A 144,179-nucleotide genomic window follows, 5' to 3' on the forward strand; every position below is an offset into this window, starting at 1 on the left:
AACTACTATTTCGCGTTCAATGTGTGTTAACTCCTGTCGTGCGGCCATAATCACGTCATAAACCTTTTCACATAAATCTTGACAGCTCCGCCACTGCAATGCCCTTTTATGCTTTGTGTACACGATACCACCGCCATCTGTGTAGGTGCATATCGCTTTCCCATGACTTAACATTTCATGGATTCGTGATACCGACTCACGTGAAGTGTGACAGATCGCCCGGTCGTAATGAAAGACAGCATTCGTATGGTCAGCTTCGAAACCGTAAATGACGACTGGCGGGCGACAATGAGCTGTACTACTCGAGGCCGGTTTTTCGTGGGCTACCCTATACCTTACGAAGCCAGCGTGAAATTCCAGCTACCCCGTAGAACATGTTACGTAAATTTACATTATCGTGCTTCGTAAACGTTACTTCATCGGTGATGACCACACGTTGCAAAAATCTAGTGTCATCTCCCAGGCGCTGCAGAGCAAACCGATAAAATTCTATACGACGTTCGAAATCACGACCTCCGGGAGCCTGACGTAGTGACGCGTGATAAGGGTGGCTTTTATGATGATGTAAGATGCAAATGACACTCGTTCTGGCTGATCCCACATTCATGCCACCACGAGGACTGGTAAGTATCATAGCCAGAACAGCTCATTCAAGCGCTCTGTCAGTCGCAGTCTTCGACCTCTGTTCGGCGTTGCAGCTGCCTGTTCGCACCAGTGGCCTAATAATTCATCCAACTGCCTGGCGCGACGGACAGAGGTATCCCCATACCACCGTAGTACCATTTCGACAGCATTCATCGTATAAAAATAGCACGTCTGCATGCAAGAAACTGAAGCAGACAGTTGCTGCTAGTTCAGCAGTGCAGACAAGTAAACAATCGAAAGACTTCGTACAGTGACGGAGCGTGGCATGATCGTATTTACAACGGAATGGTAGATTCCGGTCGACTGGCCTTCCAGTCTTAGAATGTTTCCCAGATTCTTTCGCGAACATTTAAAATCTAAAAATGAACAAGCATTATATCACTGTACTCGTATTTTCAAGAGCTTTCGGGTGACGTTAAAAAAGTATACCGTTCTATTTCGAAAATCATACGTGCTTCAATATCTGGATCAATACAAGATATTTTATCACATACAGAATGTACGTCCCCTTTAGTGTGCTACCATTTGCCGAAAACCTCGTTACGGCGCCTATAACAGTTCACGAAATAAAAGAGGTGTTACGTATTACGTATCTCACCCCGTACATATCCTCTACGTGTTCCTTCCATCTGCTAGCTTTTCCTTCTTTGGTTAGTACGGGCTGCCATTAGATACTGATACAGGTGCTTATCTTTTCTCTAAAGGTCTCTAGAATTTTCCTGTAGATGGCATCTATGTATTCCATACTCATGCGCGCTTCTACAGTCTCGAATTTGTCCTAACATACCTGTTTAGTTATTTTGGCCTTTCTGCCAGTTTATATTCTGGGCGTCTGTATTCCCATTTTCTTGCTTCATCTGTTGAATTTTTATATTTTCTCCTTCCGTCAACTAAATTCAATACGTGGTGTTTTATCTACGGGACCTCACTGGACTTTGTATTTTTGCCAATTTTATAATCTGCTGCATTCACTATTTCATCTCTCAAGTCTACCCATCCGTTTTTTTCTACACTCCTGGAAATGGAAAAAAGAACACATTGACACCGGTGTGTCAGACCCACCATACTTGCTCCGGACACTGCGAGAGGGCTGTACAAGCAATGATCACACGCACGGCACAGCGGACACACCAGGAACCCGCGGTGTTGGCCGTCGAATGGCGCTAGCTGCGCAGCATTTGTGCACCGCCGCCGTCAGTGTCAGCCAGTTTGCCGTGGCATACGGAACTCCATCGCAGTCTTTAACACTGGTAGCATGCCGCGACAGCGTGGACGTGAACCGTACGTGCAGTTGACGGACTTTGAGCGAGGGCGTATAGTGGGCATGCGGGAGGCCGGGTGGACGTACCGCCGAATTGCTCAACACGTGGGGCGTGAGGTCTCCACAGTACATCGATGTTGTCGCCAGTGGTCGGCGGAAGGTGCACGTGCCCGTCGACCTGGGACCGGACCGCAGCGACGCACGGATGCACGCCAAGACCGTAGGATCCTACGCAGTGCCGTAGGGGACCGCACCGCCACTTCCCAGCAAATTAGGGACACTGTTGCTCCTGGGGTATCGGCGAGGACCATTCGCAACCGTCTCCATGAAGCTGGGCTACGGTCCCGCACACCGTTAGGCCGTCTTCCGCTCACGCCCCAACATCGTGCAGCCTGCCTCCAGTGGTGTCGCGACAGGCGTGAATGGAGGGACGAATGGAGACGTGTCGTCTTCTGCGATGAGAGTCGCTTCTGCCTTGGTGCCAATGATGGTCGTATGCGTGTTTGGCGCCGTGCAGGTGAGCGCCACAATCAGGACTGCATACGACCGAGGCACACAGGGCCAACACCCGGTATCATGGTGTGGGGAGCGATCTCCTACACTGGCCGTACACCACTGGTGATCGTCGAGGGGACACTGAATAGTGCGCGGTACATCCAAACCGTCATCGAACCCATCGTTCTACCATTCCTAGACCGGCAAGGGAACTTGCTGTTCCAACAGGACAATGCACGTCCGCATGTATCCCGTGCCACCCAACATGCTCTAGAAGGTGTAAGTCAACTACCCTGGACAGCAAGATCTCCGCATCTGTCCCCCATTGAGCATGTTTGGGACTGGATGAAGCGTCGTCTCACGCGGTCTGCACGTCCAGCACGAACGCTGGTCCAACTGAGGCGCCAGGTGGAAATGGCATGGCAAGCCGTTCCACATGACTACATCCAGCATCTCTACGATCGTCTCCATGGGAGAATAGCAGCCTGCATTGCTGCGAAAGGTGGATATACACTGTACTAGTGCCGACATTGTGCATGCTCTGTTGCCTGTGTCTATGTGCCTGTAGTTCTGTCAGTGTGATCATGTGATGTATCTGACCCCAGGAATGTGTCAATAAAGTTTCCCCTTCCTGGGACAATGAATTCACGGTGTTCTTATTTCAATTTCCAGGAGTGTATATTCCTTACCCCCGTTTCAGTCAATCGTTGCCTAATACCCCCTTTGAAACTCTCAACCTCTGATTCTTGCAGCTTATTCAGAGCTGATCTCCTTAATTTCCTACCTTTTTACAGTTTGAGTCTACAGTTATCGTAAGAATCCACATCTGCCCCTTGAAATGTTCTGCAGTTTAAAATCTCGTTTCGAAATCTCTGTCTTGCTATTATGTAATCTATTCGGAACCTTCCAGTGTTTCAAGCTCTCTTCCACGTATACAAGATTCTTTCATAGTTTAAACCAAGTATTACTTGTGATTAAATTGTGCTCGGTACTTCCTATCATCCACTACATTGTTCTGTTATTTTTCCTTCTCATCCTCTTCCAACTATCGAGTTCCAGGTGCCCTTTATTTTAAATACTCGTCTCCCCTGACTATCTGTATAATTTGTTATCTCGTATCACACATTGTTTCAATCTCTTCACTTGCGGAGCTCAGCTGGCATTTGTTGTACTATTGTGGAAGGTGATGGCAATGTTTCTTGTATTTGACTATGCTTATATTTGACTATGCTGCTCAATGTAGCTTACTCACATTCCTACTTTCGTAGTCATTATTACACCTACTTCTGCATTACTCCTATTTGATTTTGTGTTGATAACAGCGCACTGACCTGACGAGAGGTCCTGTACCTCCTGCCACTGCAGTTGACTAATTTTAACTGTAATCAACTTCAACCTATCCATTTCCCTTTTTAAATTCTCTAACCTGACCACCCGGTTAGGGAATCTAACAACCCACGCTCCGATCCATAAAACGTCAGTTTTGGTTCTCCTGACGCCATCCTCCTGAGTAGCTGGCGCCCAGGGATTCGAGTGTTATTTTATCTCAGGAATATTCTGCCCAAGAAGATATCATCATCAGCATCATCCCCCCCCCCCCTTTCGGGAAAAATACCGGCTGTAGTTTCCTCTTGCTTTCAGCTGTTCACAGTTGACTAATGTTACAAGGCCAGATCAGTTAATCATACTGCAATTAGTGAAAATCTGCCGCTCCTCTTCAACAACTATACATACACTTTTTACTGCCCCATGTCAACTAAAGTAGATCCGCTGCAATTCTTGACATTCTCGCAACATTCATGTTTGAGCTTCAGAAAGGTCTATGTTCAGTCGACGAGAACTGCAGAAGTAGTACGTAAAGACTCAGCCTCTAAAATACCACAGAGCCATTTCATGGAAGTCGCTCAGTAGAAACAAGGAATAATCAGCGATTCATCGTCCTGTTTGTAGCTCCTTCACTAGACTGGAAGCCACCCGATAAACTATATTCGGAACACGTAGCCAATCTATTAGCAGAGGAATTTTCGTGCGATAAGTGAAAAACATAAATGACAAGGGTCGCAGAACTTAAGTTCCTATGATTATTTTCTTTCGTGGCGCTTACTGGAGTGAAGAGCCTGTCGTGTGGCCGAAAAAATGGTGTATATATTGCTATCAGCGGTAACTACATTTTTTAAACGCAGTTCGCAGTTTATCACGATGGCAGCGGCAGACGTAACAGTAAAGGCGAAGAAACTGAAATGATTTAGGGCGCGTGCGCGCGTGCGCGCGCGCGCACACACACACACACACACACACACACACACACACACACACACACACACACAATGAAAGTAACACAAAATAGCGAAGTTTCAGCTTATCTGTCCTGCACTGACTACAGTTTCGTGGTGAACACAAACTAAATAATGTTCTCTGAAGTAAAGTCAGAATGAAACTAATATTCTATCTTAAAGTACTATTCGAAGAACAGTTCCAAACAAACACTACTCTTAATCTCTAGGCAGGCGGCCTCTGTCCATACACAATCATTCTATTCACTGTTCTGTTTCCACTATCTATCGGCAGCTGCTTATATCTCACTGACGACTAGAAAGCACGACGAACTCCCTAGCAAGCCTCAGGCTGGCTTACAACGTGCATCTCACAACTTTGCTCGAACACGGTTAACCCTAGGACGCCCAAGCCTTTTTTTCTAACTTGGATGCTTAAGGGGGGGGGGGGGGGGTCGGCGAGCCCACAGGTATTAAATAAGTTTACTGACGACAAATTACAACTTTCAAAATGGTTTATGTATTTTAACTAAGGCATCGGTTTATAAATGTTGTTAATTGTTACAAATATTGGCTTCAGTAAACAAAAAATTGGCATATTGCAAATACAAAATACAGATGTGTTCATATACAATAGACTACTCTCAGTCCTCAACATCAAGGCAAGAGACACACTTCACAATTTTTTTCTGGATGTGTGTACACACATGTTTATGACACTGTCCACAATACTGTTTTGGTTTACTTAGATTGTTGTACTTCTGCTTCTTTGTTTTAGCTTTTCTTACACAAATATGGCACTGACCTTTCCCTGCAGGAGGCTCACGTGCTTGTTGTCACTTCTTTGATTGTCTTTTGTAGAATAGTCTCCATTGGTTGAACAATTTGGTTAGATAACCCTCTTGCATTGGCACTTCTTTCTTCTACCTGCAATTTCACTAGTTCCATCCCAGCTTGCAGAAGATAAAAGTTTCCGTTTGTTGTGTTTCTTTTCATTCCATCTTGGATGTTGTTGGGTGTATATTGTGGTTGCATTGATAGCACAAATGTCGATGAGAGAGTAAAATATAGAAAGAGGCCATCTCTTTGTCCCCCTCTTGCAGGTGTACATGCGCGCCATTTGATCAATGGTATCAATTCCACCTTTAGTGGAATTATAATATGCTTTTATCTCGATTTTATTTATCTCTCCTCCAACAGTGCCTTTATTTTGGTGCACTGTTGCCAAACATCAGTAAGTTTTCACTTGGTTTCGTTTTTGCTGGGTAGGACACCGAAGTTACTGGAGGCCTACGTGTAGGGAACTGCACTCACTGCAAGTTTACAAGATAAATAACAGCTGACTGACATCAACAATCACTTCCTCTGAAAGTAAACCGACTGTTGTGAATATCAAGAATACCAACCAACGAGAAACAAACTTGCATTCTTGTAGAGATGAGAAATACGAAATCCTACTAAGGGAAATTTTCTATAGCATGGAAGCCTTAGGGGGGGGGGGGAGGGAGGGGTTGTTGGACCCATAATAAGTTTATTTATTTTTTCTTTCAAAGCAGGAATTTTCTATAAAATATATTGACACTAAAGTTTCATAAAATAGCCAACAAACAATAACTCAAAGGGAATATGTAGTATGAAAGTTACTTGGGCAAAAGCAGGGGACATAAAAAAATTGTGGGTTCAACGAACCCCCTTCTTAGGCGTCCGAGGGTTAATTAAGCGCGCGTCTCTCTTTCCTGTGGCGCTGCCGCTCTAGGGGGATCGCGATGTTCGCCGGCTGCGTGATTGGTCTGTGCGCAGCGATGTTCCTGCTGCGGACGTCCACGGGACTTCTGGTACCAACGTACTGTGTGTTATCTTTATACAGCACGCACCCCTCCATGCACACGCCACAGGAGAGTGCGAAGAAGGGAGGATGAAAAAGCATAAACACCCTTTCTGTTTCGAATCAACGTTCAAATTCTGTCAAATGGTTTTGAACGGTCTCTAAAGCAAAAGCTGCGGTAACGCTACCCTCCGAATGGGTGAGATCACGCTCTTTGGAGGCCCAGCGAGGTCAGCAGTGGCAAAATTTGACAAAAACAGTGTTCTGTTGCTCATCACTTTGCAAAGTGTCGATTTCGCCCACGAAATGTGCCTAAATGAGCGCCCCACGAGAAGGGGTGGTTTCATTGACGCTCTTTAGGCCTTCTCGCGTTGATTCCGAAAGGTGGTATGTTCGAAATTTTTTCCTCGGCCATGCATACAATAAGATACTCGCATGATTTCAACGCTACACGTATAGTTCTGTGACGTTATTAACCCACCTTACAGCTCACATGAACTTCTGAGCTCTCGCCTTTTATTTGCATGTGCTGAGACCTTGCGGTTTGAAGCGTCCCCGAGAGTGGCGTCGCAGGGTGCCACTACGGTAGAAGGTTGTAAACTCCTTTGAGACAAATTTCGAACTTCTGTATCGTAGTGGAAGGCGATTACGGTGTTTCAAAAAAGTTGTTCTTCACGTGTGTTGCGCAGTGTGGTTTTTTTATAAGAGAATTGGCAAAGTAAGACTTTTAAATACAGCTGGAAGGAAAAGATTTTATTCTTGTGAGTAAATTCTCCCGGAAATTATTTTCCGATTTTTCTGGAGTGCAGACGGACCATCACGCAACTGCTTTGAAAACTGGTTAAACGAAATACTGGTTCAGTAAAAAAATAATGGCCCTTCTAAATTATCTAAAACACTTTAATCAAGTTCGTTCTTACCGGAAGTGATCATAGCGTGAAATTGTGAATGAGAAAAAGCTGACAACTAGTTAATGTGTTTCGAACAGAAAATTAAAGAGGTTGGTAATTGGATCGGGGTTTCACGTAAGAGGAAGCAATCAGCATTCACATTTGCACAGTTTTTGTGAAAAGCGACGAACATCTCGATATTACAAGAACTGAGCAATTCCTGATTATTTCTGTTTGCCAGGATGACAGTTTGTGAGTCAAACTATTTCTTATATCAAGAGAACAATGTTTATTGTCACAAATCACATTCGATATGATTCGTTTTCGGACGTACCAATACTCGGAATGATTGATGCCCTCCGTAATGTAATTGCTCTCTACCTAGTAGTTTTAGTGTGCATTCGAGGAAGAACGATTGGTGATAAACGTTAAAGTTTTCTGGGTGTAGAGTGGCGTCATATTGTAAAATAACACTCCAAATGTACAAAAAATTATGGCTAGGACACACATGGGTGGTCTTTATCTGGGTCCACTAATGGAGGAACTGGTGTACTGCCTTAGCTAGGGCCTATGACGGTAGTGTCAAATACTCAAATAATGGAGTCTACAAGTTCATAATTCTATACTGTAGCAATGACAAATGGAAAACGAAATTTAATTCAAGAAACGTGATGTAAGCCACAGGTGTATGACACTAATTAGGGAACGTCCGTTATTTACGTGAGCTCAAAATAGGGAGATGGGAGGGGACCAGCGAGATATCACCAACTCTCATTTGAAGTGGGTGGGGCGGCAACTTTTTAATTCAGGGAACATATATTATTATAAAGGACAATATTAAAGTGCCCACAAATCTTTATGGCCTCTCTGAACTGAACGCTTTACATTTGTGCATGCCCGAGATTCCCCGATTTAAAACAAGTGTCAGATTTCATTCCGGGAGTTTTCTGCCGCGCCGTTCGAAATCACTGCGTGCCAGTCAGTCAATCATTCGTGATGTTCTGCAACGCAAATAAATGCTATGTTATTGTGTTCAACATAATATGTATCAACACTTTTAAAAGGCGTATATTAAGTGGGATGCCGCCAAGTCGAAATACATGCGCGAACAAGAATTTAATTGTTTGTGGAAGGAAGCATAACTGAAGTTCACCAACAATAATTCTCTTAGTGATCAAATGAATGAAGAGATTGAAAAACTACGTCATCACATCGTTCAAAGGAAGGTACAAACAATGTTGTATTTCATCTGCGAAGTAAAATATACTGACATTTAACGCATATAATACACCAATAAAAAGTCAACTTTATAGGGTTCCATCAAAAACGTTCACACTATTTTCGTGAAACCCTGAATATTACTCAGGGTTGACAGTGTAAAAGTTTTAATCACATATTAAAAACACTATTTAATATACTTTCTAAATAAAACACGGTTTTATCAAAGTATTTTGATTAATGTTTAAAACACACCAAGAAATTTTCATTGCGACATATCTTCAACTATGTGGTAAACCTCAGGGGAGGATGTGGGGAGGTCACCACATTTCTCCAAGGGAGGAGGGGGTCTAAGTTTTAAGAAAATCCCTCACATAAGCAGATCATTAATGGGTGTCCCCTTACCTCATTATACTCATAAACTGTGATAAAAAGCCTACTATTTAGACTATAATGTCACTTAATGCTGTAGGCCTACTTAAGAGAACGGAACATTATTAAGGAAAAACTTAACCAAACGCATTTGAACATTGCTCACTGGTGTACTTCGACTGTTTCTGCCCACACTCCTAACGAATACGAGACCATTTTCTCAATCGCTGTGAAGTCTCATTCAGTTTTAAGCTGTGAAACACACCATGCAAAGGTAAATCATCAAAATCTGCTTGATTACTGTATACAGTTTTATTTCAGTGAATTGTGGATTCAGAAGAGCTAATGTAGTAACATCTGACTTTTAAATTCTCTATTTTCTGTTATTACAGTGGAGGATAAGTCGTGTGTGTAGTGAAACTGTGCATGTGTACCACGAGTAACACTAAAAGTACTGGTATACACTGATGAGCCAAAACTGTGCGACCAACTACTTAACAGCACGTTGGTCCATCTTTGGAATCCAATTCAGCAGTAATTGTGCACGACATGAATTCAACAACTCCTTTCTAGCTTCCCCGGAGTATATGGCACAGGTCATGCAGTTCCCATAAATTATGGGCTGATGGATAGTAGGTGCGAAGCTGGTGGCAGTTAATGTCACACATGTACAAGTATTCCATAGGATTCTGATCAGACGAATTTGGTTGCTACGACACCAACTTAAGTTCACTACCACAATCCTCTAACCACTGCAGTGATCCTGGACTTGCGACATGGACATTTATGCTACTACTAGATGCCATTGCTGTGTCATCAAGCATGAAGAGACACAAGCAGTCCACAGCTGTCATTGTGCCTTTGATTATACTATAGGTCCCATGGAACACTAAATGAATGTTTCCAATAGCATAATATTGTACCCAACCGTAAGTGCCGATGGCATGTTTCAAGCAGCAGTTCCCCTGAATGTCAGCATATCCAGATATGACCATCAATGTGGTCTAACTGAAATCACGATTCATTCAACTAGGCGACACGTTTCCACTGACGAGTCATTCCACGTCAAATCAACACACCTATTTTACCTCACCCTCTTAGATTTTGCAGAAAGTTGGTATACTTATAGTGGGCACTGAGACTAAGAAAAATACCAAATTTCAATTTTTTATCTCAAACCATTCCTGAAATATGGCTATGTAAACTTTTCAAAAACCAGCCAAAAATGTGTGAACGGACTTTTTTTAAATTGTCCTAGGAGCTGCCCTAGTTGAGCTAGAGAACTGGGAAAGGTGTCATTTTGCAGCATTTTGCATGCTCTTTCCAGTGATAGACGAAACAACATAGCTTCTAATTAATAACCTTTTTCAAAATGGTAATTAATATTTTGATTTAATTTTTTTACAAAAACTACATAATTGAAAATTTTCAAGATATTTTCATGACTACTTCATATTATTGTAAATCACATGGCAAAATATAAATCTGGGATGATGATGGGTTCACTGTTAAAAAAATTATTCCGGATTCTTGTTTTTCACTAACGGCCCTAGTTTGACTTAATTGACCTTTAACAAACAGGAATTTCTTTAAAATATACTGAAAGGTAAGTAAAAAAAAGTATTAGAAATATCAAAACATCACCTTATTAAACCAAAACTAATCAGCATATTTTATAATTAATTTGATTGCTTATTTTAATGTCATACAACTTCACTAACAGTATATTAACCGATATAACAAAAACAAGAAATTGAGCATTTAACTACAAACTGAAATAAAGTATGAATAAGTACAAGTATTTACATAATAGTTCTGGTCCATGATGTTTGAAATGGAACTATTAAACAAATTAAATACGTAATGCTTGTTTTTGAGTAACAGGTATCTGTACATAGATAAATTTAACACAATAGGTACTAACAATGATTTTGAAACAACTTGCTATAAAATATACATTAACAGTAACCTGAGACAAAATTTAAGTTTTGAGTTGAAAGCAGTTTCCCAATAAGTTGTCTTGGAACTTCAGATATTACATTTTAATAAAGCTGATTGGGTTTGGTTTACATCACTTTCATTAAGAATGTATGTTCTCCCTGTCGGAGTAAATGTATTCACTTTTGTGACTGACACCCACAGGACCTCTGCATGTGCAGGATAAGAGAATGATTTAGCTGGTCCACATGGATGAAGAAAAGTTATTTTCACTTCATCAAGTTCTTCGTTTTTTTCTAAAATGTACCCAAGCCACCAGTTTCTGCCATATATAGTGGTGACATAGCCTGATACACCTTGTAACTTCAGTTTGTCTGGTGATGTAGTTACTTCCCTCTCCCAACTCTGCATATCACCTGAGAAGTATTTGACTATTAATTTTGATGTAGTGTTGGGAATGAAAGCGTGAAATTGCTGTGTTCCTTTGATTGACAATGCCTCTTCAAGTTGGCTTTTAAAGAATATTTCTGAAGCAGTGTAGCCTTCTCGAGTGGAATATGCAAAATCAACATTTGTGATATTATCTACTGCCCACTCACATAGATCTCGTGCGGTTTGGATCTGATTTTGGTATGGCCTTTGCAAACTTGTACGAGCTGCCAGTCTCTTTACTGAACCCCCTACTCCATCACAGAGCCCTTTCCCACATGCTGTGGCTGAAAAGTGCCACTCAGCTTTTATGTTGAAGTCTTCCTCATGAAGGCAAAGATTCAGGAAGTTTTTCTTATTTTTATACTGAGCGGAAGAACCGCCAGGATAATAGTATATCTTTTTTTGGAATCTTTTGAAATTTATTTGTTAGATACGAAATTAGCTTCTTCTGAAAGGTGTAAACCGCAGTTGTATTGTGCTCCAGGCAATCAGAAACAATGACACAGCTCATATGCTCAATTTTGTCTTCCTGTTTGTAATATATAACAAAAGGATGAATGGTAATCTGTTGTCTTGTCCAGTGGAAACTCTGAGCTTCATCCTGTAGAACTATACTATAATTTTCTGAAAAAATCACATATAACAACAAAGTCAGATTCCATAAGGTTTTCTCTTGTGGAGTTAAGGAATGTTCATTGTTGCTTGGCAATGATGTCATGCCGAATCAAAGTCGACATCTTACTACAAAATAAAAATCTATGGATTCTTCAGAAGTTTTCTGAACAATTTCCAGATTACATCGGTCAACTGACATCCACTGTCAGAACTGAACTTGTTCAATTAAGTTTTCATGAAAAGAGCCTTTTAAAATTTTACGTATGACAGTTTCTCCTGGGCAGTATTCACAGTTTCCCTTGTTGCAATCACCTGATGATGGGTTGCAAAGCATTTTTGCAATGCACTGCTTATAATTGTTTAAGCTGCTGTTTGTTACTGTATTTAGTTTGGCGTTTTCTATCATTAATTTTATGTTTTGGTGAGTTGTGCACATGCAGACAATGTGTGTGCCACTCCGGCCAGCTAATACACAATGTTTTGGTCTCAACTCAGCAAATTTAGAGAAACATATTTTTATGTTAGGAAACTTGTCTTTAAAATGTTTGTAATCTTCTTTAAGAAAGCGCTGGCAGGTCGATAGACACACAAACAAACACAAACACACACACAAAATTCAAGCTTTCGCAACAAACTGTTGCCTCATCAGGAAAGAGGGAAGGAGAGGGAAAGACGAAAGGATGTGGGTTTTAAGGGAGAGGTTAAGGAGTCATTCCAATTCCGGGAGCGGAAAGACTTACCTTAGGGGGAAAAAAGGACATGTGTACACTCGCGCACACACACACACATATCCATCCACACATATACAGACACAAGCAGACATATTTAAAGACAAAGAGTTTGGGCCTTACCCTCTCCCTTAAAACCCACATCCTTTCGTCTTTCCCTCCCCTCTCCTTCCCTCTTTCCTGATGAGGCAACAGTTTGTTGCGAAAGCTTGAATTTTGTGTGTGTGTTTGTTTGTGTGTCTATCGACCTGCCAGCGCTTTCGTTCGGTAAGTCACATCATGTTTGTTTTTAGATATATTTTTTCCACGTGGAATGTTTCCCTCTATTATATTAATCTTCTTTAAGGTTACACAAAATAAGTCTTTTTGATATTTTTGTTTTATTTCCACTTGTTTCTGTAATTGTCACACAATCTTTAATACCTGGCATTGCCCTGCTAACTTCATCATTTTCATAAAATGAATGTACAGTTTTGACAGTTTCTGTTGGTAAACACTTCCCTGCTTTTGGGTTTGGACCTTCCATCAATCCTCTCTCTTTCAAAATTTTTTTGGACTGCCTGACACTCCACTTTTCAGGTAAACTTGTAAGAATCATTAGTTTTTTTTTTGCTCTACTTATAGAATTTTTAAAGTTTCTTTTAAGATTTTCAAGAATGGATTCATCAGTATCAGTATCTGACGAAGTAGTTTCAGGAGCAACAAAAAGTTTACGTGTAATTGATGAGATTTTCTTCACTTTTGATTTGGCGTAATGCCTAGATGTTAGTTTTCTCTTGTCAATTGGGGACTCACCTAGTTCTTGAAGTGTTGTCTTAAATGTTTTAACAACTACTGAAGTTGGAGTGAAGTCAGGGTCTTGGTCTCGGATGATTATCTCTGATCCAGAAGATTCTTCATTCAACACTTTCATCACTGATGGGCTCTGGTGTATTTTTCAATTTGGTTACATCTTTCCTACATTTATCACAAATCTTGGCACCACTAGATATTTGAGGAAATAATTTGGGCATCCATGTTCTGACATTTCTCAGTTTTTTTCTGTCTCTAAAAAAATGATTTGACTTCTTCAATGGATTACAACACTGCACTCTTACAGCACTGCACTTTTTACTTGGTTCCATATTTATACAAAAACCACTTATAAACTGTCCTTCAAGGTATAGATTTATTTGAAAATGAACTACTAAATATAATAGATACAGACTGGTCAACAGAGAGGTAACAATTGATTTGCACTAAAACCACAGTGCACAATAATGCTGTAGGCGCACAAAGCCTTAGAAGGTAACAATGCAGACTACATCATCTCAACAATGGCTCCAGTCTCTGAATTATTGTACAGACATCAAGCCCTATGTATACTGTCCTCTACTGATGTACTACCTTATAGGTCAGGTCAGTTTGGTCAAACTAGGGCCGTTAGTGAAAAACAAGAGTCCGGAATATTTTTTTTTAACAATGAACCCATCATCATCCCACATTTATATTTTGCCATGTGATTTACAACAGTATGAAGTAGTTATGGAAATATTTTGAAAATTTTCAATTATGTACTTTTTGTAAAAAAAAATTAAATCAAAATATGAATTACCATTTTGAAAAAGATTATTAATTAGAAGCTATGTTTTTTTGTCTATCACTGGAAAGAGCATGCAAAATGCTGTAAAATGACACCTTTCCCAGTTCTCTAGCTCAATTAGGGCAGCTCCTAGGGCAATTAAAAAAAAGTCCGTGCACACATTTTTGGCCTGTTTTTGAAAAGTTTACATGACCATATTTCAGGAATGGTTTGATGTAAAAAATTGAAATTTGGTATTTTTCTTAGTTTCAGCACCCACTATAAGTATACCAACTTTCAGCAAAATCTAAGATGGTGAGGTAAAATTTTTATTTAAAGTGTGTTGATTTGACATGGAATGACTCTGATCCATTCTCCTCTCTCAATTATCCCTTGGCCACAGCAACCTCAAATGATAATGCCTTGGAGTAATGTGCAACATGTTGCCTCCTATTAGTGGTTTCATTGTCCTTCAACCAGTTACACAGATGCCCACAACAGTAGCATGCGGAAAGTTGACCAGCTACACCATTTCTGACACGCTCATTCCCAGGTGCCAAGGCATAACGATCTGCCCTTTATCAGAACTATCTGGCCACTGAGGCCGGACTGCAAACAACTGCACATGATGGGAGAAGCAATCTGGATTGCGGGGATAAGGAGGAGGCTGGGGTGAGGAGGGGGAGGGATAGCAGAGTAGGGGTGGAGGACAGTTAAGCAATGCTTGTGGAAATAGCGAGGTGGGGACAGGGTAGGGCAGCTATTTGCAGTTCAGAGGTTAGAGGAAGTGGGGGGGGGGGGGGGGGAGTGAAGTGAGCAGAAAAGAAGAGGATAATAAAAGAAAGGCTGTGGATGCATTGCTGGAGTAGAAGACTATAGTGCTGGAGTGGAAATAGGGAAGAAAATAGGTGGGTGAAGGACATGAACTAAGGAATTTTGAGGCTAGTGGGGTTACGGGAACAAAGGGTATACAGTATTGCATGGAAAAGCTGGTGTTGGTACGAAGGATCAAGAAGGCACAGACTGAGATGCAATCACTGCCACAGACTGTTGGTGGCCATTCATGTGATTCAGCTTGTTGGTTGTCAAGCCCATGTATAATGCAACCTACCTTTGAAGGGATAAGTCGTGCTTGTGACTGGACTGGAGTTGGTTGTGGTACAAGGATGTATGGGTCTTGCATCTTGATCTATTACAGGGATGTAAGCCATAAGGCTTCCCCCACATCCCCTCATAGCTGACAAACCCTGGTTCAGAGACCCATTGCCCCACTCACTTTCTCCCAGTCCCTACAGCAGAAAGATTTTTTTCACCACCAACCCTACCAATCAGACTCAGCGAAAACCAATGTGGAACCCTGCCTGACTCAGCTCACTCCTCCATCTAACTGTGATCCACATCGACTGCCTCCAGATTACACCTTGTTAACGCTGCAGAATTTCTTAACCTCAGAGCTTGCCTCACCAACATTCCCCAAATCCCTCAACATTGAAGCTGACATTACATCCACAGAAAGAACCACAATCTACAACCTAAAAACTGATTCTGGTCTTATAATTCTACCTGCCGAAAAAGGCTCCACCACCATGGCTTTACAACGCAGAGATTACCTGATGGAAGGACTTTGCCAGTTGTCAAATTTGTCCACCTACAAACCCTACCACAGTGACACCATTCCAGAAATCCAACAGAATCTTCAGTCTCTCCTCGAATCCTTAGGCCCTTCCAAGAATCTCTCTCTCTCTCTCTCCCCCCCCCCTCCACCCTTACCAAACAATAATTGTTTTTCCTATTATATACCAACCCTCCAGGACACCCCATTGTTGCCAATTATTGTGCCCCCACTGACTGAATTTCTGACCTCAGAGACTAACACCTTCAGCCTATTACCCAAAACTTACCCTCCAACATTGAAGACCCCAACCATTTCCTCCACCAGTTCCTATTCCTCTACCACGAGGTGTCTTGCTCATTACTACTGAAACCACCTCCCTTTAAACTAACATCCTTAACGTACAAGGCCTTGCCGCTATTGAATACTACCTTTATCAGTGGCCAAAGGACTCCAAACCTACCATCTCCTTCCTTTTCACAACAAACTATAATCCCACCCATAATTACTTCACCTTTAAAAGCATCACCTATAAACAAATCTGTCATGCACCAACAAGGCACCACCCTACACCAACTTATTCACAGGCCATCTACAGGAATTCTTCCCAACCACCCTGAATCCTAGACCTTGTAACTGTTTCAGATTTACTGATGACATATTTGTTATGTGACTCAACAGTGAACTTCAACACCTTCTCCTTCACTCTCATCGCCTGGTTCTCCTAAATCCAAGGAACCACCTTCCTCGATGTTGACCTCCATCTCAAAGATGGCTACATCAGGACCACTGTTCATATCAAATATACTAACCACCAGCAAATACCTCTTCTTCAACAGCTGCCACACATTCCATAGCAAGAAGTCCCTTCTACATAGTCTAGCCACCGGTGGTTGTTGCATCTGTAGATGAGCACTCCCTCTCCAGATATACCAAGGGTCTCAATAAGGCCTTCACACACCGAAATTACCCTCCCAGCCTTGTAGAGAAACAGATCTCCCACGCCATATCTATCCAGTCACTCACCACCTCCCGAAGTGACCCCCCCCCCCCCCGCTCCAGCCCACAAAACCGCACTCCCCTCGGGACCCAGTACCAGCTACCAACTAGGAGTGAACTACATTCTCTGTCTGGGTTTCGACTATCTCTCATCATGCCCTGAAATGAGGAATATCCTACCCACTATCTTTTTCCTCCCACAGTGGTATTCCACTGCCCACCAAACCTACAGTTTCCTCATCCATCCCTACTCTACTCCTGCTTCCAACCCCTCACCTCATGGCTCTGTAATAGATTTAGATGCAAGACCTGCCATACACATCCTCCTCCCAGCACCACCACCACCACCTACTCCAGCCCTGTCACAAGCATTACATATTCTATCAAATGCAGGGAAACTTGTGAAAGCAGTTATGTGATCTACAAACTAAACTGCAACCATTGTGCTACATTCTATGTGGGCATGAGAACCAACAAGCTGTCTGCCTGCATGAAGGGCCAAGAGACATCTGTACCACCCTGTTGTTCAGCATGCTACCAATAATGACTTCTTCATTTCAATGACTGCTGCACAGCCTGCGTCTTCTGGATCTTTCCTACCAACACTAGCTTTCCTGAACTGCACAGGTGCAAACTCCCCTTGCAATATATCCTAAGTCCTTGTAACCCCATTGGCCTGTTGCTTTTTTAGTTCCCACCCTTCACCCACCTAACCCTTTCCCTGCCCCCACCAAGCACTAAACAGGCTGTTCCCCAATCCCACACTGCTATCCCTCCCCCATCCAGTCCTAGCCTTCTCCTTAGCCCCACCACACAGGCTGCTTCTTCCTTCATGTGCAGCTGCTCGCAGTCCGCCCTCAGTGGTCACATGTATGTGAGTTGTTTGTGTGAATGTGTGTTGGTTGCCTACTTTAGAAGAAGACCTTTTGGCTGATAGCTCACACGTTTAGCAATCTTTTTGTTGTGCCTCTCTGAGACTCAATATCTCCTCTACATAGTGAGTAGCAACCTGTCCTTTTCATAATACTGTCATTATTCCTTCCTGGATGTTCCATTGTTGATTTTACTCTTTGTCAAAGTCGCTTATGTCAGTGGAATTCCCCATTTTGCGGGCCACATCATCATTAAAATGACTCCTCATTCATCTCTGTTCTTCTCCTTTCTATGTCACATGCCCGCCACACCGCGGTTGTCAGTATTCAATGTTTTTGGTTCATCAGTGTAAACTAACAGCCAGTCTATCATCACTCCTGGCTACTACGCATCAAAATGGATAACTGCACTGAACCCATGTCCCAAAAGCAAAACACCCTCAATCTGACCCTGAAACTAAATATTGAATCACAAGCATAGCTAAGTGCCTCCGCAAAAGGCGTAAACGGTAACTGTTTACAACATATCACACTCATGTATGGGAAGTCGAGACAAACAATTTTATTATGAGACACTTGCGGTTCATCAAGCTGGGAAACAACCTCAAACTAGCCTTCCAAAGTCACTTGGGTTGGGTTGTTTCGGGAAGAAGACCAGACAGCGTGGTCATCGGTCTCATCGGATTAGGGAAGGATGGGGAAGGAAGGCGGCCATGTCGTTTCAAAGGAACCATCCCGGCATTTGCCTAGAGCGATTTAGGGAAATCAAGGAAACCTAAATCAGGATGACCGGATGCGGGATTGAACCGTCGTCCTCCCGAATGCGAGTCCAGTGTGCTAGCCACTGTGCCACCTCACTCGGTCCCAAAGTCACTTGAACGCACGCACGCACACTGCGCAAGATGTAACAGCCTCTTGCCCTCTAATGCCACCAGCTTTCGTGAACATTCATTAGTAGGCTACCTTTTCCTGTGATGATAATGAAAGGAAAACCCTTTTGGAAAAGTTATGGAAAAACTAATTATGTTTCTAATGGCATTGCACAATTTTGCAACAGAATTTAGTAAGATATTTGTAAAATTCCATAAGTAAAGATACTCTTTTCACAACATGTAAATACTTGGAAATGTAAACACTGGAAGATCGGGAGAACATAAAATGAATGTACTCTCAAAATGAGTGTTTTGAGGCATAATTTGTTGGTGTGGTGTGTCTGAAAAGCTGTGCCATTCATATTGGCACATCATGCCACAAACAATCATGGACGCTTTCTGTTGGACTTCATGTGTTAGAAGCACTGCTGTCGCGCAATGTGACGAGGTGGCCCGCGTGTCTCAGTAAGTATGTGAATCAGGTCTGCAGGTCAACAAGGCTTGCCCATGTCTGGTTTACACTTGACTCATACAAACTCATTGAAGATAATGATAGTGATCTTACTGTTATCCCAAGAAACTCATGTTAATTTTGAATTTTAGCAACAGCCTATGACCAAGCTTATGGCATTACCACCTCCATACGAAACACAACTGAAAATGCAGTACTGATTGATGTATGCTCCATCAATAACATGCATGGCTGCTTGTGATCACATACCAAACTGGATATGTAATAGCAGCAAATGTTTACAAAATTCCAAACTCCACAAGGCCCCAAACAGAACTACACCAACATAATCACCTGGCAGTCCACATTGGCAACTTGAACGTTCACCACCAGACAGTAATTATCAAAGCAAAGGCACGAATGGCGAGACTTTAACCAGCAAATACAAAGACTGCAATCTACATTTATGGCTTGATGCAAAAGATCGATGAACTATTAGATCTGCTGCAAGGCAAAGAAAGTACAATCCGAAACTCTGTTTGTTTTAAAAGAGAAAAACCAGATTCCATTAGCAAGCTTTGTTTCGAAGAGAAAAAACAACATCACCCTTGCGACTAAGTGAAAAGCAATTCCTGACATTCCCGGCAGGCAGCACTGACATGTCCTAACCAAGATTGGCGCTCATGTTGTCCATGTGTCATCTGTTCCATAGGCACAATGCTACTTTAACAAAGTTAATTGGCTCCCTCTTGTCGTTAATTCTGAAAAATGTCACAGACTCATTCCATCAAAGAGCACAAAGTATGGATGTTTTGTCAATTAAATAATAAGTACAGCCATGATGACCAGACGCTACCCAATGGAGTATGTCCAGTACACAGTGATACATGTGAAAACTAATACAAAGAGGTTCTCGAGTGTGTAAATGGATACTGCTTTCTTTGATGTCACAACATATCATATCAACACTGTACTCCTTAATTTATCACCAACTTCTGGATCTTCTGGAGTAGAAAGAGGAAGTAGATGAAGACAGGGCATGGGATAGAAGTCTGCGAGAATTTGACAGAGACAAAGACCTAGGTCAGACCAAGACATTCCTTCAGAATCATTGAGGACTTGGGGCAGCCAGCCATGACAAAACTAGTGTACAAAATATATGAGACAGATGAAATACCTTACACTTGAAGAATGCAATTCCCATTCCAAAAACTGCAAGTGCTGACAAGTGTGAGTAATATCAAACTGTGAATTCACAAATCATGTTTGCAAAACACTGATATGAATTATTTTCGGAAGAATGGAAAAAGTGGTAGAGGACAACTGAAGTGAAGATCAGTTTGGGCTCCAGAAAAAATGAAGACTATGCTGGCACTAATGGCCTTATGACTTAAAAGTTAGGTTAAAGAAAGGCAAACTAACTTTTATAGCATTTGTGAGATTAGAGGAAGCTTTTCATAATGTTGGTCTACATTCTATGTAAAATTTATGCTGAAAATGCACTGCAGTTGTAAGTGCCAAAGAGTGTGAAGGGGAAAGCAAGGGGGTTCTAAAACTAGGAGATGAGTTTTGCTATTTTGGCAGCAAAAGAAATGATGGATAATTAGAGAGGATATAAAATGCCAAAAGGCAACAACAAGAAAAGCATTTCTGAAAAAAGAAAAAATTCGTAATATCGAATATAAATTCAAATGTTAGGAAGTCTTTTCTGACTACATTTGTCTCGGGTGTATCCTTGTACAGATGTGAAATGTGGATGATAAAAAGTCCAGACAATAAGAGAATAGAAGTTTCTGAAATTGGGTGCTAGAGAAGAATAGTGAAGATTAGATAGATACACCAAATAACTAATGACGAAGTTTTCAGAATCAAATTGAAGAAAAGAAATTTATAACAAAATGTGACTAAAACGACTGGTTGACAGGACACATCCCAAGGCATCAACCAAAGAGACTATTTGGTATGGAGGGAAGTCTGTGGGATAAAAATTGTGGTGGGAGACCAAGGCTCTAGCACTGTAAACAGGTTCAAATGGATGTAGGTTGCAGCAGTCAGGCAGAGGTGGAGACACTTGCACAGGAGAGAGAAAGAGAGAGAGAGAGAGAGAGAGAGAGAGAGAGAGAGAGAGCTGCAGTAAACCAGTCTATGGACTGAAAAGCACATTATCACCAGTTCAGCACTGCACAGACCCAGTTCACTCTGCTACAAACATTCTTCACCCTCCCCATTCTACAACATATGGTGCTACAAAATATTTTTCTCTTATGACATCAGTGTTTTTACAGTTTGTTTTTCCGGCTATTATTTATACGCCTATCCTCTTCTCAAAACTTTTAATACGATGTATTAGGTTCCATATAGTCCAATACATACATTTTCAGCACCACTTTCAGCTAACAGTGCACAGAAGAAGTTGGATTCCCTCTTAAATGCAAGGTAAAATATCACCTAGTACAATCTTGGCAACCAAACTGAGAGTCCTTACGTTTCTAATATTAATGCCATTTAATTTAGTAAATATCACAATCTAAGACTGGTTTAGTGATTCAGGTAGCTGCATGTTTGGCTTTCCAATCCCATCTGGTCCTACAACTTGCATAGTTTAAGATTCTTTTGCTGCAAACACAAGGAGATTCTGAAGTTACCCCAAAGACTAGTTTCCACACTAACTGTTAGTATCCCCGTAACTGCTCACAAGTGAATGAAAGGCTAGATCTTATCACTCTGACAGAATCAATATTTAGTGTTCAAACCAACAATGCCATAATTTCTTTAATTTTAGATTCAAAGATTCAATAAAATAAAAATACATATTAGTTAGGTAAAGTAACATTTCAACAGTCGTTGGACAAGACCTGCTGCTTTTACCACAGCATTATCATGCAGTAAATCTGCAAGACTTGACTGCCTATTTTCTTCTTTGTGCTGATAGGAGTTATGTGGGCTCAGTTATATTAAATATAACACGGTAAGTAAATAAATCAAGGCCAGCAGTTCTCCAGTCTAATACTTCCATCCACCTAATCTTTGGGCCTTGGCCTATTCCACATAACAGAGCTACCTACATATTACTTTGAATCACTGAGCTGCAATGTTTGAACTTCCTTTGACTTATTTCTCTCAATAATGTTCCAAAAATTCCGTATTATGCTACAGTTTCTGAGGTATAGTGTCATTGTAGTCATAGTTTTTTGGTTTCATCCCTTGGAAAATGTGTAAACAAAATGGATCTACGAGGGGGGGGGGGGGGTAGGCATTTTTTTCTGCCAAAAATGACACTATAAAATTTTGAAGTTGGTCGCATGGAGAGGTTATGTTGTTAGCCATAAATCCCAAAAGCATTGATTTTCCACTGTATAGTATAACTGCTGATATTTATTGTCTTTGAAGTGCTTGATAAGATAACAACTTACTGTCTTATGACCTATTTATCATCTAACAACTAGTTCAGCAGGCACTTCACAGACTGCAGGGCAAAATCTAATTAATAGCAGTCAATATCTGTCAGCAATTAAGAAAAGCATACATCAAAGTTAGATGTAATGCCATTACGTTTCTTGGAGCAAATAATTGTGCCAAATGTCTGGATAAAACAATTTTTCTTGATATTATAATTAAAGCAAATTACAGCAGAATCTACTGGGTGCATTTAAATTTTTACATGCCGGCTACAGGATGAACACACTAATTTTATTCCGGATTAAACGACAAAAACTCTATAGGGAGAGTAGTGTTCGTCCGCGAGACGGTGTACTAAATGTTCTAAATAAAACTTACTCTATAAAAAAGTACTGATCGAAAATCACTGCAGCAGTACAGCATATAATACCAGCAATACTATTAATTTCAATTAGATATAAACGAAACTGGATTATGTAAAACGTCCACGATTGCAATTCACACACTAATAAGGCATTAGTTGCAAGGCATATGCAATTACAAATACCTTGCTAAAAACTGTTTCAACTCAGTTCTTTACTCACGACCCTGCGATGACGGTTACGAGACTAAACTGCTCTTTCTTTTTGAAAATAATTCTTAACTCCACAAACGGCAACAACTGTTCTTTATCTCAGTTCTGCGGAGATCCAAAAAAGAGTACATTACATGTAACGCATTTTAGTATCGAGCGTCACGCACCTACCAAAACGAAGCAGCCGGTCGAAATAGTGGTAGGACTTTTTTTCGTGTCATTCCTATTACATACTTACACCAATCTCTTCAGTTTTTCTGAAATAAATCTTAGTTACCACTGTCATGCTGATTCAGCGATGCGGAATTTAATTTTACCTTGTAAACACTGGGTCATCAGCGCTGACCGCTCTTAACTCGAACCACAGCATAACACTAATAACACTAATACTTCATATCATTTTCTTTTCACTGTGAGAATGAACATACACACATCGCGCACAATTGGGTTAAACACATAAACAACAACTTAAATATTGTTCGCCATACATGATGACAATCGAACCATGTTTATGTCTGAACCGGTCACAGTACACACGGCAAAGATTACAAATAAAGATATGGTGCTTCGCAGCCGGAGTAAAAAACAAATTACATTCGTGTTATCAGAGAGGAAGGCATGCAATTAAATTGTGTTCTGGATAAGTAAACGTAAAGCCGAATACACTGGCCTTCACGTCAAAACTTTCTGCAATTCAGGCTGTACTGGTTAATTGCCGTCTTTAGCAACTGTAATAAAAGTCTTGCGTTTCGCGTTGTTTTAAAGCAGCTTCAGTGGTCACTATAACACGATTTCTTCTCTTACAACAAAGAATCCAACATACAAGAAGAAGGCTTGCCAATGGGATACCCCATTTCTGTAAAGTTGGCACATACCCTCGTGAAAAAAATATATGAAAACAAAAATTTCCAGAAAATAGCACCAGAAAAATACATTTACTTTATTGGCGGAGATTCATTGATGTATGAACCAAAAAACTAAATAGAAGTCATGCAGCGATAAACACGTTACGCTAAAACAAGTTTCCCCTAACAGACTGAACAAACAGGCTACATACATTTCGTAAATATAGCCATCGCAAAGAAAGATAACCAACACTCACTCTGCAATTATAGGAAAAAAACACCATAACAGTCACAATATTACATCAATCTTCTAACCACTCACGGGTCCAAAACGAATCTGCCCTCAGATTTATGATCCATAGATTAAACACAGCACCAAATGGCAAACGTAACTATAATAAGGAGCTGCATATAATTATTCACATAGCAAAAAATAATCGATACAACTAATCCATAACAACAACCGAAAAAATCCAGAAAAAACATAAAGTAATAATAAATCACCACATAAATCCAGAGACTCACATCAAATCACCACAAGCCAAGCCAAGCACACACACACACACACACACACACACACACACACACACACACACAATACAACAAGTGGAACAAAAACTCAGACGAACTGGTGCACACTGAAATACAGAAACAAACTGACACACTGAATCGGGCACATCCTCAAGAAACAAGGAATAAAAATAGCATACCAAAGGAACAACCCTATACATAAATGTCTAAAAACAAAAGAGGCAGAACTTTTGAAATAAGGTATAAGGAACACAAAAGAGCATGGAAATATGACACCAGCCATTCAACATATGCACAACACCTCCAGCAGAAAAACTGGCACCCTACGAAAGTAGAAAAGGACAGGAAAACATTCATATTCAGCACCTACAAGTAAATTTCCAAATTGAAATAGCAGTAACTGAGAAGAAACACACAATAAATGACCACGCAAACACAAGCAACCAGATGCTGTTTAAACTAAAACGCCCCACCACTATCAAAACAAAGAAAAGACGAACACATCCCGCAATAGCAAAACAAAACACACAAAACGGTAGGAGGGCAATGATACTTCCCACCACCTAAGTATAAATGCATTACTTGCAGTGAAAGTGCTGTGTGCAAATACTCAACACATACACATGGAAGTTGACGAAGAATGCAATAAACAAAAAAAGAAAACGAAATAAAGACTGTTTAAAGTAACAAACTGCATGTTGGCTTCTGTCTCAGGTTCCTCAGCCGACATTCGTCTGATGATACTTCTGTCATTTCGCCAGCACGAGTGACTGGTGTTGTCAAAGTTTCACCCTCCATTGCTGGTGGTAGACTGGAGCAGAGCTTGCAGCTGCAGACTACGCGTACCTGGCATGCCAACATCCGAGGGCTTCTCCATGGTCACTTGCTGTGCGGTTCTCTTGCTAGCGGCAATGGTCGTTCGCTGTGGCATGGAAAGCGAGGATCAGTTTACTTTGAAGCTTTCTTCTTTCTTGTTGAAGCTGTTCTCATGTTTATGTATTTCTATAATTTTTCTGAACAAGTAGGTGTGATAGTTCTTATCTATAGCCAGAACTTGTGTGTTGGCAAATTTTACTACATAGTCAGTCTCAAATAGCACATGCTCTGCAATTTCGCTTATGTTCTGTGGTCCTAGTGTTGACTGATTGTGCAGTCATTCCAACAAACACTTTTCCGCATGTGCATAGTATGCAGTATACTCCCAACATTGCAAGTGGGTCTCTTTTCTGCTCTGCAGATCTAGAGGCTCTTTGATCATCTTTGTCGGTTTGTAAATAGTCTTTACATCATGTTTGTACAATATTTGGCCGATTCTGTCCATCACTCTGTGAATGTATGGCAGAAAGGCCATACCTGACATTTCTTTTTCTGATTTGTCACTTCACTGAGTGTTTGGCTCTGTTTATACCAACAAGTAAAGCATGCGAACTGTTAATGATCATAACAAACGAAACTGTAAGAGATAAAAGCCATATGGTTACTCTGACCACTGAATGTGCTTTAAAATAAAGCAAAACATGTCTGGTCTTAATAAGAATTTCATTACAGTTGCTAAAGATGGCAGTTAAGCTATACAACTTATATACACTCCTGGAAATGGAAAAAAGAACACATTGACACCGGTGTGTCAGACCCACCATACTTGCTCCGGACACTGCGAGAGGGCTGTACAAGCAATGATCACACGCACGGCACAGCGGACACACCAGGAACCACGGTGTTGGCCGTCGAATGGCGCTAGCTGCGCAGCATTTGTGCACCGCCGCCGTCAGTGTCAGCCAGTTTGCCGTGGCATACGGAGCTCCATCGCAGTCTTTAACACTGCTAGCATGCCGCGACAGCGTGGACGTGAACCGTATGTGCAGTTGACGGACTTTGAGCGAGGGCGTATAGTGGGCATGCGGGAGGCCGGGTGGACGTACCGCCGAATTGCTCAACACGTGGGGCGTGAGGTCTACACAGTATATCGATGTTGTAGCCAGTGGTCGGCGGAAGGTGCACGTGCCCGTCGACCTGGGACCGGACCGCAGCGACGCACGGATGCACGCCAAGACCGTAGGATCCTACGCAGTGCCGTAGGGGACCGCACCGCCACTTCCCAGCAAATTAGGGACACTGTTGCTCCTGGGGTATCGGCGAGGACCATTCGCAACCGTCTCCATGAAGCTGGGCTACGGTCCCGCACACCGTTAGGCCGTCTTCCGCTCACGCCCCAACATCGTGCAGCCCGCCTCCAGTGGTGTCGCGACAGGCGTGAATGGAGGGACGAATGGAGACGTGTCATCTTCAGCGATGAGAGTCGCTTCTGCCTTGGTGCCAATGATGGTCGTATGCGTGTTTGGCGCCGTGCAGGTGAGCGCCACAATCAGGACTGCATACGACCGAGGCACACAGGGCCAACACCCAGCATCATGGTGTGGGGAGCGATCTCCTACACCAGCCGTACACCACTGGCGATCGTCGAGGGGACACTGAATAGTGCACGGTACATCCAAACTGTCATCGAACCCATCGTTCTACCATTCCTAGACCGGCAAGGGAACTTGCTGTTCCAACAGGACAATGCACGTCCGCATGTATCCCGTGCCACCCAACGTGCTCTAGAAGGTGTAAGTCAACTACCCTGGTCAGCACGATCTCTGGATCTGTCCCCCATTGAGCATGTTTGGGACTGGATGAAGCGTCGTCTCACGCGGTCTGCACGTCCAGCACGAACGCTGGTCCAACTGAGGCGCCAGGTGGAAATGGCATGGCAAGCCGTTCCACAGGACTACATCCAGCATCTCTACGATCGTCTCCATGGGAGAATAGCAGCCTGCATTGCTGCGAAAGGTGGATATACACTGTACTAGTGCCGACATTGTGCATGCTCTGTTGCCTGTGTCTATGTGCCTGTGGTTCTGTCAGTGTGATCATGTGATGTATCTGACCCCAGGAATGTGTCAATAAAGTTTCCCCTTCCTGGGACAATGAATTCACGGTGTTCTTATTTCAATTTCCAGGAGTGTATGTGCAACTGTGGAAAAAAGAGGCCAAAAAACAAATAAGACAAAATGTGTTCTACAATGCATTTGAAACAGCAGCATTCACACATCATCAACGACCATCATATCAATGTTTCTCAAGAAGAAAGCTTTGACGGTGCTGTAGTCTGCTAAATTCATAAGTCATCATGTAAAAACTATGCAGATTCCATCAGCACCTTAACCCTGCAGTGCTCACAGGGATTACATATGTAATCCACTTGTGGAAATTAAAGAAAGATCTGGAAGTCGAGTAGCGACAATGCTTCGAGCATCTGTGTAGTTTCAGATGAATTGCTGGACGACCCTCTCAGTGTTGCGCAAACACCGGTCATGTGGTTATACCACAGCAGCTCGGCAAAGTCAGCGACCTACCGTTGCAATCTGTGCGACTTAATATGTAAGTATGTTTTGAAACACGTTTTTATTTCTTAGTTTTTTCCATTATTTGTTGTGATACATTTATTATATTAACTTCTTATTGTTTTACAATGTATAAAAATTTGAAATACTCATGTGAATTCATTAGCAAAATTATGGACAAGAGGCAAGAAGCTCAAACTCTAGTGTGGCTGAAGGGGACTAAGAACGAGAAAGATATCCCTGACTCAAGTTCTAATGAAGAAGATGAAGATCTGGAAGAGCGGGACCACTAGTCTGACTCTAAACAAGAGGGAGAAGGCCCAGGTGAGGCAACCGAGAGTGGTCCTGAATTATCATGTGATGAACCATCCCGGAGAAACAGACTGGTTGATTTTTACATTGGTGTAGTTGACATAATGTGGTCAAAGACTTCTCCTCTTAATATAGTAAGAGCTAGAGTTCCTGGCATTGTATGTGTGCATCCTGGTCCTAAGGGAACCACAAAACAGGAAACTACTGAGCGAGGTGGCGCAGTGGTTAGCACACTGGACTCACATTCGGGAGGACGACGGTTCAATCCCGCGTCCGGCCACCCTGATTGATGTTTTCCGTGATTTCCCTAAATCACTCCAGACAAATGCCGGGATGGTTCCTTAGAAAGGACTTGGCAGACTTCCTTCCCCGTCCTTCCCTAATCCGATGAGACCGATGACTTCAGTGTTTGGTCTCTTCCCCCAAACCCCCAACAGAAAACTACTGTTGAAGATTACATGCCCCTTTTTTTGGACGATAATGTCATTGATCTCAAGGTGTGGATCTAGTTGGTAAGATGTCCATGCAGTATGACATCCAGAAAATCAAGGATAGTCTCTTCCTGTATTTTATGATTTGTTGTATCTTGGCACCCTCAATGCATCTTACATTTATACAGTGAACCAAAACTACTCTGTTGTTCGAAGTTGAGATTTTTTTATTGACCTGTCTTTGCCTTGAATGAAACCTCCGACTCACTGAAGATTAGGGGAAAAAAGAAAAGAAAGCTGCCCTTCAAAATAAAAGACTTTCTTGGCATTTCTCTGGCGGAAAGTCAGCCATCCACTTCGTGAAAGACACAGAGGTGTTCTGTGGGTTGCTGCTATGCCTGCAGATCATGAAATAGAAGTACACAATAAGTGTGTGATGTAGGTATTAAAGGCATTTGCCCCCATCATTCCAAGGTCATCTGTATGTCTTGATCCAAAAACCATGATTAGATTTCAATTTGTATAAATACGTATTTTTTCAAACTACGTCGAAGCCAATGATATCGTGTTAGTTAAAACTGTGACTCATTATTAAAATTTCATTGCCTTTTCAAGTATGAGGTTCTGTATTTACTTTTTGTTGATAGTTTTTAATGAACATTACTATGGGTAACATATAAAACACACAAAAAAAATTTTCAGAATTCAACGCCCTCTTTCTTTGGTTGAGAAAATGGCATACATACGTAATCCATTAGTTTGTTTTTACAGTGCAAAGACTGCACGATTAACAGCTCACATAAGAACATGTTCACCATATGGCTGCATGGGGAAGCAGAACTGCACAGATTTCATGATGACTTCAACAGCTTACATAACAACCCACAGTTCACATAATGGAGCAATTCCTTTACTGGACATGGAGGTTTGCAGAACATCTAGTGGCAAACTAGTACAAAGTCTACAGGAAACCTACACACAACAACAGGTACCTATGTGCGGATTTGCACCACCATCCAGCATAAAAGAATGCTGTTCTACGGGCAGTGACAGCCAAAGCTAACCGGATCAGTGATACTAACCACAAACAAGTTGAGCTGTACAAGCTCAAGGCAACATTAGTTGCTAATGGATATAGCAACAGATACATACTTCTGAGGTACAGTCAAGGCGAAACAGACAAAGGTACAGAAGAAACTCTTCCTGTTGCTCACTTACCGGTACCTTATGTGAGAGGTGTCAGGGACTTTATCGGCAAAGTTCTGTTGAGGAATCAAACACATATTCCACAATGGTTTCAAGATTAGAGATCTTGTCGAGGTCCATAAAGGCTCCTACAGATGCTCTCCACACTGTAGGTGTCTACGAACTTCAATGTGAATGCCGCAAAATCTATGTTGGCGAAACGAGGAGACTCATTAGCACTAGCATTTTGGAGCATGAATATTATGTATGACTAGGGCAGAACAACAAGTCAGCTGTACAAGAACACAACCAGGAATGTGGCCTTCGTATCAGTTTTTAAGAACATTATGTGTTTGTCCAGAAGCTGTGGGTGCAGCAGCAAAAATAAGAGAGGCTACTGAAATAATCATGCCCCTCCATATTCGCATCCAGTAATACCTGTAGGCTAAATTTGACATGGTGGCCGGTTGGTACTGTTGGTCCTTCATGGGCTGTTCAGGTGGAGTTTTTATTGAAATAATCAAATGCCTTAATAGTGTGCACAGGAGGCATGGAGACAAGTTCCTTATGGCCAGCCTACTATTGATTCCAGTCCTGTAGACTACCTGTTCACCAGCCAGCAGCACCACTCAATCCAGGTTTAACAGTTTAAATAGCAGCCATGAGAAACTGCCATGTGGCTTGAATGCTTCACTGCAGGATAACACTACCCCTGATTACAAACTACTGATTTGCTATTGCCTACCAATCTCTTCGAGAGTTGCCTAGTAGTCACTTACCAGAGTACACAGGCAAGAGCCTGCAGATTCGCTGTTGCCTAACAATCACCAACTAGAGTTTTCTTCCAGTCACCTATTAGAGTACCACATGCAATAACATATTGTACAGCCAACCCCCTATGTAGCAACTCTCTTCAAATTGCCCAATGACATCACAGATATCTGACATCAGAAAACATCAGATAGCCAAAATAGGCAGTATGTAGGGGAAGACATTTACCAGTATCCAGCAGTTAACTGCCCTGAAGAGAACTGCTGCAAAGTCGGTCAAAATAACGGCAGTTTAGTTGCTTTAGTGTTCAACAATGACTTGGCCTAATACCCTAAACTATTTTATTCAAAATGGGGTCAATGGACAGAGGAGCCGCACTCAATGCCATGAAGGACATCATTGGCCACCCATGATAAGTGTCATGTTGATTATCATATAGCAATGTCACCTACCTTGGGTGAGAAAAGGGAGATTGTTTGCAACAAGACAAGTATCAGCATGGACGGTACGATGATGTCTATAGTATCACAGACTGTCAAGCATGGACACCATTACTGTGGCTTCTCCTAAAACACACACACACACACACACACACACACACACACACACACACACACACACACACACACACACAACATGTCCAACAACACAGGAATCAGATGTGGCGGCACACCGTCTTTGCAGATGAAACCCAGTTCATACAGCTTCACAATGGATTTATCTTTGTGTGGAAGTTCCAAGGAGAATGAACATTGTATTCTTCTCTTTGTCTGTGTCATAGAGGCCCAGCACATGATGTATGTCTACTATGACAAAGAGAGAAATTGCACACTACACCCTAAAAGATCTGGAGCTTCTAGTGAAGAAGAATAGTCTAAAGGGAAAGTTTTCTTCCCATTCATAAAAATATTCATGGATTCGTAAAAAAAGTCACGGATTGCATTAGTATGATACAAGGGTGGTTTGAAAAGTTCTCAAAGTGGAACAGGAAAAAAGTACTTACACCACTGAAACTTTTTTTATTTTTCAATGTAGTCTCCTTGTAGATTAATGCAGTTGGTCCAACAATGTTACAGTGCCTTGATCCCACCTCGAAAATTAGTTTCCTCCAGGCCTGCAAAACAGTTGTCAACTCTGGCTATCAATTCTTCGTTTGAAGTAAATCTTCGTCCACCAAGAAAAATTTTCAATTTTGGGAAGAGATGGAAGTCTGATGGAGCCATCTGATGAAGTCTGATCAGATGAATAAGGCGAGTGTGGCAACAATTAGTACCTTAGTTCAGGTAATTTTGCCATGGTGGTGGCACATGTGTGCAGGCGTGCATTGTCTTGATGGAAGATGACTTTCTTCCTTGCTAAACCTGGCCTTTTTTCACGTATCTTTTGTTGCAGTTTGTCCAGGAGGTTAGTATAGTATTCTCTAGTAATTGTTTGCCCAGTGGGGAGATAATCTGCAAAACAGAATCTCCTCCGCATCCCAGAAAACTGATGCCATGACCTTTCCCTGCTGAAAGAACTGTCTCTGCTTTCTTTGGTGGTGAAGAATCAGAATGTTTCCACTGCCTTGACTGTTGTTTTGTCTTTGGGGTATAGTAGTGCAACCAAGTTTCATCTGTGGTCACAAACCGGCACAAAAAACCTTGTTCGTTTCTCCTAGAACGGGTCAAACGTTGTTCTGATATGTCCAGTCTCGTGCGTTTTTGTTCCAGCATCAAGTCACGGCACCCACCTTGCAGAGAATCTTTTCATTTCTAATTCTTCAGTTAAAATGTGATATACTCTTTAAGATGAAATCTGGCAAGCATGAGAAATTTCACGCACTTTCAATCTGTGATCCTCCATGACTATTTTGTATACTTTTGCAATAATTTCTGTAGTAGTGCCACATCTTGGCCGACCACTGCACGAATCATCATCTAAGCTCTTCAGACCAAATTTAAATTCATTTTTCCGCTTGGCAACAGCTGAATACGGAGGAGCAGAGTCCCCCAGTGTATTCTGGAAATCGGCATGAATGTCCTTTGCTTTCATACCTTTCTTTACAAAGTACTTAATCACAGCCCGAATCACAATTTTTTCCATCTTCACAAATCACTACATGGGAACAACAATGGAGCCGTATCACAACAGCATCACCACCACAGCTCTCTTCCAAGAGCACTGACGTGGCACGCATTTATAAGCAACAGCCCAATGAATATTACGTGAACAACTTGTTGCACTATTGCTGACCTCTTGTCGTGAATTCCGAGAACTTTTCAAACCACCCTCATAGTAGGAAGACACAGTATTAAAACAGGGTTTAAACCAATAAGAAAGGTGCATGACTATTTGTACATTGCAAAGTACCTAGACCCACTGCTTCTCACAGCAGGAGTGTGTACAGTTCAGTGTACACTAGAACTAGAGCAAGAAGCATTAACAACCAACTTAAGAAATTGACTGGAAAACACAGATTACTCAGCAGTAGTAGAGATTTGTTACTCCGAGATACTATAGTTTTATCTAGATCCAAGCATTACTATGATAAGATGTACTGAAAAGCCATAGAAATTCAAAAGCATAAAAACAACTTCAACAGCAAAGAAGGACAATGGAAATTAGACAAAATCCTTAGAGCTAAAGGAGATTTCAAAATGTAAGTTACTCATTATTATGGCAGGCCAAGTAACTTTTATTGAATGTTGCACCATATGTCAATGTGACACAGATACATGTCACTATTTTTAAATTTATTAACCAAGTTTTTGTAAGCACCATTTGGAATGTTCTGCCAACTGTTCAATTCCTTGGTGGCTGAAATTCACTCTGTGGTTACAGAGCCATTCAAGAAACACTGTGTGAATGTCCTCTTCATTGGAAAAATCTCTTTCCCCATAGATGTTCTTTGAGCTTGCCAAAAAGATGAATTTCCACATCACAACCACTGATGTCTGTGTGGCTTTGGTCAAATTGTTGGCTCCATATCACAACTGCTAGATGCAACATTTGGCCCATATACAGCTTGAATTTCATGATGAATGTGTGGCCAGTTTAGGTGTTTTGTCCACAAGAATCAAACTAGCACACATATTTCAACTTCGGTGTCCACTTCCACTGGTCGCACCATTTCAATTACACATTGTGATGCATCAGTTATCCATACTACAGCAGAACCATCTCTGTACGAAACTGGGAAAATGTACTCTCTTATGACAATGCACTGTTCTTGTAGCACAATGATCTTTATGTGGGATGAAGTGTAACTTTTTTTTCTGAAGCTGCTATGGAAATAAAGCATACAGGAGCAATCTTCACAACTACAAAGTCCATAAAGTAACACATATTGGCACGACTCGGCAATATTAGGTGCAATACTAGGCAGGGGTCTGATGACTTCACAAACTGGCCATCGAATGGATAGATATACACAGCTCAACTTGCTTAGCTTGTTGAACTTTGTATTGCTATCTGAGTATCTGTAGCCTCTGATGATGTCTTCAGAATTGAAAGGCAAAATGTTAGGCAAAGGAATATACTTTTGTATAATAACCACAAAACAAAAACCACCAAAGAAACAATGACAACTGTCAGTAAATTTGTGGGTGTGAGTTTTGTTAAATTCCTTTATGATTGCAGAACCTTACTACACAATATCAGATGGTTTGAAGTGGGCTCATTGAGATGTAAAAATAGAGGCTTGCCTTGCTCCTACACATGAATCTCACATCCAATAAAATTCCATTGCACAATGGAATAAGTTAAGGGCAAGTTATTTTTCCCTGTCTCTTTCCTTAGACAATATGTTATAGAAAGATGGTGAAAGGGTGGGTGCACACAGAATTAATGGACTGTCCACACAATCATCATACATACAACAACTCATTTTCACTGTATTACTGCAAAGCCTCATTTACTGATATGGATTTGTCTTTCGAAAGTGTGGATAGTAAGGCTTTAGTGGTCTTTATGATAATTGTTTAAAATTTTTACTTTGGAGGGAGCAGCAATCTTGGTGGCTTGTACTTGTACACAATGGAGATCCACTTAGGAAAAACATTACATAATTATCTATGTTCAGATATCTGCAGTTCCATTGCCTTGCATTTGATGCAATCACAGACAAAACGAGAAATAGTTAAATAAACTGAAAAAAACCTGTGGCTACTAAAACCACCACAGTAGGGAAAATATCATAACAAAACATGACATAAATAGTTTCTCTCCATTTCTGGAAGTTAGTTTACGAGTATCAATCTTGTAAATTATCTTTTTTTCTGATAAGTAAATCCAGTGACAGGTACTGAATGTGTACATTGTTTTATGTGAACGAGTTTCCAGAATTGTTACATACATCTAGAAACATTAACAGGTTTGTGTTATATTCATTGCAATGTCTTTTGATAGACATTTAATGAACAAGAATACAATTCTGCACAGCTTTTCATCTGAATATTTCCAGCCTTATGCAGTTTTCTGTTGTACATTTTGCCACTGCTTCGACCATTGCACATCAAGATTGACTACACTCTTTCCCACACACTTTTTCATATTTAATGCCTAGATCTCTGTTTCCTTTCCTGGGGAATATAATGCAGTTCCTTTCATATTATTTCTCTCTGATAAAAAATAGTGACCAGTGTCTCATCACCTAGTTCCCAATGACACTGTTGTGTGTCTTACAGCTTTCCAATCAAAGTAAGTTGCATTTTAATATTCTGTTTACCTTAGTGATATGTGGTAACCAGTCATGAAAGGATGAAGAAGGGAACTGGCTTAAGTACTCTGCAAGCTTTTGTCTGAAAAGATGTCGGAAAACCTGTATCATAATATGTGTTTTGAAATTTTAGCCCTTTAGTTTTGTATTACCATATCACATATATTCTCACCATTTCTTCTGTAAATTATTCAACATCTACAGCACAGACTTTAAATTTAAAATGCAATAAATCCAAATACATATACAAAAAGAAAATTTAATCAATAGAACTAATAAAATATTAGACAATGTTCTGCTCAGTGCTTACCTTTCAGAAGTGAAACGTGTCATACTGATGGTGGACACACATAAAAGTAAACATTATCAACTTCCTAGCTTTTGGAACTAATTGTTCCTTCCTTGGGGAGGAGAGAGGTTGTATAGTGGAGCATTATCACACCTCTGGAGTTCAGGAAACCTAGAATCGGGTGGATGATTCCGAGTAGCCCATGTTCTGTAGCAAGCAGTCAATAGTCACAGTGCAGAACGTGTTCAGCAACTGGATACTGGGTGTTCCCATAGCAGACTGTTGTTCTATGCTCATTCACACGCTCAGTTATAATACTGTGCGGTGGGCACAAGTTAGTTGATAAACAACATGCAGGGTTTTGCAGTTGCTCTGACTTATAAGATTTACCAATGGTTGGGCTGAAGTAGGTGACTGTAGGAGCATGGGACTGGTTTTACATCGGAGACGACTGTACAGCATTCAAGGCCTGAGTGATAATGGTAGTGTTTCTGATATTTTTGGAAGTGGAAACTGTATAGAAACAACCCAGATTTGTTTGTGTACAAGATCAGTAAAGTAGCCACGGGAGACAGAGCTTGGAAGAAGTGGTTGGCATAGGTGTTGAGGGATATAACTTCTTAGAACAAATACCTGCTCATCTCATATTTCAATCCATGTAATCACACAAGCACCGTGAAAAACTTAATTGATCACCAATACCTAGTACTTAATATATTTCTCCAGTGTTGCCAGTGGTTTTAAGTGTGTACAGCAACTGCTACGGAAGATGTCTCCCTGCAAAATGTATCCCCCCCCCCCCCACCCCCCTGTAATGCATTATGCATTTCAAAAGTAACAAATTCTCTTCAAATATCCCGCATGACACCAGATGGCAATTATTTTACAATTAAAATGACTATATATATTTTTTAACTGAAATAACAACAGTTCATGAAAAATACACATTTCCACACAACTTTGATACAAATTCCAGATCGAACAAGAGACAAATCAAAGTATGACAGGCAAAACAAGAAGAAACAAATGAGGTTCATAATTCTAAAAAGAAATCACAACATTTTTCCGTATATCTATTACAAAACATGTGCAATACGATGCAACTGTGCAATACGATGTAACTGAGTTGTGGGATCTCTACACTCATAATAAACTTCTGAAGATGAATACATCACGAAACTTTAAAAGTGTACATAATTTATTTAGTTCCCATCTGGTTGGATAGTGCATGAACCACTTGCGAAACTCAACAATGAAGGGTCATAGGGACGTCCCTTGAAAGGCGACCCTTCTTTGTCCCATGCATCCTTTAAAATGTTTGACAGCCCCTGAAACAGAACATAATGACATACTCTTAAAAAAATCTGCAGCAAAAGTAACATGGGTTATAGTAGCAGCAATATGGCTATGACTCAACCCCTTCTCTACATGGTGAGTAGCGTCCTTTCCATATTGCTAATATTCCTCCCTGGACTTCCCACTGTTTTTTCTTTTTTGGTACAGTAGTGTGCACATGAGGAAGTGAGTCGTAGGGCTATGTGCCAGCAGCAATGAGAAGTGTACCAATGACCCCCAGCCAGCAGTGTCATTTTGCTACATGAGCTTGTTGAGAATACTTTGGGGTGCAAGTAGAATATTTACCACTGATATTCATGTTAGTTCTGGTATGCTGAGATGTACAGATCATATTGCGTTCATTATGCATGGCATAAAGCAAACACGGCAAGTATTACATCAAGAAGCGAAAGAGACAGTTTTCTGAGCATATAAATTTTACTCGGAAGGATCAGATACAGAGACAGCGGTCCAGTCACCTCTGTGTTGTCAGTTACAAAGGTAGGAAGTGAGTGTGAAGTGTGGTACAGAGACAAAGAGCAAACTGGCTACACCACTTAGTATTTGCCTTCTCTCTGACACCTTCTTCCATGCAATAAAACTAAGAGCAATAATGTGAGCTGGCGATGACTACAATGAAAAACTTAAAAAATTACAAATTTATTTCCACAAAGATCAAACACAGACAAATTTACAAAATGTTGGCAGTTTTAATTCTGTAGAGGCATATACAGGGTGTTACAAAAAGGTACGGCCAAACTTTGAGGAAACATTCCTCACACACAAAGAAAGAAAATATGTTATGTGGACATGTGTCTGGAAACGCTTACTTTCCATGTTAGAGCTCATTTTATTACTTCTCTTCAAATCACATTAATCATGGAATGGAAACACACAGCAACAGAACGTGCCAGCGTGACTTCAAATGCTTTGTTACAGGAAATATTCAAGATGTCCTCCGTTAGCGAAGATACATGCATCCGACCTCTGTCGCATGGAATCCCTGATGTGCTGATGCAGCCCTGGAGAATGGCATATTGTATCACAGCTGTCCACAATACGAGCACGAAGAGTCTCTACATTTGGTACCGGCGTTGTGTGGACAAGAGCTTTCAAATGCCCCCATAAATGAAAGTCAAGAGGGTTGAGGTCAGGAGAGCGTGGAGGCCATGGAATTGGTCCGCCTCTACCAATCCATTGGTCACCGAATCTGTTGTTGAGAAGCGTATGAACACTTCGACTGAAATGTGCAGGAGATCCATCGTGCATGAACCCCATGTTGTGTCATACTTCTAAAAGCACATGTTCTAGCAGCACAGGTAGAGTATGCCGTATGAAATCATGATAACGTGTTCCATTTAGCGTAGGTGGAAGAACATACTGACAAAACTAAAATGAGCTCTAACATGGAAATTAAGCATTTCCGGGCACATGTCCACATAACATCTTTTCTTTATTTGTGTGTGAGGAATGTTTCCTGAAAGTTTGGCCGTACCTTTTTGTAACACCCTGTATATCCATATTTCATCTATACCCAATTGCCTTGTAAAGCATATTCTAATAATGAGGTTACAGAAGACACGGGCATGAAAATCAGTGAAACCAAGGTTCATTTAGTTGGTAAATTAGAGGAAATGGCATGAGGAAACAGAACTATTCAGAAATTAAATAAGAGCCACAGACAGAATTGAGTGATGGAAGAAACATCACCTCATTTTCACCTGCTGTGCCTCCCTAAAGTATGTGGCATAGTCTTGCTCTCTTCAAATTCTTCCTCTCTATAAGGAACCGGCAACTTCATATCTCGAGTTTTTTTTCATCCTTGTCTAATACCAATTTTTAGTTATCTTTTTTTCTGTTTTCATGTACCTGTAGTTTAAGTTTGGATGTTTTTATCTTTACAGATGCTGAAAATAAGTTTGCATACCACTCTACCAAATAGTAATCCATGAGCTTGAATAAGGGAGAATTTTCACATGCTTCACAGCAAACACACACTATCATTGGCACAATGAGTTTTAATTTCTGTGATCACATGGAAGTTCTGCAAATAAACAACAGAAAACCTGAAGAGGGACACTTGTCATTAGTAAGAGACAAAACTTAACTATAAGGCTGTGTGAAGAAAGTAACTTACTACAATGGAGAAGCTCAATGCCAAAATGAGGTGGTGCACAAATGAATTTACACATAAAACAATACTTTAGGGAAAACTTAGCATTTGAAATTCAATGGCAATTACATATACGTTAATGAAGATCCAGTGTTTGAAAAAGCTGCAATTTGCATATGAGAATTAGGTATTAAACTTCACTGATTTGCAAGATGCTGCCTAATGAATCCTGCTTTCTGCTTCATCTAACTGATCAACTTTTGGATACCAATTGAGTGTCAGTAGAGAACTAACACTTTGTAATCAGTGCAGTAGTTAGGTTTTAAATAAACACTACATTGCACTGTTTGGCAGTTAGCTAATTTTGCCCCCTTGGACATTATCAAACATCATCGCAATAAAAACTGTTATGCTTGCAGTATGCTATATTTACATTGAACACATCAGTGTGTGGAGAAAGCAACATCTGATGCATCCCTAATAATAATTTCACACAGTTACAGTTGGAACAGGCACATTATCCCAGATGTGAAGTCCACATGTAAAAGGGAAGAACTGCAACACTTACGTGGAAATTACCACTGTGCTAACATACTTTAATATGTTATGTACGGAATGAACAGTATTCTCCAGCAGTATTGGGATGCAGTGAGTGACCTTAGCTCCGTATACCTACAGCTATCTACCAGCACCTCAATCGATCAATCAATCTTACTGCATTTAGCAGTGGTCTAAACTTCCTCACCAGTTATTGTAGTTATTAACTGGCACACACAATAATGTGACTGAAATGTGTCTTTGAATAGGAGAAGAAAGATTGAAACATACAAGTGTAATACAAATCATAATCACTGAGGGGAAGACTAGCTGAAGGTTCCACACTGTAATTAGTAGTGAATGCAGGAGGATAAATGAGTTCTACTAAACCATACAAATCTGTCATAATCCACATCTACCTCGTGCTTACAGGTATGACGATAGTGCATGATGAGCCGGACATATTCAAATAATGAATTCACACTAAAACAGTAAGACACACAAGCTAATCAAAATTATTAATCCTGAACTCAAATAAAGTAGCTAACTTGTATATAAACAAGTAAATATGTTGTCTTTCTCATGCTCCTCTCTACAGAATCTATATTCTCTCATTATCTAAATAAAATTTTGGATACCACTATTCAAAGCAAAAGGAAAAAGTCAAAAGAAACTCATGTGTATGAGGTGTGGTGCCCTTCAGCACAGGTGAACAGTATCTCTCAGCCACTTCTTTTGGCAAATGAGGAGGTGAGTTGGCAGGAGAGTCAGTGAGTGAGTGAGTGAGTGAGTGAGTGAGTGAGGAAAGTACCTTACTAAATAGGCAATAATGAGAAAGCTTTGTTATCAGTACACTAGACTCTTGCTAATCCGGCCCTGGGTAGTCCAGCCTCTCAGTAATCCGGCGCACATCCAAAAACGTGCACAATGAATTATCATGTGCAACAATGCTTAGTTAAACAATGCTTTATATACTGTATTTGAAATGGTATCTTACTTCACAGTTTGGAATTATGTCTTCTAAAAGGAAACACATTATGCTGGACCTCAAGTAGAAACTCGAAATTTTAGATAAATTAAATCGAGGTTCTTCACAGAAAGCCATTGCTGCCAAGTTCAGTGTTGGACGAGCAGTTATCTATGACATCAAAAAGAAAGATGATGTTATTTGACAGTACTCAACACAAATGGATAGTGAGTTGGGAAAATGGAAGGTTATACAAAAGAGTGAGAATGGAGAACTGGACGTAGCCATTTTTTGATGGTTCATACAACAACGCAGTAAAGAAATTTCAGTCAGTGGCCCAATTATAAAGGAAAAAGCATTTGTAAGCAAGATACAAAAGATAATACAAGAAGATGATTTAACTGCTGATGCCTTGAATAAAGCTGATGAAACAGGACTCTTTTACAAGATGCCTCCTTCAAAAACATTAGCTGCCAAGAACGAGAAGAAAGTTTATGGTTACAAGCAACAGAAACAGTGGATAACATTAATGGTGTGTTGTAATGAAAATGGGAGTCATAAACTACCACTTATGGTGACTGGAAAATCCCAACAACCACATTGTTTTCAACACACTGACATCAATACTCTACCAGTGCAAAATCACACTCAGAAAAAGCGTGGATGGACAGACAAATATTCTCTCAGTGGTTCCATGAAACGTTTGTACCAGCAGTGAGAAAAGAGCTAAAGAAGAAAAATCTTCCACTGAAAGTTATCCTTATGATTGACAATGCTCCCAGTCATCCTTTAGATGTTTCTCTAAAGTCCAATCGTACACATGTACAAGCACTCTTTTTCCCACCCAATGTGACAGCCATAATTCAGCCCACAGACCAGGGAATTTCGGAATCAATTGAATGTCATTATCGACATTCGCTTCTCATCTCCTTGCTGAACAAAAGTGAAAACGACTCTATTGAGACTATGCTGAGGGTGCGGAAAGCAATTAACATACATGATGATGTTTTCCAAGCAGCCGAAGCATGGGATGAAGTGGAGAGTGCTGTCATAATGAAGAGCTGGAGAAAATTGTGGCCATCCATTGATGCCAAGTTGGATTCAGTAGTGAGTGACAATTTGGAATTATCAATTACTTTGTACAGTGACATGTTCCACAACCTTCCAGAAGGAGAAGAAATTGACGATGAAGGTGTTACTACGTGGCTGAATGAGGAAAACTGTAATACAGACCAAACTTTAACAGATGAAGACATAATCCAAAGCCTGCAAGAAAGTAATGATGAAAGTGATGAAGAAGAGGACACAGGAGGAGAGAGCATGAAGATTTCTCATACTGCTGGTGCCGAAGCTGCAGAGTTCTTCCTGGAGTACCTTAGGCAACAGCCAGATATATGCTTGTAAAGCACTTGCGCGATATAGCATGCCACTATTGTGTATCATCATTGTGATAATTAAAAATTAGGGAAATGTTACATAACGAGTGATATGACTGTATAATTATGTACAGTATACACTCAAGGACTAAGTTTTCTTCGAAAATTAATGTATTTTTGGATTTAATAAAGTATATCCTCTATGTTTTAAAATTGTATCCTTTATTTTAATAAAGTACAGTACACTATATCCCCTGCGTTTCCAAAATAAATAAAAAACAAAATAAATGAATAAAATAAATTTCAGACACTTAATAATCTGGAATTCCGCTAATCCGGCACCCGTATGTGCCAGGAATGGCTGGATTAGCGAGAGTCTAGTGTAATTCTTGACGTGCTTGCAAAGTTTTATGGTTGACACAGGAGATGAGCTGCTCCTGTACTCAAGTGCACTTCCTTTCATCATACTGTTCATATCTCTCAAAGATTACATTCAAAAATAAAATCTTAGGTGAGGCAAGGAAAGCTGCATTCTCAGAGTATTTTGGTTTTGATAACTGCCTGTGTGTAGCTCATCACATTCACGACCACTTTAACAAAAACCTTAAAATATCTATTCTATGAAACTTTTGAAACAAACAACTCAATTACAGTTGCTATAATTTTATTCATTTTATAATGGTACGGCTGTGTTGACTTAAGGAATGAAACATTTAATTGCACAACATCAACTTTCAGAAATTCTAAGTTCAATTATGTTGGTTTCAGCGTTCACACTTATTCTCAACTACAAAAACAGAACAGGAGATGTATCATGTGAAACTTTTCATTGCTGTGCAGTGTGATACAACCTGATAAGTTCCAGCAACAGTTCAATTGAGACTGCATTTACAGAGACATACTAGTACCTTACAGAGACTAACAACAGTGTAGCTTAGTTATGTCCATCACCAGATACACTGCAACCTCATCAAACAACTACAATCCAAATACTATAAGACCAAGACCTGTATGTTTAAAGACTCAATGTCTGAATGTAAATAAGCTGAGGAATTGATTTCATATAATACATGATCTCTTACATTAATCTGACATTCATCTGCCAAACGTAAACTATGTTTCACCTATGCGTCAAGCATGCATCTCTTATTGAGATATTGTATTTGAGAACAAGCTTGAAGCTTGAAACTGGATTTTTGCAAAAAGGGGTTGTTGTTAGTAGAAGTGAAACTAATCAAACATTTTCTGTACAAAACTATAATTTTGTTATAATCCATGTACAGTCTCGACACTTACCAGTTCTTGAGAAGTTGGCAGACCCTTCATTTTGCGCTGCTCATTCCACATAAGTTCTTCAATCTTCATGTGTTCTTCTTCAGACAGCTCATCCATTGGTCGACTCGCATCAATCTGTGTTAAATCAATTTTTGGCTCTGACTTAAGAAGTGCCTCCCACCAACGCTCTTTTGTTTTCTCCAAGTGAATCTAAAGTGAAATGTAATAACAAACCTCAGTTTCCTTGTTCTCAATTAACAGTTTGCTAGAAATTATGAAAATTAATACTAAAAAGTTATATAAGGAGGGAATATATGGTATAAAATATTGTAATTTGGAGAAACATGCTAAAATACTATAATTTGGAGAAACATGACAAATTATTATAATTTGCTCAGCAAGTTTCTATTGAGGTACTTCAATGATGACACATGGAAAAGCTCTTCTCAATTTCTCGGGTTGCTTTCTTATCTCTTCATGGGACTGTACTCTTCTCAAGGCAATGCTGTTTTTGCAATTTTGTTAACACATTATCTACATGACTATGATGTTCATCCTATAATTTTTTTCCTGTCTATTTTTATGCTTCTCCATGATCTGAAATTTCACTAATTTTGCCTTCACAGTCTTTCCACACAATATATGCAGGAAGAAGGAGCCACTGGATCTGAAAGCTTGTAAAAGTTAAATGTGTGTGTGTGTGTGTGTGTGTGTGTGTGTGTGTGTTCTCCTGCCGCAGCTTGGTGAGTAAATTTTTTTCCCTATTCACTTGCATTATATTGTCAATAATGTATTATTTTCATTGTTATATATATGAAATAGATTACAAAAGTGTCATACAATCAGTATCTGATTATTGCTCCTCAGTTTGGGACCCACAGCAAGTAGGATTGATAGAAGATCCAAAGAAGAGAGGAGTGTTTCATCACAGGTTCATTTAATAAATGTGAAAGTGTCAAGGAGCTGTTCACTGAACTCCAGTGACAGAAGTTACAAGAGTGGCATAATGCAACTGCTGAAGTTAGGTGTTAAAATTCCAATTCCTGAAACAGTCAACCAACATACACTCCTGGAAATGGAAAAAAGAACACATTGACACCGGTGTGTCAGACCCACCATACTTGCTCCGGACACTGCGAGAGGGCTGTACAAGCAATGATCACACGCACGGCACAGCGGACACACCAGGAACCGCGGTGTTGGCCGTCGAATGGCGCTAGCTGCGCAGCATTTGTGCACCGCCGCCGTCAGTGTCAGCCAGTTTGCCGTGGCATACGGAGCTCCATCGCAGTCTTTAACACTGCTAGCATGCCGCGACAGCGTGGACGTGAACCGTATGTGCAGTTGACGGACTTTGAGCGAGGGCGTATAGTGGGCATGCGGGAGGCCGGGTGGACGTACCGCCGAATTGCTCAACACGTGGGGCGTGAGGTCTCCACAGTACATCGATGTTGTAGCCAGTGGTCGGCGGAAGGTGCACGTGCCCATCGACCTGGGACCGGACCGCAGCGACGCACGGATGCACGCCAAGACCGTAGGATCCTACGCAGTGCTGCAGGGGACCGCACCGCCACTTCCCAGCAAATTAGGGACACTGTTGCTCCTGGGGTATCGGCGAGGACCATTCGCAACCGTCTCCATGAAGCTGGGCTACGGTCCCGCACACCGTTAGGCCGTCTTCCACTCACGCCCCAACATCGTGCAGCCTGCCTCCAGTGGTGTCGCGACAGGCGTGAATGGAGGGACGAATGGAGACGTGTCGTCTTCAGCGATGAGAGTCGCTTCTGCCTTGGTGCCAATGATGGTCGTATGCGTGTTTGGTGCCGTGCAGGTGAGCGCCACAATCAGGACTGCATACGACTGAGGCACACAGGGCCAACACCCGGCATCATGGTGTGGGGAGCGATCTCCTACACTGGCCGTACACCACTGGTGATCGTCGAGGGGACACTGAATAGTGCACGGTACATCCAAACCGTCATCGAACCCATCGTTCTACCATTCCTAGACCGGCAAGGGAACTTGCTGTTCCAACAGGACAATGCACGTCCGCATGTATCCCGTGCCACCCAACGTGCTCTAGAAGGTGTAAGTCAACTACCCTGGTCAGCACGATCTCCGGATCTGTCCCCCATTGAGCATGTTTGGGACTGGATGAAGCGTCGTCTCACGCGGTCTGCACGTCCAGCACGAACGCTGGTCCAACTAAGGCGCCAGGTGGAAATGGCATGGCAAGCCGTTCCACAGGACTACATCCAGCATCTCTACGATCGTCTCCATGGGAGAATAGCAGCCTGCATTGCTGCGAAAGGTGGATATACACTGTACTAGTGCCGACATTGTGCATGCTCTGTTGCCTGTGTCTATGTGCCTGTGGTTCTGTCAGTGTGATCATGTGATGTATCTGACCCCAGGAATGTGTCAATAAAGTTTCCTCTTCCTGGGACAATGAATTCACGGTGTTCTTATTTCAATTTCCAGGAGTGTATTCCTTCTTCCTGCATATATTGTGTGGAAAGACTGAATGCAAAATTAGTGAAATTTCAGATCACACAGAAGCATAAAAATAGTAATTCTTCCTGGGTACCATTCAGCACAAACAGGAGAGGGAAGAGTTGACAGTGATACATGAAATACCCTCTATAACACACCATATTTGTGTGCTTGTGAAGTACAGATGTAGATGTACATATTTTTCCTTCAACTTGCATTCTCAATAATTCCCACTCTTACAAGGGGATCTTCCCAGTGGTGGGCCCGACTCTTGGAAAACGCCTTTACAATGAAGTATATTTGGCTTTCACGTATTGCACCCTGTAGCCACACAGCCTGGTGGGCCACTGTTTACAAATAATGGATGAAAAATAATTTCTTGGGATGGTCTAGCACTTTGAAAATAACACTAATTTTCAGAATGGTGCCACAGCCTAGCAGTTAATCTGTTAAGCTTAATGTTGTGGTTTTGAATCCCATCAGGTTCATTTTTTATACAATCTTTATCACATTTATTATGAATTAACAAATGTAGTTCACATGAGCAATTGCGAGCAACTGAGAGTGAAAAAAATACAAGCTGCCTTCTGCTGCCAGATTGGAATTATGTAGCAAAAGAGAAATGGATATCATCCCAGCACCTTTGGCATTAAGTTTGAAAGTTTTCCTCTTTGTGAAAATTCTGTTTAGCACCTCTCAGCATGCTTCATTAGATTTATAGGTCACTGTCTCCATTAAATTTACTGGTGCACTTGCAAGTCTCAATCACTCCTTTTACTGTGGGATGGGAGTCTGTGGGATGGGATCTTACTGCTTTAAAAGCTCATCTTATCCTTTTTTTGTAAGACTTTGTTCCACAGTCACTGACTTTTCAAAGTTTCTGAAGTTACTGTGCCATTTATGTTCAGCACTGCATTTAACAGCGTGTGGATTGGCTGCCTTATGTAGTTTTCACTGCAATCACATGGCACAATTCACACAACACGCACTCTTATGCCTAGGTCCCTTTTCACTGAACACAGCATTTCTTCAATTTTTTGAGGTGGCCTGAACACTGGCCTAACACCATATATTACAAGCAAATGTCCATGTGTGAGATAGCTATGCAGAATGGAAGAAGTGCTGTAGGTCTATTTTTAATTTTGACTGAATGGGTTTGCTGCTTCTTTTACTAATGAATGTAGATCTAATTTTGTATCCTTTATACCTGTTATTCTATAATACAGCCTTTAAATATTTTAACTCATTCACTGTAGGCTTAAGTACAAGTCACTAACCTATTGCATGGGCAATGGATCATGTTTGTAGGCAAACTGCAGCAATTGGTTGCTCATTTGTGAGGCCCTGAAGTATGCATGTACTACAAGCCAAAATCTAAGTCAAGCCAAATTTTGCACTGTTTTTGCAATGTACCTGAAATACTAACACCTAATTTAACACATATAAGCATCAGTCACACTTGGATTGTGTGTTAAGCTAGCAAGTGTCAGGAGCATGTAAATGCCCATCTTAGAGGGGGGGGGGGGGGGGGGGGGGCAATGAAAACACTGAAGCAATGATAAAACATCAAAAAATAAGCAAATTTTAATACAGCAAAAAGAAGAAAAAAAACTCTGGAAATATTAACAGTATCCATTGTAAAACAAAATGCTCTCTAATCATGTTATCACAGAGCAGTTCATAAAGTATCTAGGCTTGTTCCAACAATCTCTACACTCATACGGTATGTCAGTACACTTGCCCTGTTCAGTGCACTTTTTACATCTCTTTCACATGATTTGATTTTTCCCTTTGGTAGTTACCCACTTTTGCACAATATGTGTTTCATTACGAGGTCTCTTTCTCACATCTCTCCAAATTTCCATTGGAGGAAGTAGCCCCTTTATTATTTTTATTCTGTAATCATACAGTGTCATTTTACTTCTCACGTATTTGTTAAGGTGATGCAACCTGAAAAGCTGCAGGTCAATCAAGTGAGAAAATAATTTTTTTTACGCCAATGGACAGTCTTCCATTCATATAAATTATATGACAACATGTATTTTTGCCTATTAGTCCCAGACATATTCGTGTTGTATTTGACAATTGGTAGTGGTTTTGAGATTGTTTGCTGGCACGACTGTCACTTGAACCATTGTGGAACTGTAACTAACCTCTCATCTTTCCCTCCATTTTATTATCATCATGCCTTGCAATTAGTGAAAAATTGTGTTTCCTTTACTCAGTTTTGCAGATACTACATTCTGGAAGTGTTCCTCCTATTTAATATCAGCATGCCACTAGAATGGATTTTCAGATTCAATAAGTTTTTAGCTAACACAAAGCTACTGCAGTAATTTTCCATGTAAATATTACAAAGAACATGCAGCTTCTCCTAAACAAATGCAAAACAATCTTTCCAGCACGATATTTCCACCCGTATCATCAAGCATCCCCATGTACACAGTGTACATATTTACAAAACCATCCAGTTGTTTAGCATGTACGTTCTGATGCCATATGTATGCCGTTTGTTTCATATATATTGCCTAAAGTACAATCTCCCCCTCCAAAACATCACTGATTCATCTACACACAGACCTCTTCCTGGATAATAAACATGACACATTCTGCGGTTAAAATAATTTAGTATAGGTCTTATTTTATATAATCGATCATCCTGTTTTGAGTGTCCTGGCTTTGGATTTTTGGCAAAATAAGTGAAAGATGGCCATATAGATGTGTCTGCTCATGTTCATCCAAAAACTGCATTCATTTCAATAAAGATCTTAATGTGTCAGCTTCCTTTACACAAAATGGCCCAGCCAACTGTACGATTTCTATACATGAAATGTATTCGCAGTTGTGAATAAGAAAAACCATCAGCTGTATAAGGGAATGACAACAGCGAAAATTTGTGCTACACCAGGACTTGAACCTGCATTTCTCACTTCATGCGAACAGTCACCTTCCGCTTTTGCTTTCCATGCACAGCTCACAGCCATATGCAAACTTCCATATGTCATCATTCCTGCATCACAACCTGTACCATACACACATTATGTAATTACCATACAGGGGAGGATATTTTAATTTAAATTTTATATTTCATAACGGCTGTAGTCTCCACAGTGGCTGTTCCTTTGTAACAATGCACTGTTGTTCTTAATAACATAGGCACTGTAATATCATATTTAACTGCTGATACCAGGCAATGACCTTCAATTAAAATGTCCGCCCCCATACAGGAATTACATACTGTATGTACAAGTACAGGTTGTGATGCCTAAACGATGACATGGAAGTTTGGGCCTGGATGTGAGTCGTGTGGATAGCCAAAGCGATTAAGGTGACTGCTCACAAATTGCAAAATCCGCATTCAAGACCTGGTCCGGCACAAATTTTCATTGTCATTCTCTTACACAATCGAAGATTGTTCATATTTGCAAATGTGAATACATTTCATAATGGCTGTAGTCACAGCAGTGCCTGTTCCTTCAGAACATTTCCTCGTTCTTCTTAATACAGGCACTACGATATTGTGTTAAACCACAAAATGTCCAAAAAATCAATTTTGCTACTTCTACCATAAATCTGATGCCTTAATTTGAGACCAGATTAAAAATATGTTGTCAACATTTAGACAGAAACAGATGGGTTGAGAGGAGTGGTGTTTAATGCCTGATTCAATTAAAATGCAAAATACCTATTTGTCTTTACACGAAATTTTTATTCTAACAAACAGTGGAGGTGAAAATTTCACTAGCACCATTTTCAAGTCTTTCTTTTACTATAGTTCAATTCTTTTATCTTGGCGGCTCGCGCACGCCCAGCCAGACGCGGCAGATTGCTGCGTTGCCAGTTGCACACGACGCACGCGCCAGTAGAAGCAGCGACATAGTATAGCATAGTTCACAAGCTTACGTTTAGGGGGGAGCGCGCAGTTCATGAAGTAAAGCCACCACGGCCGCATTAACCCTTTCGCTGCTACAAAGACGTGCTCCCTGCATTCCGCGCTGTGCGCGATTTTGTCACTGCACTGCTCGCCTGTGCAGACACATCGTGTTCCGACTGCTTTGACACTCATCATTCGATTGCACAAAAACTAGATTTTTACATGTCTTCTTGACTGATACCTTCCCCCCATAAATGACTTAATTTTGTTTCGATGTTCAACGCAGTTATTATGCAGCATTAAATATAGTAAAACCATTGTACGAAATTTTGAAGAGTTTGCAGAGGTAAAAGTCCATAGAGTATACTTTCCGTATGGTCGATTTTAGTTGCCACAATGTTGAGAATGAAATGTGGACAAGACACCTAAATTTCATATAAAATTTACTGTATAACAATATCTCATTTAAGTACCACATAGGTGTCGTATGTAATATTGAGAAATATTCCGTCTTTCGCGACTGTAAGAAAAGTTTTATTTACACTGAGCACGTTTGGCTTTATTTTAAAGCACTTCAATCAATCAAAAGGAAGTAGACAAAATACATTAAACAAAACTGTGGACTTACAAAAACATTAGGACTTGAATATACCGTCTATCAGTGAAGTGCTCTGAGCTATGTCAAATATAATTTTTGTGTGTGGCACACACAAACATCATTTATTTGCTAAAACACTGATCAGCCAACAAAAACGTTGAATATTGTGTTACCGCAGTACAAAACTACGAAAGGTGACTTGGCAATGGAGGAGACCAAATACTGTCCACTGAAGATGCTTCAAAAGAGAGAAACGCGTCTGGTCTAAATAAGTCGCTTATTACAGTTGCAGAAGAGGAATATATTTCAGTACCATTGGTAAAACTGCGACTGTGGAACAAAAACAAGAAAGAGAACATGAGTACCATTGTGTATGTGCCATACCTTTCATTGATTGAAGTGCTTTAAAATAAAGCCAAACACGTCTGGTGTAAATAAAACTTTTATTACAGTCGCGAAAGACGGAATATTTCTCAATATTACATACGACACCTATGTGGTACTTAAATTAAATGAGATATTGTTATACAGTAAATTTTATATGAAATTTAGGTATCTTGTCCACATTTCATTCTCAACATTGTGGCAACTAAAATCGACCATCCGGAAAGTATACGCTATGGACTTCTACCTCTGCAAACTCTTCAAAATTTCGTGCAATGGTTTACTACATGTAATGCTGCATAATAACTGCGTTGAACATCGAAACAAAATTAAGTCATTTATGGGGGGAAGGTATCAGTCAAGAAGACGTGCAAAAATCAAATTTTTGGGCCAAATAGTTTTTGTGAAATCGAATGATAAGTGTGTCAAAGCAGTGGGAACACCATGTGTCTGCACAGGCGAGCAGTGCAGTGATGACAAAATCGCGCACAGTGCGGAATGCGGGGAGCACGTGTCTGCAGCAGCGAAAGGGTTAATGAAGAGACGAAGCACCAGAAATTTCAAAAAATTGCATTCAAACGAATATAATTCGTGAAGTAAGGCACTTCGATATTGTTTTTAAATAATGAAAATATTAAGCAGCATACAAGGTTTGAACTCATAACCTTTCGCGTAGAAGCCGAACACCTTAACCATTACGCTAACGCAGCTCGTCCGACTACAGATCGCCTTGAGATACTGACAAACACTGTTGGTATGACTATGAATTATTCACGCTTCGTCGAAGTACAATAGGAAATAAACAATTACCACTGTTTTTTATTGCGAAAAAGCGGTTCATGAGATTGATACAAACACCTTTTCTTGCTATCGCCTGAATTAGGAGTCTTATTGCTTGTTTGGTTTAATTAATTAATAGAATCTGAAGCAATTGGTATAAAGAATGCTTTTTCCAAACTTTCTATAAAAGAAAGTCTGCTATCAAGACACTGCTTTTGTTCTATTACTTTATTTATGACTGAATGTTTCTAAAACTGAAGACACTCGTCCATGCTATGCACTGCAGTCGAGATCTGGCAACGTCGTTCTCTGTTCATTGGCTGACTGTGTTTTGTGACGTCAGATGCGCAGAACAAACCTAAACTCGGCCGCCAACATAAATGACGCGCACTTTAGGATCTCACATATTACAGTTATGAATGTTCTGTATGACCTGTTATGACAATGAAACATCGCATAGCATCAATTTCTATTACAAAAATAAATAAATAAATAAATAAAAAATAAAATTTAAAAAAATTTTTAAAAATGAAAGCTACATTTATGAACAAATGGACATGAAAAGCATCTGTCTTTAATAACAAGAATATTGTAATTATGTCACCGTAGCACATTTAGTTTCAAAATTGATGATGCAACCTTAACAATACAGGTAGTGGGGGCTGTGCGAAATGGATTGGGCGGTTTTTTTTAGATTAGTAGCTCCTGGGAAAGTACAAAGAGGCGTTCAGTCCCAAAGGCTGCAGGTCACACAGAGGATAATGGTAGACCTAGGAAACATTAAGATCATAGTTGCAAATTGTCATAGCTTTGTTGGGAAGGAACCAGAACTCCTAGCATTAATGAAAAGCACTGAACCTGAAATCATGGAGTATAAGGCACTGAAAGCTGACTAAAGCCACAGAAGTTCATCCAAATTTTTTTTACCAAGGACCTACTGTTATTCAGAAAGGATAGATAAAATTCCATTTTTGGTAGGAAAGTTGCTATCAACATACAGCAGAGATGCTGAGTCGCAGATAGGCACAACAAAAATACTCTCACAATTAAAGTTTTCGACCAGGTCACAGACAGTTTAGTGCTGCACATTAGATGGAAGGCAAGGAAGAAGTGAGGAGGAGGAGGGGGGGGGGAGGACTAGCAGAAAAGGAGAGAAATAGAAAGACTGGTTATGGTGGTGGAATGATGGCTGTGTAGTACTGGAATGGGAACAGGGAAGGGGCTGGATGGGTGAGGACAGTGACTAGAGAAGGTTAAAGGCAGGAGGGTTACGGGAATGTAGGATGTACTGCAGGGAAAGTTCGCACCTGCACAATTCAGAAAAGCTGGTGTTGGTGGGAAGGATCAATAAGGCACAGGCTGTGAAGCAGTCATCGGAATGATGGATATCATGTTTGGCAGCATGTTCAGCAACAGAGTGGTCCACTTGTTTCTTGGCCACAGTTTGTTGGCGGCCATTCACGCAGACAGACAGCTTGTTGGTTGTCATGCAGCACAGTGGTAGCAGCTTAGCTTGTAGACCACATGACTGGTTTCACAAGTAGCCCTGCCATTGATGGGGTAAGTGATATTAGTGACTGAACTGGAGTAGGTCGTGGTGGTGGTGGTGGTGGTGGTGGTGGTGGTGGTGGTGGGAGGATGTATGGGACAGGTCTTGCATCTAGGTCTATTACAGGGGTATGAGCCATGAGGTAAGGGGTTGGGAGCAGGGGTTGTGTAGGGATGGATGAGTATATTGTGTAGGATAAGTGGACAATGGAATACCACTGTGTGAGGGGTGGGAAGGATAGCAGGCAGAACATTTCTCATGTCAGGGCATAACGAGAGGTTGTCGAAACCCTGGAGGAGAACATAGTTCAGTTGCTCCAGTCCTTGGTGGTACTGAGTTACGAGGGCAATGCTCCTCTTTGTACAAGGTTGGGAGGATAACTACGGTCGGTGAAGGCCTCTGTGAGACCCTCAGTATATTTCGAGAGGGACCGCTCATCACTGCAGATGCGACGAACACGTGTGGCTAGGCAGTATGGAAGGGACTTCTTGGTATGGAACGGGTGGCAGTTGTCGAAGTGGAGGTATTGTTGGTGGTTAGTGGGTTTGATATGGATGGAGGTACTGATGTAACCATCTTTAAGGTGGAGGGCAACATCTAGGAAGGTGGGTTGTGGGTTGAGCAGGACCAGGTGAAGCAAATGTGTTAGAAGTTGTTGAGGCTCTGGAGGAATGTGGGTAGGGTGTCCTCACCTTCGATCCAGATAGCAAAGATGTCATCAATGAATCTGGACCGGGTGAAGGGTTTACGAAAGATTCCTCTAGATGGCCCATGAATAGGTTGGTATAGGATGGTGCCATGTGGGTGCCCATAGCCATACCCTGTATTTGTTTGTAGGTAATACCAGCAAAGGAGAAGTAATTGTGGGTGAGGATGTGGTTGGTCATGCCGACTAGGATGGAGGTGGTTGGTTTGGAATCTGTCGGGTGTTGGGAAAAGTAGTGTTCAATAGCGGTAAGGCCATGGGCATTAGGAATGTTAGTGTACAGGGAGGTTGCATCAATAGTGACAAGCAGAGCACCTTGTGGTAAAGGGACTGGAACTGTGGAGAGCCGGTGCAGGAAATGATTGCTATCTTTTACATAGGAGGGTAGGTTCCGAGTAATAGGTTGAAGGTGTTGGTCTAAGAGAGCAGAGATTCTCTCAGGGAGGCACAGTAACTGACACAATAGGGCACCCTGAGTGGTTAGGTTTATGGACTTTAGGAAGCATGTAGAAGATAGAAGTGCAGGGAGTGGTAGGAGTGAGCAAACAGTTGGACTCCAGGGAGAGATACTGGGATGGGCATAAGGATTTGAGTAGTGACTGGAGATACTGCAGGATTACTAGAATGGGGTCACTGTGGCAAGGTGGGAGTCCTTCCGCCAGGTAATCTTTGCAGTTTGAAACAACAGTGGTGGAGCCTTTGTTCACAGGTAGGATTATAAGGTCAGGATCAGTTTTTAGATGGTGGACTGCTATTCTTTCTGTGGATGTAAGGTTAGTCTGTATGTTGAGGGATTCGGGGAATGATGGTGAGGCAAGGTTCGAAGTAAAGAAATTCTGGAAAGTTAAAAGGGGGTGGTTTGGGGGCAGTGGGGGTGCGTCATGGTTGGATGGAGGAGTGAACTGAGTTAGGCAAGGTTCAGTATTGGTCTTTGGTTGAGTACGATTGGTAGGGTTGGTGGTAAAAAAGTGTTTCCACTGTAGGGACTGAGAGAAGGAGAGAAAGTCTTTAACAAGCCCTGCATGATTGAATTTGGGAATGGTGCAAAAGGTGAGGCCTTTGAAAAGGACTGATACTTCTGTGGGGCTAAGGCATGGAGGAAAAGTTCATGAATGTGCTGCAGGTCTGTTTAGATTCTGGATTCTGTGTGGTGGTGGGAGGGAGTTTTGGAGGGTGGGGTAAGTATAGTAGGTCTGCAAGACAAGGTTTGTCAGCTATGAGGGGAAGTGGGGGAGGTTTGGAGGTGGTTGTAGATGTGGTGGACAGTGGTACTTCAAGGTGGGAGTAGGAAGTGAGCAGGATGGAAAGAATCCAGAACCTAAACCTAAATTTCAGAAAATCATTAGTTATATTATGCTTTGTAAAATCACAAAATTATGTTGGAATTTTTTATTTTCCTTGTTTGACGATATTTACCTTTTAAAGTACATTCAGTAATTAGTTAAATAATTATTACGGTAATAAGCAGGTTAGCTGAAAACGAGTGGTGCGAATCATGATAGTGTTATGGTGCTGCGGGCACACTTAGAATTTGTCATGGTGCGCGAGCCTTCGGGTAGAGTCTGGCACCTGCGGGCCAGTGCTGCAGCTGCAGCAACATCAAAAGGACTGGAGCAGAAGCACCTGGAACCCTCCGCCTCGCATCGCCTTGACACTTCGAGGCATTACGACGCCGTGGCTATATAAAGCCCACCCTGCTGTCACTGTCATTCAGTGTGAATAGTTTAGTTCAGTGCATGCTGCAGACGTATTTAGTGTTCCGACTTTAGTGTCTGGTGGACTATTTTATATGACTATATTTTATTTGTTTACTTTAGTCTTAGTGTATTGTGAATAAAGTTCGCAATGGATAAATTTGTAACCAAAACAGCGTGCTTGAAAGTTGATGATTCTGCAAGTCAACGTTCAACAAATATTGTGTCGTCAAATGCTTCGTCTTCAGGCGAGAACCATTCACAGCCGAAAGCTGGACTGTCCGGTAAGGGAAGATCATTTCAGAAGTCTTGGTTGATCAAATATAAATGGCTAGAATATGAAGCATCTACCGAAAAAGTTTTCTGCAAAACCTGCAAAGAGTCAGATGCTAAAAATTTATTACAATTTTCTTCAAGAAAAGAAGATGCATTTACTTCTATGTAATTTTCTAACTGGGAAAAGGCTTTGGAAAAATTCTGTCTTCATGAAAATACGTTTACGCATAAAGAAGGTGTTCTGAAACTAAATTCTATCACTAACCAATTGAATGAACAGTTAGATAGTGGTATGAAGAAAGGCCGTTTAGCTCTTGCGACAATTTTTACTACCATTCAATTTCTATGCCGACAAGGACTAGCAATTAGAGGGCATGAAGATGTAAACCCAAATTTTTTTCAATTGTTGGAACTCCGAAAGAATGACGTACCTGAGTTTAAAGATTGATTAGGGCATTCAGGGTATACGTGGACGTCCCACGATATTCAAAGTGCGATCATTGATCTACTAGGAAAGTCTGTGTTGAGAAAGATGTTGGCTTCAATCAAGAAGACTGAACATTTTTCTATTATGGTTTACGAAACGAAGTGATTCTTCGATTCACGAACAAGTGTCATTTTGTATTTGTACTGTCGATGATTCCCTAATCATCATCGAAGACTTTATTGGCTTATACAAGACCCCCAACACTGAATCACAAACTCGGTTTAGTATTTTAAAAGATGTTTTTGCTCATCTTGATTTTTCAATGGATAACTTAAGAGGACAGTGCTACAGTGGTGCCTCGAATATGAGAGGTAATTTCAAAGAACTAAAAAAATTCGTTTTGGATATACAACCAAAAGCACACTATGTGCACTGCACTGCTCACAGTTTAAACTTGGCAGTTGTAGACAGTCTCCGCTATCTTACGTCTATGAGGGATATTATGGCTTTAGCCATGAACTTAATAAACACCCTAAGGTAATCCAACAAAAGGTTGGGACTTTTCAGAAGGATACACTTTGAGATGGCCAGCAACCAAGCTGGTCTACGACCCCTTTGCCCGACACAAGGGACTATCTGGGCTTCTAGTATCTTGAGAATATTGAAAAACTTTGAATAACTTCGAGTTTTTTGAAACATTTTCTGCAGAGGACAAAACAGAGGCAGGTTACAAATGTGTAGGCTACCTTGAGTCAATATTACAATTCCAGACTTATTTCTTTTTACGTCTTCATTGCCATGCATTGAACCCAGTAGAGGATGTCAATGAAAAACTTCTGCGCCCTCACCTAAGTGTTGCTGATCTGGAAAAAATGTATGAGGGCTTGATTTGTATATTGAATGGAAGGTGTAATTGTTTTGAACACTTTTGGGAATTGTGTTTACAAGAAAAACTATCAGAAGTTGATGATCCTTCGCTTCCTCAGAATCGAAGGATGCCAAAGAAGTATGAAAACAACGAAGCCAGCTCATTGCACACTTTCAAAACCCCTAAGTAATACTTACATTGAAGTTTGTGAAACGATGCAATGTTGCATTACTGAGTGGTTTGCATCAACTGGACACACACAGGTCATTGCAGTTGAACAAGAGTGCTCATTTTTAGTAAACAGAAGTGAAACAAATTTGAAAAATTCAACAGTTTTTCAAAAAAGACCTAGACATTGAGAGAGTGCGCTTACACTTGAATAGTTAGCCGATATTGCTAATAAAAAAACTGGTCATAAAAAACATGCCTGATGTAAGAAAGTACATTACACAACAGCCTGCAGTTGGAGAAATGTAATGTGAAGTAGTGAAGTGCATTAAGCTGCTCCAAGTAGTTCCAATAATGACAGCAACAGCAGAACAGTTATTTAGTGCCCTTAGATGTCTGAAGTCATATCTCCGATCAATAATGGGGCAGAAGCAATTGAACAACTTCGCTGTGCTTCACGCCCACCAAGATGTTTTGGATGAATTGGATATCCGACCAGTCATCAACGACTTCATATTCAGTAATTCAGTCAGACGGTCTACATTTGCACCTTTCTCAATACACTCTAGCCCTAATAATGGCATTTAGAGCAATATTAAAAATCTTTATAAAAATAGAGAATTAAATACATACATAATGTTAAATTTTCAGTTTCAAAATATTAGTATTAGTTTATTACTGTATTACTATATTACTATAGTACTGTATTAGTTATTTTCAAAGACTTAAATATTTTTAGAGTGTAAGACCCAATTAAAAGCTGCTATTTACATACTTTTTGACTGAAAGTATTAGGCATACTGTATTAACTTTATTAACTGCATTATCTTTGAGGTATTGGTTTTATTTAAACGTAATTTCAGTCTTTTCAGAGCTATATATTCACTGATCTGTAACAGTCTATAAGCATGATTATTACTGTAAATTAAATTAGCTTTTCATGAGAATACTGTGTGTGTTTCTTTTTTCAAAGCCAAAAAATGTGTCAGGCTTGTCGAGTTTCCTGGAGTGTCTAGTTAGTGAGAGTCCAGTTTTCAGGGGTCTGATGTTGATCATATGACTCCAAAATGCTTAAAAGAACTTTAAAACTCATTATTTTTCATCTAAAATTTAGAAAATTTCCCCAGGGCAAGACCCCCAGTATGGGAACCCCCCCCCCCCCCCAATATTTTTTATTAGTCGGTTCCCCTGTGTACCAGTCAGGTTCCTCTCAGAGTAAGCTGATACAATAGCTCCATATTTAGCAAATATATACAACCACTCACTCACAGAAAGATCCATACCTAAAGACTGGAAAATTGCTCAAGTCACACCAATACCCAAAAAGGGAAGTAGGAGTAATCCATTGAATTACAGGTCCATATCACTATCATCTATTTGCAGTAGGGTTTTTGGAATATATACTATATTCGAACATTATGAAGTACCTCGAAGAAAGCACTTTACTGACACACAGTCAGCATGGATACAGAAAAAATCGTTCTTGCAAAACACAACTAGCTATTTACACCTATGAAGTAATGAGTGCTATCGACAGGGGACATCACATTGATTCCACATTTTTAGATTTACAGAAGGCTTTCGACACCGTTCCTCACACGCATCTTCTAACCAAACTGCGTGCCTATGGAATATCGCCTCAGTTGCGCGAATGGATTCGTTATTTCCTGTCAGAAAGGTCACAGTTTGTAGTAATACACAGAAAGTCATCAAGCAAAACAGAAGTAATATCCATCGTTCCCCAATGAAGTGTTATAGGCCCTGTATTGTTCCTAATCTATATTAATATAGGAGCCGTCTCAGATTGTTTGCAGATGATGCTGTCATTTACTGTCTTGAAAAGTCATCAGATGACCAAAACGAATTGCAGAATGATTTAGATAAGATATCTGTATGGTGCGAAAAGTGGCAATTGACCCTGAATAAAGAAAAGTATGAAGTTATTCAGTGAGTACTAAAAGAAATCCACTAATTTTCGATTACGCAGTAAGTCATACAAATCTGAAGGCTGTAAATTCAACTAAATACTTAGGGTTACAATTACAAATAATCTAAATTGAAACCACCACATAGATAATGTTGTGGGTAGAGCAAACCAAAGACTGTGATTCATTGGCAAAACACTTAGAAGGTGCAACAGGTCTACTAAATAGACTGCTTACACCATGTTTGTCCGCCTTATTCTGGAGTATCGTTGTGCGGTGTGGGATCCGTTTCAGGTGGGACTGATGGATGACCTAGGAAAAGTAGAAAGAAGGGCAGCTCGTTCAGTATTATCACGAAATAGGGGAGATAGTGCCACAGACATGATATGTGATGAGTGGCAACCATTAAAACAAAGGCGTTTTTTGTTGCAATAGTATCTTCTCATGAAATTTCAATCAACAGCTTTCCCCTCCGGGTGCAAAAACTTTCTGTTGGCATCAACCTGTTGTTGTTGTTGTGGTCTTCAGTCCTGAGACTGGTTTGATGCAGCTCTCCATGCTAACTTTTCCTGTGCAAGTTTCTTCATCTCCCAGTACCTACTACAACCTACATCCTTCTGAATCTGCTTAGTGCATTCATCTCTTGGTCTCCCTCTACGATTTTTACCCTCCACGCTGCCCTCCAATGCTTAATTTGTGATCCCTTGATGCCTCAGGACATGCCCTACCAACCGATCCCTTCTTCTAGTCAAGTTGTGCCACAAACTCCTCTTCTCCCCAATCCTATTCAATACCTCCTCATTAGTTACGTGATCTACCCACCTAATCTTCAACATTCTTCTGAAGCACCACATTTCGAAAGCTTCTATTCTCTTCTTGTCCAAACTATTTATTGTACATGTTTCACTTCCATACATGGCTACACTCCATACAAATACTTTCAGAAACGACTTCCTGACACTTAAATCTATACTCGATGTTAACAAATTTCTCTTCTTCAGAAACGCTTTCCTTGCCATTGCCAGTCTACATTTTATATCTTCTCTACTTCGACCATCATCAGTTATTTTGCTCCCCAAATAGCAAAACTCCTTTACTACTTTAAGTGTCTCATTTCCTAATCTAATTCCCTCAGCATCGCTCGACTTAATTCGACTACATTCCATTGTCCTCGTTTTGCTTTTGTTGATGTTCATCTTATACCCTCCTTTCAAGACACTGTCGATTCCATTCAACTGCTCTTCCAAGTCCTTTGCTGTCTCTGACAGAATTACAATGTCATCGGCGAACCTCAAAGTTTTTATTTCTTCTCCATGGATTTTAATGCCTACTCCGAACTTTTGTTTCCTTCACTGCTTGCTCAATATACAGATTGAATAACATCGGGGAGAGGCTACAACCCTGTCTCACTCCCTTCCCAACCACTGCTTCCCTTTCATGCCCATCGATTCTTATAACTGCCATCTGGTTTCTGTACAAATTGTAAATAGCCTTTCGCTCCCTGTATTTTACCCTTGCCACCTTTAGAATTTGAAAGAGAGTATTCTAGTCAACATTGTGAAAGCTTTCTCTAAGTCTACAAATGCTAGAAATGTAGGTTTGCCTTTCCTTAATCTTTCTTCTAAGATAATTCGGAAGGTCAGTATTGCCTCACGTGTTCCAATATTTCTACGGAATCCAAACTGATCTTCCATGAGGTCGGCTTCTACCAGTTTTTCCATTCGTCTGCAAAGAATTCGTGTTAGTATTTTGCAGCTGTGACTTATTAAACTGATAGTTCGGTAATTTTCACATCTGTCAACACCTGCTTACAGTGCGATTTCAGTTGTCTGAGACTGCAGTTTTGGTGTGTGTGTGTGGGGGGGGGGGGGTCGCACACGCACGTGCACGCACATGTGTGTTCCCATGGCCAAAAGCTCTAATTGTGAGAGTCTTTACTGTGCCTATCTGCGATTCAGCATCTCTGCTATATGGCGAGTAGCAACTTTCCTTCTCATAATATTGTTACATTTGATCTTCGATTTTCCAGTGTTTGATTCCATTGTTGGTGGTGTATTTGTTGCTGTGAGTTAGTATGAGCAGAGGCTATACTTAATAATTGGAAGAAAATAATGATTGGTTCCTTTTACTGACCCCAAGTCACGTTATACAGTTGTTGAAAAGCTCAGAGAAAACTTGAGTTTTCATTTCAAGTTGGTGAAAACACATTTTTAAAAATCAGTGGTAGGCATAAAACATCATCCAAAATTGTACTAAAAGCCTTTTCTGAGAATTATTTTGAGGAATTAGTCCAGGAGCCCACACAAAATGTATATGATTGCTGTAACATACTAGACCCAGAAGCAATAAAAAAAGCCTTAATAAATACGAAGTGTCATGACACATACAGTGATTAGTGACAACAATATTGTTGTTGAGACTGAATACCGTAACTCACAAATTCACCAAAAATTAAAGTAAAAAAAAATCACTTGATTACTTCCTAAGAGGTAGTTTTCATTCCTTGCAAACTTCCTATTTAAGTGTAGACCACGAGTGCCTTAAATTCAAAGAAATACTATCACTGGCAACTGAGAGATTCATACGCAGTAAGTTACAAGAAACAAAACTGATCCCCTACGATTTTCAAAACAGGTCTGGAAACTGTTGCAGAAGCACCAATAAAAAGAAAGAATGGCAGATTTAAACAAATGTAAAATCTAAAATATTGGCAATGTTTTACAAAATCTTGAAATTTAATGTGAGATGTTTTCAATAGTTTCCACTACAAAACTGTCATGAAATCTGGCAAAAAAACCAAAGAGATACTGGTTGCATGGAGAGCACACCAGCAACAAAACCCAATCCATACATTAACTGTGCAACAGCAATGGTAATGTTACCATTGACAGTGCCACTAACACATAGCTATTAAACACAGTTTTCAGAAATGCTTTTACCAAAGAAGATGCAGCAAATATTCCAGAAGTCAAATCAGCTGCCAACTTGAGTAACTTAGATGCAGATAGCCTTGGTGTAGTCTTGTTGTCCGGACCATACACCAACTGGGTTCTTTTCAGACCAAGCTGATGCAATAGCTTCATAATTAGCAATTTTATAGAACTGCTTGCTCGCTGAAAAATCTGAACCAAAGGACTGGAAAGTTGCACAGGTCACAAAGTACACAAGAAAGGAAATAGAAGCAATCTGCTGTAATAGAGACATATATCACTGAAATCAATCTGCAGTGGGACTTTGGAGCATATGCCATGTTCAAACAACCTGAAATACCTCAAAAGCAACAATCATTGACACACAGACATGGATTCAGGAAATACTGTTCTTGTGAAACACTGGCTCTTTATACACAAGAAGAAATTAGTGCTATTGACAGGAGCTTTCACACTGATTTCGTAGTTCTAGATTTGCAAAAGGCTTTTGGCACCATTCTCCACACGCAACTTCTAATCAACTTGTGTGCCTTTGGTATAATATAATTGTGTGACTGGATTCATGATTTCCTGCCCGAAAAGCCACAGTTCATATCACTTGATAGAAAGTCACTGAGTGAAACAGAAGTGTTAGTCTCTATAGTTATTAATCTATATAAATGCTTTAAAAGACAATATGGGCAGTCCTCAGAGTGTGTGCAGATGATGCTGTCATTTACCACCTAATAAAGTCATCATCAGATCAAACCCAACCACAAAATGATTTAGACAAAAGTTCTCTATGGTACAAAACTGCCAACACACAGAATTAATAAGTAGTATGAAGTCCTCCACATAAGTATCAAAAGAAATCTGTTAAATTTCAGTTACAAGATAAATCACACAAATTTAAAGGTTACTGAGTGAACTAAATACCTAGGGATTACAATTACGAAGAACTGGAACCACCACACAGAAAATTTTGTGGGGAATGTCAACCAAAGACTATTCCACTGGCAGAACACTTAGAAGATGCAACAAATCTACTAGAGACACTACCAACACTACATCTGCCCTTCCTCTTCTGGAGTACTGTTGCTCGGTATAGGATCTTTAGCACACAACGCAGACACAGAACATAAAAAGAGTTAAGAGAAGGGCTGTTACTGCAAAATAGGGGATAATGTGTCATGGATATGATATGAGAGTTGGAATGGGAATCATTAAAACAAAGGCATTTTTCATTGCCATGAGATATTTTCATGAAATTTCAGTTAGCAACCTTTCTCTCCAAATGTAAAAATATTTTGTGACTCTCACCTACAAATGGAGTAATAACCATTACAATAAAATGAGATAAATTGTAGCTTGCATGGAAAGATTTAAGTGTTTGTTTTTCCATTGTGCTACTTAAGAGTGGAATGGTAGAAAAATAGTCTGAAAGTGATACGGTGAACTCTCTGCTAAGCACTGAAGAATAAATTGCTAAGTAATTGTGTATGTAGATGTAGATGTACTTAATCTTCATGCTACTACCTCAACACTAAAGGCTTTAGGATGCCCTGCAGTTGCCTGCACTTGGGCTTCTGTCACATCCTTCCTCCCGATTCTAAGGCCTCAAGTCTACTGTCACTGTTGTCGCTGCAAAGCAGCTGATGTCACAAGCGTCTGTGTTGTAACTTTAAATGGTCAGTCACCGGATGAAGCTGAAGTCGCTAACACTCCAAGCCCAACTGACTGGAGTAGGGGAATAGCTAAGAACTATCAGTTCCCCTTTGAAGAAGAAGCTCAAATGGTTGAAAATTAAATTTCCTTCACCATATTACCACAATGAATAAAAAGTAAAACACAATTTACAGCTTATGCTGTATCTGCTAAGATATCTGATAATTCAGATGTCTCACACACATTGAAACGTAAAAGGTTATAAAATTGGCATTAGGTTAGAAAGTGGTGCACTGTCAGTGGTTGGTTGCAGTAAGCACAGAGTGGTGTGGTGTCTCCACTTAACAAATTATGGATGTTGAAATGACAGTGATCAGTACACAGCCAAGCTAAAAGCATCTCCTCACAATGAGAGGGGCGAGAGGAAGTCATCCTAGCCATTGGGAGACATTTAATTTCACGGAGTTTGTTGCCATTTAGAAACGACCAGTGTTGACACCAGAGGGACACAATGTTCTTATATGCAGCACCCAAAGATCAACTGAAGGGACAGAATAGCAAAAAGGTCTAGGCAGTCAGATTACAGCCGCAACAGCAGCATCGGCAGCTTCATTCCCCGACACTCCGACATGACCAGTGACCATATGAACATCATCAGCGAGCGAGTGGAGGCATTCATGACACTGTTGTACTAAGGGCTGGTATGTGTGTAGTACACAGAGGCCCTGGAGGGCACTAAGTGAATCAGAACACAACACACAATTGAGAAGCCTGTGTCGCCAGATGTACTGGGTAGCCTGATTGAGGGCAGAAAGCTCTACAGTAAAAGTCAATTACAGGTCTAAAAGTCAGTATCTAAAATGTTTGTAACCAATGACAAAGGTGCATCTGAGACCACCATCAGTCTTGGAGGCATCAGTGTCGACAAAGGTGCTGTCTCCAAGTTGAGTGCAAAGTTCAAGAAACTTACAGAGAGAGATCAAATATAGAGTAGTGTAAGTGGGAAATGAACTAAGTCCAAGATTAACGCAGACCTCTGCGTGAAGCCAAGGCATTGAAGGGCTCTCACCCATTAGGAACATGGCAGGTAATGTAAGGTTAAGCTTCCGAAGCAGTATAAGAAAGCAACCTCTAGAAGGCAACAAAGAAGTTACGCTAACGCCTTGTTGGTGGTCAAGGGAGTTCAACGTCAGTATGACAGTGGTAGTTCAACGGCATATGCATGGAGACTCATAACTCACCTAGTGTAGAAATGTCCAGTGACAAAACCTATGCCTCGATGGTGGATTGTGTTGAGATAGACGGTCGTGCAGATGGGTAAATGAGAAACCCACAGTCCAGTTTTGACTGGACAAGGGATTGATATAAGCGGAGAAGGATTTTCCGATCTGCTCCCCATGAAGTACCGTTTAAAACATGTAGGATATTTAGATTGGGTACAGCATGCTGCTAGATGTGAGAGGACCAACAGAGTTTCCTATTGAGTGTGAGCCCCAAGAATTTCATGGTTTTTGAAAAACAGAAGGGCAACAGGACCAAGCTGTAAGAACGATGGAAGAGACTCCTTATGCTGTCAGAGTTTCAGGCAGACAGCTTTTCGGTCGAAAACTGAAAGCCGTTGCCAATGCTACCTCAGTAAAGATGGTTGAGACATCTCTAAAGTAATTGTTCAAGTAAACAGGTTTGTTGAGAGCTGGAGAAGACTGAAAATAATCAATGAGAAGAGAGCCTGAGATGCCTTGTTACAGAATTCCATGATAAGGTTAATTGCTGTGGCACTACACAGAACCCTGGGGGACACTGTTCTCCAGGATAAAAGTGTTTGACAAAGCCGAACCCACACATATTTTGAAAACCCAGTCTTTTATAAACTTGTGGCAATGCATCACAGGATTTTGCATGAAAATGCACGAGTAAGACAAATACATGCAAATGAATGGGGTGCCACTACTGTGAGCAAACCTGTCATCCGTTGTCGTATGACCATGCCCAAGCTTCGAATCACTTTGTATTTTCCCAGTCAGTTGTGTGACAAACTGCAGGACTGCAAGATGCTAATCAGCTTGGTGCAAGCATGAAGATGCTTCTGGGACCAAAACAGACTCCTCAGTATCGCATGAAGAACGTCATTTCAAAGTTGTGGAATGAGGTAGCAATGCAGTTAGAAGAGACTGTAAATTTCTTTCCTGTCATGTGTTTAGTGACAAATGCAGATGATATTGTAAATGTGGTTTTCCCTAGTTTACCACAAATTACTAAAACCCTTTTGGGTTTTCACTGCCTGAGAAGAAAAATTTAGCATCCAGAAGGGGAGGAGGAAACGAAATGAAACTTTGCAGGCTGAGATAGTATGTGCTTTTATTTCAGTGGTTACATAATCCATTCAATTTTACAAAGAATGTGGCAGTATGTACCTACTGATTAGTATGACAATGCACGATATACACTCTGGATACATGCACTCATTGTGTTCGGAAGGAAACCGTAAAGCCGTTGTATGCTCTCCCGAATTAAAGTGGCCCACATCTGTCGTAACACGTCTTTGATATCCTTAATACAGGCGCTGGGATGGAATTCATGTACAAGCTGGTCCCACACATGTTCTATTGGATCAGAGCTGGGGATTCTGCTGCCTCAGGAGTACCTAATCATCATGCAGACAGTTTATAGAGACATGTTCCATGTGTGGCGAACATTGTGCTGTTTAAAAATAGCAGCATAATGCTGTTGCACGAGAGATACCACATGAGGATGCAGTACATCTGTGACACATTGCTGTGCCATCAGAGTTCCCTCAATCACTACCAGCCATGACCTGAAGTCATACCCCCTGGCTCCCCACACCATGATGCCAGGAGTAACACTGCTGTACCTCACCTACACATTGGAAGGATGGGACCTCTCCCCAGGTTGGTACCTTAGTCCCTGGCGATGGTCATCTGTGGAAGTGCAGAACCGCAACTAACCCCTGAACACCACGCAACGCCATTCATCACAAGTCCATGTTTCCCAGTTGCAGCACCTTTTCAAAGATCAAAGATAGCCGTGTAAGTGTTGTGGAGTTAACGGCAACCTAAACATTGGATGGTGATTCCCTATTCGGCTGCTGCTAGTCTCCAACCAGTGGTGCCAGATGACACAGAATATTGCAGGGAGGACATTACTTGTATTTAACAGCAGGTGCGAATATGAAGGGGTTACGATATGCTCAAAGCACAATATGGCGATCCTCTCTTGCAGTGTCCAGACACGGTTGATCGGAACCTTGATGAGGAGTATGCCCTCATGTTTCTATGCAGCCCTTCAATGGACCATTGGCATATGTGTGAATGCCACTGAAATTAGGATGTTGCACAATTCGACGAGCCATCCAAATGGAGAGCCACAACAAAGCCCTTTCAAACTTTCTCAGATGCTAATAATGCCCTCACATAAGCGAGTGCCATCTCTGTGTTCTTCACAGTGATCAGTCAATATCTGACCCTATTTGTATCCAACATACACCCTACCACCCCTGGCAATAACACTAATCATGAACAGCACTAAGGCATTCTGGTGGAACTTTGCCTGTCACACACTTTTACAGTTCTAATCATTTACATACCAATGGTGCGTATCTGCACAAAATAACCTTGGCATCAAACTATGTCGTCTGGGTGCTTCACATTTTCTTTGTCAGACAGAGTATTTAAAGAATCATGCTTTGTGAAGGGGTAGTTGTAGTCTGACGAGTTGTCATTGCCTTTCCTGCGAACTATCCAAAGTAAAAACTAACTAAGACTGGAGGTGGGGCATGCTAGCATAATATGCCAAAGCTGTAGACGAATACCTGAGTACAGCTTCATTGCAAAGTAGTTTCTTAGACCATTTCTGTAGCAATGTGATAAGTTTATGTCAAATTTCAAATGTTCTGGACCATAAAATACCAGAGAAATTTTGTAGTTACGAAATGAATACTTAGAAGATGCATTTACATAAGCAATCTAATTACATAATTTTAGTTAATGAGGGAATTAAAAATCTTGTAAAGCCACTGGTAATGTCCTTTCGAGTGCCCCATCACAGTACTTTGTTTCATGTTAATATTTTATTGAGTAAGATATTATTCTTACCCGCTCTTGTCTCCACCTTTCCTTTCTTCATCTAGGAGGCTTTAAAGTGTCCAACGCACATAAAAAAGTAAAATGCAGTAAGACACTAGCCAAAAGGCCAACTGCTTTGATATAGGACAGTAAAGTCATGAGCAAAGAACATAGTGTTGTCATGTGAAAACGTGATGTACAATACTGTGAAACAATCTGTCAAATATTTACATATCCAGTGGGCACACAGCCTAACCACTCTTCAGTCTGTCCTTGCCTAGCCATTCTTCAGTCTGCCAATGGACATGATTACTGATGCATAAATCATTGGCCAATTCTTAATCAACAGTACTAGTGCTGCTGAGGATAAAGAAAGATTTACAGTGGACAATTATACTTTAGCATAACTGAAGAGGTGTAACAAAGCTTCCATTCAAGAACACACAATGATTTCTCTATCTGCAGAATACCCTAAAAAGCTGTCACTATGACAAAATGATTAAGCACTAAATGGCATCATGTGCATGAAAATAACCACATAGTAGAAAAAATATGTGGTGTTACCGATCAAGCCCACTATTTCTTTATAACAGGCTATACATATCGTAACAACAAATGAATGTAATATTGAATGGGAAACACTTTCCTGATGTCCTGCAAAACATCAATGAAATGTTTCCAATTCAATCTTATTGTCATGTTCTACCAACACAAAATTCACTTAATGTTACATATGTTTGAAACAGCATTGTCACAACCTTTGATGAGAAACTTCCTGGCACATTAAAAATGTGTGCCCAACCGAGACTCGAACTCGGGACCTTTGCCTTTCGCGGGCAAGTTCTCTACCATGTGAGATACCGAAGCACGACTCACGCCCGGTACTCACAGCTTTACTTCTGCCAGTACCTCGTCTCCTATCTTCCAAACTTTACAGAAGCTCCCCCTCGAACCTGCAGAACTAGCACTCCTGAAAGAAAGGATAATGCGGAGACATGGCTTAGCCACAGCCTGGGGGATGTTTCCAGAATGAGATTTTCACTCTGCAGTGGAGTGTGCGCTGATATGAAACTTCCTGGCAGATTGAAACTGTGTGCCCGACCGAGACTCGAACTCGGGACCTTTGCCTTTCGCAGGCAAGGTCTCATGGTAGAGAGTGCTCCGTTTCACCCACAGTCCAACGGAGAAGCAGAACACTTCATACGTACTTTCAAGCAACAGATGGCCAAACTTTGCACCGTCCGGACTTCTCCATGACCGCCGCCATCTGATGCTGCTACACTTGCTCCACCCACCACAGCATCCGGCACCGCTAGTGGTCTGCAGGTATCACTTTTCTTTCAGGGTTTATGGCAACCATGGGCATTGGGAAAGAAACATGATCTAGGAACGCATTGATTCTTATATGTACTTCATTGCAGGTCCAGATGGTTTGCAACGCCGCCACCAAAACCAAATTAGCGCATGTCACTTGCCCTGTGATTCTGCTGCTTTTCTTCCCCCGATTCAGGCTTCAAGGGATGCCTGCCTTTGCAACCGCCTGCTGGCCCCACCAGGGCGCCACAGGAAGAGCAGATGGACAATGTGCCCTCGCCAACGCTGTCCCCACTTACCAATCCCATTGACCTGGACCCGCCATCGCCGTCCCTCAGGCCTGTACATGTGCCCTGGCAGCAATTTTCCGGAGGATGTTCCTGTTGCCCCACAAGCCAGATGGTGGGATGCGGTCAGGAGTATGAGTCCTTCACAGCTACGGCTCCTGGCTCACCGCCACATCCAGTGTTCTGCCTCCCTCCCCGTTGTCGTTGGCAGCCTCAGCCTCAGCCTCACTACACGACAATGGTGCTGCATTTTGAAGGGGGGGGGGGGGGATGTGCTGGCCTAAGCTGGCGCCAGCACACCATGCAGCAAAGAAGTTGCGAGAAGATAGATAGAGGCCAAAGACGGACTTGCAAGAAATGCATCGGCAACACCCTCTCAGCTGCCAGTATTTAGACCACCGCCGGAGACCAAAGGCCCAATCCAGTAAGTCATCGAGTTGAGTCATTAGTCGCTGTCACAGTTAGCTCAGTCTCTAGCTCAGAGTCACGCAGCACAGAGTGACCAGAGTAGTTTGCATAGTGGACTTGTACTTCACCAGCAGTGATGTTAATGTAGGCTATTAGGGAAGGACTTTAACAACAACTAGCGTAAGTTAAATAACTTTCTTATACTTGTGAACCTTGTTAATAAATGTGTGCAGTTGTGTTATAGAAAGAGGATACCGGCCACCAAACGGCATCCCCTCTTTGCTTCCCATGGTAGAAGCCTACAGTGACAACAAGACAATGCAAAACATCTACTCCTTTCAGCTGCAGTCCCAAGGAAGCAATGAATTTCTGTTATCACAAACCGTTCCACTTCCACAGACAAAAATAAGACACTGAACTGTAAGAGAGTTTAGGGTTTTATGAAACTGATAGCACTAACCATCCAAACTTTACCAATCACTTACCCATCTACAATTGGTTATTATTTGCAATGAATTCACATCTTGTACCAGCAAGATATTTGCAGTTTAAAAAAATTTTGCAGATGTAGTGAACACCACTGCCTATTTTAAACTGAAATTGTACTATTGGTTTTAAGTAAGTGAAATTTCTCTTACTGTACCCAACTCTTGCAACTTATCCCTTGATGAGTACAGTGAAATATGCATATAATGTGAACAGTAGTTCTAGACAGCATGAAAATGATTTAACAACAAAATGTGCAACTGGGTATCTAACTACATACCTGAACATACTGGCCTGGGACAAGTGACCAAATGCATTCTTCTCTGTTTACTAACCAGCATAGTTCACCATCAACTACAGTCTTCCATTCATCTTCTTTATCACGTGTCTCCACTCTCACTGTGTTTGATGTCACTGACACTCTAACATCTGTGCTGCCCTTTTGTACATTTGGACCCACAATTACCTGAATAACAAAGAATTAAAAAAGCACAATTTGTATTGACTGAATGGGGAAACACTGCTTCAGAGCCACAGAGAAAAAAATAAAGTGTGCATAAATCAAACTGTACACTCTAAAAACATAATCAATTAGGGAATTTTATGTTTCAAAAAGAAGACATATGAGTTAGGTAACCAATGACAATACAGAATTCATTCTTAGATGAACTGTTTTATAAAATTCTCATTAAAGTGCGCCTTCATTTGGTTCACATGGAGATTAGCACTACACAAGCCTTATATTCCACCAATGCACCCAGTCTTTTTACTTCTCCCCCCCCCCCCCACCATCTCTCTAACCTCCCATCTGCACCTAGCTCAGACAAAGGTCTTTTCACTGAAAGCTTACTTTTTCAGAAGTCTTTCTGTTGTGCCTGTCTGTGACTTTGCTTTATGGTGAGTAGCAATCTATCCTTTCCATGTTACTGTCATTATTCGACCTGAATTTTCCATTGTTTGACATTACACACAGGCATATAAAGATAGCTCTTAAATCTGAAAATACTGAGTTATTGATTTCTTCAAAAAAACATGAGTGCATTAGTGCACTGGACTAAATAACATTCTGTGTAGATGTGAAGTTGAACCATGACATTCATTAAGCTTTGAATGTTGGCAGCTGTGAGATATGCATAAAAGCAGGAAATGCACAAGGCTACATCACAGTCTTCACCACATCTTGACTTTCTTGTTGCCTTCTCCCGTCAGCATCCAGAACAAGGCTGCACATCGTGCAAGTCCTTGTCAGATGTTTCGTCACAGTGGGCAGAATAATTGAGGGTAAATTTCAGTCAATCAGCAGCCTATTGCTGGGGCTTGAAGATAGACAACCTGCAACTTTTGATGCTAACTCTTCTTTCCGATGTTTTGAAATAACGTTTTCAGGAACAGCAATAAGGAACTCGAGAAAATTTTTCTTTCTTTAAACAGGAGATTGTGTTCCACAAAGAAAGTTCGATGAGATGGAAAAAAGACTCTCTCACAATACTTCTTTCCTCTTTTCTGACACGCTGGGTTGTTGGCCCAATTCTGATCCACATTATCTACTCCATCCATTGTGTAACTGTACACCACAACCGCATAAGGACTTCAGCTTTTTCTGGTTCTTTTCTTTACAGTTTTCATTTCAGCATTGTTAACTGTTGTCAAGACACACACATCTCCTTTGCCCTTCCATCAATTTTCTGTCACTGTTCCCATCTGAAAAGCATCACTTTCCCCTTCTTTTGTTTCTATGAAGAAATTATGAAAGCAGATCTCTTCTAGATGTGCTCTACAGTTCCGTACAAATAAGTTCTCTGAGCAACAAGTAAATCTGCGAGTTGAGGAGATGTGTAGTAGTTATCAATGGTAAGGTAATCATTTCTTTTCAGAAATGGTTACAGCCCGAAATGACACTGGCATATCATTACACACTTCATTCCATTCCTTTTCTTGCTTGTAAGAGGTGTGGTGTCCAAAATGTGATTATTGCAAACAAAGTAACATCCCTCTCCCCTGTCTATACACCGTTGCATGTGTGTCTTTCATTGTTCAAAGCCATGTTGTAGGTCATCCATTGACACCTCTCGGCAACAACTCTCTGCTGTTTTTTTGCTTTTTTTTTTATCACCTCAACAGACTGAAAATGTGTTCCCTCCAAAGCACTTTTCAATTTTAGGAACAGATAAAAGTCACAGGGAGTCAGATCTGGTGAATACTGAGGATGATCAAGAACAGAAATGTGCTTGTCCATTAAAAAACTGTTTTACAGATGCGACATTGTGGACTGATGTATTGTCCTGATGCAGAATATACATATCACCCTTCCACAAATCTGATCTTGTTTTCCTTACTCTTTGCCGTAGTTTGATTAGGACTTCTTTGTAGTATTTTCTATTAACAGTTTGATCATAAGGCAGCTGTTCTGTCAAAAATCAGCATTGCCTTTAGTTTTGACTTGCTCATTCATGCTTTTTTCATTCTTGGCAAGGTGGGAGTCTTCTAGTACATTGACTAATGCTTTGTTTCTGGGTCATACTGTAAGACTGATGTTTCATCAGAGGTGATGACGTGTGTCAGAAAGTCCTGTTCTTCGTTGAGTAGTTCCAAAACACCACAACAAATGTTCTTCCAATGCTCTTTTGTTTGTCAGAGAGGTTTTTTGGAATCAGTTTTGCATAAACTTCATGAAGCAAAATTTGACTTACTGTCAGTCTGTTCATGTTCACCACGTCTTGGATTATCGAATTCTCAAATGTTGATCGTTCCACAGACTTTCATTAATTTTCTGAATGTGGGCATCAGTTCTTGAACTCACAGACAGACTGTGGTGTTCATCATCTTCTACCTCTTCTCAGCCTTCTGAAAACTGTTTGTGCTGTTCAAAAACTAATGGACATGACATAGTATTATCACTAAAAACCACCTTTAAAACATGAAAACATTCCATTGACGACTTTTTTGAGGTTAATGTGTGGCTCAATTTTCAAGTTCACCACACTCACCGCATTACTACGGAACAACGTCCTCTACAACTAAGTCGAAAAAGCAAATTAAGGCAGACAGAAAGACGACAGGAAAAGTGGCTGCTCTTGAAGATTCAAAGTCAACAGTATTCCAATATCTTTGTGCGATACGAAGTGCACAGTCTGATTAATTAACACACCTCATACAAGTAACCCCACATACCCACTGATGAGATTTACACTTAGTAACTCTCTTTATTCCATATTCACTGCATAGACAAAAAGTGAACAAGAAATATAAAATCACACAGTTCAAGAGTAGTCCAGATCTGAGACAACAGTTGTCATCACAAGGCAACCGGCATACTATGCGGATTGTATGGAGCACCAATGAGAACTACTGTTCCCAGTGAGCGTCCACTTATACTACGCAGATCGGCCATGGGATTCCACCAGGTGATTCAGCAATCGCCTATGGAGCGTGACTTCTTTCCAGTGTTTGTCTTGTGGTCATCATTCACAGCTCACAGTGCCATCAGCTGTGAATGTGGTACTTATGAACTGATTTCAGACAGCTGCGGTAACTACATGTCACTGTCCAGATTAGTTGCATCACCATTTTGCAACTCATGTAGCATACACATCTTTATTCCAAACCTTGCCCTTTTCATTGCCAGGTACTGCAGCCATCCAACTCTAACTATATACAACACCAAACTCTCAATGACTGTCATATCTGCATGGTGTGCACAAACATCTGAATTTACTATTGAAGCATTCAAATATAGGCCAAATCTTTTTTATCTTCTGCTGTGGACAGTTCACGGGACTGTACGTTGTCAAATCGGCAGAAAAACAGAGGCACTTTTTCAGCATCAGAAATAAAGAAAAACCTCAACCAGAATAGCCCCAAGTTTTCTCAAGTGAAATTCCCTGATTTCTAGGCAAGTTTTAGCATTTTTTCTGTAACAAATTTTGAGATTTCTAAAATATGTACGAATTTCTGTATTTCTCCTTCAAGTGAGCAAAAATCTTTAATACTAACATCAACATTTTTTCTAATGAACTGTTTTCAGATGAAGAAAGCAAGCAAAATGGTATGTGAGTTAGATTAGGACCACTGTTGTTATTTTATTTCAATATAACAAAGCACATTTGGTGACAACAATATGCATTTCCTTGGAGTCACAAGAAAGGCCGTTTTCAGAAATAACCTCAGAAAAAAGCAAGCCTCTGGAAAGAAATATATATAGCAGGGAATAGTTGTGTAAACTAATATGTTCACTGTTGTTGTTGTGGTCTTCAGTCCTGAGACTGGTTTGATGCAGCTCTCCATGCTAACTTTTCCTGTGCAAGTTTCTTCATCTCCCAGTACCTACTGCAACCTACATCCTTCTAAATCTGCTCAGTGTATTCATCTCTTGGTCTCCCTCTACGATTTTTACCCTCCACGCTGCCCTCCAATGCTTAATTTGTGATCCCTTGATGCCTCAGGACATGCCCTACCAACCGATCCCTTCTTCTAGTCAAGTTGTGCCACAAACTCCTCTTCTCCCCAATCCTATTCAATACCTCCTCATTAGTTACGTGATCTACCCACCTAATCTTCAACATTCTTCTGAAGCACCACATTTCGAAAGCTATTCTCTTCTTGTCCAAACTATTTATTGTACATGTTTCACTTCCATACATGGCTACACTCCATACAAATACTTTCAGAAATGACTTCCTGACACTTAAATCTATACTCGATGTAAACAAATTTCTCTTCTTCAGAAACGCTTTCCTTGCCATTGCCAGTCTACATTTTATATCTTCTCTACTTCGACCATCATCAGTTATTTTGCTCCCCAAACAGCAAAACTCCTTTACTACTTTAAGTGTCTTATTTCCTAATCTAATTCCCTCAGCATCGCTCGACTTAATTCGACTACATTCCATTGTCCTCGTTTTGCTTTTGTTGATGTTCATCTTATACCCTCCTTTCAAGACACTGTCGATTCCATTCAATTGCTCTTCCAAGTCCTTTGCTGTCTCTGACAGAATTACAATGTCATCGGCGAACCTCAAAGTTTTTATTTCTTCTCCATGGATTTTAATGCCTACTCCGAACTTTTCTTTTGTTTCCTTTACTGCTTGCTCAATATACAGATTGAATAACATCGGGGAGAGGCTACAACCCTGTCTCACTCCCTTCCCAACCACTGCTTCCCTTTCATGCCCCTCGATTCTTGTAACTGCCATCTGGTTTCTGTACAAATTGTAAATAGCCTTTCACTCCCTGTATTTTACCCTTGCCACCTTTAGAATTTGAAAGAGAGTATTCTAGTCAACATTGTCGAAAGATTTCTCTAAATCTACAAATGCTAGAAATGTAGGTTTGCCTTTCCTTAATCTTTCTTCTAAGATAATTCGGAAGGTCAGTATTGCCTCACATGTTCCAATATTTCTACGGAATCCAAACTGATCTTCCCTGAGGTCGGCTTCTACCAGTTTTTCCATTCGTCTGCAAAGAATTCGTGTTAGTATTTTGCAGCTGTGACTTATTAAACTGATAGTTCAGTAATTTTCACATCTGTCAACACCTGCTCACAGTGCGATTTCAGTTGTCTGAGACTGCAGTTTTGTGTGTGTGTGTGTGGGGGGGGGGGGGGGGGGAGGTCGCACATGCACGTTCCTAAATCTCTGTCTTACCATTATATAATCTATCTGATACCTTTTAGTATCTCCAGGATTCTTCCATGTATACAACCTACTTTTATGATTCTTGAAAGAAGTGTTAGCTATGATTAAGTTATGCTCTGTGCAAAATTCTACAAGGCGGCTTCCTCTTTCATTTCTTAGCACCAATCCATATTCACCTACTATGTTTCCTTCTCTCCCTTTTCCTACTGTTGAATTCCAGTCACCCATGACTATTAAATTTTCGTCTCCCTTCACTACCTGAATAATTTCTTTTATCTCATCATACTTTTCTTCAATTTCTTCGTCATCTGCAGAGCTAGTTGGCATATAAACTTGTACTACTGTAGTAGGCATGGGCTTCGTGTCTATCTTGGCCACTATAATACGTTCACTATGCTGTTTGTGGTAGCTTACCCTCACTCCTATTTTTTTATTTGTTATTAAACCTACTCCTGCATTACCCCTATTTGATTTTGTATTTATAACCCTGTATTCACCTGACCAGAAGTCATGTTCCTCCTGCTACCGAACTTCTAACGACGTCCTCTTGAGTAGTCCCCGCCCGGAGATCCGAATGTGGGACTATTTTACCTCCGGAATATTTTAGCCAAGAGGACGCCATCATCATTTAACCATACAGTAAGGCTGCATGCCCTCAGGAAAAATTACGGCTGTAGTTTCCCCTTGCTTTCAGCCGTTCGCAGTACCACAACAGCAAGGCCGTTTTGGTTAATGTTACAAGGCCAGATCAGTTCATTATTGTCAGTTATTAATCACGAGAAACATATGAGTACATAGATTACAAACCGTCAGCGAATGCCATAATTTTCTTCCTCTTATTGTCCATTCTTTCTAATATACAAATTACTTTTTTTGTGGCAAAATGTACTACAATAAATAAAAGATCTATAAAACACTGCCTGTACAATGCACTTGTGGTGAGACCGTTGCAATTCCTGAAATCCATCGCCCATGGCCTCTGGCCTGCCGAGGGGCACCACAGTCCTGGGTCCACAGATAAACCACAAAAATCTGCCGCATTACACCACACACAACAGACCCGGCCTGTGGATAGATCAGTGATACTAGATGTGACAGGCAGGGCCTCCACATTAGTAGGAAATGACAGGCTCCAGATCAATAGGCTTGATCCATTAGAAATACCAAGGGAAATGGCCCGAGGTTTTGGCCTGTCAAGGAAATCCACTCGTGTGGCCAGCTATTCATGTGTCACAGACACCATGTTAATGAAATGAGACCGCAATGATCAACCCATACAACAGATAACTTGTGCAAATACTCTGAAAATCAATACTAATGATGATAGGTAGCAACTTACCATAAAGATGATCACTGAGCCACAGACAGGCATGTAGAAAAGAGAATCACACCCGCAGAACTAAATTTTCGGCCATTGGATTTGTCAGAAAATGAGCACGCACCCACACCCACAGACACACACGAGTGCGCATGTGCACACGCACACATTCACACAATCACAACTCGTGCACACATGACCGCCGTCTCTGGCCACTGCATCAACAATCCCTGAGAATCATATCCATCCAAACCATATCTCACGCTGCCCTGCCTCTAGTCAGCAGCTGCTTGGCTAGTTGGCTAGCGGCAAGAAATGGTGGCAGCACTGACTCCAACGTGACGGGAGTGGTAGAAAGTGGAGAAGCAGTAGGATTATTGTCCCCCCCCCCCCCCCCCCCCCCGGTATTTCCCCGACATGTTTGAAATTCCCTGATTTCCAGAACTTGTGGCAACCCTGTCAACGTTGTCTAAATACCAGAGTAGCAAGCATTGGGTGTTTTCTCCAATACATTCTGGATTCATCACAATGCTTTGAAGCATCACAACACTGATAAATACTTTTTTAGTCACAGTTTGTGTCTTTCTACTAGGAAATATGTTGTGCTTGAGCACACTTGTTTGCCTCTGTGACAACAATATTTATAAAGTTTTCTTCGGCGAGTTGATCCAAACAACACATGGCGTTGTATGCGCAGTTATTCACTACATGAACTGCACGGTTTCCTGTGAATAGAAAGCTTAGAAGAACTGGTTTGAGCATGATAAACTTATTTTTATTGTACCACTGATGAGTACTTGTCAAACAGTCATCTGACAAATATCAAACAAAAAAATCTATCAAATATTATTAGTCATCTGACAGACTGTCATCACTTCCAGTCTCAAATGAAGTAACATCATATTCTTCTTCACTTTCTCAGCTGCTAAATTTTGTTTCAAACTCAAGATCATTATAAAAACACAGTTTCGGAAGTACTGCCTAAACAACAATACATGACTGAGACTGAAAGGATATGTTTTGTGTCCAGCCACTTAACAGTCTACGCTGAAACAGATAAAAGTGAGGTTTCATACTCCGGATTTTAAATTTCTGTCAAGAAAGAGGACGAGTAGCTCAGAACTTTGTATGTTAAGGAATTAATGACTCTCACTTCTTTTTTCTCTATTGTTATCAACTTCATTCCTACTGTAACTTTTTCAGCCAAAAAAATTTTCCGATATAGGGTGTAATATCTATATGTTGAATTCAAATATAGTTCCTCAATAGCATGATACATGTTTCTTTTATTTCAGGCAATAACAGACATCTATAGATACAAAAGCATACTAAGAGCGAAACAGAAGTTAAATAAAATGACACAATTACTTAGTAAATTAAACAATGTTACGAAAAATTACGTTGATGGTTACATATTAACACAATAAAATGTATTTTACCTTCTAACTCTTCAGATTTTCACTCTTTCATAGAAGTATTCACTACCTGGTGAAGTTAAAGACTTTCTCTGGTAGTGTGAGTACCAATGTTTCTTTGAATATCATTTTCGGTAACCACACATACCAGAATTACTACATTACATGCTTGTGCCTATGCACAATGTAGAAATGATTACCTGTACATCAAGGTCTGTGATGGTCTGTGACCAGCGGTAGTTGTCCCTAACAGCACCATTGTAACAGTCAGAGCTGGAAACAGCAATTGCCTCCACTCCTGGGGCTCCTAAACATTTGTCATCAGAGCTGCCACTGCCAGAGCAACCTGTTTCATCGGTACTGCTACCAACATTGTCAACTAAACTTCCCGTTTCATCCTGACTGCTGCATACTTCGTCAGAGCTGCTCCCAACATTCGCAGTCATACTGACATCAGTCATTTCACTGTCAATGTCAACGGAACTGCTGCAGAGAGACAAAGATTGTTGATCAATGAAATATGTTCCAAATTTACAAAAACATAGAGTGTCGAACATCAATTAATCAAGAAGGAACATTGAGCATCATTCATTTGTTGTTTTTGAGATATATGGATTAGTTGGTACATGATAGCAAAATTACAAAGTAATTATCAACGCCACAAAATTTGCTGTAAATTATTTATGGACAATGAAATATGTGAATTTTATGGCAAAATAAGACCTGTATTCCTTAGAGCTACAATTCAATGTGAAACACTTTGCCACCATAATTCGTTGAGAGTCTGATAAGTTTGGAGGGTAAAGTGTGTAAGTAGCCAAGAGAATGTGTGTTCCCAAATTGATAAGGTGTTCCCTCAATACAAGCAACTGCAGTATTACACTCCCTGTATTTTTTCTTTGTTGCTCCAATGTTTACAGACATTCACACAGCATCCATTATTTCTCAATCATCCTACCTGTTCATTGTGTATATGCAGACAAGAGGAAAAAAAGTCTTTGATTTCTCCTGGGTGAAAATACACTATATCCCAAGTGAAAGTATATTCTTTCCATGTAAGTGACAATATACTTTACCTCAGAGTAAAACTTATCAATTCCTATAATGGTAAACCTTTCATACACCAACATAGAACTTCCCAGCACTCTATGAAATGAACTCGAGCATAAAACAACAAAGCGTTTTGGACTGATCTCCAATGCGCAGCAAAATGTACACGGCATATTTTCATGTTTCGAACGTATACGTATGATTTCCACTGAATAAAGTACTGCAGCTTCAAAAGCAATGAAATATACATTGTGATGCACTTTTGTCACGTGATGTTGACAGCCAATGACAGCAGATATTCAGAACATAGGACATGTTATGTAGCCAATGGCAACACTGCTGTTAAGTAACATGAATACAAAGATACGAAAAGTTAATGGTTTAAATTAATATACATACAGTATAGCTACACTGTTAGGCAGGATGCTAAGAGCACAGCATACATTGCAGTTGCTGAATATTTGACAAACATGATTATATATTTCACTGCTCTGCACTGAACATTTCATGGGTTACCTGGATGAGTACATGTTCCCATCGAGCACTACAACTTTTCAATAGAAAAGCCAATTCCGTGTGATACTGCTCAAGAACTCACTTCACACTTTCTTTTTCAAGGATAATTATACATTTTGCTCTTGTGGTTGCATAATTTGTAATCTATGAAAGAGCTTTGTCTTTTTTAGCATCTATTACCCTTGAAGATATGTCAAACACAAATGTGCCAGTAAAATTTTAAATAATGGTGTAAATGGCTGGTCTTCTCAGCTCGAAATTTTTCTGAGTGGCTAGTCCTGAAACTGTTGAGTTTTCAATGATAGTTCAACACCTTGTGATTTAACAATTTCATGGCACATTCTCATATGTACGTAATTCGTCTTGCATAAAAGGAACACTACTCGATCCACCCTTCATGATACGAGGTGCATTCAAGTTCTAAGGCCTCCGATTTTTTTTCTCCGGACTGGAAAGAGATAGAAACATGCGCATTGTTTGAAAATGAGGCCGCGTTCATTGTCAATATGTCCCAGAGATGGCAGCACCGTACGGCAGATGGAATTTTACCACCAGCGGCGAGAATGAGAACTGTTTTAAATACTTAAAATGGCGATGTTTTCCTTACTTGAACAGCGTGCAATCATTCGTTTTCTGAATTTGCGTGGTGTGAAACCAATTGAAATTCATCGACAGTTGAAGGACACATGTGGTGATGGAGTTATGGATGTGTCGAAAGTGCGTTCGTGGGTGCGACAGTTTAATGAAGGCAGAACATCGTGTGACAACAAACCGAAACAATCTCGGGCTCGCACAAGCCAGTCTGACGACATGATCGAGAAAGTGGAGAGAATTGTTTTGGGGGATCGCCGAATGACTGTTGAACAGATCGCCTCCAGAGTTGGCATTTCTGTGGGTTCTGTGCACACAATCCTGCATGACGACCTGAAAATGCGAAAAGTGTCATCCAGGTGGGTGCCACGAATGCTGACGGATGACCACATGGCTGCCCGTGTGGCATGTTGCCAAGCAATGTTGACGCGCAACGACAGCATGAATGGGACTTTCTTTTCGTCGGTTGTGACAATGGATGAGACGTTGATGCCATTTTTCAATCCAGAAACAAAGTGCCAATCAGCTCAATGGAAGCAAACAGATTCACCGCCACCAAAAAAATTTCGGGTAACCGCCAGTGCTGAAAAAATGATGGTGTCCATGTTCTGGGACAGTGAGGGCATAATCCTTACCCATTGTGTTCCAAAGGGCACTACAGTAACAGGTGCATCCTACGAAAATGTTTTGAAGAACAAATTCCTTCCCGCACTGCAACAAAAACGTCCGGGAAGGACTGCACGTGTGCTGTTTCACCAAGACAACGCACCAGCACATCGAGCTAACTTTACGCAACAGTTTCTTCGTGATAACAACTTTGAAGTGATTCCTCATGCTCCCTACTCACCTGACCTGGCTCCTAGTGACTTTTGGCTTTTTCCAACAATGAAAGACACTCTCCGTGGCCGCACATTCACCAGTCGTGTTGCTATTGCCTCAGCAATTTTCCAGTGGTCAAAGCAGACTCCTAAAGAAGCCTTTGCCACTGCCATGGAATCATGGCATCAGCATTGTGAAAAATGTGTATGTCTGCAGGGCGATTACGTCGAGAAGTAACGCCAGTTTCACCGATTTCGGGTGAGTAGTTAATTAGAAAAAAAATCGGAGGCCTTAGAACTTGAATGCACCTTGTGTTTTGTCACGACCTGTTAGAAACGTAAACAGTTATGACCTCTTACTCATCAAAACCACTTTGTTGTTACCAAGTATTGCATAGTCTTCATACTAAATACTTTGATAGATTTTGCTGTCAGCAGACACTAGTGTGTGCAACATGTTTTTTTGTTGTAAATAGTGCACTTTCTTTGCAACTAAAGTTATATTTTGGTGTTATTCTCTTGTTTATCTTTTATTGCTGCAGTATTATTCTCCAGTAGTGGACAGAGCAAGATGGTGCAGTGGCTAGCACACTGGACTCGCATTGGAGAGGACAACGGTTCAAACCCGCGTCCGGCCATCCTAATTTAGGTTTTCCATGATTTCCCTAAATCACTTCAGGCGAATACTAGGATGGTTCCTTTGAAAGGGCACAGTCGTCTTCCTTCCTCTTTCTACCCTTATCTGATGGTACCGATGACCTTGCCGTTTGGTCCCCTTCCCAAATCAATCAACAGCCTGCAAAAGTGAGATAAAGTAAAATTCTTTATTAGAACACCACTTCTTAGCAGCCAAAATTATAGAAATTTAACTGGAAACTAAATCAATGAAAAATTTCCAAAATTCTAAAAACACTCAGATTTTTCCAAAATGAAAAAACTCCCTGGTTTTCCCCAGACTTCCTGGTTATCCTGGGGCATGAACACCCTCCTGTAGTCGTATCTTCATTTAATGATCTGCTGCTCATCACACTCTTGCAGTATGATTTGCCTCAATGTTTAGAGCTTCGTTTTGACCCCTACTGATGTTCAATTAATATTACAAATTTTTCTTCCTGTTTCTGAGAATGAGAAGTCACAAGAATTCAAGCCTATGAAATGACAGAACAAGGCATGAACCAAACTCTTAGCCTAACATCTCTGAAACTCACAGAATTGTCAAAAGGATAATACAGCAATAGAGCCTCAACACTCTATGTTCTGAAGTTCACAGCCTTTGAAGATTTTTGAATGGTATGTTTAGTTAATGAGGATACAAGGGGGAGAGTGTAAGTACATATACTTGTAAAAGACATTCATTACAAAGATGTGAAATGAAGTTTAAGAAGTTTGTGGGTAAATAAGAAAAACTGAATGAAACAATGCAAAGGGATGGTCAAAGAAGACCAATCCATTAGGGATTTTAAAATCTACACATTCCTTGATGAAACACTGGAAAGCTTGTCTTTGAAAGGATACCGCACTCTCATTATTATCTCTGCCCTCTGCTTTACTGTGTGCAGAATGGCTAGAATATATTCGTAAGCACCCTACCACAATTTCTTACTTTCCTGAGTGCAAAAAGGCAGTACATATCAATTACACTAAACTCCCACTAATACAGCCCTCAGTAGTCTGGCCTCTCACAAACGAACCACCCATCGCACCCCCACACCCTCAGATTTAGTGGCAAGAGGGCTCAGTGGACAGTTTGTCAAAAACTCAATACAAATCAAGCATGAAAACAGAAAGGAGTACTGGTCTGTGAATAAAAGCGTAGAAACGGTGATCAGTCCAAGAACAAGAAATGCAATATACAGCAGCTGGGAAAAATCATTGGTGTCGTGGCTAAGTGGTTACAGCACTGGATTGCCAAGGGGGTGATTCATGTTCAAACTTCCCTTGTGTAATTTTTCTTTTCCTTCCACCCTTCGCTTTATTCAAATTTGTGTCTGTGTCGTGGTGTAATGCCCATTTGCAATGGTGAGGTGTAAGACATGGGCCTATAATGACAGTTGATTCTGTGCAACTCTGTTACCAACTGAAAGGAATTGGCCTACAAATGGGAACCATCAACGTTTGATGACAAGGCGACAAGTCAACCGAATCCGTCACCGGAAAACATGTCTCCTGTGTCATACATGACATTAGCGAAAGCACGTGTGTTATAGATAGGAATCTCTTATCAACGCACCTAATTCGTATGACTGGTAAGTGAGTGAGATATACTTCCTTGGCCAATGTAGGTGTTGATATGAATGAATGTGATCACTCCCAAAGAAATGATGGGAACATAATAGTTTAAAAACAAAGATGATGTGACTTACCAAACGAAAGCGCTGGCAGGTTGATAGACACACAAACAAACACAAACATACGCACAAAATTTAAGCTTTCGCAACTAACGGCTGCTTCATCAGGAAAGAGGGAAGGAGAGGGAAAGACGAAAGGATGTGGGTTTTAAGGGAGAGGGTAAGGAGTCATTCCAATCCCGCTGCTTGTGTCTGTGTATGTGCGGATGGATATGTGTGTGTGTGTGTGTGTGCGCGCGAGTGTATACCTGTCCTTTTTTTCCCCCTAAGGTAAGTCTTTCCGCTCCCGGGATTGGAATGACTCCTTACCCTCTCCCTTACAACCCACATCCTTTCGTCTTTCCCTCTCCTTCCCTCTTTCCTGATGAAGCAGCCGTTAGTCGTGAAAGCTTGAATTTTGTGTGTATGTTTGTGTGTCTATCAACCTGCCAGCGCTTTCGTTTGGTAAGTCACATCATCTTTGTTTTTAGATATATTTTTCCCACGTGGAATGTTTCCCTCTATTATAAACACAATAGTTTGTCACACAAGCCGCAACAAATGAACATAACAGTTTCACAATCACACAGTTCCTCTGTGCCCTATCTAAATATTTGTTTTTAACATTTCTGAATTTGTGATCCTTTTTGGAAGTCTTGACCCTTGAATTCCTTTGTTGTAACATAGCTCACACCAGTTTATTTGTTGTTTTCATTTCTGAGAGACAGATATCTAATATCTCGCTTGCTCTCACTATTCATCACATTTACTCGTGATGGTAACATTCTTACCACAAGACTCATATTCTATAAACAATGTACAGTATGACAACTGCCAAGAATACAGAAAGAGAACAAACATTTCATTTCAGTGAATGGACAGACAGTTCATAATGTTGGGGGGGGGGGGGGGGGGATTGGCTCAAGGAAGTTCTGAACACTTTTCATCAGCTTGGCAGTCCAACAAACACCACACTGCTTTTTATTGCACTTCTTGTTCTCGGACCGTTCACAGTTTCTATTTTGCCTTTTTTTCACACTTCAGTACAATCTCTTCCTGTTTTCATGCTTGATCTGTGTTCAGTTTTTGACAGTGGGTTATCTTACCACTAACTCTAAGACGGGGCGCTGTGGGGAGTTTCCCTTGTCAGTAATCTGGCCCACAACTAGCCTCTAGCTGTTCAAGAGGAAATGATGCAAACAAAAATGAATTATCATGCACAACAATGTGTTAGTTAATTTCAATGTTAAACAATGCTATACATTTTTGAAATTTTAGCTCTCTCAAGAGCTCAGTATCATGCTGGAAATAAAATGGAAATGTCATGTGGCTAGGGCCTCCCATTGGGTAGACCGTTCGTCTGGTGCAAGACTTTCGAGTTGATACCACTTCGGGGACTTACGTGTCAATGGGGATGAAGCGATGATAAGGACAACACAACACCCAGACCGTGAGCGGAGAAAATCCCCGACTCAGCTGGGCATCGAACCTGGGCCGTTAGGTATGACATTCCGTCGTGCTGACCACTCAGCTACCAGGAGTGGACAAGTATCATGCTTCTAAAAGGAAACACATTATGCTTAGGTTAGGTTAGGTTAAAGACCTCAAGAAAAAACCCAAAATTTTAGACAAGTTGAACTGAGGTTCTCAGCAGTAAGCCATTGCTGCTAACTTCCAGCTATTTACAACCTCAAAAACGAAATTGATGATTGACACTGCGGAGAGTGGAGAGGGAAAACTGAACATCATGCAAAAAGGGAGAATGAAGAACTAAATGTAACAGCTTATAGATAGATGGTTGATACCACAATGCTGTAAAGTAACTGCAGTCAGTGGCCCAAAAATAAAGAAAAAAACATTTGCAGTTAACAAACATCTTTGCGAAAATAACTTAATATGCAGCAGGCAAAGGTTGGTTACCGAACTGGAAAAAACCACAGTGCACTGGCTGACAGTCACTGGGGAAAACCACTCGGCTAATGGAAAAGATGTAGAAGAATTTGTGAAGTAGGTATGGGAAATAAAGAGAAAGAAGATCCAACTCATAATACTTCATACAATGGTGATGAAACATATCTCTTTAACAAGATGCTTCCTTCAAATATATTAGCTGCCACAAACGAACGGGAAAACAGCAGAAACAGTACAGGACATTAATGATGTGTTATTACGCAAACAGGAGTCAAACTACAACGCATGGTGATTGGGAAATGCCAATATCCCCACTGTTTTCAACACAGAAACATACTACCAGAGCAATATTATGCTCAGAAGAAAGCATGGATCGACACAGAAACATTCTCTTAGTGGTTCCACAGAGCATTTGCACCAACCATGAGGGAAGACCTGAAGAAGAAAAAGCTCCAATGAAAGCTACCCTTATAACTGAAAATGCTCCCAGTCGTCCTTCTGATGTTAGTCCAACATTTGTTATACAAGTATTCTTTCTTCCACCCAATGTGAAAACCTTTTCTCGGTCATTCCATGTCAAGTCATCCAGGCCATGACACCCATTATCTAGTGGTGAACTGAAATTTTGTGTACTGCTTTTGTGTCTAATATCATGAACTATTGCCAATTTTTATTGATTTATATACATTCTGTTGGAAGCAACTGCTAAACGTTTGATGCAATGCGTTACTTCAAAGCAAACTAAAAATTTGAAAACTGCTGCAATTTTTTCCCTGAATATCCTTTCGGACATGTAGTTTCTGAAAACATGTTAGAATTGTCCAATTAAATTTTTGTAAATTAATTATATTTAATTTTATTGTTAAATTAGGAAAAATATTTTGGACAGTTGCCTCCTCCGCAAAACACTGAAAAAATTAGAAAGTGATCTACAAATAACAAAGTTTCATCACACAAAAAATCAGGTTTGAGAAACAAATGGCACTGAGGAAAAAAATTATATATATACTGGAGAGAAATACAAAAAAATACAATTACTGCCCAAGAGACATTAACAATATAAGTACACATAACAATATCCAAATTAAACAAAAATTGCAATATATAAAACAAAATTACACATTATAAAACATAGGGCAACTTGTACATTACATGACACATGAACACACTCTTACCTCTGCCATAACCAAATTAACTCAATGTAAACATACATTGCATTTTGTTTATAATATTTAAGCATTTTGTCAAAAGCTAATATTGTCAACACTGCACAAAATGCTAATGTTGCAATCTGCATTCAAGTTGATTCGGAAGTACATGTGACGAGACACTCTTATGAGATAATATTTTTTTGTATGAGAACCACTTTTCTTCCACCGACTTTAAGGACTCTTTGCTCAGAGAATAAGTATGGCCTGTTGTGGTTATCTCAACTTCACACAGAATATGAGAGAAAGAAACATCACAAACATCATTATCAGGCAAATAGAAGGACGGGGATGATCCATGGGGATGCACAAACCTTACTGTAACATCTCCTTCTTCACAATTCACCTTCTCAACAACTCCCAAATACCAAGAAGCGTCATATGCACATGCAACATAGCTGCTGGGGTGCACAGTGAATTCTGGCATTAGTGGCAGAAGTGCATCTGATGAGAAATCATGATGTTTGGTTTGTTGGGGGCTCAACCGCGCGGTTATCAACGCCCGATGAGAAATCATGCACAATGCTAAAATCCGTATCACAACCCAGCCTTTTGCTCCAATCTTGGTTGGTGATATTGTTGGTGACAATGTGATGCATAGATCATGTTACAGGAATTGTTTTTGTACTTGTAAAGCACTGAGAAAGATAATGTCTGACTTGTACCATTTCATCTTTCAAAATAAAGTGAACTGAAATGTCTTGCAGGTTCTCCCGACAGAATTCAAATACCTGTGAAGCTGTAAGTATTTGATCCTTATAAACTCTTTGTGAACAAGTCTTAACAGTGCCACCAATACCATCACAGGAAGATTTGCCATGGCTGGTAACAAAAAAAGACCAGCTGCACTTTATGTTGAAGTCGTGTTCATGGTAGCAGATGTTTCTGAAATTCTTACAATTTTTATATTGTGCAGCACAACCATCAGTGAAATAGTCAAGATACGCAAGATGAATTTCTGGGAATTCGCACTTACAAAAAATTCAATACAGTCTTCCGAGTCTGGTACACCACGGCAACAACATGTTCTAGAACATCAGAAACAATAAAAATAGTTTTTGCATGCAACTGTTTGTTCTTTTTGTAATATATATGGACAGTGTGAAGAACGCAGCTGCCATTGTTCCAACTGTATCTTGTACTTAACCTTGAACAGCAAAATTTAGATTTTCACTGAACTCCATTAAAATTAACAATGATCCTTCACATCAAGTCTTTCCTCCTTCATTTTCAGATAATCAGATTGTGATTGAGAAGTAATAGAGTGTTGGGTAAGTTTTTCAATTTTCTTAATTAGAGTGTCATAAAATTCTGATAGAGAAGCGATTTGAACACTTAAAGTCATTTTATCAGTTGATACCCATTGGCTGTACTTAACCACCTCATCAGGATCATAGTACTCAATTTCATTTTCTAAGTGGGTTTGAAGCAATGAAATGGTAGGGCATTTTTCACACGGAGGAAGCATACAGGCTCGGTTATTTATACCGCATGTTACTATTTTAATTAGAAGTAAATTTTGAGAATCCCACTTTGTCTTCGGAATACTTTTTTTTTTTTATAGAGAGAATACAGTTCAGTTAAATTACTTAAAACAAGATGCTTTTGCTCACAGGTATTTTTGCTGGTCCTCACTTTGTCTTTTTTCCCAGGCATTATTCTTGTGTTTTCGTCATCCAAATAAAAACACTCTACTTTTTCCACTGTATCATGTGGCAATGTCTTTCCTCTTTTCTGCTCAGCCATCGATAAAATACCTTTCTCCATTAAAAGAGCTCTTATTTGTCATACCAAATATTCAGAAACCTGAAATTTCGACTGACTTTCTGTCGAGACCAAGTTGGCGACAAAAGAATAAGTAACTGAATTTTTTCATGATTATTTGCATATTCAATTTTCTGTTTGATTTTGTCCACGAGTTCATCATTATGATGTTTTGCCTTTTCTTCCAGTTCTGTTCAATCACTGTCAGGGATAGAGCTTGCATCAGCAGCCATCTCAACTTAATATGCATGTGAAATTTTAGTTTGCAGAGCCCAGCTGCTGATTCCAATTTTCGTTTGGCCGCTGCAAACTGACTATGCCGAGCAACTGAATGCAGCTTTGCACAAGATATTCCTAAGTTAGTTAAGCTATTATTGAGCACAGATTTTTCAAGAGTCTGCACCTTCATATTACTCTCATTTATATAGTCTGGTGACGAGTCGTCACTTGCTTTTTTTTCATTAGTAAGTTTGATACAGGTCGAGCACATTTTCTCCCCAGGAATAACACTAAAGCCGCTCATTGAAGATCTCTGCCTTTTCTAAACTAATTTCATGCAATCCAGATGAAACACATCGTTTATGGCACTTGAAGAGATCACAGCAAATGTTCTTATGTAGAGAGAATCTGTGCAGGTACCTGTCTGTGTTTTCTTTTTGTGTTTAACACACACACACACACACACACACACACACGAAACACTTAAATCACAGTGTGAATGACTTGCTTCACCACGATAAAAGTTCTTGTTCTTCACTGGTCAGTTCATTCACACAAGTCAGGGCATTATCACATATATCTTGCAGATATTGCCCAAGAAAACACTGCCTACTTGTACTTTCCATACTACTTCAGTCTTAAACCAATATTTGTCACAAATAATTCAAAAGATGATTGGTGTAACCTAAATAGTAATTAAATAATGAAAAATCATTCTATTCCATTGTTTCATTTCAAAAGTATTTCACATTATTATTGTAACATTAGGGGACTTATTTCTGTTTCGGAATGAACAATTAAAAATTGAAACAACTGAATTTTAACCAATAACTGACTCTGGGTAAAACTCACTACAAGAGCTCAGAACTCCATGCTCAGTGAAAACGACTCAGAACAAAGGAACTGGATGACGCAATACATGTAGTGGCAATAAAACAGTGTTCTCAGATATGATTTGTTCTTATGGAAGTCCAGTGTAGCCAACTTCAACAATTTAGTGGCGACACTGTAGTCATGAATCAGCGACTTCAATACTTCTTTTACAATAATGTTGTTTTTCACACTTCCTATTATTTCTACAAACTGATTCTTTTTGTGTGATGTAATAGACTATTTATAATAATATTGTAAATTTTTCAAAGGTATCTATGGGGGGGGGGAGGGGGGCAATACATTAAAAAATTATAATGTCCAGGCATGGATTTTGTTTAAAAGGGCCATTACGCATAAGGGCCATGAAGGTAAGTTATGAGATATTAGGGCTCATACAGAGGCATACAGACAGCCATTTTTTATTCACTACATTTGCGAGTGGAACAGGAAAGGAAATGACTAGTAGAGGTACAGGGTACCCATAGCCATGCATCATATGGTGGCTTGCGAAGTATCGATGTAGATGTGCAGTGATGAGATGTTTTAAGTGGCAGATTTCCACCTGGTGGCCAAAATTTGAACTAATATTTTCCCAGCCTAAATTGGTTCCAATTAACGCATTAGCGTTTCTACCAAGTTTTGCTGTCATATGACAATTACAGCCCACACTGGACCTCTCTGAGTAACTGCACTTTGGTTATAACCACCTAGTACATTACAACTAACCCATTCAACGATTTTTCAAAAGTTCTGAAATTAACTACCTAAAATAGCTTGTTTTTCTCCTGGTTCAGATTTTCATTTGCTGATTATACAGATTCGGATTTTGCAAAACAACTTCCAATGAACATTTGGATTGTAAGATTTTTCATCACAACCTAAATTCTGCTTAGCACTTTGGACTTTATGTACCTGGATTCCCCTTATGATTTCAGGTTACAATACAAAAATTTGTATTATTGTTGGTTATACGTGTATAATTAAATGCCGAGCACATGCAGCATGATACTGACAATATATATTATGTAATACTCAATAATTATGTTCCTTACAATGCAAACATAAATTCTCTTGCTTTTGAAACAACTACAAAAAAGAACAAATACAAGATGGTGGATTCATACCCATTTGGTATCCATTTTTACCTTGGAGTATCAACAGCCATTTCACTTCTTTCACTAGCTCCAGTCTTCTTCTTTCGGGAAACAGCTTTCAGTATTCGGCGATTACCAGGTGCTAGGCTGTCATCACCAACCTCATATTCTTGAGCTACTGGCAAATCATCTCCACTAAGAAATTAACACAAGAAAAATTAATAAAATGAAATTTGTATCACAAAAAAGTAAGTAATGTATACTAAAAAAAATATAACATTCATTTCTGTTGGGAAATAGTACAGCCAAATTAATGATACTGTAAATTGAAAATTTGGTGTTTCAATCTCTCCCACAAAACACTCTAGCATATCATTAACAAATGCCTGTACTTCCAATACTGAATGCACTTGGACAAATTTACAAAAATCCTACAACACTGGATTGTGTCTACAGTTTTCTTTAGTTATCACAATTTTCACAGTTTTTGAGTAATAAATTTGACAAGATGTGTTTTGTATTAAAACTAATTCATTACAAAGTGAAAAAAAAATACCCCACACTATGGTCTACAGGTCTGATTTTGTTCAAATCTGGTATGCAGGTTACGGGTGCAGAAATGATGCTGTGATATTTCAAAAATTTTAGCACTGTTTGAAGTGCTGCTATTCATTGGGTAATTGTGGTAAAGCTATAAAATAAGGCAAGACAACTGAACAGTTTGCATTGTGTACATTCTGTAAGTTTCATGTTATCTGTCTCACTAATATTGCTCCAAGTAGTGCTCAAAGTTGTCAAAAATTTAGTTGTGAAAAATCTTCTCTCAAGCTGATGTAGCTTAATGTAGTAGGTTTACAAACTTCTCCTTTTGTAATCTTATTGCCAGGTTGCTTGTTTATGAAACCTGTAAGTTCCAAACTTTTGGGTCCATAGTTTTTGAGAGAGACAGGGATGAAGTTGCCCAAAAACAAATTTGCTGGCAGAGGAAGTGATTTTTAACCCTTGAGTCTCAGAAGGGGCACCTGATCCACAGCAGCATTAATTACCTTCTGAAAGAGCATCTTTTTCTTTACAAAACATAAAATTTTGAGATATGGTTTTTCCCTGATCGTCTACAACTATCCTGTAAAATTTCTCATGCAAATGACAATTCAGTCATTCCAGAGGAATACGGAGATAAGAGATGAAAAATTAACTTTTAGCAAATGTAATCCTCTTACAAAATTGTTAAGGCCTTCGTGGCCACTTGTTGACAAACTGGCTGTTGCTTCAGTCTTAGGTTCTTCAGGCGACGTTCATTTGATGATATTTCGGATGTTTTGCCAGCATGAGTGGCTGGCATTGTCACAGTTTCACCCTCCATTGCTGGTGGTGGACTGGAGCATGGCTAATGGCCACAAACTATATGTACATGGTGCGCCAACATCCAAGGGCTTCTCCGCAGTCATTTCCAGTGCGGCTCTCTTGCTACCTGCAACGGTCATTCGCTGCAGCATGGGAAGCCAGATCCGTTTACCTTGAGGCTTTCTTCTTTCTTATTGAAGGTATTCTCGAGTTGATGTACTTCTATAGCTTCTCTGAACAAGCGGATGTAATTATTCCTCTGTACAGCCGAAATTTCCATGTCAGCGAATTTTACAATGTGGTCTGTCTAACAAAGCGCGTGCTCTGTCACAGCAGATTTATTCACCTGCCCCAACCTGCAATGTTGCTTATGTTCTGTGATCCCGGTGTTGACTGCTCGTACAGTCACTCCAACTTCTCCACATGGTATGCGGTATATTCCTGACATTACAAGTGGGCCCCTTTTCTCCTTTGCCTATCTGGGACACTCTTTGATCTTCTTTGTCAGTTTGTAAATAGTCTTTACACCGTGTGTGCGCAACATACAGCCAAATCTGTCAGTCACTCTGGGAACATATGGCAGAAAGGTCATATCAACATTTCTTTTTCTGATTTGTCACTTCACCAAGTGTTTGGCTCTGTTATACTTCTCATATCTTGTGGAATACCCATTGCTCCTCAGAACACTTTCCAAGTGTTGTATTTCACGTCTGAGGTGCTGCAGCTCACATATTTGCATTTCTCGCATGATGAGCATATAATTATGCCTCTTTTTCTGGCTCGGGTAATGATTTGAAAGTTTGTGCAGATATTAGTCCGTGTGTGTCAGTTTTCAGTACACACTGTGTCCCAGGCTTTCATCATCCTGTGTGATGAGCACATATAGAAATGGTAGTTTTTTGTCCTTTTCTACTTTCATGGTAAATTTTATGTTTGCAAGGAGGCTGTTTAAATTTCTTAGGAAATCACTGAGCTGTTCTTCACCATGACTCCACATGACGAAGGTATCATCAATGTATCTGTACCCCACCTTAGGTTTACAAGGTGCCAAGTCTAGTGCCAGTGCTCAAAATGTTCCATGAAGAAGTTGGCAACCACTGGACTAAGACAACTACCCACGGCAACGCCTCCCAGCTGTTTGTAGAAGTTGCCATTCCACATTAAATAGCTCCTGGTGAGACATTTATGAAAGAGATTTGTGATATATTGTCAGAAAATGGAACCGATGAGCTCCAAAGAGTCAGTGAGTGGCACTTTTGTAAACAAAGAAACAACAACAAAACTGACCAGGATGTCATTCGGTGTAAGTTTTAGTTTATCCCCTTATACCTCAAATTGATGCTTAAGCTCTACATTTTATTGTTTGCTATAGATTTCTCCCAGAAACAAGTGTCTGTGTGAGTGTAGTTTGTTAAAGGTGGGTTCACCAAAAAAATCCAGAAATGTTTTGATGGTGGCTGCCACATTTCCTGACTGCCCTCGAATTTTTGAAGAAGCAGATGATGCAAGAATCACTAAATACAAGATACTGCATGAATATTGAAACATTAACATTTTTCTCAGGCACATAATTATATTTATTTTTAGTTTATATATTTCCCAATTTATACAACATCTGTAAGTTTTCAATCTTTCAGACTCACATTACACAAGAAAAAGTTAACAAACTCTGAAAATTTAATCAAACTTTCTTTTTGTAGGTGATATAATATTATTGATTTGAATAGATGCTAGATTCAGCAACCAGGGAGGATCTGCCTTATATTCTTTGACAGTTGTCGATTGTTGATGATATTCAGAACAGTGTTTCATGCGATCATAATCCATAAGCACAGGTTAGGTTTCCTCCGCAGATGAACATTCGTTCACAGTGCACTCCTGTGACCGTTACTGTGGTGCTGTGTGCAACGCCACCATTACCGCAACATGTAACATGTTTCAATCAGCCATCCTCCGCACCTGTTATGACTCCCATGAATACCAGCTAAGGACATATCATTAATAGTGCTCCAAGGGCATTTTCCAGGACTTCTTCATAGGCGGTTGACCGTAATAGTGCGTGTAAAATATACAGGTCAGCACCTGCTGCTAGTGCTGTACAACCGATGGACGCATACCCCCCCACCCCTATCCAGTGACGTACATCACTGAACAACAAACTTTTCTATGAAGTTGAACAATTCCGACTGTTCATTCCATGGTACCCCCTGTGCCTACTGCGATGGCCTTCCGCGATACAACAGGTATGCTCAGTGATCACACACATGGCAATTGTGGCAAATGTGTTTTTGGGCCTACACCCCCCCCCCCCCCTCCAGTGTTACATATGTTTTCTCTGCGGGACCACCTACTACGCCGGACTGCCATCCTACCATTCCCTGGCCGGAACGGGATTTCGCGGCTCACAAAGACAATTCGGTGTTCCCGGAAGTTCCTAATTCTCCTCTCTCTTTCCCCTGGACACCACTGAAGTTACCGCTGTCAGAAGACAACCCCGTGACATGGTTCATCTCTGTAGAGCACATCTTCAAGCTACACCAAGTTTACTATGACAACTCCAGGTTCCTCAGTCTCATGAGACACCTTCACGACCACTCAGACCTGATCTGTGACCTGCTCCTGCCTCTGCCACTGGCTCTGAAGCATGACTTCGCCAAGAAAATGATTATAGAACACCTTGCCTGTTCCCCCCCAGGAGCTCATACTAAAAATTTTATATGAAGAACACCTTAGAGACCAAACAATGTCACAGCTCTGGCACCTCCTACGGTTGCTGGTCAATGAGTAAACTATGCAGGATACAGTGCTCTGGGCAGTGTCATCTGCTAAGCTACCCACTAATCTCCAGAAACAACTGCTACAACATTCCTTCGAATAGATCAGATCGCGCTTACGGATCGCCGATCAGTTGTACTCTCTCCTGAGACAGTGCCAACCTCTGCATTCTCTGCCACAGGTTGGTACACCTGCACCAGAGTTCCACCCGTTTGCTGGTAGGAGCAGGGCCCGTTCCACTGCTCTGTCCTCCACAACACCCGGCAGCCTGCGCTCACACTCTTCACTCTCTGAACATTCCCGAATCACGCACACCCTGTATGTGCCAGTATACCTACCCGAAGCAATCTACGATGGCAAGCCGCCCCCTCTTGCTAATTCTCCACCTCTGCCACATCCAGCTCACCCATACTGCCGGTATCACAAGATCTTTGGCGACTGAGCACAGAAGTGTAAGTCACCTTGCCAGCACCCAAACACTGTCCGCAGGGCACAGTAGACGCCGAACCCTGCGGGGTCAGACAGGCGTCCCCTACGCTGCATAACATACATTCCCCCATTTTACCCAACGGCCACTCATATGCAACAACATTTCTTCTAAACTCAATTTTTTGGTCGACACAGGTGCGGACATACCTATAATCCCTCTACCTGCATCTTCTCCATCGACTTCGCTCCTCTGAGCAATCAACGCTTTGATCCTAAAAACTTCAGCCTCAGTCAATGTTTCGCCTGGACTTTTTACATAGCTGACAGATGAGCCAGTTCTAGGGATGGATTTCTTGTCACACCAAAAACTTTCTCCAAACACCTTTCAGAGCACGGTGCTGCACCACACTGTGAACACAAACATACAGTATGCTCGCCTTTCGCTTTATCGCTCAAGTGTTCTTGCAGCGAATAATTTGGTGCACGAGTGTTCCACCCTTGTGAGTGACATTCTGAGGAGTGTGAATGGTTTACCGCCGGAGTGCGGGTCTGTGATGAAAATTCATTGGGACAACGGCGAGCTCCAATGCCGCATTTCGCTCACCTCCAGCGAGCTTGCCTCGGCCCCCATTCAGCTGTAGAACCTGCAAGTCACAACACCAGCAACAGGACAAGTTTCTTCCACCAGCTCCAGCCCGGCTGCTTCTCAAGTCAGCTCTACAAAACATTTTGCAAGTGATGAACCAGTTTCTTCGGCAGGCACCCACACCATGCCTGTCCCTCCCTGTGTCATGTGTACCGATCAGTGTGCCCAAATGCCAACCCCACCGTCACACATGCGACACGTCCACCTCCTCTGCACAAACTGACACACCTCGTATTGATAAATAATCCCCTTCTCCTGCGCACCAGCCACGTGACTCAGCCAACACCTCTGTTTCTCGCACCCACCCAGCGCTGCTCGTGCTCACACTGGCTTTCGTGCACACTAGTGACAGTCGATGTTTACCAAGTGTTCCAGCTCACCACTCACTGCGCTCGCTACTGATCTCCCAGCATTTGCGCACATCACGTGCATGAGCCCAATATGTCGCTTTTGCACTGCCATTCCCTACTCACTTCGATGGTCATATTTCGACCCATGGGTGTACTCCCCACATGACAGATGCTTTTGTTAACCAGGAACACCCTTGTGTGCAGTATTCAATATTCGCTGTCATGGACGGGACAGTGCATAAGATAGTTACTACTGTCGGCAACCTATCTGACAAAGTTGGACGCCTCAACCCTATTAAATTACATGCGGAATGACAGCAAATTAATGATCTTATCTGCAGGTATACTACAGCTGTCAGACAGTAATTGGTCATCGCCTATTCACCTCACTACCAAACACGATGGCCCATTTCGCATGTGTGGGGACTGCGGGCGTTTAAACTTGAGGACCATAATAGATAATTACCCAGTGCCAAACATCAACAACTTCACCCACATGTTATCATGCTATCAGATGCTTCCATCTTCAGTGTAATTGACTGTAAACACGCCTGCCACCAGGCACCTGCGGTACGGGAGGGCATACCCAAGGTGCAATTATCACCACGCTAGGTTTGTTCCAGTACCATTACATGCCTAGATGTGGCAACGATTTATTGACTCCATCCTATGAAAGTTTGAGTTTTGTTTCGCATACCTGGACGAAATACTCATTTTCAGTGAAACAACAGAGGAGCAGCGCAAGCATCACTTATCCATGGTAGTGAAGACCTTAGAGTCGAATGGTGTTGAAGTCAATGGAGATAAGTTACAATTATGGCAGACGTCTTTAATCCTCCTCAGCTACACAGCATCTGTTGACAATATACAACCTCCAAAAGCTCATGTGCAGGCCATTTCGTCTATTTCACCCTCTTCGACTTACAAAGAACTGCTCCGATTCCTTGGCACCATCAACTACTATCACAATCACTTGCCCTCATCGTTTGCAGTACAAGCTCCTCTCACGGATGCACTGTCAGGCAAGCAAACCTCAAAAATCCGACCAGTCTGTTGGACTGACCCCATGCTCGAAGCCTTTGGGGCACTAAAGGTTTCCCTGGCCTGGACTGTGACACACACACACACGAACCCCTCGGGCAAACTATTCACTATCTCTGACGCTGGTGACAACAGTGGGAGCTGTCCAACAATGCTCCAGTGACAACACCTCACCCCTGCATGTCTTCTCGGGAAAAAAAAAAAGGAGAAATACTCTGCGGGGAGCTCCTGGTCATCTACTAAGTTTTAAACATTTCCACCCCGATGTTGAAGGATGCACATTCTATATCCTCACAGACCACAAACCACTTGCGAATGCCTTCCGAAACCTTCCAGAGGACCCACCCCCTCAACGTTTCTTCCACTTCGACTTGGTGTCTCAGTTTATGACAGATTTGAGCTACATCAAGGGTACGGATAATATCGTTGTCAATTTTTTCTCACGCATCAACGCAGTGTCCAACGGTATCAATTTGTCTAATCTATCTACACTTCAGGCAACAGACGAGGGCACCCAAGCACTGCTTGCAGACCCGACCACCTCACTCATGTTCACCAAGGCACGACTCCCCAGTGTTGCCAACAATGTCTGACGCGATTCTTCAACTAGGGTCTTACACCTGGTGTTACCAGCTTCCTTAGCCTTCAAGCTTTCAATGCCTTACACAACCTTTAACACCCGGGCATCCGTGCCTCTATCTGACTCACTACTGAGCACTTTAACTGGAAAAATATCAAAGAAGACTGACAGATGGGCTCGCAATTGTATCCCTTGTCCCTTGCCAGTGCAACAAAGTTGGCCACCATACTGCCCCCCCCCCCCCCCCCGCTGGATAAATTCTGCATTTCTCCAGGACGTTTCAGACACGCCCTTATCAATCTCACTGGCCCCCTTCTGCCATCAGAAGGTTTTAGATATGTCCTATCTTCTACTGATCACTTGTCCCAATGGGTGTTAGCCATACCTTTGCTGAACATCACGGCCAAGACGGTAGCCAAAGGTTTTGTCTCCTCTTGGATCGCACGAATCGGCTGCCCAGCCACAATCACAATCAACCAAGGCTGGCAATTCGAGTCATCCCTGTTTGCTTTCTGTGATGCATGTGCAGAATCAACACCACCTATAACTGCCTTTGGTCGGAAGCTCAACCTGGGGCCATTTTTGGGTTGAGATCAACGCACAAACTAGACATCCAGGGCACCAATTCAGGGGTGGTTTATGGGGAGAACCCCATCCTGCCAGGTGAACTGATCCAGCCCATGGCTCAGGAAGACTTCCCCCTCCCAAACTTCACTAGCCCCTAGCATAATAATTTCAAACACATACGCCTCTATCCACTGGTTAGCCATAGCCCGCCCACCTCCTATGTGCCCACTTCTCTTCAGAACTGTTACCACATCATGTTACAGGACGACGCCGTATGCCAACCTTTACAGTCCCCTACCAGGGCCCCTTCAATGATCTGCAACATGGGGATTCAACATACGACATTCTCATCAAGGACACACCACAAACAGTTTCACTGCATCTAGTCAAACCTGCAATTGTGGATTCTGATTCTCTGGCATCGGGCTCTCCCGACACGGCTGACGAACTAGGGCCCCATCATGTTTCGGACTCCTTGAATGATATGGCACAAGTGACTCAGGTGCATGGTCCCTCACCAGTGTCCAGCCCTAGCGACTATCCTTTTGCTGGTCTCCCAGACAGTTCAAGTGATTTTCTGTTCGCAGGTTTTTCAACCCACACGACTCACGCTGAGGTCGACCTTCCTACGATCGCGTTTCATGTCGTAGTTCTGACACACCGCTTGGAGGACATCTCACTGGTAGTACATAACGGCCACATCCTCGTCCTTCTGATGGACTCGAACCATCTGTTATCACACGAGTACTTGGAAGTCGAGGCACTACAGTGTTTCGCCCTCCCTCAACAAGGCAACCCCGCCCTCCTACACGACTTCATCTCTCCACTCAGTGAGATTTGAATCGTCTCTCCGCACTTCGGTTCTTCTCCGCACTTCGGCCCACTGGCTTTCACTCGAGCCGGCTGTCGCCTCACAAGACCACGCCATCTGCAGGACCTACCACTGTGTTCCAACACCGACTTCATCACTGGCCAACCTGGAGGTACCAATCGTCCAGCTCGTGAAGCCCAGGATGTGCTTGAATACAACGCAGATGCTACCCCCCCCCCCCCAGGACAAATCCCATATATTCCGCACTGCGGTGTGGGGTGGGCTACTCACAAACGAGGACTCTCTCTCTGCTCAACAGTTCTTTGGATGAAAATTTTGAGATAACCCAGTCTGTTTATGTGACTCCTTATACATACACTTGTAGATGCTTGTACCTAAATATAAATCTGTATCAAAATATAAAGTGGATGTGTCTGATTTCGGGACAGTATTCCATCACATTCCCACAACACTATTAGCAATTGGTACTGTGAACTCCATTGTAAGCCATAGCTATCCCTCTTTCAAAGCTGTTATTAGAGCAGCAATGTTCCAAAGGCGAAGACTGCAAACATCTACAACTATATGGTTACACAAAAACAGTTTTATTCGTATCACCAAGGAGATCTGTATGTTCTCACAAAGACATACTTCCCCACACACAAACAACATCTTGCCTGTAAACAATTCTTAACAAATTTTGACGAATGACAAGACATTCAGTTCTAACTAATATTAATAAGGAAATCAATTACAGCTTTCAAGGTCACACTCTTCTTCTGATGACACCTCCAGCATTCATTATTCAACAATAACACGTTTCTGATAGCTGGAGATAAAGTAACCTTTAGCTGAAATGTGTCAGTCACATTATTGAAATGTCATTCAATCAGTTCTTGGCTAATCATTTTAGACGACAAATCTGTAGTTAGGAATCGCTGTCACAGTGTAAGAACAAAAAGATGACCATTTAATCACGTGGCAGCTATGTTAGAGCACTCATGTGCCAATACAGTTTGACATATGTCTATTACACTCAATTAAGTTGGATACGGTAGTGGACATTGTCACTCCAATGGCAATTGCATCACATGGTTATTTCCACTCTATGCATCCTAGTCCACTGAGGTAGCTTCATTATACTTCAGGAATAATCATGGGGAAACTATTACATAGCCTATATATGACTAGGTGAATTTGAAAAAAGAAATTGTTAAAAAAAACAATAATTGTAAAATTAAGAAAATAAGATACTTTGTTTCTCCCAGGTTTAAAGAAAACCTGTGAACAAAATAGCACAAATTTCTACCAATCAGAACGAGGATGGCAGGGGATTTAAAACATTAAACAGATTGTTTCCTTATAGTGTTCATTTAGTTTTTAGAGCCTTTTCCTGCTGTCACTGACCTGAGACAAGAGTCCGGAAATTTTGCACATCATAAGAAAGGATGTGTGAACAGAGGCAATACCAAATGTCCAGTCAGGTAATTGCATGCATGACCTAGTACACTTTTGCATATTAGATGTATCATTAAGTGTTTCTGCGAACAAAGAATCACAGGATGTGATTTGCGTATTATGTGTTAAAGTTAAATCTACGTACATACGTAGCCAATGGTGTCACATACACACATCTGCAGATCATTTGCAACTGACTAAGATTTTGCAATAGGAGCTAATCATATGATAAGTTGTTTCTTCTTTTGAGCACAATGTAAAAACATTACCATAAAATGGGGTTACTTGAAACAATCTGCAATTATTTTGTCTTTAATGTTGGCATCATAGTGTGAGTAATATCACTGTTGGTTTTGTGTGCGATTCTGAACAAGCATATGACGAGCAGTAGTTAAGCCAAGAAACTGAAGTAAATGAATGAGGTTACTATACACTAGATATCGTTTGTGTTGTTGACCAGTCATACATCTTATTTCTTTATATCATTTTCCTTATGCTTATCAACTGAAAATAGTGAATTGAAAAGACTTCCATACAGTATGACTATAATCTTGCATTAATAGTAAATCTCTTGCCTCAGAGAAGTATCAGCAGGCAGTGTCTGTGAAATCCATAACGCTATGGTCAGTATACAGAAACAACCAGTATAATGTTTTAAATGCCCCGCCAGCCTAGTTCTATTTTGTAGATCTTGGAAACAGTCTACATTCTGTCATTGCTGTTTAAAAGACTGCGAGAAAAAATGGGTCAATGGAGGCGTCCAATCCCACCTCCCGGCTTTGACCCATGACATAAGGATGTTGTGTTGTGACATCATGACAGCACAGAGATTAGTTTATGAGTGTGTTGTGTTTGTAGATGTCTTGTTGCGGTTGGCGGTGTCCCCTGGTGGTGTGTGTGTGTGTGTGTGTGTGTATTGGGTTCATTTAGGTGTTGGTGCTTGATGTGTGCATTTATTGGTCATGACTGTTATAGAAGAACGGAAATTAGTTTCAGTGAGTTAAGAATTAGGTTTCCATTGTGTTTATGTCATTGCGGTGTTGTTTGATGTTGTTGGTTTGTTGTGCGGTAGTCATTTAATTCAATTTGTAGCTTCTTTTGTTAGGTATGGATATGACTTCTAAGTTTAACAGTACACATCTGCGGGCTGAAATGGGGGACGACATGTTGTCCATCATTAAGTTTCCGCAACTTGTTGGGCTTGTGGCAGAGATAGTGAAAAACGGCGTATGCAAACAGAATATGTGAGTTGGGTTGTGTGTGTGTGTGTGTGTGCGCGCGCGCTGACCTGGTGTGCAGTGCCAAAACTTTTTTGTGGTAAGTAGTCGTTATTTGGGTCTATTGTTCGCATGTTATGATATTCGGTGGGGGTTTTGTGTGTTGTTGGGTCACTGTTATTTACGGCATATGTTGGTAGTTGATTTATGTATCTTAGGGGAAGGGCTTGATTTCTATTTTTTTGGTATCGTCAGTTGTATTTGAGCTATATAGGTCATGGGAAGTGATCGTTTCCAATTTTTCGTCGTAGCTATGTGTTTTTTGGTGTCGTGAGCTGTTGTTCAGCTATATAGGTCGAGAGAAGTGTTTGATTCCAATGTGATATGGTTGAACTATGTAGATGAAGGGAAGTGACCGATTCCTGTCGATATTGTATTTGGGAATTTTGTAATGCTTTTATGTCGTCATTTTGTGTGATTTGGGATCGTGGTGTGTATCTGTATGCGTTTATATTTAGTTTGTCCCCACCAAAAAACCCCCAATTTCCTGCACTGGTCCAGTTAGTTTGATTATAGTTTTGGAGGGAGATGTGTTTGTTGTGTTTATGTAATGATGTCATAGGCGCCATATTGGAGATGTTGAGAATGGTCATTGACGTCATAGGCGCCATATTGGAGAAGTTGAGAATGGTCGTTTCCGCAATATTGGAGAAGTTGAGAATGGTCGTTTCCGCCATATTGGTGGCGCCATGGGTCAAAGCAGACGGGTGGAATCGGACACTTCCGTAATCCCGAAAAAAGTAAAACATGACATTTTTGCTTTTCAAATGATTTCTTTTTCATAATCACCACATCATTATAGCCTATGTGATAGCAAGTTTTTTTGAACACACAAAACACTACGTGCTCCATTTATATTTCTGAAATATAACTAGCTCGCCTCTGCGGCTGAGGAGCGCACAGAACAGAAATATCCATTTTATGCTACTACCACTGGACTGACAATACGTACTGTTACTGGTTATCCAAACTGCCACCTGGGGTGTGATAGTGACACCCTCCCCCTCTCTCGAAGTACTGATTGCGGTGACAGACTGATCTGTAGTGAAGCTCGAGGTCTAGATTAGGTTGAAAGTTGATAATTCAGCTGTCAATTTGTGAATCCAAAAAATGTAAACACACACTAAATGTTGTGATAATTTGTTGATCCATATTGTAGTCTGATGTCTCCATTCGCACCACATTTAACGCACTTGCACACTTTATGTTATAAATATTAAAACTGGAATGTAAATTTGGAAAGTTTATATTATACAGTGGATAAGTCTTTGATATGTATTATGGAACATATGTTTGAAAATCACACACAAACTACAAGAATGGAAGGAATAGTGGGAAGTGTTTGCTGCGTAGCTTTTAGCCAACTTTCAGAGTAAATTTTTACTCTGCAGCAGAGTGTGCATTGATATGAAACTTCCTGGCAGATTAAAGGTGTGTGGCAGACTGGCACTTATGCCCAGGACCTATGCCTTTAGCAGCCAAGTGCTTTACCATGATTCATGTCCCACTTACGCACACAGTTTTAACCTGCCACAAAGTTTTGGTGAACTGTTTCCTCTCACACTCACAGCAAAACAACTCTCAAACGTGCAACTGTCTGCCATATGTGGATGACAAGCAATAAGCAAAAATGATCAACCGTAGTCACACTGTCAATTTATCTACTTCAGGAAGGCAACATTCATCACATACAATTTATATAAATTTCAGGCACCACACCTTTGTACTGGCACTTACACTAACAAGGGAACCTCCCCATCGCACCCCCCTCAGATTTAGTTATAAGTTGGCACAGTGGACAGGCCTTGAAAAACTGAACACAGATCAATCGAGAAAACAGGAAGAAGTTGTGTGGAACTATGAAAAAATAGGCAAAATATACAAACTGAGTAGTCCATGCACAAGATAGGCAACATCAAGGATAATATAAGCATAGGTGCGCCGTGGTCTCGTGAGCAGCTGCGGAATGAGAGGTCCTTGGTTCAAGTCTTCCCTCGAGTGATAAGTTTACTTTCTTTATTTTCGTAAAGTTACGATCTGTCCGTTCGTTCACTGACGTCTCTGTTCACTGTAATAAGTTTAGTGTCTGTGTTTTGCGACCGCACCGCAAAACCGAGCGATTAGTCGACGAAAGAACGTGCCTCTTCAATGGGAACCGAAAACATTTGATCGCTAGGTCATAGGTCAACTGATTCCTCCACAGGAAAACACGTCTGATATATTCTATACGACACTGGTGACGGCATGTGCGTCACCTGACAGGAATATGTTATCGACCCACCTAACTTGTACACTTGGCGAATGGGTAAAAAGATTCTTCTACCTTTCCCGATTTAGGTTTTCTTGTGGATGTGAAAATCACTCCCAAAAAAGTGATGAAAACATAAGAGTTTGTGGCATAAACTGGAAACAAAAAATTAAAATTTCCACTTGAGGGAAGACTTGAACCAAGGACCTCTCGCTCCGCATCTGCTCACGCTAACCACAGGACCACAATGCTCCTGCGCTCATCTTCTCTTTCATATTGCTAATTTTGCGCATGGACTACTCAGTTTGTATATTTTGCTTATTTTTTCATAGTTCCACACAACTTCTTCCTGTTTTCTCGAATGATCTGTGTTCAGTTTTTCAAGGTCTATCCACTGTGCCAACTTAGAATTAAATCTGAGGGAGGTGTGATGGGGAGGTTCCCTTGTAAGGATTTGTTATTAAGGTAGTCAAATAATTTGTACAAAAATGGCCACAAACAAGTATCACTGGAAACCACAAATTTGTTCAAACTGGAAGCTCGCTCTTGTTATATATCTTGTAGATAATTTCAGTCACATTTACTACGGGGGCAGAACAGAACCCAAACACATTAAAATGAGAAAGCATTGCCAACACAATTCAGGCACAAATCACGCCACTTGTAAAGCACTCTCCCGAATCAACTGATGGTTGTACGGTATGGGACTAGTAGAACCTGAAAGGCATATGGTGAACCATGTTTGTTTATTTCACAAACTATTCTCCACACAAAATTTTTGGTTCTGATATCAGGGCTAATTGGTATGATCTAGCAAAAGTTTCACAAGACCATGCCCCTCTCCATTTATCATAGACGATGTATGGCATATATAAGCAATATGGACCAGAATGCTCAGAAATCAGCCTTGGTGATCGAATCATATTGTGCGTAATAACACTGATGTGAATAACATGCAAGAATGACTGACAAAGCAATTCCTGGCCCATAGAGTTTGCTGCCTACAGCTTCTGAAAAAAAAGTTTACTGTCCACAATGAAAGTGGATGTTCTGGGCAAAGTAAGACGCGAATGGGTAGTGGTTGCATTGTACGAGGGAGAGGGGCTGCTCCCTTTACACGGTTTCTCTTCCTACCCCAGGCAGGGCTCACTTCCCTGTTCACAAAAATATCTTCCAAGACCCATGAAGAAAATATTTGTGCATATTACACAGGCACAAAAAATTATAGGTCCCCCTAAAGAATAGAGCCGTGGTGAAGCCCATGATACGAAATAATGAGTTTCAACTTTGACTGTATTATAAATTTGTTGCAAACAAATGTACATTAATAAAATGGTACAAATTATTAAGTTAAGGGAAATACCATTCAATTCACAATAACGGTGTGGAATAACGAATTTCAAGAAGAGAAGTAAACATTATTCCAGTCGAAGTACAATGCGATTTATCCATAAACGCAGGGCAGTTATGTAGTAAATGTTAGACTGTTATAAACGGTAGACCAAGGTACACTAATCTTAAAGCAAGGGAAAAAAAGTAGGCGTACTTGTGACACTGTATAATTGCACTGTAGTAAAAAAAAACACATAAAGGACGCATACTCTTAGTAATTCACCAACAAATGCTATAACCCTACGGGATGTAAAGCATCGCATCATCCTTATTCACCTGTATGATACCGGTTCTGTCTCAGTGCGCTCTTGCCACTTCCTGAAAATGCCGAGAACAACTTTTTCAATGTCTTCGTGTGACGCAGGCGGCCCATCTTCTGGTCGGTAGAAATCAGTTCTGAAAACAAATCGCAGAAGACTGTGAAGATCGTTTCACGTAACTCAGTTATAAAGCACACGCCGCAGTAATATAGTTTCAAAAAGCTACCGTCTATGGAGGAATCCGAATACGCAGTCAAGAAACGAAACAGCATGTCCTAAATCTGAAAGTATTTCTCCAAGCTGACCATCGTATTTTTCACTCATCTTTCAATTTATGACGCCATACGCGGTTCTGAACACTAAACAAAACCAAAGATGTACGGTGGGGGCAATAACATTGCTACCAAAGATATCAATGTAACCAGAGACTGAAAATCTCCACAGCAAACTATGAAACAAAGGGTGTAGTTGGAATCAGGTACGTGGCATCCACATCTTTAATATTTATTGACAATACTTGCTTGGCAGACCTACAATATATTGAAGCGACCTCACACTGTCAATAACATTGACAAAAACTGTCAGCTGACATCGCGATTTTACAGTTTTAAGAGTCGAAGACCCAAACAAAAGCGTGTGATGCAGTTACGTTAACTATAGCATGCAAGTGCCAGAAAACAACGGAAAAGGGGAAGTGGGTCTGAGATTGGTGGAAAAATGGAGTCACTGGTCACTCGTTAACTTACTGACTCTTTTCAGAATCAGGGACCCGAAATATGTTATACATTATTTTCTGATGAGTTCTGCATCGTACGACGCGTTATTAGTGTCGATACAAGATAAAATAAGGAAGCAAAATATGTTAATGGGAGAGGAAATCCCTTTCGACGAGAGATTAATAGTAACTTAGAGATGTCTGGCGATAGAAAGGTCATTCTAATGCTCGATGTTTAATTCTGCAATATCAGCAATTAGTAAAATGATATGGAAAACTATGCAACAATTATATCTGCCTCGCAAGGCTGTGTTCAGGAAATTAACACCAAATATTTTTTTCTCTTTTGCCCTTTCGATAATTTTGTGAAACTGACACGTATTTGACAGACATCTTACCAGTTGCAGCTGATATACAACGTATTCTTCGAGATCGAAATGTTGTTTCAAAACTGCTATATAACACAACAATCTACACTATATTTTCGAATTAATGAAACAATATAATTGAGAATCCTCCGTTAACCATCAAAAGCGTCATGTACAATGATTACCCTTGCACAGGCCTATTAAAATTCTTTTGTGTTAAAGGGCTCCGTAAAAATTGAATCTATAGTACGTACACAACGGAAATTGGAAATAAAAAAAAATAAACAGTGCACACTAACGCCTCGTGGCTGGTTCCTGAAGCTCTGTCAACATCTGAATGGAGAATATTCATAAACAGATAACATTTGACCTCACATGTTCAGTATGTATTGTTAATATTGAGAATATTTTGAGATCCATCAACACTGCTCATCAATATTTCTAGTATTGACAATACGTCAATACGCGCACACAGATAGTCAATACATTGACAGTTTGACAATATTACTGAAAGTGTCCTCTTAAAGAGGAACCTAAATGTTAAATATTACTGTCAAACCGACAACATATTGACAGTCTGAGGGCTCATATTTATGCATTGTCAATACCAGAAATATGGACAAGCAGTATTAAAGACCTTCAAAATATTCTCAGTATTGTCAATACATACTGAACGTGTAAGGTCAAGTATTGACGGTTTGACAATATTCTCCACTCAGATGTTGACAGCATCACATATTGGCCAAATTGTGTTATTGTGCTCCATTTGTTCTCAATTCGCTTTGTTAGTATCATACCCCAATTCAATTTTTCAAGTGACATTTTAATATAAAACAATTTTAATAGACCTGTTCAAGAGTATTCCACTTTAGGATGGTTAGGTTTAAGTAGTTCTAAGTACTAGGGGACTGATGACCTCAGATGTTAAGTCACATAGTACTCAGAGCCATTTCAACCTTGAAGATACTGACAGTCTTATCTCTCAGTGGAATAAGTGTATTAACAGTTGTGGCGATTAGTTGTGAAATAATGTCCGTCTAAGAACTCCTGTAGGGATTTGACATCGCTTTCGCTAACACGCAGCCATGCTGAATAGTAATGCCTCCTAATTTTTTATGTTAAAACTCTTAAGGCTTTTTAAATAAACCAAAAGTTTTAGCATAACCTGTCCATAATGTAGGCTTTTTATGTCTATAAATCCCCTTCCTCCTTCCTTTCTGCTTAATGTGAATCTTTCTGTTGCTGAATGTATGTGATGTATTCTATATTTGTGGCATTGTGATCGTTTAAGTGTATTGAGTGCTTCTAGGTCTGTGTTACTCCATTTCACTACTCCAAATGAGTAGGTCAATATTGGTACATCGTAAGTATTTATAGCTTTTGTCTTGTTTCTTGCTGTCAATTCTGTTTTCAGTATTTTTGTTAGTCTTTGTCTATATTTTTCTTTTAGTTCTTCTTTAATATTTGTATTATCTATTCCTATTTTTTGTCTGTATCCTAGATATTTATAGACATCTGTTTTTTCCATTGCTTCTATGTAGTCGCTGTGGTTATCCATTATGTAACCTTCCTGTTTAGTGTGTTTTCCCTTGACTATGCTATTTTTCTTACATTTGTCTGTTCCAAAAGCCATATTTATATCATTGCTGAATACTTCTGTTATCTTTAGTAATTGGTTGAGTTGTTGATTGGTTGCTGCCAGTAGTTTTAGATCATCCATGTATAGCAAATGTGTGATTTTGTGTGGGTATGTTCCAGTAATATTTTATCCATAATTTGTATTATTGAGCATGTTGAATAGTGGGTTCAGAGCAAGGCAGAACCAGAAAGGAATGAGTCTCCTTGGTATATTCCACGCTTAATCTGTATTGGCTGTGATGTGATATTATTTGAATTTGTTTGGATAGTAAGTGTGGTTTTCCAATTTTTCATTACTATGTTTAGGAACTGTATCAATTTAGGATCTATTTTGTATATTTCCAATATTTGTAGTAACCATGAGTGGGGTACACTATCAAAAGCCTTTTGGTGATCAATGTATGCGTAGTGTAGCGACCTTTGTTTAGTTTTAGCTTGATATGTCACCTCTGCATCTATTATCAGTTGCTCTTTACATCCTCGTGCTCCTTTGCAACAGCCTTTTTGTTCTTCATTTATAATTTTGTTCTGTGTTGTATGTGTCAATAATTTCTGTGTAATGACTGAAGTTAATATTTTGCATATTGTGGGTAGGCATGTTATGGGGCGATATTTAGCTGGGTTTGCTGTGTCTGCTTGATCTTTAGGTTTCAGATAAGTTATTCCATGTGTAAGTGTATCAGGGAATGTGTATGGGTCTGCAATGTAACTGTTAAATAATTTAGTTAGATGTGAATGTGTTGAGGTGAACTTCTTTAGCCAGAAATTTGCTATTTTATCTTTTCCAGGGCTTTCCAATTGTGAGTAGAATTAATTGCTTGGGTGACTTCATGTTGCAAAATTTTTACTTCAGGCATTTGCGGTATCAACTTGTATGTGCCTGTTTCTGCTTGTATCCACCGTGCATGCCTGTTATGTTGTACCGGGTTTGACCATATGTTGCTCCAGAAGTGTTCCATACCTGTCATGTTTGGTGGATTGTCTATTTTAATGTGTGTTTGTCTTATCTATTGTATCTTTTTTTGTATCTTCTAAGTCGTTTGGCCAATGCTTGTAATTTCTGCTTCTTTTCATCTAATTGCTCTATCGCTTCTTCTTGTGAGATTTTACCTAACCTTTTTCGTTTTTTTTCTGACATTTCATTTCTTATAAATTGTGTTAGCTGTCCAATGTCTTTTCTCAGTTTTTCTATTCTGATCTGTAGACTGTGTTGCCATGCTGGTTTTGTGGGTTTCTTCTGAGTGTTGGTTGGTTCTGATCTCTGCCTAGTGTGTATATTTAGTGTAGTGAGTGCTCCTATATAAACCAGTAGTAGTAACTCTTCCATAGTTGTGTTTTCATTTATTTTGTTGTGTATGATTGTGTTGATAGTTTTTATTGTTGTTTCGACTTGTGGGTTATTTGGCGGTCTATGCAAGAATGGTCTAATGTCTGTATTTGTGTCTTTGTATTCTATATATGTTAGCTGAAATTTTTCTTCTATATCTAACATGTTGTCACTTTGTGTTCTATTTGTACTTGTTCTGGTGGCTGTTTTAAGATTTCGTTTTCCTCTGTTTGTTTAATTGATGCGTGTTGTTCTTTGTTTGTTTGCTCTGGGATGTTTGAGTGCATTACTGTATTTTCTTCTTCTTCTGGTTGCACATTATTTTGTTCCAGTATTTGTTGTACTTGTTGTTTGATGTTTTCTAATTCTGACTGGTGTATCCTGTTATTTTTTATTATTACACAGATCTGATCATCTAATAGTTGTTCTGTTAAAAATTTTAATTCTGGGTATCTGGTAATAAATGTTGTGTATACTTGTGATCTGTATCCAGTTGTGTTGGTTCCTAGGTTTGTTGCTTGGTAATAACAGAACATGAGGTGTCGATTAACTTCATCTGACTATCTCATCCTCTGTCTTTGTTTTCCTTCTAGGGTGGTTGCAGGAAGCATATCCTGCAAAACACCTCTATTTGGATTTAAATCAGTTTCCAGTTGGCTAGCAGTGTTGTTACCATTGTGGCCGGGCATAGGGTTCAAGCATCGTCCCCGTACATGACGGCGCTTGTCCGAGGCTTTTTTAGTTCTGTCCTGAACCAACTCATCACACTAAAAGGGGGGTTACCCCTATTAGTGGTTTGTTCTTTTCGTCGCCTTTTACGACTGGCAGAACATACCGGAGGCCTATTCTTTTCCCGGGCCTCCACGGGATTTATTTTATATATATAATTGTTGTTGTTGTCGTCGTCGTCGTCATTGTTGTTGTTGTTGTTGTTGTTGTATTCATTTCACACAAAATGACTACTCCAAATCATGACCCTGTCAAAACCCAGATGGTGACCTTTCCCATCCCGAAAACCTCCATCCGCACCTGCCCCTTGTAATTGGGTTATTTAAATATTTTATTTATAGTAATAAAATTTTAGTTTTTAAATAATGTAAAAATCATGTATTTAAATGGATATAAGTTACAAAACTACATAATGTGCAAGGCAGAAAGTGACACATTAGTTGAATAAACGAGTACAACATAATCTCATAACTATATAATATTCAAAGGTTAGGTAAACATACAAATAGCACTGAGGACTTTTAAACTGAAACAATTTCCAAAGTTACATTCTGTATAAGACACTAAATGATGCATAATTAAAATAAACATGTAGTGCAGTCTCATTACTACGTTTCTTAATATCGGCGTTTCTCGCTTAGTAAGTCCTTTTTGGCAACCACCTCATTATTATTGTTTACCACTCACCTACACAAAACATCGCGGCTAGACTGGTCTGTGCATGGAAGCAATATGCCCCAAAAGCACAGAATACTGCCAAACATTACGAAAGAGTGAAAAACTGAGCGGAAAACTGAACACTGTTGAGTGAGTAATATATTGTAGTATGAAACCAGAAACATAAGCCCTTCGAAGAGTCAGGAATAGTGTTAGGTAGATATTGTAAAATGCAGTAAACAGAACTATTCTTTACCCTGTGAATAGCACTCCATAACATTTACACACAGCGGAAGAGAATTTATGTGCTTTAAGTGAACGATAAAGACTGAAACGTTGAAGACTATAAATAATATATTTAACCAGTAAAAATTTAACCTTATTCATAGTGCATTCAAACCTGTCGGCTGTCAGAAAAGTGTTAATGCTATTCGCTACACATAATGTGCAAATAACTTGTAGTATAAATCATTAGGTAACTAGGTATCATTTTTAAGTTTTGGTTTCTGGATTTTCAAACATATAATGCACATCACAAAACAATTTATACCTTACAAAAGGATCCAAGCTATGAAGTCTCAAAAATCTTTTTCCTCACTTTTAATACTGCAAACTGTTTAGTTACCTCTTTTAAGTGTATTTCATCCACTATTTCATGCTTAATCGCCAATATGGCCAAACCATTCAATCGATTTTGCTTATTTGTCGAGCGCAAAATGTTCTTTATTACTTTTAACTTGGAGAAACTACTTTCTCACATGGAATACTTACAGGGATGGTAAGCAATATTCATTGTTCAATGCTAAGGTTTGGAGTAAAATTTAGGGTGGTTGTTTATTTCAGCACATGCCTTTGGCTTTCCTTTTTAACCAAAAGCGCAGAAACAGCAGATATTTCTTCTGCCAATTTTAAGCCATTTATATCACCTGATTCACCATCAGGTAAAATAATTTCCAGATATTTGCAGAAAGTTATTAATTTTTCCTTATACATATTTTCTAACTGGTGTATGTCATACAAAAAGTGAAAATAGTTGTGGTGGTGATTCAGTTGCTCAAATCTAAATTCTAATGCAGTTAATACCTGATCAAGTGTGACGAAGAAGAAACCTATTTTGTGGTTTTCTTTTGTATCTTCGATCAGGTCATCTCTGTTCCCATACAAGAAACTCAACTTTTTTCTTCTTACTCTATGCCATGGTATTGTTGACTCAAAATTGCTTTCAATGTCGATTTCCTTAGCCAGTTCTCCTTCATCTATAAGAATTTGTTCAAAAGACTCATCCAATCAAAGTTTTTGAAAGAAATTCTTTAAGTTTTTCAGAAGGTCTAGTGTTATTGATAACTCGAAATCCTTTGTCTGCAGAAGCTTACTTATTGGATTTTTACACTGTAGAATTTTATGCCATGTCACTAATGAACATATGAAATTAAACTGTTTAATACAATTTAATGAAACTGAAGCTCCTTCTCTTAGTGAATTATCAGTATCATCATTTTCAAAAATGATAAACAAAGCATCATATACATTTCCAATGTGAAATCTTAAAGGCGATAAAGCCTCGATTCTACTATCACATCTAGTATCACTTAAAGGTTTCAAAGTTAATCCTTGAACATGTTTCAAAAGTACTGCCGAGTGAAAAGTAGATGCCGAAAAGATACACATATTTTTCTGGACAGTATTAAAGAAACTGACTTCTAAGGATGTCTTTGCCATATCATTAACCACTAGGTCGAGTGAGTAGTTTGCACAAGGTACATAGAACGCTCTTGGATTTAAGTTCCTAATCCTAGTTTGCACTCCTGCTTTACCACCCCTCACATTAGCTCCACTGTCATACCCTTGTCCTATGATATCCTGCACATCTAATTCTTGTTCACGAAACTCTTCAAATAAAATGTCTGAGAGTTTTTTACCCGTAGACCTTCCAGCTGGAAGAAATCCTGAAAAGTTTTCGTAAATTTTCACCACCTCATCAGAATCGGCTTTGATATTCGAAACATACCTGATTATAAGAGTAATTAGTTCCACCACACTTACATCTGCTGTGAAATCCAAAATTACTGAATAGAATTTGGCCTTTTTAATGTTATCAGTAATGTGAGATATAATAGGAAGATGAACGTGGTCTATTATTTCATTCTGTGTATTTTTCCAAGATAATGAGCTTTCTTTCCCTTCTTCCTAATGTATCTTCATTTCCTTTCTGTCGATATGGATTCGATGCTTGAGCTACATGCTCTGTTGTTTTGTGTTCCCCCATAACAGGATCAAATTCAGACACTAACTCAACAATTCGTAAAAAATTTCTATTGTTGTACTCAAAGAGTTTGTCGCTTGTGCCTTCAATAGCTAAACAACTTTTACCTAGAATTTTAATGATTAATACTATGTGTAGCAGCATTTGGTATCAGTTATTTATTTCTGCATTAGTGATTCTTTGAGCAGTTGAATCTATAGTTTGACTGGTTTTCAACCTTTGACTGAATTCTAACCAAGATTTTTCAGCCTGAATATGATTTTAGAAGTTTCATGCTCTTTTAAAGTTCTAGTGATGTACTTCCAACTCATAAAACCTTCTTTTGAGAGAGAGCTAGACATGTAGCCAAAAAGTTTGCAACAGAAACAGTATATGCAGTTTTTTGAAGTGGAATAAACTAACCAGTCACTTGTGACTTGCTTCCAAATTCTTAAAAGATGAATATAATGCTTTTAGCTAAATTAATGACCAGTGTCATCATACAGAAATCTATAATCAGACAAAGTGTCACGAAAAAACTTCTGTCTGCATCTCCTAAAATTATGTCAGAAAGCAGGATCCAAGCTCAAGGATGGTGAAATACTTTCAGTCTGTAACAATGTGCTGACTTTTGGTTTGGAAATGCACTTCTTTAGTGGATCTCCACCACTATCTTGAAATAATGTATCTTCATTTCCTTTCTGTCGATCCGGATTCAATGCTTGAGCTTCACGCTCCGTTGTTTTGTGTCCACCGAAACTACCTTGTAAATAATTGGCTAAAGCTCCAGCTTGTTTCTAAATATTAGCTTGCTTTTCTGACCTCATTTTTTACTGACAGCCAGACATCCTTTTAGGATCCTCAGACATTCTGAAATAATAATATCCAAGTAAAAATGTGTACCAGTAAACTAATAGACGAGGAAGCAGAAATAAGACTTCCCAGCTAGCCGCGCAGTCTAATACGCTGCTTCCCGAGTGGGAAGGCTTGCCTGTCCCTGGCACGAATCCGCCTGGTTGATTCATGTTGAGGTCCTGTGTGCCGGCCAGCCTGTGGATAGTTTTTAAGGTGGTTTTCCATCTATCTCAGCAAATGCAAGCTGGTTCCCCTTATTCCACCACAGCTGCAATTTGTCAGTGATTGCTGTGCAAACACTGTCTCCATGTATGCATACACCATAATTACCACGCAACCATTGGGGCTACAGTCGTCTGGTTTCAGACGTTCCCAGGAGTGAGGGGGGGGGGGGGGGGGTTCCACTGGGCACACAATAACCCTGGGTTCGGTGTGGGGCGGTGGGACTAAGCCTCCTGACGTTTCTAAATCCCCAGTTTAATACATACGTATACATACAAGCAGAAATAGTTCCATACCTTCGTTCTTCTATAAACTAATAATTGAATGGGCTTTTGTTAAAAGGGTAAATGGGATACTTTTGCCTAACACATTTTAATCAACTATGCATATTTTAGAAAAACTGCATGTATATATGTTCAGCACCAATGAAATCTCCTGATGTAACAGATCCTCCCAGACTGTGTCACAACCGACATGGTGGCAGAAATCACTCCAGGTCGGTGCAGGCTCATCGTCATACATTCGTTCCAGCCGAACATGATACTACTGTGAATTTCGTTGAGATGAGTGAGTGAGATAGGGTAAGCTTAATGGAGGGAGCAGTGGCGTTAAGGAGGTAAGTGGTATATGGGAATACAAAAGCTTAACTACAAACATCGGTTCCTGGATCAGGTTGTAAATGGACTTTTCAGCCTGGAGACAACAAAGGATTTCGCTACAACGCCAGGGGGATTCTTCCTATGTAACTCCTCCCAGCAGACCGAACTCCACAGTTTGGACAACCTAGTGAAGCGACCATCACGAAGTAGAAATCTGTTATAAAACATGTTTTCCACGCCATCCCAAAATGCCGCCTCTCAAATTTGCCACCCGGCAAAAGTCCATAATGTTCAGCCCTAGAGCGGGCCCTGTCTATGAAACTGATTACTTTATGATACTATAGGTTGGTGAATTACATAGCAGTTGGGAAAAAGCTCCTGCTTCAAAAATACATCATTTATCTGCAGTAATTAGTGAGAGTGTGATGTACCTTTTGCATTCCTTGCTTTTATGTTTTCGTTTACTTTAATGTCAAAGAGAAAAGGTGAAGCGGTAGCCAAGCGTTAAGCCTGCTCCTGACATCACTTGTTTTTGATTCTCGAATGTTAAAAAACATGATTTTTTCCTGTTACCCAGTAAGAGGAAGGACTTGCTCTCTGCTAATGAACGAAAGTAGATGCATGTTATTTTAGAGCATAATCAGAGGTAGCCATTTTAGTCATGTGGATAAGTGACAAGTCTGTATTTTTTATGTGCATTGAAGGAAAGAATGTAGTATTATTTTTCTAAGTGAAAGATTGTAAGAGTCGTTATTCCAAGTAGTACTGTAATAACAAGAACTGAAGCCCACCTACGTACTTCAGAGTATTCACGAAGATCTGATTAACGCAATGTTGGCATGGACAAGATGTTGTAGGTGGCTAGGGCAATCGGACGTAGTATTACTAATTGGTAAGCACAAATCTATGGCAAGAAAAAGAATATTTCGTTCATGTGGAACTAATATGAATGCGTTTACAGGTATAGCCCAGCTTATTGTGCTTGTCCAAGTGCCGAAAAAATAATATCGTTAATTCCATTTATCTTAACCTTTTTTATTATATTATAAATTGGCGACAAGTGATAGGCACGATACGTAGTGAGCAAAATTGTGAGTACTAGTATTGTTAAGACAATGAATGTACATGTATGTTAATAAATCTTTCTGTTCCATGTACGCTGATGATATGATGGAGATGATGATGTAACACGGGAACAATACTAACTGAAAGAAAAAGAAATAGTAAATAAATTAGAAGGAAGAAGACAACAGTACCAAGAGTGGACAACAAAGCACAATAGAGGGAGTACCAGTTACAAGACAAAAATAAGGTAGGACCATGCAATGCCAGTAGAAAATGCGTTCCTATGAGACCTATTAGAAAGTCCAAGCAGCTATTTTCTAAAATCCGGAACCTAAAGCTTCAGAGGTTAACGAAATTGCAATCAAGTAAAGAGAAAGACATTTATTTATCAGTACATAAAGCATATTGAGGTAACAACAATTGACACTTCAGTTATACAGGGTGTCCCAGCTATCGTGTCCACCCAAAATATCTCTGGAACAATAACAGCTATTGGAAAACGACTTTCACCGGTATCAATGTAGGGCTGTGGCCCATGAATGTACATATTTGGAAACATTCTAAAACGAAAGCATGTGTGTTTAACACAAACTTATGTCTTTTTAAATGCACCTCCTATATTTTATCTTCAGCAATCCATAGCATGACAAAGCACATACACAACGGCGTTGATTGCATCGCAATATTCCCATTACATCTCGAGATATTAAGACGCGAAGTTGATGCTTGAAACACCAGGCATGCGCTACTAGCGCACGTCCTGAGGCTCAGGCGTGAACCCCATGCTGCCCGTAATCGTGATGTGATTGACATGCATACACACACTTCCATACTTATCAAGAGGTTCGAAACGAATAATACGGTCTGCTGCCATCCTGCATTAACGTCGTACATTCCAGCAGGTATTTATCCCATAGGCGAGGGGTGATGCGGTTCTGTAACACATCTGTGTACTGAAACGTTAGTCACAAAGTTAACTTCGCTTATCGTTAATCCGGTACTAAGAAGGTAATGCCGTTCAACGTTAAAACTTAACTTTACTGTAGATCTAGCGCAAGTGACAGTTAATCATTCACTCATAATAGTAAAATTCATGTTGATGGTTTTAGTGAAACGAGCAAGTGGACTAAACGTTTTACCGTTGTTTAGGTAAAAATGTTTTGATTTGGGAAGTTCAGGTAGCACATAGAAGATGAATGTAAACATGTTTAACCAATTAGTTTTATTATCACATAATTATCAATGTTATGTTTATCTAATGCGTTAAATGACAAATTGTTGCAAACTGGGTAAAATGGCCCTTTGTAGAAACTTCCACTGTGATACCAGCACTACATACTAAACATAGTGTTCACATCTCATGCTCAAAGTGATGCCCATTGGCTTGCATACATAGGGTCATTGTGCGGATGAAGGATGCCCTACTTCGTGCTACTGTTTCCTCTTTGATGGCTGTACAAGCATCAATAATGCGTTGCTTCATGTCCTCTGGTGTTGTTGGTTTATGTTGGTAAACAGCATCCTTTACTGCTCCCCAAATTAAATAATCCAGCGGTGTAAGGTCCGGAGATCGGGCAGGCCACCTAACTGGGCCACCTCGTCCAATCCACCTACCAAGGAACTTACGGTTCAGACGTCGTCGTGCTCGTAAGGCGTTATGTGCAGGGCATCCGTCATGCTGATACCACGTGACCATTCTCCGGTTCAGAGGTACGGTGTCCAAGAGAACAGTAACATTGTGTCATATAAATCTGGAGTATTGTCTGCCATTTTGGATGCCATTTATAAAGAAAGGTCCAATAATGGTATCTCCAATAATCCCACACCAAACATTAACTTTCCATGGACATTGATGCTCTACCTGACGGAGCCATTTTGGATTGTCTGCGGACCAATAATGCATATTCCTCATATTGACAATTCCTTTGTTTGAGAATGATGCCTAGTCGGTAAAGAGAACATCTGCAAAAAAATTTGGATTAGTCAGAAGTTTTTGCTGAGCCCACCGACAAAATGTGACCCTATTGCGGAAGTCATTTCCATGAAGATCCTGGTGTAAATGAACATGGTAAGGATGAAATTTATGACGTTTAAGAATACGCTGTGCACTTGATTTCGACACACCGACTTCACGTTCAATTTGACATGTGCTGATTTGAGGATTCACAGCTATGGTAGCGAGCACAGCAACTTCAGCACGTTCATCTGTGCGTGTTCTAGGACGATGTCGAGGTCTTGGATTTAAGCTTCCCGTTTCGCGTAGACGAGATGTGAGACGACCAAACATCCAGCGCGAAGGCGATGGCTTGTCAGGGAATCGTCTTCTGTACAGTCGTTCTGCCTGAACAGCATTTCGTCCACCTACAACAGGGTACAGTACAGGTATGTAGAGTAGGGTAGAAAACAGACATATTAACTTAATAATCATAATGTTCGCTAACAGTACTATCAACAAACAAGCAATCTCATAACGTATTTCCTGTCAACGTACATTCTCCATAGATCAGCAGCATTTCTACCATATCTCCATGTGTGTACATTATACTGTACAGTATAAGTTCCACAACACAACGTTTATTCACGATGTGTACTACCTCCGTGCCGTCACTAGATTACTCTGATGCACGACTACACTGGCAAGCAGTGTACTGCACGCCAAAGCAACAACAAACAGGATGCTCGGAGGGTGGCGGAGTACAGGAGTTTGCATGGGTCGCAAATCATAAACAAGGCAAAGTGGTAACTGTGGCAGTAGTGGAAACTACGTTGGACACTTGACTAGGTAGAGCCAGGCCCTGCGCGACAGGCACAATGGGTCATATAACGCATTAGATAAACCTTATTTTGGGTGTGCAGGATAAATAAGACAACCTGACGGGTGTACACCGATCGGTACTGGTTCATATTGTGTACGCAGATATGTAAAACGTGCAAGAGGGAAACCATTATGTGCTTATGAGAGTTGATGGCAGCAGACTTTATTATTCGTTTCGGACCTCTTGATAAGTATGGAGGTGTGATTACACATGTCAATCACATCGCGATTACGGGCAGCATGGGATTCACGCCTGAGCCTCAGGACGTGCGCTAGCAGCGCATGTCGGGTGTTCCAAGCGTCAATTTCGCGTCTCAATATCTCGGGATGTAATGGGAATATTGCAATGCAATCAACGCCATTGTGTATGTGCTTTGTCATGCTATAGATTGCTGAAGAAAAATATAGGAGATCCATTTAAAAAAACATAAGTTTGTGTTAAAAAACACATATGCTTTCGTTTTAGAATGTTTCCAAATATGTACATTCATGGGCCCCAGCCCTACATTGATACCAGTGAAAGTGGTTTTCCAATAGCTGTTATTGTTCCAGAGATATTTTGGGTGGACAAGATAGCTGGGACACCCTGTACATAGCTTTATATGCATTCTGTCGCCCAAGAAATAGCGCAGAAGTAAAATTGAAACAGAGAAAATATTAATTTTGGTAACTTCAGAGGTGTAAAGAATCCTATAATGGATGGACAAAACAATAAGGAAATGTCATTCCAAAATCAAAATGACAATGTAGTAGACTTGCATTTGCAAAATGCAACAATGAGTGGTTTGGAACCATTAAGTGGTGATTATTTGAATGCTGGGTGCGACATGCCATTGTTGCATTCGACGCCTGTGAATACAGAACATTTCATTACAAGTAATATGTTTATTACAGTAGACACCTCACGGCAAAGGAATATTTTAAATGAAAGTAGTATGCATAGCACAGATGCAGATGCTGACACGCGTAGGCCAGAATTTACTAGGGAAGATATGCAGGCCTTATTTTGAGCCTTAACAAAAACAATACAAACAGGCATGAACGTAATGAAAACAGATATAATTTCAAAATTGTCGGGTTTAAATTCAAAGATGTCGAGTTTAGGCACATTAAAAACATACATGAACACAATGAAAACAGACATAAATTCAAAAATGTCGAGTCTAGAAACAATATAAGCAGATATAAACCCAATCAATTCAAAGATGCCGAGTTTAGACACAGTACAAACAGACATGAATAATATGAAAGCAGACATGTCCACAGTAAAGACCGAGATTGGAAAAGGTAAATATAAACATGACATACATTTCAGATGAGGTAAAAAATTTGCACACAGAACTCAGTAATCTGGATATGAAGTTCACACAGCAGATTTCTTAAATCTCCACGGAAGTGGATGGGAAAATTAACGAACAAGTACAAACATCAATTTACGATATGAATGAGAAATTTAAACACATAGTGGAAGAAAAATGTTAAACACTCACACGCACATATGGACAGGAGCTATCTGGAATCATTAAAGGTGATGCAAAAGAATACGCAGGTTAACATAGATAATGTACAATCAGAAATAGTGAAGCTGCATTCTTTCTGTGATGATTTACCAGAAAATGTAGAGAAATCGCAGTTGAGATAGGATTACTTAAGTTAGAACATAAAAGAATCAACTCAGACATTGTGCAACTTTATGAAACAGTGAAGGGTAATACAAAAGATGAAAACACAACACTCGCGGAAAAATGTGTACGCGAACAGTGTACTTATGTGGAGGTGGTAAAGGAAGTAATGGGGGACAAGGAAGAAGAAATTTTAAAACACATAGAACATTATATCAAACAGGTAGAAAAAAGGTTAATAGACGAAACAGTTAACAAACAAACTACGGTAATATCATCGTCGGGGGCGGTAAGCAGAGCTCTACACAGCGGTCTGCCGGTGAGAGAAATCAGTGGCGCGGACAACAATGCACAAATCACGCCACGCGACCGCACGCCGACGCGCGACGCGAGCAACCAGCAAAACTTCCGTGAAACATATGTCCTCACCGCATACAATGCTGTTCCGTCCTGCTGGATAGCGTTGTTAATTAACGAGAGTGTAAGAAAACATCGACATTTTCCTGTATTTTCAAATGAAAACAAAGCGAACGCACCCAGTAGTGTTTGTCTGAGCCTTTACGAATGTACTACCTAGGACTTGGACAAAAGTTCAAAAGATGAAATATGTGGTATGACACACAGAAGGTGATGCCCTTTTGTGGGCTATGGACACGTCGGGACTCTGTGAGACATACGATCAGTTTGAGAATGCATATTTAGATAAATACTGGTCAACAGCTATCCAGGAGAGATTAAGAGGAGAAGTATTTAGCCCAGTATCGTACCATCCAAAATTCGGGGCGCTAAGAAACTATTTTGAAACATATCTAAACAAGACCCGCTACTGGACTGATCTGATATCTCATATCGATGTATTGAAATTCTTAAACAACAAGTTACCAGCAAATAATTTTACTTAAAATCCGTCTTGATTGCAAATTTTTTATTCATATGACCGGTTTCGGTTCATTCAGAACCATCTTCAAATCTGTAAAAATAATGATACTAATTTACTATTTCACGGAAGCAAATCTTTAAAACAAGTGGCCGTAGCGAAAGGATATACATGTAAGCAGGTGATGAGTATTTATAGGAAGATAAAGAAGAGGCAAATGGAACAAATAGAAGGAAGTCAAGTCGCAATTAAGAGGAACAACAAGAAAAAATATGTAGCTCTCACTTACAATGGAAGAATTACAGATAAAATTGAAAGATGCTTTCGTAAATCCGACGTTAAAATAGGGTTCCGAACAAATAACACGTTAAAATTGAAGCTCCGGCATAGAATATGCAATAGTAGGAATAAATTTCAGGATTCAGGTGTATATAAGATCAAATGTAATGACTGCTGTAAACAATATATAGGGCAGACTGGTAGGAACTTTGAAACCAGGTTCAGGGAGCACACCTACTCTCAAAACAAAACAGCTTTTGGGGCGCATATGGCTGCGACAAAGCACTCAGTCACGAACATTGAACACAATTTCGACATCCTGCATAGAGCTCATAAGGGACAGTTTCTTAACATTTTGGAAGAAATTGAAATATACACCCACAAAAATAAAGATCCGGATTTAATCCTCAACGAGCAAAGCGAATTCAATCATAACGCCTATTTTACCATTTATGACGACCTACTAAGATGACAACTGTTGCGTGTGGAGATCCAGGCCGAGGGATGAGAGATGGTTCGCGGTGGAGAAGCCGGAAGACGCGTGCAGCGCCTGGCGTCGTTGATGGGGCCCTCCTGTGCAGCCCTCTTGCCCGCGGCGATGGACATCAGACGACTGAGCGGACCATGGCACAACATCGAAATGGCGGGAACCGCGGAAGCAGACCGTAGAGGAAAACAAGTTCACAGCAGCACCATAGATGTATAAATCGCCCTATGTTTTTCAGATCGTATAAAAATGATAATTTTACTGTTTTTTAATTCTGACAAGTAAAGATGTTTAACCTTGACATCTATATATTTTAATTAAGTATTTTTAATATAAAAAAGATCTACTGAATACAGTATGAGCAAATGGAATGTAACAAATGTACCAGATGCCACCTGTCGGTAATAGTGTTATAATTACTATAAATGACGTGCACTCTGCCAACCAATTTTATGTGACGTAGCATGTGAAAGTTGCTGGATTCGGACAGGTTACTCCTGTAACTGAAATATCAGGTACGTTCTGGAACATTTGATGTTGATTAGATAGGATGAAAAAGATTTGCTTCCGTGAAATAGTAAATTAGTATCATTATTTTTACAGATCTGAAGATGGTTCTGAATGAACAGAAACCGGTTATATGAATAAAAAATTTGCAATCAATACTGATTGCTGTTATCCCATAAGACATTATGTCTGTTTTTGCAAAATTACCAGCAAATGTTAGGGAAAAATTCGTGACCATTCCCGAATATGATCTCGAGTATTTTCTCTCAGTGCTTGACTCAATAGATCTGATTCATGAGGATGGGCAAGTCATGCCCAGTTATCGTGACTGTAATGAACACAACCCAAATGGGAAGAACAACTATGGTAGCGGCAATGGCTATGGAAACTATAATGGTCATGTGCGTATGGATGAATGGCATCCATATGCACTGCCGCAACACAACAGAAATCCATATGATCGGTTTACCCATCAGCCACAGGATGACTGAAGGTACGAAAATAAATATCAGCCCCATAGGTGCGGCAATGGCGGAGATAGGAGAAATTCGAGAGAAAACTTTGATACTAGGCGACAAGGAAATACAAATTACCGGGATCGGAACGTGGAACATAGGGATCTAAGAGAGAACTGGCAGCCCATACAGTCAAACCGAAACAATGGGACACGAACTGGCGAGCATGTGAACATACGATGAACACAGAAGTAGTGACGACCGGAAATGAAACAATACCTTTATCACTACCAGAAAATAATAATCGAGCACGAGTAGAGTTACAAGGCAAATGGACTGTCAGTGTGCCACAGTAATAATATTGGCGATATAAACGCTAACACGAACAGAAAGGAGGAAGTAGACACTGAAACAAACTTACACGTACAGCATATCTGCAATCTATTTTTAAGGTATGATAAGGGAGCAGAAATGAAAGAAGATTTGTTTACTGAAGAGAAAGAAAAAACACATAAGGTCAGTGAAATTATTCAAGCAACAAGAAGGTAAAGGTGGGAAACATAGACATACCAGTTGTTTTGGATACTGGCACATCAACAAGCCTAATGTCAACTAACTTGTTTAAAGAGATAGTGTGGGAAGTAAATGTACCCACGCTACCACAGAACTGCAGAAACGCCTTAACAAATCTGTATTGTCAGTGTTAGCAGACATAGGCGACATAAAAATGAAAAAGCTTGCATACTTTTCCTACTTTCATTCCATAATGTCATATGGTATATTTTGGGGTAACTCTATAAGTCAAACAAAAGCGTGTAATACGTATTATTTGTGGAGTAAATTCACGGACATCCTGTAGAAACCTCTTCAAAGAACTGGGTATACTAACTACTGCCTCTCAGTATGTTTACTGCTTAATGAAATTTGTCCTAAATAATATATCTCTTTTTCCAACAAACAGCTCAGTTAATACATATTATACCAGCAACAAAAATGATCTGCACAAGGACTTAAAAGCACTTACTTTAGTTCAAAAAGGGGTCCACTACTCAAGAACACTTATCTTCAATAATTTGCCAGCACACATAAAAAATTTAGTTACAAATAAATTTCAGTTTAAAAGGAGTCTGAAAGACTTACTAGTGGCCAACAACTCCTTCTGTGGGGCAGTGGGTGGAATAATTGTTAATGTTCCTATTATTTATTTAATGCTGTTGTTTGCCGTTCTCAACACTGGCTCTGTAACTACAATATTGGCAACCAGAAAGTGATTAGCAAAACGTGAAGCCTGTAATTAGAATTCCTAATGCCCACTTCATCTGAGAAATACATTTATAGCTACAGCTTATAGCTCTGAGGAATTAGGAGATTGTCTGGGATTCATAATCAAAAACCATTCTCTCTAAAATGTTCACTATATTCTGAAAGTCACAGACCAAAAAGAATCCACACAATCCAACTACCAGAGCAGTTTAGAGTCTAATGCGCTGATGCAACTATAACTGTTCAAATTAAATGTTTAAGTGAATGCTCGCCATAATTTGATGATAATGTTCATCAAACGCCACGCTAATAATGGTAGAATGTCTGTCCTGCGGCGGCACGTGAAAATACGACGTACGCAAACTAAGGATAGATCATTAACGTCATCCCAAAATTAACACTTCACTCGAAAACGATTTCATGGTTACGTGTATCCCGAGTAACTTTTACTGCATCCGAGGCTGTTTATATCAACGATACCGACGTGACGCGACTCCCGGCACAGGTGGTGCGCTAATCAGCGTCTGGAGAGAACTGGGGTCTTCCTTCTTCTTGCGCAGCGTTCTTACATATAAAGCGGACTGCTAAGGGAACGCCTGATCAAATCTGCTCTCCTGACTAGGCGCTGGGCTAGTAATGGACTACTTTAAGTTATCGAATAAATCATTGCTTCCTTTGCTGATGGCCGATGAAGCTTTCAATTTAATTGTGCAATCAGCACACAAGGAAGTAATCATAATAAAAGCCTGACGTGCTAAGTCAAATATTTTGGGCGAGAGAATTAATTTAATTACACTACACGCAGTAGACGAGCTCTGAACTTGCTCTTTGGAGATACGCTATAGCTATAGTTTTATAGTTATTCTGTTGAAACTTCTCACATTTTTATGATTATAACGGATCTCCCTTCTACTTAAATTTAAACATCCTAGCTTTATTTATTCGCCTACTTAATCTATCTTGCTTCCTTAATTTCTAAGACAAAAACCAGAAAATCATGAATTTGACTAAAATTTTAATTTGTGAGATCCAGAATACTGTTTTTACTAAATTATTATGCAAAAGGAATCTAAATATAAATTTTTAAGTTTCTAGCTCTTTTCTGTTCCGCCAACGATTTTTACAGAAAAACGTCTAAATTTCGAAAATGGTTAAAGTTATTGAACTGATATTCAACACATATTGATTTAGTATTACTCCTGACATGCTAGAAACGTTTCAGGTTATTTACTTGATTTTTAAAGTATTGCGCAACATTTATGACGTCAGAGCTAGTTACAGCGGACTGGCTGGCACACAATGGAAAGACTGATGTGAACTTTATAAGGCGTGAGTAGGCTGCTTCCCTACACTTCTACTCCATTGACGAATTTTTTAATAGAAACAAATGATGTATTGTATTTACTCATACCATTAGTATTGTTATTTCAGCTAAAAAAAAATTGACATGTTCCACATCCACGAGGATCACCTCAGCACGGATCTATGGAACGAAAAACTAATCTAATCTAAACTGTAAGATCCTAATGGCGATGGGAAGTTATAAAATTACAGGCCAGCGTACCCATTAGCATATGTGGAGTAATTTTGCAGTGTACTTCGATGGTGGTAGACAAACGTACAGTAAACTGTATGCTTGGTATGGAGGTGTTCAGAAGATATGGGGTAAAAATACACATCAGCAACTGGGAATATCAATTTCATGTAGGAGAGCGCACACTGTCAGTGGACTTAATAAGAACTACAATGACAAATCAGACTAGGCAAATACCCAACATTATTGTTAAACTTATCTACCCCCAAATCTTAATGGCAAATGATATGGAACTTGATGATACTGATGGGGAGATCTTCGATGAGCAAACAGTAGAGAATAAAATAAGTAAATCCACTTGTCTTAACAATGAGCGGCGAAGTGAAGCGACAAAATTACTCTAAATATCATAGCAATTTTCGTAAACTACCCAGTGTTATTAAGGAATATGAATTTTAAATGTAACACTATCCGCATGAAAACTATTGTAAAACGTCATATGACATTCCTTTGAGCAAAGAAAGAGGCAGTAAGACAAGAAATAGAGGGTATGATTAGATGGAAGGTTATTGGAACATCGCACTCACCTTACTGCAGTCCGATTTTCACAGTTAGTAAAACTGACAGAACGGTGCGGTTGGTGTTAGACGCGAGAGAAATAAATAATCATTGCTCCTATAAGTAGAAGGCCAGAGAATTTAGAAGAGCAGTTATTAAAGTTTCAAGGCGTTAGGCACTTAACATCCCTCGACTTGAAGGCTTCATACTGGCAAATTTTACTACATGAAGAGAGTAGAAATACACAGCTTTCATAAATGTCACGAGGAGCTACCAGTTTAGGGTGCTACCTTTTGCATTAAACGTGAGCATTGGTGTATTTATTGAAGCATTAGACACAGTACTAGGACCAGAACTGCGTAGCCAGGTTACACTCTACGTTTATGATCTATTAATTGCGACTCAAACATGGGATGAACATGTAAGTATTTTGGGAAAGGTTTTTTAAAAATTTGAAGAATATCGATGTCACAGTTAACTTTAAAAATTCTGAATTCGGAAAAGACAAAATCCTTAGGGCTTATCACTTCAGCAGTAGGAATTCTACCCTACCCAAGTAAACTAGATGCAATACACAATTCCCCAACACCCTATACAAAGAAATAGTTAAAAGGTTTTCTGAGACTGGCCTCGTTTTTCAGGAAATTTCTGCTACAACAATTGTTGAACAGTAGTTCACTATTAAACTTGTTGCATAAAACCACAGTTGGTTGTGGACTAAAGAATGCAAAAATGATTTTCAGCACATAAGCAGGTGCTGATGAACGCACCTATCCTTAAACACCCAGATATGGAGTTGGACTTCTGTTTAAGCATTGATGCTTGTTATTAGGGGCTGGGTGCGTGTCTGTTTCAAATAATAACAAAAGATGGTAAAGAAGAAATCAATATAATCAGTTTTGCCAGTACAACCGTCACAGAATGTTAAAGATCGCATTCTGTAACTGAGCTAGAAGTGTTAGTGGTAGTTTGCGCGTTTCACAAATTTCAATATTACCTTTGGGGAAAATATACTAAAGTTTAGTGTGATCATCAAGCTTTGTCCTTTTCTCTTACGTGTAAGTTGTTATATAAGAGAATAGCGAGGCGGTTCATGTATGTCCAAGAGTTTGATTTTGAAATAGTGTACATAAAAAGGGAACAGAATGTTTTGGCAGATGTACTATCACGATTACCCCAAGGCCCCACTTATTTCCACAAGTCAGAAGAACAAACATCAGATTTCAAAGTACTTTTTATAAATGATGGAACTTTTTAACCATATTATATCAAAATATGTTATATATTATATCAAAATAGGGACACTATGTAGGGGTAAAGTGTGCCACCAAAATTTCTACATATTGTTATTTCCCTAATATGGGACGGCATATAGAGCAAGGTATCAGACGCTGTGCGGTTCGTCAAAAGGTTAAGCATCACAATAGGACATGTCTTAACGAACTACACCCCATAATACCAAAGCAACCAAGGGATCTTGTATCTATTGACGCCGCAGGACCTTATCCCCAAGCCCGCAGTGGGGTCAAATACATCATAGCCCTGTATGACGTTTTCAGTAAGTATCTCCAACACACAGTCATAACAATTAGGTGTGGACCAATAATAAGGCGGATTCTGAAAGACTATGTACCACATGTTGGGAAAGCTCGTGCAGTACTAACTGATAACGCATCAAATTTTACAGGTGACCAATGGAAATCATTTTTGAAATCACAAAATATACAGCATGTCCCATAGAACGGTGCTTTCGTGAATTTAATAGGTTTATCCGAACATATATACCACAGAATCAAAAGAAGTTAATAGAATACCTGGGTCCATTTCAGCATATAGTAAATCACTTACCGCACACATCAACAGGGTACACACTGGACAAACTTACATTTGAAAAGGTGGAACTACACTCCTGGAAATGGAAAAAAGAACACATTGACACCGGTGTGTCAGACCCACCATACTTGCTCCGGACACTGCGAGAGGGCTGTACAAGCAATGATCACACGCACGGCACAGCGGACACACCAGGAACCGCGGTGTTGGCCGTCGAATGGCGCTAGCTGCGCAGCATTTGTGCACCGCCGCCGTCAGTGTCAGCCAGTTTGCCGTGGCATACGGAGCTCCATCGCAGTCTTTAACACTGGTAGCATGCCGCGACAGCGTGGACGTGAACCGTATGTGCAGTTGACGGACTTTGAGCGAGGGCGTATAGTGGGCATGCGGGAGGCCGGGTGGACGTACCGCCGAATTGCTCAACACGTGGGGCATGAGGTCTCCACAGTACATCGATGTTGTCGCCAGTGGTCGGCGGAAGGTGCACGTGCCCATCGACCTGGGACCGGACCGCAGCGACGCACGGATGCACGCCAAGACTGTAGGATCCTACGCAGTGCCGTAGGGGACCGCACCGCCACTTCCCAGCAAATTAGGGACACTGTTGCTCCTGGGGTATCGGCGAGGACCATTCGCAACCGTCTCCATGAAGCTGGGCTACGGTCCCGCACACCGTTAGGCCGTCTTCCGCTCATGCCCCAACATCGTGCAGCCCGCCTCCAGTGGTGTCGCGACAGGCATGAATGGAGGGACGAATGGAGACGTGTCGTCTTCAGCGATGAGAGTCGCTTCTGCCTTGGTGCCAATGATGGTCGTATGCGTGTTTGGCGCCGTGCAGGTGAGCGCCACAGTCAGGACTGCATACGACCTAGGCACACAGGGCCAACACCCGGCATCATGGTGTGGGGAGCGATCTCCTACACTGGCCGTACACCACTGGTGATCGTCGAGGGGACACTGAATTGTGCACGGTACATCCAAACCGTCATCGAACCCATCATTCTACCATTCCTAGACCGGCAAGGGAACTTGCTGTTCCAACAGGACAATGCACGTCCGCATGTATCCCGTGCCACCCAACGTGCTCTAGAAGGTGTAAGTCAACTACCCTGGCCAGCAAGATCTCCGGATCTGTCCCCCATTGAGCATGTTTGGGACTGGATGAAGCGTCGTCTCACGCGGTCTGCACGTCCAGCATGAACACTGATCCAACTGAGGCACCAGGTGGAAATGGCATGGCAAGCCGTTCCACAGGACTACATCCAGCATCTATATGATCGTCTCCATGGGAGAATAGCAGCCTGCATTGCTGCGAAAGGTGGATATACACTGTACTAGTGCCGACATTGTGCATGCTCTGTTGCCTGTGTCTATGTTCCTGTGGTTCTGTCAGTGTGATCATGTGATGTATCTGACCCCAGGAATGTGTCAATAAAGTTTCCCCTTCCTGGGACAATGAATTCACGGTGTTCCTATTTCAATTTCCAGGAGTGTAGATGAATGGGCAAAACCGACACTGAAAATTAGGGCACAAAGACGTAGCCTTCAATAAGAAAGTGCGATGAGTGCTAATAACATTGGAAGAGCAAGGTCAAATAAATAAAGGAATTTATGCCTGGAAATTGAAAAACTTAACAGAATTCCAGATTCGACAGGAGGTACTACTAAGAACTCATCCAAAATCACCGAAGTTAAAAGCATTGAATAAAAAATGGAAATTGTTATACGTTGGTCCATGTATCATTCTTGACAAGCCACATACTGGGTGCTACTTGATAGGAAATATAAGAAATGGTAAAATAAAAGGCATGTATCCACATAAGGATTTATTAAATGAAAATTTAAGCCTTCTTCTTTCCTTATCTGTTGCGCCAAAAAAAAAAAAAAAAACACATGAAGGTAGGGGCTTTGTCGCCCTTTGACGAATAAACCGACTGGCGCTCGGTTCCTCTCCAGCTAGGGAGTACAATACTCATATTTCCAGTATCCTATCCCTCTTTTATTATTCTGTTTAGTCAATAAGGAATTTTCAATTTTCTGCTGCTATATAACATGTAAAGAATGAGAAGCAACCTTGTTAATAGAAATAATCCTTGTATTTTGATATTGTTCTTCCTTAAAACTTAAATATCTAAGGAAGCGAAGGAAACATTTTCATATTCCTTAAGGAAACATTGTTATACTACATCAGGCGCAAAAAACGTGAATAAGACTGATGAAAAAGAAAGGAATTCACAGAGCGCGAGTTTTAAGTGTAGTCATAAGTGGTGAAGTGTACTGACAGTGAGACGCACAGCCACTCTCAAAGCAGAGCGTACATTAACCCTGCTGTTCTGTTCACTTTTACTTGACATATATACTGTTCGGGTCAATATGACCCGACATATCAAAATGCTTTAGAAACATAAATTTTGGTACAGTTTTAGCTATCGACATTGTTGTTCTATTCCAGTACCTTGTTAGTAATAATAATAATAATAATAATAATAATAATAATAATGGTAATAATAATAATAATAACAATGCATACAACTTTATTGAGGGATATTTTTCATTTAAATATGCACATAAATTTGAAACAACAGACAGTTTCCATTACAGGCATTCAACTTAGAAAGCACTACAGTTTTTCCATACTTCTATTCTTATTGTTGACAGTTTAGACGTAAGTATTGACATTTTCTAACAACAGACAGTTGTCATTACAGATATTCATCTTAGAGCACACTACAGTACAGAACACACTACAGTTTTTTTATTACATTCCAACATAGAAAGCACTACAACTTTAGAATCCTCTCTTCTTACTGATTGTAGTTTAGGCACAAGTATTCACATAAATTTGAAACAACAGAATTTTCAATACAATCATCTTATAAAATACTACAGTTCTTTTCTTACTGCTTGCACTGTGGACACAAGTAGGTTACATGTTTCTTGCAAATATGTTTACTACATTTTCCACACACCATGTTTGTTTTATTGTCATTACTTGATGGACAGAACTTACAGCGTGCACGTTTTGTAGATTTTCTTGTTGTTACCGATTCTGACACACCACCCACATCATTCGGGTTTTGGATGCTTGTGACCATTCTCAAAGAATCTTCTGTTCTTGGGAAATGCGTTCTTGATGCAATATGTTCTTTTATCAGTGACTTTCCAAGTTCCTCCAAGAATATTCTCCTTCTAGTCAATTTGCTTGCATTCCAATTAGGGTCAACCGAAATCCACAAAACGTATGCATTATAAGCAGAAACATCAAGAATATTGTAGAAAACTATCATTGGCCACCTATTACTTTTTCGTTTGCATGTATATGTACCTAATAACTGATCAAGCGTGTCTACAGCACCTTTGGTTGAATTATAGTCCAAAATCATTTTTGGCTTCTTATCAGCCCTGTCACTGATTTCCGCATCATGGTGGAGAGTGCTCATAAGTACAACATTCTTGTGTCTCTTAGGAATATAATTAACCACAGTAGTGTCATTTGTGAAGTAAAATGAAGAGCTGTGTACCTCCTTGTTGGTCATTTTGTGTGGAAGCTCCGGCTTATTTTTCCGTATAGTTCCCAACATAGTCAATTTCCTTTTCAGAAGCAGCTGCCCCAAATTGTACGACGTAAAAAAGTTGTCACACGTGATATTCTGACCACGTAACTCAGAAGTGAGATCAGATACCACCCTCATTCCCTGATTTCTTTCTGGTGCCGCTCCACTCACCTTTCCTGTATAAATTTGGGCTTTCAGTACGTATGAAGTTTTGCTGTCACACATGGTCCATATTTTGATCCCATATTTTGCCGGTTTACTTGGGATATACTGCTTGAATGGACAGCGACCTCTAAATGCTACTAACTGCTCGTCAACAGTAACATTTTCTCCTGGATTATACAGTTTAGGAAGGACCTCTACCCACTTCTCCCAAATACTACGAATTGCGGCAAGTTTGTCAGTACGTCGTCTTTCCTCTCTAGTAGATTTCTTGTCAAATCGCAGGACACGTGATATCTTACAGAATGTTTCATGAGACATGGTTGCTCGAAATATGTTTCGCCCAGTATCTTTATCCCACAAACTTTTTGTAGACTCCCCATGAGATCGATATACACCCGCTAGGAGTAAGAGTCCTAAGTATGCATGGAAAACAGAACCATCAATATCTGTCCACTGTTCACCATAAACTCGCTGCCCTTCAATATTTGTCATCTCTATTATTTCATTTTGAAGCGCTGTGTGAAATACTGCTTCAAATGAACATTTTACATCAGATATTCTGCTGACTGCATACCTGGTAACTCCTGGGGTACTCTTGATGATGTTCGAAGCTGGTAGGCGACCATGTTGTGCTGGTGGATGCAACTGCCATTCTATATTCCCATTTTTAGAAAGAAAAGTCTCTACACTATTTTGTATGGGCTGTGGACTGTCGTAACTGTCATCGGAACACTCGCTTTCAGATGCATTGCTGATGTGATCTTCAAACTCAGAAAGTGATCCTTCATCTGGTGAGGCATTTACTATTTCTTCCAACTCACGATCATTCAATGGTCTCATCGCCATGGTGTCACAAGTCAAACTGGGCAGAAACAAAGCATTCCAATTATTGAGAACTGCCAATTATTATTTCCTGGGGAAAGCAACAAACAAGCCCATTGTTGTGAACGCATGGAGCTTTAGGTGATTGTTGAGAGTAAGTTGGAATGATGCAGTCACTATTCCCACACAACACAACAAAAATAATTTTCGCCATTTCCAGATTTTAGAAATAAATACGAGTTACACTAAACATATTTGTGTCGGGTCATTATGACCCGAACATTACATATGCAACTATTACAGTTGAAGCCCAAACTTCTTAAACTTTTTTAAAACCTTTTAAAACACATGCTGCTCATCCATTTTCAGACAAAGTCACAAAGTTTCATAAATATATATTGGTATTTACATAATGTAAAATAACGTTCATATTCGTTTCGGGTCATATAGACCCGAACAGAACAGCAGGGTTAACAACACTATATACTAAGTGGCTAACAACTGATCATAGGGGCAGAGTATGCAAAATGCAAAGTTGAGTTCAGTGTCCCCTATTAGATGCGCAAAGACACACTGCGCACAACGACGGAAACCATTTTAGAATTTAAGCGAATCGGCAGCGACAGTACGCAGCCAACTGGGAAAAACAGAAGCGATACAAAATTGAGTACCTATCAGCTGACTACTCTAACGTAAAACAGTTACACAAACGGAACGAATAGAGACATTTATTCCCAAGTCTGAGACTATACTGTAAAGAGCACTAATTTTAAGAGTACATCATTAAGTTAAGCATACATAGTTTTAAGAAAATGAGCGCATCGGTGCAAGTAAAATATAAGGAGCGTAGAATAAGTTAAATTTGTAAATTAACATAGGCTAGGTTTAAATTAAGTTTCACAAAAGAGAAAACTAGCAAAATGGTCTACAGTGACCCTCAATTATCTTTAATTACTTATTTAACTTGTCGTAAATTACAGTGGCTGAAGTGGCTTCTCAATAATTATATAACAGAAAAATCATCGCGTTTCAGATTTTAACTTACGTAGCAAATGTGAATACCACGATAATTGACAATCGGCACTAGTGCTACGTAAAAAGGGGATGTAACAGGTGAGACTTCTGCAGTTCTGAGTGAAGCGTTATGCGCTGTTATGCGGCATCGCGTGCGTTGATTACCTTGACGGTGTTTAGGCAGCGTCAGTGGGGCGGCGGGCAGCGCAGCTCCACACCTCGCCGTCTCGGAAGCAACTCTCTCCTAACTTCTCCTTACTACAACTTACCGAAGTTGGTTTAAAAAAAGCTATCTGGCTGTGTTTTCAGCTGACCAATCAGGGTCTCAATGTTAACCTTAAGCTCCGCCTACAACAATTCTGTCTATCCAATGAGAAACGTTATACTTTTCGTGGTGGGGCAATGTTTTTAATGTTTGCTACGTCACAGAGACGTGAAAAAGTCTCGCGCTAAAACTTGCAGCTGGTGTGGCCCTTTTAGTGTTATCGTAAGATTCTATACTGTTCTTCTGGAGGATTCTATCTTTTAACATGGGTTGGGGGGTTGTTTTGGCGGTTGACTGGAGACGTGGGTGTCCGTCCCTTATCGTAGGGCCTCCTAGCCTACACGATTCTGCTCTCGGCTTCTATTCTCGTTTCTCCCCTCAGAACTGCGTCTGTTTCACAGTGCGAAGGTATGACATACATTTAGGCGTTCTTGTGTTAGTCTGTGGTATTCCATTTGCTCACTCATTGATCGTATTACTTTGGTTAATTTAATGTCAGGATTTATTCGGAGCTATGTGACATACTGTCGGATTTGCTATCATGTCAGGGTTTTTCATGGAAGACGTTGGATTTGTCTGACACTTTACAACTGAAGTATGGAATTTTGCAAATCAGGCTGGACATCAGACTATGATGAAACTTGATGTGTGATTTCACAGTTGCAGTGGTGTCAGAACACATAGTAGGTGCGGATTTTTGGGCACATTATCAGCTGTTTCCCAACATGGTGAATACGTGGCTTAACGGCATCAGTGAGTTGAAGGCTGCATGTTTTCATCGAGATGCAGCAGTGCACATGGCTAAATTTGTGCAAGATTCAAATTATCCACACACTGATATGATCTCTGGGAGCATCAAAGGAGATACCACATGACAGGGTGCATCACATACAGACTCCTGACAATCTATGCTCTTGGCACCATATCAACTTGCCATAGCAAAAGCAGAATTTGATAACATGATTAAAGGAGTGAACAGCCCCTGGTTGTCTCCACTACACCTGATACCAAAGAAGAACAGCACATGATGCCCTGGTGGTGATTATCAGGCCCTAAATGCTAAATCAGTCCACAATCATTACTCTGTACCATTACTTTGGAATTATAATTATTGCATTATATAGTGTGACTGTATTCAGTGTTTTAGAGTGTGCAAATTCATACATGCAGACTCTGGTGGCAGAAGCACATATACAAAAGACAACCATAATCCATCGTTTTTGAGAGTCTGTTCATGTGTCTGGCCTACGAAATGCAGTGAAAACGTGGCAAAGGTTCACACACACCATGTTACAAGGGCTAACCTTTTGCTCGGCTTACCTTGATGACATTCTCGTCTTCTCTACCTCTGCAGAGCCACATCAGCAGCATCTTACAAAAGTGTTCACAAGATTGGAACACATGGTGTCCTAAGTGTGTCTTTCGCCAGGTACAAAGCTGAAGCCATCCTGGAGATTACCTGGCCGAAGATTGGCAAGGAATTGTGTCATTTCCTCACCATCCTCAATTTCTATCGCTGACTTTTATCTCACGTGGCAGATTTGCAAGAGTCATTAACAGCAGCACTCGCTGGCCCAAAGGGTGAGGGAACTCACCAGTTTCATTGCTAGATGAAACGATCTCGGCTTGCAAAGCAGCCACGTGGAGTATATTTCATATGCCATTACTTGCATACCCGGAACCAAGTGCACCATTAGCGCTGGTAGCTGACGTGAGTTGGACAGTAATCGGTGCAGCATTGCAACAACTGCATGATGGAGCATGGAAGCCTCTTCTTGCACAAGCTTCCTTCATCTCGACAGAAACGGAGTGCCTACGTCAGAGAGCCTTTGGCAATCTACAAAACCATTAAACATTTCCAAGGCCAGAGAACTTACCATCTTTACCACCCAAAAACTGCTCACATATGCATAACATGAATTGTCACCTTGACAGCACAACCAGTTGATCTAAAGTTCTCAGTTCAGCACATTTCTGGAATAGACAATATAGTAGCCGACTGCCTCTCCCATGTTGGCAGCATCACTTGTTTGATGTATTTCACAGAACTCATGGTGGGACAACAATCAGACCAGTAGCTGCTTGAATATTCTAAATCATCATTCAAACTCCAGATAGCAGAGATTCCTCGCATTGATGCCAAGTTGTACTAATGTGTGCCCAGCAGCAAACCTTGCTGTTTCGAACCCATGGTGTTCAGGAGGTGTGCTTTCGATAGTATACATAATGTGTGCCATCCGAGAGTTCTTGCGACAACACAACTGGTCTCCAATCATTTTGTGTGGCCAAGAGTCAATGAAGACTGCCTAGATTACACAACTGGTCTCCAATCATTTTGTGTGACCAAGAGTCAATGAAGACTGCCGAGATTGGGCACAGATCTATATTAAATTACAATGCAGCAAAGTCAACAGACATGTGGATATGCCAGTGGGCAGCTTTCTGGGTACAACTGGTGGATTTGCACTCATTGATATCTATGTGGTTGGCCCCTTAACTCGATCGAATGGCTGAAATTATGTATTAACACTTTCGCTGTGGCTGACGCTTGTAAGCTTCACAACGAGCCATGAGCCAGTGCGGCTGATGCTTATAAGCAGCCTAGTTGCAGCGTCTAAGCTAGCATCAAAGCGTGTAAACTTTTGTTTTGTGTGGTCAGTTGTCGAACGTATATTGTTCGTAATGGCGGCTAATGGACCGACACCTGGACCTTCCAATGCGAAAAGGATCAGGAAAAGTGTTACATTGACAGAGGAACAGTTACTTAGTGTACTAGACGACTGATTTTCTATGTAGTGAGGACGAGGCATACCACGGAGATTGTCACTGAAGAGGCTGCAGAAGAATTGCACAAAGATGATAGCGTGGAAGCACAGCTTTCAAATCTGTTTCGTGACAGTTCCGAATATGACGATACAGATCACGACGATTGTGTGGAAATCTACGACGAAAAAGAGCCCGACCTGTCACACGGAGATAATCCAGGTGAGTCCTGCCATAAAGAACCACATAATATACAGTATCACCCATTTACGAAGGAAGAAGTTTTGCAAATTCATCCTGCTGACAATTCTCCTATGGATTTGTTCTGAATATTGGTAACAGACGAATTGTTGCAACTTGTAGTTGACGAAACGAACGATAACGCAGTCCACATATTGGTGAGCAAAAATACAAAAAGAGGGATCTAGTATCTGTAAATGGAAACCTCTAAGTATAGGCGAATTACTAGTTTTCCTGGGTGTTTCGTTACATATGGGTAACGTTAAATATCCCTGACTACAAGACTACTGGAAGAAAGAACCGCTGTATGAGAATAGAGGAATAGCGATGAGTATAAGCAGAGACCAGTATTTGATCATATAACGCTCTCTGCATTTTGCAAAAAATTCACTTCCAGGAAACCCGAAACCAGACGATCGTTTATATAAGATACAACCTATATTGGACTATTTTAACACGAGAATGTTTCAAGTGTGTTAGCCAGGAAGGGATTTATCAATAAATGAATCAATGATTCTTTGGAGGGGAAGATTGTCATTTTGACAATACATAAAAAGCAAACGTAAGAAATATGGCATTAAGATGTACATGCTCTACAATCCAGGCAGTTTCATAAATAAGTGCGCTGTGTTCACGGGAATTAATGAAGATATGTGGGGAAAACGTCACGCTGAAAAGGTCTTTTGCATTTGATGGCAGAAAAGCTGCATGTTGGTCATCACATTTACTTGGACAATTATTAGAACAGTTTTCTTTTAGCTACAACTCTGTTGAACCTAAAAACGCTTTCCACAGGTACTCTGAAATTAATTAGGAAATATACCCCAAAGACGTTGTATGGGCAAAACTTTGGAGAGGAGAGACAATTGCGCGGTATTGTAATGGAGTTATGGTTGGAAAATGGAAGGATCGACGGAGGTTTCCTACATTTCCACAGAACATCTAAATGTTATGAACCAATGACAAATGCGCGCCAGCAAATAGTCACAAAACCTTTGTCTATTATTAGGTATAATACGTGTATGTCTGGGACTGATATACAAGGTACGTTATCGTATTATTTATGTGAACTAAAGACTATCCGCTGGCCGAAAAAACTATTCTTTCATGTCATTGACACGCTAGTTTTCAATTCTCTACATTTGTACAACAAATGAGGCGGTCCGTACCAAAACTTACCTTATCCATGATAGGAAATTTTATAGAAGACACAAGAAACTACAAACTTCTTAATGCCGACAGAAGCTGAACTCTTTTCCTGCTAGGAATACATAATTTTAATAAATAAAGTCATGATTAATTGGGAATATTAGGATTAGACAAGTTTTGTTGCAGCACACTGCAAGTGCGTAGTTCATGTATTCAGGAATATACGTTTTGTGCATTTGTGATAGTGCTGATGCATTCAGTTTATACTCATTTATTAGAACTTAAAAAACACAGTCCATAGTAAACAATAATGATTCTACATAATTATTCTTAGAGCAGGATTCAAATAACTAAGTCTGTCAAATCCTCATGAGTTTCACAATATTCATTGATTGTCTCTTCAGGGGAGTAATTTGTTTCTCCAGTATTGGACGCTAACAAATTCTTGTAGAAAGCCAGTTCTTCATTCACCTTCCACTCCAATCCAAAAATGTTTTTGTAGCAAATGCTCTACATCCTTAATCTTAGCTGGGTTCAAGGGCACTCCTGAGGACACAACTTGTGGAAAATCCATATTCATCAAACGTTTATCTTTCTTCATTACAGACCTTCCCGAACCACAGTCTACATTGTAATTTGGTTCTCCTTATACTGTCATGTTTCCTGCAGACGTTTTACACAAGATGAACCGCTATGCTGAAGAAAATTTGAAATGCCAGCTACTTCGTTTTTTCATCATATTGTCAGCAGCCTTCTTCCAGTCTCTCACTGTGCAATCCACACTCAATTTAGAAACCTGAGCATGCAATGCGAAAATAACTTCATACTCTTTTGGGTTGTAAATTACTTGCCTGGTCCTAATGTCGTCCTCTATTTGTCCAAATACTCTGTCTGATGGCAGAAAGGAATGTCCTGGAGTGGGAAATATCAGTTCAATACGCTTCGCATTTGGGGGACTCATTTTTGACAGAAAATAGCAGCACATTATCACTGTAGAGTTTCTATTCTGTCCTCCGCAGCCATCAGCACAAAGTCGCAATCTTGAGTAGTTCGAAAAATCACATTTAGAAAGTCTGTCAAATATTGCAGAGGATATCTCATTTGATCCCTTTTTGTATTCATGTTCCATCCACGTATATGTGAAAACATTTTGTACTGTCAATTCAGAATATGAATGCCCCATCACAACTGTAACATTATAGGTGTATATCTGACGACTGTAGTAAGCAATTTGATCCGGTATTTTAGAATTAACCAGATTTTTCTGACAGTCAAATGACATTGTGAGCATATCATCCCTTTTTTCTTGCAGCTTTGTGTAAAAAGCTTTAGCTTTTAACTTATGAATCCTAAACTGAATAATAATCGAATTCTTTTCCGACATATCCTTTGCATGCTCAATTTTTCCCTTAAGTTCAATGCATGTAGAACATGCATCTTTTACAGGTGAACCAAAACCGGTGTTGTAACCTGTTGTGCAAATGTTTCGAAAGAACCATCGCTTCACTCTCATATCATGACAAACCTCTGCACTATACATCCTGTGTAACTTTGCAATGCTTAAGTTTTCCGGAAGATATTTTCTTTGCAACGATTTTCCTCGAAAATAGTGACTTTCACAAAACTTCAAACGTTCAATAAAAGACGTTACAGATTGTCTCTTTGCATCGCACTGTGGCCTGTCTCTAGCACCACCACTTTCCTCTTTAGGCATTTCACCAGTTTGGTAGTGATTTCTGGCAATTCTCTGAATTCGATCTTTACTGATATGTAAAATATTGAGAAATGTTTTTCGGCACTCTTTTACCTGAAATTTATCAGTATTAGCAAGTTTAACAAAATACTCAATAGCCACACTCTTCCTACTGCTACCTTCTTTTGCGCGTCTGTCTCTTTTAGGCTTTTCTGCTCTCAGATATTTCAGTATAAAAGTGTCTTGCTCAATTTTATTGGGAGAGCTGTAGAAGTTCTAACGAACTGTTGAATGTCTAACATCCTTAATTTCCTGCATTTCTACGTTGGTCCATTATGACTGCATTGTGGATATTGTGGTGGTTCCATTGGCCCATGCCTGTAACGATAAAAATAATGGCCTGATAATAGCTCGTGATGTAAATGGGACATTAAGAGAACACTAGTAATAAAAGCCTAACTTCGTGTTTGACTAAATCAGAGGAATATAATATTGTTACATTCCCGTTTTGCAGTGGCAGCTGCTGTGTAAGAGCACAAGAGCATGTGAACACCCAAAGTTTTGACACCTTGTGGATGTAGTAGTTATTAAATTCTTTGAATACTTCGTAACAGAGTTTACGTCAATGCCACTAGGTGGCAGCACATTACGACAGACGTTTGCAAGACGTACGTCCCCCTTTGATTGACATAAGTCCCGCTAGATGGTAGCACACTCCTCAAATATGCCAATAATTATTTTTACTACCATTATTATTCTCAGTGGTTGCAGCTGTATAAATTTGTACAGACCGTCATCATTACAGAAAATGCTATTTAACACTTTGAGGTTTATCTGAATCAAAAAATTTGTATTGAGTAAATGTTGGGGCGATCTACTACAGATGATAAAGCTCTGAGAGTTTTGAAACTGCTCGTCACCATAAATAAAAAAAATTATCTGCGCAACCAATCTATTGTATAACTAAAAATTTGTGAACACCTAAAATTTATTTTCAGCAGCCACCACTGCCGTTTTGTAAACCTTTATACGTTCACTGATCATTGACACCAGCTACAGATCAGACAAATAAAGGTGTTTGATCTAGAGTTATACTTTCTGATCGTATATTAATTGCTGTTATAATAAAGTTTACTGCACCAAGAATAGATGATACACCTGCACACTGCACAAATTTGACGTCTTTCTTACCTTTTATGTTTTTCCTTGGTTTTCTTCCATAAAGCAGGATCACTTTTACGGCATTTTGCTTTGCCTTTTGGAGCTGCAGTAATTCTTTCTTCCATTGTAATCCTATTTTGTCACAAAACTGCATACGTCTTCAGACTTTACTGACAACAGCTGTAAAAACGCGGGAAAAATATCGCGCGTTTCCTTTGACTGGAATATGATGAATTTCATTGGCTGGTAGGATAAGGCGACTATTGGAACGCCACTTTGAGTAAATAAGGCAAGTTTTGGAACGATGACCGATTTTTAGCTAATGATTTCTACGCTAAAGAACAATTTTTGAGTGGATATAGACTAATCAGTCAATACGCCGGGTACTGAAGAAAACTGGAGTAGGCTTCACTCATTTCGTAAAAAAAATTGGATAAGACCAGTTTTGGAACGGACCGCCTCAAATAAAATGACGTTGTACGATTACAGAATGAGCATTATAAAGGGCTTCCTTCCACCAATGGATGTTCCACGAAATGTGCGCAAGAAACATCACAAACAAACGTTGTACAAAAGCGGGAAACTACTACAGGGAAGAAGCAAGTTATGAGGAAGTGGTGTAAGAAGTGCGCGGAACAAGGCAAGCGCAGTGATACACAATACGAGTGTACAACCTGGCCAGACAAACCTGGATACTGCTGTATAATTTCCCGTAAGTAGCAAAAACGCTATAATACTGGGGGGAAATACCGCTTATCAAAGACAACTTCTTTTATTTCTTTTGACATTGCATGGTTTCTTTTTATGATGTGAAACGTTTGAACTTCTTTCACGAGCACTCAGAAAATGAGATTTTCTTTTGTGTTAAGTCGACTTATTTCTTATTGCGTTGTAAAACGTTCTCTTTAGTTTTTTGCGAAAGAATTTGTCGTGCTAAATTTGTTTTAATAGCCCTGCAACTGAAGCGATGGGGGACACAATAGGTCTCCACGTAGGGTGTGTTTCGCTTACTAATTTCTATGATAAATGTAGATGGCTAATTCTCTCATACCAGGAGCAAACATGCTACTAAATTGACTACCTTTATCAGAGGCAATATTAAAAATGCGCATTTGAAGTAAACAATTTCAAATGAATCCAATTTCCTTTTCCCCTCTTAAGAATTTGCGTTTTGGAATCCAAATTTTTCCTGAATGCAGTGGATTTGTTGCTTCTTTGAATTATATTTTTGCTACATTATCGACAAATCACGAATATTTCAATGACGCCTGTGACCCCTATAGGTCTCAGACAGCAAATGGACTTAAAAACATGACCACAATACAGTCGAAGCTTATTTGAAGTAATGCACCAAGGTGTCATTATTAAGTCAGTATAGAACATGATCCTACAAGGTTTTGACGTCAGCCTGTCGTTCAGGTGTGTTTAGGAGCGTCGGCTCCGAGCGGTACCTGCCATTTCGGAGTGTTAGCGGCCCGCACTAGCATGTTGCCGGGCCGCACTGGATTGTTGCGCACCTGCACCGATGCCGCAGCTAAAGTGTTAACAATGATATTGCAGTCCTGACGTGGCATGATGCAAGTTGAATTACAGCCCCACCACTGATTTGCTTGGTCTGAGAAACATTTAAAAGCCACATTTGTACTTAAGCTGCCAAACTTGTGTAAGGTGGAACGTTATTCCTGCCAGGTAGTGTGTGGACCCACAGCCCTTGTAATTACCCAACTTGACAGATTGTGATTTTTATTTGTCAACTGAGAGACCACACAACTACATCTGGCATTGGCAAGTATCCAGACATGGCACCGGTCCTATGTATGTACACCAAGACCTGCACAAACATAATGCTATGCTCAGATGGCATCAAACCGCCATTACAGTCACCTTACTTAGGACCATGTAAAGTGGTACAACAAGGAGATCACATGCCTCACATTATCGTTGTAGGGTGTATAACAATTATATGTTATTTATGGTTGTTCACAGCAGAAAAATTCGTAAAGACTTATTATAGGTTAAGTGAACATTTTGGAGACTGACATGTTAAGCAACAATATTCGCAAGCAGAAGCAGTTGAACAAAGAAAGCTGGCATCTGTGTCGACAATTGTCACCTTTCTGCCCAACGTGAGAAGGCCGATGACCAGCAGAGTTTGTGCAGAAGCAGTCAGCACTTCGACAGATCGACTGAGCAAACGGGCAATGCTTCCAAGGAGAACAACGACCAGCACAATTCGCACATCAGTGGTCAACACTCCAGTAACTGCCAGCATGTGCGATGTATGTGATGATGCAGAGGAAGATGAAAGATAAAACAATGCAAAGCCAGCTCATGTGTCAACATTGGTCATCTTTCCTTCCAACATGAGAAGCATAGACCGACAACTGAAGAGTCAATCACTGCCCTAGAAACTTTGTGACACCGAATGAATACCTCCGACAAAAGGGTCTGAGGAGGTCCTTCGAGGGGAGAAAGGAGACTTGAAGAAACATTGCCTGGATGACGACCGATGGTTAGTCAGCGGATGTCACACTACTCGACAGAAGATGATGATGGAACTACGCTAATAGGGCAATGCAGAAGATGCCATCCTAGATGTTATCAGAAAGTTCATGTGGTACTTATCCCGGTGGCGGATGAGAATGAAGGGACTGCGACCTCACCAAATGAGTCACCTTTGAACTCTGAGGTTGTTGAACTCCACCAGAAGACGCCAAACATGAGGGTTGTTGGTTCGATTCCAGGATGGAGAACTCATGCCATACCGTAGACACTTGTTGATAACGCAACGAGCGAATTCACAAGGAGAAGACCACG

At 40.4% G+C, this 144,179-nt stretch overlaps 2 protein-coding genes across 4 annotated transcripts in view; both read right to left on the reverse strand.

Annotated features, from left to right (window-relative positions):
• Positions 1 to 24,199, reverse strand: part of LOC126236808 (UDP-sugar transporter UST74c-like) — a 159,846-nt gene extending 135,647 nt beyond the window's left edge. Inside the window, exon 1 of one of the 3 annotated variants that reach the window (XM_049946404.1) lies at positions 24,135 to 24,199. Coding sequence is in view for 1 of the 3 variants with exons in the window: in XM_049946400.1 (XP_049802357.1) it covers positions 23,350 to 23,368 (19 nt within the window). In the remaining 2 variants the exon portion in view is untranslated. Of the gene's footprint in view, positions 1 to 23,349; positions 23,774 to 24,134 lie in introns of those variants that run through there. The other 2 variants (XM_049946400.1, XM_049946402.1) reach the window with 2 other exon arrangements.
• Positions 24,200 to 36,407: 12,208 nt separating this feature from the next.
• On the reverse strand, positions 36,408 to 106,278 carry LOC126236806 (nudC domain-containing protein 3-like). Its single transcript, XM_049946397.1, has 7 exons — positions 106,116 to 106,278; positions 105,906 to 106,025; positions 90,763 to 90,906; positions 78,541 to 78,826; positions 70,255 to 70,440; positions 43,103 to 43,291; positions 36,408 to 36,806 (listed from the first exon to the last, which is right to left on the reverse strand). The coding sequence occupies exons 1-7, from the start codon at positions 106,211 to 106,213 to the stop codon at positions 36,681 to 36,683; spliced, it is 1,149 nt and encodes a 382-aa protein (XP_049802354.1). The 5' UTR covers positions 106,214 to 106,278; the 3' UTR covers positions 36,408 to 36,680.
• Between the last annotated feature and the right edge of the window lie 37,901 nt (positions 106,279 to 144,179).

This window comes from Schistocerca nitens, chromosome 2, assembly GCF_023898315.1.
Source record: "Schistocerca nitens isolate TAMUIC-IGC-003100 chromosome 2, iqSchNite1.1, whole genome shotgun sequence".
NCBI classification, from domain to species: domain Eukaryota; kingdom Metazoa; phylum Arthropoda; class Insecta; order Orthoptera; family Acrididae; genus Schistocerca; species Schistocerca nitens.

What these genes read in the sequence shown, in the direction of transcription:
- LOC126236806 (XM_049946397.1), bottom strand. Translation starts at nt 106,213, where the DNA reads ATGAGTGAAAAATACGATGGTCAGCTTGGAGAAATACTTTCAGATTTA. An exon ending in ACAGAACCGGTATCATACAG is followed by an intron (nt 90,907 to 105,905) that starts GTGAATAAGGAT and finishes TTAATTTCTTAG; the next exon opens with TGGAGATGATTTGCCAGTAG. An exon ending in TCCCAGGCCAGTATGTTCAG is followed by an intron (nt 43,292 to 70,254) that starts GTATGTAGTTAG and finishes ATTTCACTTTAG; the next exon opens with ATTCACTTGGAGAAAACAAA.